The sequence below is a fragment of the Bos javanicus genome, chromosome 20 (assembly GCF_032452875.1).
Source record: "Bos javanicus breed banteng chromosome 20, ARS-OSU_banteng_1.0, whole genome shotgun sequence".
In the NCBI taxonomy this organism is placed as follows: Eukaryota; Metazoa; Chordata; class Mammalia; order Artiodactyla; family Bovidae; genus Bos; species Bos javanicus.
In genome coordinates, this window is record NC_083887.1 from 30,994,321 (window position 1) to 31,122,775 (window position 128,455).

The following is a 128,455-nucleotide window of genomic DNA, read 5'->3' on the forward strand; positions in this document are numbered from 1 at the left end:
AACTAACCCATTACTGTTTTTATATGTTTGTTAGTTTATTCAGTTTCCTATTTCTGTGTATTTGGGGAAAACATTTGACAAAGCTATTAAAGATACACTTCTGGACACAAGTGAGGAAATGTGAGTTCAATAGATTTATTGCTGTTTGTATCTAAACTGTCCTGATTAACAGATCAAAGTCAGCGTTGGAGAAGAGTGTGTAGCATGTGTTGTCCAGTGTCATCCTAAGCCCTACAAAACGAGGAAAATGTTTTTTTCTCAATGACCTCGGTATGAAAATTGATGCCATACTTTCAGGTGACACAAACTTAGAAGGAACAGTCAACGCTTTGAATGGCAGACTGAAATTCCTGATCCCCGAGGATAGAAAGTAGGCCCAAAAAAGTCAAGTTTTAAAAAAAGAAACTATAGAGTATAAGTGGAAGAGAAATTAATCATCAACTGCCCTTGCGAGAAAAGAGCTAAGAATTTTAGTTAAGTTAAATACAATAAAAATAAGTGTCAAAGAGGTAATATGCTCATGGTGGTTGTGGTTTAGGCACTAAGTCATGTCTGACTCTTGCCACCCCATTGACCATAGCCCACCAGGCTCCTCTATCCATGGGATTTTCCAGGCAAGAACGCTGGAGTGGGTTACCATTTTCTTCTCCAGGGGACCTTCCCCACCCAGGGATTGAACTCACGTCTCTTGCATCTCCTACATTGCAGGCAGATTCTTTACCACTGAGCCACCACATGACTGAAGTGACTTAGCATGCAGGCACTCTAAAAAGAAGTGGTTGATCAATGGTGTCAAATGTTAGAGATGTCCAAGAAAATGAATTCTCAATTTATGTTTGATGATAAGGACTCATTGTTGACTTTCGAGATGACTGTCATTGTTGTCTAGTCACTAAGTCATGTATGACTCTTTTGCAGCCCCATAGACAGGAGCCCACCAGGCTCTTCTGTCAGTTAGGATAGGAACAAACAGCAAAACTTTTTGAGGCCTGAAGAGAGTATGAGCTAAAGTAAACTATCTATTGGAGAGCCTGATCAGTAAAGAAAAGAAAATAATCAGGAGATAAACTAGTATTGGGTTAATTTCTCTTGCTTTAGAGAACTTTTTTAATTTTATGTAATTTCAAGCAAAAGCCAAAACTATAATTAAAACTAAGAAGAAATATGATTAGTGTCCTTAGATTATTATACAACTTCAGTTATGCTCTGACAGCTTTATATTTTAAATCTATTATATAACCAAGCAATCAGAAAGACTAGCTCTGAAGTAATATAAAAGAACTAGAATATAGTTTAGCAAATTTATAGGCTAGTATAAAGAAAGAAGTTTAAACTATGGATGGAAAGACAGTTTTTAAAAATTTGATCAGCTCTACTGTAAAGAATCACCTCTGCAGGGAATCTGGACTATTCTCCAGGCAAGAATAATGGAGTGGGTTGCCATTCTCTTCTCCAGGAGATCTTTCTGACACAGGGATTAAACCCAGGTCTCCTGCACTGCAGGCAGATTCTTTAGCAACTGAGCCACCAGGAAAGCCCCAGCATGGGATAAACAAGGTCAAAAGATGATGGAGAACTCAGATAATAACAAAAAGGAGGACCAGAAAGAAAGGACAGAGAATCTGTCCCCAACCAAACTGGATTACAGGCTTCATAACTTTCACTAAAGAAGGTATGGTAGTTAACACTGGAATCATGATGTGCTTTGGTAATCAAATTTTTTGTGACCTGTTGTATGGATATGTATGCTTAAGTATACAATAAGATCTACACTACACTATACAAATACAGCTACACTATACAAAAAGAAAGAAAGGGAAAACCCAAGAGCAGCCTGCACTTAAAAACAAGCAAGTTCATACTGTAGGAGTGAAGCACATGATCCTTCTCATGGCACCACATCAAGATGACAGATTCTGTATTTCTAAAAGGTGAAGAAATCTCTTGGAAAAATTGACTCTGCCAAACACATGCATGAAGTTAAGCAAATGTCAAACTGGTACATTAAACTGTACTTCTTGCTTCTTTGTTTAGCATCCCAAGGAGTTCACAAATTACAAGTAGTTCCCAACTTACCAAGAAGTTGTTTTCTAAAAGTTAGTTGGCAAGTCAGTTCTATGACAGCATAGTACTGTGGTTCAGAGTGAAGCCAGATGGCTCCTGTTCAAATCCTGACTCCATTTAATTAATTGGACTCTGAGCTCCCATATCTGTACAATGGGATGCCTACTGAAAGGATCGCTCTGTTGTGATTAATGAATTATTACATTGAAAAGCTTTAGAATTATGTCTGGCACATAATCAGTATTCAATGAATGTAAGTATTCTTGCCTGGAGAATCCCAGGGACAGAGGAGACTGGTGGGCTGCCGTCTATGGGGTCGCACAGGGTTGGACACAACTGAAGAGACTAAGTGGCAGCAGCAAGCTATTATTATAATTAGCACAGTTTTAGGAACAGGAACAGAGTTGTTTAGTTCCTAGAACAGGAGGCTCATAGGGCTGTGGTTAAGGGAAAGGACAGGAGAGAAATACATCACCAGGGATTTGGTAAATGCCAATACCTCTCCTATACCTATGCATAAGAGGATACTTCTCTCTGGGCTACATCTCCCAAAATGTTGGTGTGCTTGGTCGCTCAGTCATGTCTGACTTTTGCAACCCCATGGACTGTAGCCCGCCAGGCTCCTCTGTCCATGAGATTCTCCAGACAAGAATACTAGAGTGGGTTGTCATGCCCTCCTCCAGGGAATCTTCCCAACCCAGGGATCAAATTCAGGTCTCCCGCATTGCAGGCAGATTCTTTACCATCTGAGCAACCAGGGAAGTCCAAAGTATTTAGTAGAACACATTTAAATTCCAAAGAACATGCAACACAAAAAATAAAGTGCTTAAAAATTCAGTGATCAGATGATAATGGGAAATGCTGTATATTATATACTTTCTTCTTGGAGATTTACAGTGCATGTTACTAATAGCAGCCCTGTAATTAAAAAGAGAAAAATATTATTGAATTTTGTTTAATCCAGCATTTCCTAAACTTTTGTAACCACAGAATCTGTTTTTCTTTTACCTGTCATTACCATCACATTTTGGGAAATGTTTCTCCAGGTCAATTACCTCCCAAATAACCTAAACTGAAGAACAAAGAACAGTTACTCCTAAGGAAATAAAATTGGAGGCTTTTGATTCAAAACTCTCAGAAAATTATAAAAATGCTATTCATAAGTGGAATATTGGCTAAATCATGACTGTGATTCTTGCTCAACCAATTCAAAGTCACAATAGCCATGTTAAAATAAAATGTCACGCTCCAACACTTCCTTTTTCTGCTCATATTAGTAAACCCACATTAAGCATTAAGCATTCTTTCTGCTTAATTCTTACAGATCTTAAGGAAGATAAATCTGAGAACTGCAAAGTGTATTAAAGCATTATAGTTCTGGCACTGTCATGATCATTTCTCAGTGCATACAAATATAGAACCATTATGTGGTACACCTGAAAATAATACAATGTTATATGGAAATTATACCTCAATTTTTAAAAAGCTTTAGAGTTCTTCCTTCATAAATCCAAAATCATTTAATTATAAAAGCAAAGGAAGCTTTTAACTATTATTGCATGGAAAAATAGGACTAATTTTTATGGCAGCCTAGTGATGTTTCGGAGAAGGCAATGGCAAGCCACTCCAGTACTCTTGCTTAGAAAATCCCATGGATGGAGGAGCCTGGTGGGCTGCAGTCCATGGGGTTGCTACGAGTTGGACGCAACTGAGCAACTTCACTTTCACTTTTCACTTTCACGCAATGGAGAAGGCAATGGCAACCCACTCCAGTGTTCTTGCCTGGAGAATCCCAGGGATGGGGGAGCCTGGTGGGCTGCCATCTATGGGGTCACACAGAGTCGGACACAACTGAAGTGACGCAGCAGCAGCAGCAGCAGTGATGTTTTTACAATGCATGCTAGTAGTCATGCTAGCTCTTAGTTTTCTTGCTTCTGAGAATGTTTTTATCCATGAATTAGAATTTGAGTAAGGGAGCCCACATTGCTCTGGGTCTTAGTTTCCACACTGCACTCTTAGCTTTTATTTCCCCTCTTGAAACATCTCATAGAACTTTTAGAATGCCATGTGCCTGTGTGTCCCCTTAACCACAACAGTAAGAAAACACCCAGTCCAGGCACAAAAGTTTCTAAAATACAAAACTAAGAGAAAATTGCATTGTTCAGAATCTCTCAGTTCATTCATTCATTCATTTAACAAATATGTTTTGAGTATGTTCCAGAAGTCAGAATATATGCTAAATATTGTGGGCGAAAAGAGACAAAATTTCTCCTTTTGGAGCTTACAGTTCTAGGCAATATAAGCATAATTACATATAAGAAAGTTGAATTGAAATTTCTCTGGAGATGAGATGTTTGGTTCTATTCAGTTCAGTCGCTGTAGTGTCCAACTCTTTGCGACCCCAAGAACCAAAGCATGCCAGGCCTCCCTGCCCATTACCAACTCCTGGAGTTTACCCAACTCATGTCCACTGAGTCAGTGATGCCATCCAACCATCTCATCATCAGGTGGCCAAAGTATTGGCATTTCAGCTTCAACATCAGTCCTTCCAATGAACACCCAGGACTGATCTACTTTAGGATGGACTGGTTGGATCTCCTTGCAGTCCAAGGGACTCTCAAGAGTCTTCTCCAACAACACAGTACAAAAGCATCAATACTGTGGTGCTCAGCTTTCTTCACAGTCCAACTCTCAACATCCATACATGACCACTGGAAAAACCATAGCCTTGACTAGACAGACCTTTGTTGGCAAAGTAATGTCTCTGCTTTTTAATATGCTGTCTAGGTTGGTCATAACTTTCCTTTCAAGGACTAAGCGTCTTTTAATTTCATGGCTGCAGTCACCATCTGCAGTGATTTTGCAGCCCAGAAAAATAAAGTCTGACACTGTTTCCGCTGTTTCCCCATCTATTTCCCATGAAGTGATGGGACTGGATGCCATGATCTTCGTTTTCTGAATGTTGAGCTTGAAGCCAACTTTTTCACTCTCCTCTTTCACTTTTATCAAGAAGCTCTTTAGTTTTTCTTCACTTTCTCCCATAAGGGTGGTGTCATCTGCATATCTGAGGTTATTGATATTTCTCCCAGCAATTTTGATTCAAGCTTGTGCTTCATCCAGCCCAGCAATTCTCATGATGTACTCTGCATAGAAGTTAAATAAGCAGGGTGACAATATTCAGCCTTGATGTACTCCTTTTCCTATTTGGAACGAGTCTGTTGTTCCATGTCCAGTTCTAACTGTTGCTTCCTGACCTTCATACAGGTTTCTCAAGAGGCAGGTCAGGTGGTCTGGTATTCCCATCTCTTTCAGAATTTTCCACAGTTGATTGTGATCCACACAGTCAAAGGCTTTGGCATAGTCAATAAAGCAGAAATAGATGTTTTTCTGGAACTCTCTCGCTTTTTCAATGATCCAGCGGATGTTGGCAATTTGATCTCTGGTTCCTCTGCCTTTTCTAAAACCAGCTTGAACATCTGGAAGTTCACAGTTCACGTATTGCTTAAGCCTGACTCGGAGAATTTTGAGCATTCCTTTACTAGCATGTGAGATGAGTGCAATTGAATGGTAGTTTGAGCATTCTTTGGTATTGCCTTTCTTTGGGATTGGAATGAAAACTGACCTTTTCCAGTCCTGTGGGTCCTGCTGAGTTTTCCAAATTTGCTGACATATTGAGTGCAACACTTTCACAGCATCATCTTTTCGGATTTGAAATAGCTCAACTGGAATTCCATCACCTCCAATAGCTTTGTTCGTAGTGATGCTTCCTAAGACCCACTTGACTTCACATTCCAGGATGTCTGGCTCTATCTAGGTGAGTGATCACATCATCATGATTATCCAGGCCATGAAGATCATTTTTATACAGTTCTTCTGTGTATTCTTGCCACCTCTTCTTAATATCTTCTGCTTCTGTTAGGTCCATATCATTTCTGTCCTTTATTGAGCCCATCTTTGCATGAAGTGTTCCCTTGGTATCTCTAATTTTCTTGAAAAGCTCTCTAGTCTTTCCCATTCTGTTGTTTTCCTCTATTTCTTCGCATTGATCGCTGAGGAAGGCTTTCCTATCTCTCCTTGCTATTCTTTGGAACTCTGCATTCAAATGGGTATATCTTTCTTTTTCTCCTTTGCTTTTCATTTCTCTTCTTTTCACAGTTATTTGTAAGGCCTCCTCGGACAACCATTTTGCTTTTTTGCATCTCTTTTTCTTGGGGATGGTCTTGATCCCTGTCTACTGTACAATGTCACAAACCTCTGTCCATAGTTCATCAGGCACTCAGTCTATCAAATCTAGTCCCTTAAATCTATTTCTCACTTCCACTGTATAGTCATAAGGGATTTGATTTAGGTCATACCTGAATGGTCTAGTGGATTTCCCTACTTTCTTCAATTTAAGTCTGAACTTGGCAATAAGGAGTTCATTTTCTGAGCCACAGTCAGCTCCCAGTCTTGTTTTTGTTGACTGTATACTTCTCCATCTTTGACTGCAAAGAATATAATCAATCTAATTTCAGTGTTGACCATCTGGTGATGTCCATGTGTAGAGTCTTCTCTTGTGTTGTTGGAAGAGTGTGTTTGCTATGACCAGTGCATTCTCCTGGCAAAACTCTATTAACCTTTGCCCTGCTTCATTCTGTACTCCAAGACCAAATTTGCCTGTTACTCCACGTGTTTCTTGACTTCCTACTTTTGCATTCCAGTCCCCTATAATGAAAAGGACATATTTTGGGGATATTAGTTCTAGAAGGTCTTGTAGGTCTTCATAGAACTGTTCAACTTCAAGTTCTTCAGCATTACTGGTCAGGGATTACTGTGATATTGAATGGTTTGCCTTGGAAATGAACAGAGATCATTCTGTTGTTTTGAGAGTGCATCCAAGTACTGCATTTTGGACTCTTTTGTTGACCGTGATGATTACTCCATTTCTTCTAAGGGATTCTTGCCCGCAGTAGTAGATATAATGGTCATCTGAGTTAAATTCACCCATTCCATCCATTTTAGTTCACTGATTCCTAAAATGTCAATGTTCACTTTTGCCATCTCCTGTTTGACCACTTCCAATTTGCCTTGATTCATGGACCTGACATTCCAGGTTCCTATGCAATATTGCTCTTTACAGCATCAGACCCTGCTTCTATCACCAGTCACATCCAGAACTGGGTATTGTTTTTTCTTTGGCTCCATCCCTTCATTCTCTCTGGAGTTATTTCTCCACTGATCTCCAGTAGCATACTGGGCACCTACCAACCTGGGGAGTTCATCTTTCAGTGCCCTATCTTTTTGCCTTTTCATACTGTCATGGGGTTCTCAAGGCAAGAATACTGAAGTGGTTTTCCATTCCCTTCTCCAGTGGACCACATTCTGTCAGACCTCTCCACCATGACCCATCCATCTTGGATGGCCCCACATGGCATGGCTTAATTTCATTGAGTTAGACAAGGCTGTGGTCCATGTGATCAGATTGGCTAGTTGTCTGTGATTGTTGTTTCCGTCTGTCTGCCCTCTGATGCCCTCTCTCAGCGCCTACTGTCTTACTTGGGTTTCTTTCACCTGGACGTGGGGTATCTCTTAACGGCTGCTCCAGCAAAGCTCAGCCACTGCTCCTTACCTTGGATGTGGGGTAGCTTCTCTTGGCTGTTCCTACAATTGGGGGTTCTGGGACACTTCCCTAAGTATGGGGAGTGAGGTGGGAGGGGGGTTCAGGATGGGGAACACATGTACACCCGTGGCGGATTCATGTCGATGTATGGCAAAACCAATACAGTATTGTACAGTATTTAGCCTCCAATGAAAATAAATAAATTTATATTAAAAAAATAAAAGAGCTTTCAAAAAAAAAAAAAGAATTAATGGATTCAAGAGTGGGAGGAAGAGTCATAGTTAACTAGATGGCAAAACAGGGGAGGAGCAAAACAGGAGTAAGCAAAAGTAAGCATGTGGGCAAGGTCCTCTGGCAAGCCAGAGCCAGTAAGCAGTCCCTCTTAGCCATTTCCTTGGAGAGCAAACTAACAAACTAATCCTGACTCAACGGTGAATGCTGCTGCTGCTGCTAAGTCACTTCAGTCATGTCCGACTCTGTGCGACCCCATAGACAGCAGCCCACTAGGCTCCTCTGTCCCTGGGATTCTCCAGGCAAGAACACTGGAGTGGGTTGCCATTTCCTTCTCCAATGCATGAAAGTGAAAAGTGAAAGTGAAGTCGCTCAGTCCTGTCCGACTCTTAGCGACCCCATGGACTGGAGCATACCAGGCTCCTCCATCCATGGGATTCTCCAGGCAAGAGTACTGGAGTGGGGTGCCATTGCCTTCTCCAGAGAATAAATGCTTTGTATCCAGGATTAGCTGCATATTCATCATTGGAGATGGAAATTCTTGGCTTAAAGGAAAAAAAATCATTATTTAAATAATGTTAAAGATTCATGTACCAGGACAGACTGATAAGGAAGATATTCTGGGGTAAGCAGGGGTTCCAAGTGTGTCCTAGCTCTTGCTGCCTAGAAAAATGACCATCCATGCTTCCACAGGAAAAGGGAAAGTGGAGACAGCAGGAAGAAATAAGAAGGAATCTAAAAATGGACAGAGGGAAAACTACATGAAGAAACAGGGAAAGACAATCATATACATGCCAAGGAGAGAGGCCTGCGAAGGAAACATTTCTGACACCTTGCTTGGACTTCTAGTCTTCAGAACTTTGAGTAAATAGATTTCTATGATTTAAGTCATCTACTCTGTGGTACTTTGTTATGGCAGCCCAAGCAAACTTATATAGAAGTTCATGGCTGCCTTAGAAGGCATTGGTGTTTCATGCAACAAACCATATACATATAAAAAAGACATGAAAGAAAAAAAAGAAGGAAGGGATAAAAAAATAATAGAACTAAGTTAATGCATAGTTTAAGGGGCAAAAAAGGGGTCAAGTTTGCTATTAATGTTTTGCCATAGCTTGTTTCAGCCGTCCATTGCTGTATAACAACCACCCCAACCAACAATCTGTTATTTCACAGAAATCTGTTTGTTAGGCATGCCTGCAAGGTCCGTCTCTCAAGCTGCCCCTCATGACTCAGCCCAGCTTCTTTATAATATGGCAACAGGCTCCCGAGTAGGAACTTTCCAAAAGATGAAGCCCTAGTGCACAGGCATTTATCAAGATGTCTGCATGTTACTTGTTAATGCCCACTGCCCAAAGTGGAGTCAAAGAGCCAAAGAAGGATTGATCCCCACATGCAAAAATGAGTGCACTTTGAATTTCTGAAAGTGGAGTCAGTCTTTCTCTGGATATGAGCATATACTATCACCAAAGTATCACTAAAAATACCTTTCTTCAAATGTTCAAACATCATCCCCACACATCTGCACTCTGACACAAAGAAGATAGATGTTACAAGTGTTTTAAATCTCCCTTGGTGGTGTATCATGTCCTCTAGAAAAAGGAATCATTTATTAGAAGAATCATTGAATCTATTGCTCAATCTGTTTGTAAAACGTGGTGAAATGTGTCATCTAATTTTAATATGTTAGGAGAAATGGTTGTAGTCATTAAATGAGATGTTTTGATCATCATACCTTCAATGATTTATGTAAAGAACATATTGTGAAAAAATCTCAGGAATATTATTTCTATTTTATTTTTGCTTGACAGCAGTATAAGGAAAGGGAGACAAGTCCGTATCAAAATTGACAAATAACTACTGAAAAGGAGGTAAAAAAAAAAATAGTGACTGTTTCAAATCATGACCTGAAGTCTCTTCCTCACAGTAACCTGGAAGATAGCAGTCCTCTAGCACAAGTTTTATATAAAACATTGATAGCTATTAATTAAAAAGCTATATTGTGTTCCACATTTGAAGAGAATTACTTCCTTTGAATTTTCTTGATCCAGTTAATTTTCATATGCTTTCTAATGCAAACTAGTACAGCCACTATGGAGAACAGTGTGGAGATTCCTTAAAAAACTGGAAATAGAACTGCCTTATGATCCAGCAATCCCACTGCTGGGCATACACACTGAGGAAACCAGAAGGGAAAGAGACACGTGTACCCCAATGTTCATCGCAGCACTGTTTATAATAGCCAGGACATGGAAGCAACCTAGATGTCCATCAGCAGATGAATGGATAAGAAAGCTGTGGTACATATACACAATGGAGTATTACTCAGCCATTAAAAAGAATACATTTGAATCAGTTCTAATGAGGTGGACGAAACTGGAGCCTATTATACAGAGTGAAGTAAGCCAGAAGGAAAAACACCAATACAGTATACTAACGCATATATATGGAATTTAGAAAGATGGTAACGATAACCCTGTATACGAGACAGCAAAAGAGACACTGATGTATAGAACAGGCTTATGGACTCTGTGGGAGAGGGAGAGGGTGGGAAGATTTGGGAGAATGGCATTGAAACATGTGAAATGTCATGTATGAAACGAGATGCCAGTCCAGGTTCAATGCACGATGCTGGATGCTTGGGGCTGGTGCACTGGGACAACCTAGAGGGATGGTATGGGGAGGGAGGAGGGAGGAGGGTTCAGGATGGGGAACACATGTTTTAAAATTATTAAATTAAAAAAAAAAAGAATAATAAACAAGTAAAGTAAAAATAAATAAAAATAAAAAAATAAAATAAAATTTTCTTCTCTAAAAAAAAAAAAAATTTTCTTCTCCACCATTTTAAATACCTGCTTCTTCCTGTGTGCCTGCTACTGTTGCTGCTAAGTCGCTTTAGTCGTGTCCAACTCTGTGCAACCCCATAGACGGCAGCCCACCAGGCTCCCCCGTCCCTGGGATTCTCCAGGCAAGAACACTGGAGTGGGTTGCCATTTCCTTCTCCAATGCGTGAAAGTGAAAAGTGAAAGTGAAGTCGCTCAGTCCTGTCCGACTCTTAGCGACCCCATGGACTGGAGCATACCAGGCTCCTCCGTCCATGGGATTCTCCAGGCAAGAGTACTGGAGTGGGGTGCCATTGCCGTCTCTCCGTCCTTTGTGCCTAGTCATCTCTGATTTATCTTCCAGAACACTTCTCTGCAAATGTTCCCCAGAATTTCCCACTCTTCCTCATGCAACAATAGTCATTCTCTTCTCTAAGCTCCATCCACGACTTGCAAATCCTTTCAATTTTACATTTACACCAAACTATGCTCCTCTATGGAGAAGGAAATGGCAACCCACTCCAGTGTTCTTGCCTGGAGAATCCCAGGGACGGGGGAGCCTGGTGGGCTGCCGTCTATGGGGTCACACAGAGTCGGACACGACTGAAGTGACTTAGCAGCAGCAGCAGCATGCTCCTCTATGCATCTCATACTTCACTGCAAGGGACCATGTCATGTGTATCTGTTACCTGGCACAGCACAACGTGCACAATAAATAATAAATGGTTAGGCTTTTCACTGCCACATGATTACCTATTTTACAGACAAAAGAGACCAAACTAAGTCAGTGGTAGAGGAAACAGAATTCAGGACATTTCAAATATAAGCAATTTCTCACATCATCTTATAATCTAGAAAATGTCATTACTCCTATCACTAGCCCATTTTCATTTGGTTTCATTTACTTTGAATTGCAGCTTCTTACTCCACCATCCCTTCCAAAAACCTCATGCCAGTGAGCTCTCTGATTCTTCTCTCCTTCGACATCCCCTGCCTCCATATTTAGAATCAACAAGAAGCACTGTGAGTTGACTTTCTCTCATCTCATGAGATGCTCCTTGGGTCTCTCTCTTTGCAGGGGGGTTTCCTCCCCCTATGGTTCGAGTGAGTGGTCTCCTATGCTCAGCAGTGGCCACTGCACTCGTCTCAGCCTCTGTTCCACTTTGGCAAGCTCCTCTCATCCCAGGTACTTCAGGAACATCTTTTATGCTAAGCACTTCGCTATTGCCCCAGCTTCTATCTTGTAGTCTATTGCAAGTGGTAGCATGAAAATACTAAATCAAGGCAGTTTTAAATAGCCAAGATTTTAATATCTTATGATTTAATGTCTTCTTTGTTTTGCTCAATTTCCTACAATTCCATGGGGGGGCGGGGAATATTATTCCAGAGGACCAAAAAGCTTATGCATAAAATAGGAACCATGGCATTTATTCAAACAACCAGGCACTCATGATTTAAGAAAAAATACAGCTAAATGGCAGAAGATAAGATTCTTGCTGTTCCATCTGCCACAGGGTAATTATGGGAAGATTGTGACGCCCTATTCTCCAATTTCTCCAGCTGAAAATTACAATTAACAACATACACAGAAATTACTATTAAAAAAATATTTCATTGGTACAAAAAACATTAGTTGGGCTAGAAATACTAATTTGTGTCCTTAAAAAAGATAATAATTATCAAAGGAGGTGTGATTTGACCTTGCTTTGTTTCAGAGGTGCTCCAACTATGAATGAATCTATTAAACTTTTGACTATAGATTTAACACCAAAGCACTGTTAATAAACTAACAGAAATTAGAGCTAGTGCAATTCAGGTATTCACAGAAGAATTAAATGACTCCTTAAAACTCTTGCTGGAAGCATTTGGATCAATTCCATTTCAAATTATTTAAACAATAGGGCACCTACTACATTCTTTGTAGAAATAACACTAATATTCCATTTTCACACAAAGGCAAAAAAAGTTTATCCCCAAATATAAATTGTATTTTGTTTTCAGAGCTTCACCCCAAATATAAATTGTAAGAATAGGAGAAATTTGCCGAGATATATTGAGATTATCTTATCTTTCACTTGTGCATTTCTTCCTCCCCATTTCATATTGCTTTAAATGATCTTGTAACTTCTTTTATTTCATTTAGTAGATGATGTCAATCGGCAAAGATGTTAGAAACCAGGACTAGGTGGAACAATGTGTATTTCAGAGCATTCCAGACTGGACAGATGAAGACCAAGGATCTGACTCATCCCTCTCAAACTCTGAGGTTATGTAATTCACCTTGCCTCCAACCCACCTTGCCTCAGAAGGAAGGAGTGCCCCCAGGGGTAGGAGGGGGAAATGCCCTGAATTAAAGGTTAAGTTTCCAATTCCAGCAAAAATGGGAGGTCTGAGGAATTCAGTTCATTCATGGAAAAAATAGTCATATTTTGGCACATCTTGAGTTTTTGACCAAGGAGACAAAAATTCACAGCAAAAAGCTTTGGCCTGACTGGTTGTCAGGTGGAAAGGTGTCAGAGGCCAAAGCAGGCAAGGACTTTCAGCAGGTGTGATCCTGGAAAGCAAAGCCCAGAAAACTAAAGCACCTGCTCCAAAAGTTCCTTTATCCTGCTCCTGAGTAGGAAGCATCCTCAGGACTTAGGTGCTTGTGTAGAGGCAAAAAGAGAGAATGAGCGGAAGGACAAACCCTGACTGGATAACCAGCAACTTTTGTAATGCCGTATAAAGACAGCAGGCAGTTGTTACACATTTCTGCCTGTAAGAAGTTGGCTTCTTCTGGCTGAGATTTGAACTGTATTTTTAATAATTAAATAGTGTATAATATAAACTGCCCTCCTTCTGTCCCACCCAGTAAAATATTTATTTAAATGGCTTTGTGCTTAATTTACTGAAAAGCGATACACTCCAAAAATGAAGCATGACCTAAAGTGATTCATTATGTAGAAAACAGTAACATCTTTTATAGTGACCACTAAAAACTGTTTAACCGGGTTCATCGTTAAAATCCACCTTTGGTGCTACTTACACAAATAGTATTTGGGGTGAGATGCACTCTGTGTGTTTGTGTGCATGAGTGCGTGTGTGCATGTGCTTGGTCGTGCCCACCTCTTTGAGACCCCATGGACTATAGCACTCCAGGTTCCTATGTCAATAGAATTTTCTAGGCGAGAATACTGGAGCGGGTTGCCATTTCCAGCTCCAGGGAATCTTCCCAACCCAGGGATCGAACCCATGTCTCTTGCATCTCCTGCAGTGGCAGGAGGTTTCTTTACCACTAGCACGACCTGGGAAGCCCAAGAGGCACGATAGCAAAGAGCAGAGCCAGTATAGGTACTCAAATTTTTATGCATACAGTAAGCTCGTAAGATTTTTTGCTATGGTCTCATTTACAATAATGATTCCAATCTTTATGAGACCATGTCTCCAAGTTACTAGAATTACACCCAACACTAATGAAGCAGTTACCCCCAATCAGACACAAGGGTGTGGACCTGAAGTATGCCTAAGTCGTCATGCCCATATATATCCCAGTGGGACAAAACCACAGAGCTAACTATAATCTTCAAGAATAAAATTTTCCATGAATCAGTAAAGCCCTGCAAGTTTTAAAAGGCCTTCTAGAAGGCGTGACTTCTGAAGCATAATGTTCCAGTAAACTTGGGAGAGTGGTGACAAAACATTCTAAAGTCATGACACTATCTCATCCCTCTGGGGAAAAAAACCATCTCCCCTGCAGACATAATACAAAGGAGTTATTTATTTAGTCACACTTTCTCGCATTTCTCTGGAGAGATTCAGATGTAATCTTTCAGTTCTAACCGTGTGTGTGTGGCGAGGACTGGAATCGCATGGTCTGAATAGAATTAACCAGCACAAGACCCTGGTTTAGCCACTGTATTGTACTTCTTAGGAAAGTGCACTCCCTAACTGGGGGAAATAAGGAAGAAAAAAACCAAGGCTGACTGATAGCAACCCACGGGCATTTGGAAAATCAGTTCCAGGAAAGGACTGGTTTAAATCAAAATCCACAGGCTAAATCTAGTCCTACACCTTGTTGTGGAAGTTTCCCAGTGCTGCTTTTTCTATTGTAAACCAAAAACAAAGTAGTAGGGTGGGGAAAATTGGCCTTATTTCAATTCAGAAATGATTCATTCCATGGGTTTTTACTATCCCCTACATCAGATCACATGGCTGCTGTTTTTCATTTTCCCAAATGCCACAGGAAGGAGAATGAGAAAAAGTTATAAGATCCTCCTATTCCATCTTTACAACAGAGGAAATAGGAGCAATCTTGATCCCTTTGTCCACACCAAAATCAGATTGATTATATTCTTTTCAGCCAAAAATGAAGAAGCTCTATACAGTCAGCAAAAACAAGACCAGGAGCTGACTGTGGCTCATCAGATCATGAACTCCTTATTGCCAAGTTCAGACTTAAATTGAGGAAAAGTAGGGAAAACCACTAGACCATTCAGGTATGACCTAAATCAAATTCCTTATGATTATACAGTGTAAGTGAGAAATAGATTTAAGGGACTAGATTTGATAGACAGAGTGCCTGATGAACTATGGACAGAGATTCATGACATTGTATAGGAGACAGGGATCAAGACCATCCCCAAGAAAAAGAAATGCAAAAAAGCAAAATGGCTGTCTGGGGAGGCCTTACAAATAGCTGTGAAAAGAAGAGAAGCAAAAGGCAAATGAGAAAGGAAAGATAAACCCACTTGAATGCAGAGTTCCAAAGAATAGCAAGGAGAGATAAGAAAGCCTTCCTCAGTGATCACTGCAAAGAAATAAGAGGAAAACAATAAAATGGTAAAGACTAGAGAGCTCTTCAAGAAAATTAGAGATACCAAGGGAACATTTCATGCAAAGATGGGCTCAATAAAAGACAGAAATGGTATGGACCTATCAGAAGCAGATGACATTAAGAAGAGGTGGCAAGAATACACAGAAGAAATGTGCAAAAAAGATCTTCATGACCCGGATAATCATGATGGTGTGATCACTCACCTAGAGCCAGACATCCTGGAATGGGAAATCAAGTGGGCCTTAGGAAGCATCACTATAAACGAAGCTATTGGAGGTGATGGAATTCCAGTTGAGCTATTTCAAATCCTAAAAGATGATGCTGTGAAAGTGCTGCACTCAATATGCCAGCAAATTTGGAAAACTCAGCAGTGGCCACAGGACTGGAAAAGGTCAGTTTTCATTCCAATCCCAAAGAAAGGCAATACCAAAGAATGCTCAAACTACCGCACAATTGCACTCATCTCACATGCTAGTAAAGGAATGCTCAAAATTCTCCAAGTCAGGCTTAAGCAACACATGAACCGTGAACTTCCAGATGTTCAAGCTGGTTTTAGAAAAGGCAGAGGAACCAGAGATCAAATTGCCAACATCCTCTGGATCATCAAAAAAGTGAGAGAGTTCCAGAAAAATATCTATTTCTGCTTTATTGACTATGCCAAAGCCTTTGACCGTGTGGATCACAATCAACTGTGGAAAATTCTGAAAGAGATGGGAATACCAGACCACCTGACCTGCCTCTTGAGAAACCTGTATGAAGGTCAGGAAGCAACAGTTAGAACTGGACATGGAACAATAGACTGGTTCCAAATAGGAAAAGGAGTATGTCATATTGTCACCCTGCTTATTTAACTTCTATGCAGAGTACATCATGAGAATTGCTGGGCTGGATGAAGCACAAGCTTGAATCAAAACTGCCGGGAGAAATATCAATAACCTTAGATATGCAGATGACACCACCCTTATGGCAGAAAGTGAAGAAAAACTAAAGAGCCTCTTGATGAAAGTGAAAGAATAGAGTGAAAAGTTGGCTTAAAACTCAACATTCAGATGCCATGGATTATGGCATCTGGCCCCATCACTTCATGCAAATAGATGAGGAAACAGTGGAAATAGTGGAAGACTTTATTTTTGGGGGCTCCAAAATCACTGCAGATGGTGACTGCAGCCATGAAATTAAAAGATTCTTACTCCTTGGAAGGAAAGTTATGACAAGCCTAGACAGCATATTAAAAAGCAGAGACATTACTTTGCCAACAAAGGTCCGTCTAGTCAAGGCTACAGTTTTTCAAATGGTCATGTATGCATGTGAGAGTTGGACTATAAAGAAAGCTGAGCACCGAAGAATCGATGCTTTTGAACTGCGGTGTTGGAGAAGATTCTTGAGAGTCCCTTAGACTGCAAGGAGATCAAACCAGTCCATCCTAAAGGAGGTCAGTCCTGAATATTCATTGGAAGGACTGATGTTGAAGCTGAAACTCTAATACTTTGGCCACCTGATGCAAAGAATTGACTCATTTGAGAAGACCCTGGTGCTGGGAAAGATTGAAGGCAGGAGGAGAAGGGGATGACAGAGGATGAGATGGTTGGATGGCATCACCAACTCGATAGATATGAGTTTGAGTAAACTCCAGGAGTTGGTGATGGACAGGGAGGCCTGGCGTGCTGCAGTCCATGGGGTCGCAGAGTCATACTGGCGTGCTGCAGTCCGTGGGGTCGCAAAGAGTCGAACATGACTGAGCAACTGAACTGAACCAAACTTGATCCTTTGGCTGAGTTCTCACTTCCCTTTTCCCTTCTCTCCATTGTGGTGGGAAGGAACTATTCATCATCACTCCAGGTGTTACCTGCATACCCCAAATGCACATCCCCTTCTCAATCCTTCTCAAAATCCATGACAACCACTTCTAGTGCCTGCTATTCCCTTGCTGCCACATGGACTCTCCCACACACATCACCCCATCTCACAGGCACCCTCTCCATTACAGCATCTTCATGATTTTGTTACTCACAATAACCCAGACAATGCAGCCCAAGCACCCAGTTCTCAGAAGATCTGGTTTGGTCTTTAAAATTTGAAATATCAAGGGGCAAACTGGACTCCATATCCTTTAAGCAATCTTCCCATTGGTATTAATTTTCACAAATAGGCTTTTGGAAAGAACTGAAAAGCAGAGTTCAAGGTTATAATCTTTGGCAAAAACATGAAGTACAAATAATTCATAATGAATAAGGCAGTCTTATGCTTTGACCATCAACATGACTGAGATGTAATACACCTCACTTTTAAAGTTCTCTGTAAACTGACCTTTCTCTATCTATCCAATATGGTTTTCCACTTTTTCCCCAAATGAATTATCTACTATGATCTAACTGTTTTTTTCTACCACTGTCTTAATCATTATATGTAACAGCTCCAAATACTGGTCATTCTAATTACTGTATCATCTATATCACTATTTTACCAGCATCCAAAAGACTTCCATCCACAATTACAGTATATACCATGTTAAATATCTGTAATTACTTAAGTATTATAGTAAGAAAATAGTTCAATTCGTCAGCCCACTACATAAAATGTCTAAGAGATAAGAGTTTAAGCAAACAACCTAGATGTCCATCAGCAGATGATATTGTGGTAAATAATACACAATGGAATTACTCTCATTAAAAATAAAAATTTGAAAGTCACAGCAATCTTGAGTGTTTTGAAATTCAAATGTTACTATTTCTGCTGCCTTAGTAAATCAACACTTTAAAAGTTTCACTTAGAAAAGTTTTTTTTTTTTTCTTTTTTTCTGTTAATTAACCTAATTCTTCTTTCCCTTGAGAAGCTAAAGAGCAATCGGGTTATGCAAGTTACCGCCACTGGAGTGAAGTTTGGAGTTTGGGTTCTTTTCTTTTTAATCATTCTGCCCCAGTACTATTTGTTGGCAAAGACTTTCAAAAACTGGCAAGAGCTATAAATTAGCTATCTGAACTATTCTCCCCTATCTACACAAAAGAGCTGTCCAACTTTCCAGTGCTAAAACACTTTAATTCACAAGACTTATGCCTTTGGGGACTAGAAAATTTGCCTCTAAGTCATATAAACATATGGGTTATAAGTTTTTATACAAAGTAAGGCTTTGGGACCAGATAAATTGAACTAAACCCTAAAGCTGACTGATACATAATAACATAATATATCCCATATTTGTGTTGGATAAGAAAAGAGTAAAATCTAAAAATCAGGGTCATGACTTAAATGGACTCCGAAAGACCAAGGCCCACCTTCCAGATCCATTACCAAATACTTAACTGATATCCACTGGCTCAGAAAAACTGAAAGTCTACTGAAGAGATCAGTCCCCTCTCTTAATCTCTCTATTCCAACCATAGAAAGAAGAGTATACAAAATGATAAAAAGACTTATGTACTAGAAAACTGTTCAAAGTTAGATAAATAGATATACAGATAGAATATATAAAAAGGTATACATTTACTTATATAATATGTTTTAGCTAGATTAGTAACTTAAACGCAAACTCCCAAATTGAGACAAACGTAAGAAAATTAAAGGATGGTTAATAAGACTAAAAACATAAGTCAACATTACCACTTCACTGCTTCTTTTTTTTTCGGTAACAGATTGTAGGATATAATGGATTTTTTTTGATTATTTCTAGTTGAATATCAAAAAGACATACTGAACAATAGATCAATACAGAAAGAAATAAGTCATATTTACCAGTTGTATGACTTATCAGAAAGGGAGGAATAGTAAAAGAGGAATGAAAATTATTTTGTTGATCTTAGACCTCACTGTAATAATGATCCAAGATCAATAATCTTTCAGAGTATTACTTTAAGGAATTATATATATATATATATTCAAAAATCCCTTAAATAAAGTAAAATAAAATCAACCAGAATATGAATTTTCAATTAACACAAGTGAATGATTAGTAAGTATCAAAGAAATGAGATCATCTTAAATCTTAAAAATATAGAAAAATATTTGCTATAAATGATGGAAATAATAAATCCAAGTATAATTATTTTAGTTTAAACAGAATGAAGGAATTATTTCCCCCCGCCAAAAAAACCCAGATATACCTACAACTACTTTGAGAAAAGGAAAGGGAATGAATCAAGATACTGTTTACTTTCTTCAAATAGAACTTTCTTTGTATAAATCACTCATGAAGTTACAAATGATCTGAGATCCATTAACAAATTGCATTTACCACTTAAAAATTAAAAAGGAGTCTTTCCTGATTTAAACACATGCACACACATGCAGATCTTAATCTCAGGCACAGCAAAATAGAAACTGATGATCAAACCAATACTGAGTTATAAATTCAATAAACATGAGCATTATAGTAAAAAAATTTCACACCAGTTATTTCTTTTTATGATTTACAGATAGTGTTTACATGTTAATAACTGTCTCAAGAAACAATGCTCGGACTTCCCTAGTGGTTCAGTGGTAAAAATGCAGAAGACACGAGTTTGACCCCTGGTTTGGGAAGATCCCACATGCTGTGGAGTAACTAAGCCCGTGTGGTACAACTGTTGAGCCTGGGCTCTAGAGCCCAGGAGCCGCAACTACGGAGCCCACACGACATAGAAGCCTGCTGAAGCCTGGGTGTCCTACAGCCCATGGTCAACGCAGCAAGAGAAGCCACCACAGTGGGAAGGCCGCACACGGCAACTAGAGAGCAGCCACCACCCTCCACAACGAGAGGAAAGCCCATGCAGCAACGAAGACCCAGCACAGCCAAAAAGAAGGGAAAAGAAAGAAACTCAATGCCAAATTAACTATATAGAGAAACAGGCATTCCGAATATTCACCATACATTCAACCTATATAGAACTTTTGGCACACTAGCAAAGACACAAAGAAAATTACACTTTTACTGCAAAAGGACAATCTTTACTGGTGCTAAAAAGGCAGAATCTGTACTGCTGCTTAAACAAAGAGGTAGCTAGAAAAATGCCACCATTTCTCTCAAACGTTATCATTTACATAACACCTTAAAATACACAATGATTTAGGGAAAAAGTCATTCTTCCAAACAGGTAAGAATTTAATCTCATCTATTTCATGATAGCAATTCCTTCCTCAGCTGTTAACAACAGGCAGAATTATTTGATTTTAGCCTTTTGTCACCAGAGACAACTGCTACATCACTATGCAAACATGATGAACTCATTTTATTAGGCAAATAGTAGAATTTCATTCAAGTGCACTTAATACAGTACTACACATATAAACTGAAATTAAAAGAGATCTCCAATTGGAAATGGGGTTTAAAAAATACAGCTAATACTGATTTCAAGTTACATGTTTCATTGGTGTTCTAATGAAACATACAAAGCAAATGATTTGCTTCCAGCATCTCTGAAAGATTATCTAGTCCTTTAATGTATTAAAATAGAAGTGAGGAAATATACCCTTGAAATACAGACTTTAAAGTACAGTTTGAAAAACTGAAACCAATTTGATACGCTTATTTCAGATTATGGTTAAATGGTTAAGAAGACAGCTCAAGAGTTGATAAAAGTTTCAAATTAGTCACATTTGGTGAAAAAAACATAAATTCAGGTGGCTGTAATGTTTACACTGTGTCAGATTTTTTCAAACCCATGTATAATGTAAGTCCCAAAAATCATAGACTTAATTTCTTAAAACATTGCTGACTATTGAGGAAAATCCAAATGGAATATACCTAAAATGAGACTGTTTTTTCTCCTTTTGTAAAATACTTTTAGAATTCATAACAAAAAAATATGCACAGAAAGACATTTAGAATTATCAATCCTTTTTTAAAATCGATGGATCGCAGCTCTTGAAAATTTTCCCTTTATTGGCTTTGTTTCTTCAGAGTCTTCCTTTTCTTCCAAGAGTTTTGCTACAGATGTGTATCAGCTGTATATGTTAATAATTTATTTGCCTGTTCCCGCAAGTGAAGAAGTGGTTTGATCTTCATATTTTACTTCTGGTAGGATTCTCTAACTTTCGCCTGCAGAGCATCACACGTCTTCTTGGCATCGCCTAGAAGCATGGCTGTGTTCGGTTTGTAGAAGATTGGATTGTCCACTGCAGCATAGCCAACACCTAGGGACCTCTTCATAACAATGACCTAAGAACCAAAGATTAGGCGAGAGAGTACATTTAACAGACCTGGCCAGGACATGTCAGACACAAACTGTGTCCTGCCCTAACTTTGAACAAAGCATGTACCACTACTGATTCTTTACTACAAAGACTTTTAAAATACACAAGGAGTATGTTTAAATGCATGTTTACTTTGTATTAACTTGAATTCTTCAAATATGCCCATACCCTTACATCCACTAGAGAAAAGGTCCTGTTAAAAACAGTGTATCTCTTGAGTGATAAGTGATTTTCCCCCCCAAGTGTTTTTGTCTATAAAGACAATGTATAACATTTTACAATAAAAAAAAAATAATAATAATAACCATCTTTCTCTGGGCTAAAGACAACAAATTTAGTGCACAAATTTCTACTACCAATCCTAAGATAAAAGTAGTTGAGTGGGAAAATGGTATGATTCTTAGCCCATTGATTTAAAGTAAAGAATACTGGACAAGAAAGATGTAAGACAAGAGCCCAAAGAGTAATCCAGTGTGCCCCAGAACAGAGCTAATGACTAATAGAATGCTTCCACAAATAAAAATGAAGAGGTAAGTCTTTCTCTAACACTGATGTGTTCTAGACATTTACAATTACACAGATTGTAGATGTCGCTATCCTGTTGAATATCAAGTTAATTCTTCAAGAAATAAAAAGCCTTTCTACGTTCTTCTAGGACACAGAGTCTATTCAAAAATGGAAGCAGAGCAAATGTATTCATGTCCCCTATACCATTAATACAGTAAGGTACTGTGCAAACTCTCAAATACTGATGATTGATGTAGTAATTGTTTAAATATATATGAACAAGTGCATGTCCCATCTACTCACCCACCACAGACACTATGTTTAAAACTCCACATTTTTACAATAAAGAGAGACAAATTAAAGGGAAATATATATGTTATAATGATTCTTAAAATCCAGATATGAGTTGAGAGTGGTGAAAAGAGTTGCCCACAGTTTGGACAGAGCAAAATCATAAGGGCTAGATTTCCCTACAATCAAGCAGTTAGCCTTTTCAGAAGTAACGTGCTGTGAGCAGGGCTTGCTTCTGTATGCCATGTTACTGTTTGGATTTCTAAATCACCTTTCTTCTGGACACTCCATAACGTACAAGTGAAGTGAAAGTCACTCAGTCGTGTCCGACTCTTTGTAACCCCATGGACTATATAGCCCATGGAATTCTCCAGGCCAGAATTCTGGAGTGGGTAGCCTTTCCCTTCTCCTGGGGATATTTCCAACCCAGGGATCAAACCCAGGTCTCTCACATTACAGGCAGATTCTTTACCAGCTGACTGACAAGGGAAGCCCAACACGTTCAAAAAAATTAAATGAAAAAATGTGCTCATCTTCATATGTGAAGGTGATGATATTAACTCACTGTCCCAGAGGGAAGCCATCTGCTTCACTAGACTCGGCCTGGAATTCAGCCAGCCTCATCCCCAAAGCTCACAGGTCCTTTTTCAGTTGTGGTTACCGATTGCATTAATCCACCCAGATAATCTCCTCTAGTTCTAATTGCGGAGAAGGCAGTGGTACCCCACTCCAGTACTCTTGCCTGGAAAATCCCATGGATGGAGGAGCCTAGTGGGCTGCCGTCTATGGGGTCACACAGAGTCAGACACAACTGAGTGACTTCACTTTTACTTTTTGCTTTCATGCATTGGAGAAGGAAATGGCAACCCACTTCAGTGGGTTGGGGTCGCACAGAGTCGGACATGACTGAAGCGACTTAGCAGCAGCAGCAGCAGCAGTTCTAATTGAGGATGCCTTAAGGGCATTCACTCCGTTTCTCTGGTGACCACAGAACAGACAGAAGCTGTATCTAGAGAGCTGGACCCTAAATCTCCTCTTAACTCCTGAGCCTCCTAAAAGGCATCATCATTTCTCATCAAGTGACCAACGAAAAGTTCTGTGTACATATCTTAAGAGACTTTTAATTCTTAGAATGAAATGCAAGTCTGAAACTTTACCTGCTTTGATTTCCAGACTTCAAGGACTGGCATGCCTGCAATGATGGAGTTGGGGTCTTCTTGAGCCGCTGAATTAACAGTGTCATTAGCTCCAATTACAAGGACCAAATCAGTATCTACAAAAGAAAATAAAAATATCACATTGGTCACTTCAGGCAAATGATGTGATCTTACTTTTTAAAAACAATATAATAGTTGTTATAATAAGCTAATAGTTAGAGGACAAACACTTGTGCCAGGCACTGTACAAAGAGCTTTATCAGAGAGGTTCAGTAACTTAGCCAGCATCACATAGCTTAAAAGCAATAGGTCCTGAATCTGAACCTGAGCACCCTGACTGCAGCTTGTATTATTATGCTTTCCCTCCCCTCCATGGATCTACCCAATCTGACTTTTGCTGTTGCTTTTGTTCAGTTGCTAAGTTGTGCCTGACTCTGCGACCCCACAGACTGTAGCCCGCCAGGCTCCTCTGTCCATGGGTTTTCCAGGCAAGAATACTGGAGCAAGATGCCACTTCCTTCTCCAGGGCATCTTCCTAACACAGGAATCGAATCTGCATCCCCTGCATTGCAATTGGACTCTTTACCACTGAGCCACCACGAAAGCCCAATCTGACTTTATAGCTATTATCTCAAAATGATCTTGCCAGTAACATTAAAGATATGCATTCCATTTTCAACTTTCAAAATGACCACTTAATATGCAATCTGACATCTAAAAGAACATGGTCTGATAGTCTATACTATATTAAAGCTGTGTCCATAATTTCTGGAACTGCCAAGTTTCACACATAATTTAGCAACAGTGAAATCTAAAACGGGGACATAAAATTAAAATGGCCTAAATTCCCTCTTTAAGGACCGCAATTTAAATTACCTTAGAACTTTGCCAAAAATGCCATGTGAATCTAGACATACACACAATTTCATTATTTTTCTCTAATAAACAGTATTTTTTTAAGTTTACAGTGGATACTTGCCAGAGGGAACTGGTTTAATTTTAACAAACATGATTTGGGGTCAAATGTCATTAGCATTCAACATCTAGCCAGTGAAAGCCACCAAGTCCAGCCCCTTATTTGTGAAGTCCCAGTACTTCAAAGAAAACAGGAAAGTACTGACTGACCATGAATTGGTGCAACAGAAAACCAGTAAAATCTCAAGACACTGGCAAGAATCAGATACTAAGTCATCAATGGAAATGATTTTATAAATGAGAAGCCTGAAGTTGAGCACCAAGTTCAAGGGCACGAGCAAACCAGAGTCAGGACCTGGATTCCAAAACCAGCTCTGTTCCTAAAGCCTCTGCAAGGCACTCCACTCCACCGCACTGTCCCCCAAGACTTCCACCCTCCTTCAGATCTCCTCGCAACAAGATGACTACTCACGGTGCTCCCAGATCCTGTCTCACTATTTTTCAGTATCATCTTTCGTTGATTTAATTTCAACTGCTTACTTACTAGGAGCAGGTTACTCTTCCTCTGGGAGCAGGTCTCTAGTAATCCCACAATTTATGTCCTCAGACTGGCATTGCTCTATTCATATTAAGAACACTTGAATTTCACCAGTACCCCATCACTTACCTGGGAAATCATGATTGATCTCGTCCATTTCCAACACAATATCATATGGCACCCCAGCCTCAGCCAGCAGCACATTAAGCTGACCAGGCATCCGGCCTGCAACTGGGTGAATTCCAAACCTAGACAGGAAACAAATGAACAGCTGGCCTTACTTAGTGGGCCAAAGTACAGGGACCCCAGGATCACCTCCAGACCTGCACACTCTGTTCTTGGCACCTCTGCTTCTCCTGGTACTATCTGATCTCTGCAAGGAGGAATATAATCAGTCCAGATATACCATTAATCTACAAATAGTAAGGTTGGAGATTCAAGATCTCAGTATATACAAACTATAACTGCTCTCAAGAAAATAAGTGTGGCTTTAGAACCTGACTCATCCACATATGTTCTAAGTCCAATGAACTCCCAACAATATTAATAAATACCACCTTACATTTAATAAGTATTATGCTCTCTCATGATACTTTCTGATATTTTTTTAATCTTTCTGAAGTCAGCCTGGAATTAAACATTTGCCATGAAAAACACTGTCATGCACGTAAGTTAAAGGCCTACTTTCAAAGAGAAAATTATCCAACTATGTTATCCAAATTTTCTATGAGAATGAACAGCTTTACAGTGGAAAAAAATTAACTTCATTTAAGAGAAATTAACATTCATGTTTTTATATTGTGATACAATTTATAAATTTCTTATATATTATTTCATTCTATCCCTAGATCATCTTTAATAATCTCCATCAAAAATTAGAATTCAGAGCACCTGATTCAAATTTAGGACTTAGTTAAATAAACTGAGCTACAGAGCTACAATCCTATATCTAAAAAAAGAGCGAAAGAGCAAGAATGTAAATAACAGGGGTTGCTTGCATATATTTTGGCATAACGGCTAATGCCGACTCTTAAAGATGTGCCATGCAACCTGACAACTTTTTTAGTAAACGGGTAACTGGAGATTCAAACTCAGGTCTCCTTCAAAAGTCTGTACTTTTCATTACTATACAACACAGTCAGTATGGTCAGGCAATTTAAGAGTTATTTTTGTTATCAGCTCAAGATAACCAGCTATATGATGTTTAGTAAGTTACTAATCAGCTCTCTCAAATTTCTAACCAGCTGTTATAAGCCCACCTCATGCCGAGGGTTATATAAAACCCTGCAGAATACCTATTTATCTCTGCTTAAATGGGTGAAATAAGGAATTCTAAGAATCCAAATTACAGTATTCTCTGAGAAAAATTGAGAACACAGGAAGTTTCAAATAATAATTTTTTTAAATTTTTTAAATGTTTGCATGGACACAGGAAGCAAAAAAAAATGTTTCTGTACAGAAAGTACCTGCAATAGTGCAAAACATTTACCAGCACCTCTACATGCTGGGAAGTAGGTCCTGAAAACCTACTAGGGGTGGGAGGTAGAATGAACTGTATAGAATGGACTATTAATAATCTAAGACTCGAGAAAGAAGGTCAGCAGCCAGTAACTTCAGGAATGACCAAGCTGTGTTGAGGCCGTTTTGGGACTTTGGAACTTTGTATGGTGGCATGCACAACTCTTCAGCTATAATTGTTTTTGTCATAGGAATGAAAAGACTGGAAATTCTCTCCACTCCACTCCGGGCTTACTCCCTTGGGGGAACTGAGCCACTCTGGGTTCCCTGAGTGCCAGCTCTGCATCTGCTCTCAATCTACATGGTAGCCTCTCTCTGGGAGTAGAAGTGGAATCTTCGAGCTATACTTTGACCTTCTGTTTGTGGGACAATGTTTTATTATTTGTATGTATGTGTGATGGTACTTACTTTGACTGGCTGAACTATATTTAACTGACTTAAAGATAAGTGCTTATGAATTAAATCTAAATATATAGAAAAAATATTCCAAGACTTGTGTTTTTTTTAATGTTTACTAGAGTATAGTTGATTTACAATCTGTGTTAGCAAAGTGAATCAGTTATACATATATTCATCTTTTTCAGATTCTTTTCCCATATTGACCATCACAGAGTATTCAGTAGAATTCCCTATAGTATAAAGTAAGTCCTTATTAGTTATCTATTTCATATGATAATATTTTATATACAGTAGTGTGCATATAGAAGACTCTGTTAAAAGGCATTTATCGTCTCTTTCCTCAGTGAATTGTTTACATTTTAGTGAGAATAAAATGAAGGCAGTCAGTTTACTCCAGACTGTGGTCACCCAACCTCACCATCTCATAAAGCTTAAATTCTTTAACCACAAATTCTATCATTTTTGGAAATGTAAATGTTCAATACTTGAGTAAAATTTTTAAATGTTCTCTAAAAACAAGATTGTTAAGACTGTTCTTATTTTTTGGCTAGACACTGCTATCCTAGTATCACTGTCTGTTTCAAATGAGAGTTTTTAATCACCCCGAAAACAAAAGAAATGAGGCAAAATACTGACAGTTCATGTTCACATTCTTCATGTAGTAATACGAATTACATTCGGCACTTCCAAAATATCACACAGAATCTGGGATTGAGATGTCTACTCTAAAATTTTAACGTTTTCACAATGGCAGTACGACAAGACATTTGAAAAGAATTTCTCCAGGCACCATAGTATATGTTCATTAAATGGGAGTTATATTACAAACCCTCAAATCTGAAGATAAATGTCGCTTTACTCTAACAATAATATTCTAAGCATTAATATAAAAAATGGGAGAAAATGTAGCATATTGAAATAACCAAAATATACTCCTAAGCCTTCTAATTACATGAATGTAGGAAAAGACAAGACATATGAATGAAGTTTCAGAGGTGACTGATTTTGTAAACAAGCATCACAGTCTTCAATTCAGGACTTCTAAACCTTTCTTCAATGATGGGAAGGGATGCATAATCCCTTAGGTTCACAAGTAATAACAGAAGCAGAAAGAAAAAAAGATAATAACAGACGCAGAAAAGGTAAAGCTCACTTATATGGAATAAAGAATTTAAATTTCATAAAAGAGGAAAGATTCAATTTGTTTAATCCTCACAAAAACTGAGAAAGAAGGCAGAACACAAAGCAAAATAAACACACATACGAGAGGGACACAGATGTGTCACGCATGACATTAAGGTGCATAAAAATAAGAAGTAATTTGAACATCAAAATAAATAAGGTTGGTAATGGACTATAACCCTCTGGGGGAAAAGGCAATTCAGGAGTCAAGACTGATAACAGGGATCTCCCTGGTGGTCCAGTGGTCAAGACTCTGCACTTCCACTGCAGAGGGCACGGGTTCAATCGCTGGCTGGGAACCAAGATCCCACATGCCTCTCGGCATGGCTAAAAATTAATAAAATAAAGCTATTAGAAACTTATTTTTTTAAAAAGACTGATAACAGATTAGGTCAATAATGAAAGAAAGAAACGGAAGGAGGGAATACTCTCCCCTATAATGGCTTAAAGCTCAACATTCAGAAAACTAAGATCATGGCATCTGGTCCCATTACTTCGTGGCAAACAGATGGGGAAACAGTGTTAGACTTTATTTTGGGGGGCTCCAAAATCACTGCAGATGGTGATTGCAGCCATGAAATTAAAAGACGCTTACTCCTTGGAAGGAAAGTTACGACCAACCTAGACAGCATATTCAAAAGCAGAGACATTACATTGCCAACAAAGGTCCGTCTAGTCCAGGCTATGGTTTTTCCAGTGGTCATGTATGGATGTGAGAGTTGGACTGTGAAGAAAGCTGAGCACCGAAGAATTGATGCTTTTGAACTGTAGTGGTAGAGAAGACTCTTGTGAATCCCTTGGACTGCAAGGAGATCCAACCAGTCCATTCTGAAGGAGATCAGTCCTGGGTGTTCATTGGAAGGACTGATGTTGAAGCTGAAACTCCAATACTTTGGCCACCTCCTGCGAAGAGTTGACTCATTGGAAAAGACCCTGATGCTGGGAGGGATTGGGGGCAGGAGGAGAAGGGGACGACAGAGGATGAGATGGCTGGATGGCATCACCGACTCGATGGACATGAGTTTGAGTGAACTCCGGGAGTTGGTGATGGACAGGGAGGCCTGGTGTGCTGTGATTCATGGAGACGCAAAGAGTTGGACATGACTGAGCGACTGAACTGAACTGATAATGGTAGAATACCAACTGATAAATATAGTGGGTTATAAAACCACCATTTTGCATCAAGACTGGTTCAGATAAAAAATCATCAGCACACACTCAATCTAAGGAGTAAAGCTTGAATGAGAAACAGGATTTTGCTAGGTCTTAAAGAGAGCTCAACAGAAAAAAAAAATCAATAAAGACTTTCAGCATGTTCTCTGAGAGCTACTTCATTGAAATTGATCAGTAATAGCTGGTTCTTAGACACAGAACACCTGGATACTCTGCTGAATGGGCATCTGGTTAAGTGTGCACAGTCCATATTTCTTTTTCTCCCCAGCTAACAGTTCCTTATAATAGCTAAAAAATATATATATTACCAAGATTATAAAACCAAATCTCAGCCAAGAAGAACTTAAATTGAAATGATAGCTTATTATGATTTTAATGCAGTTTGATATGCACAGATACTTACAGAATATTGCAACTTGATGTTCTTCTAAGTATCATATAAAAGTGAAAGTCGCTCAGTCATGTCCGACTCTTTATGACCCCACAGACTATATAATCCATGGAATTCTCCAGGCTGGAATACTGGAGTGGGTAGCCATTTCCATCTCCAGGAAATCTTCCCAACCCAGGGATCGAACCCAGGTCTCCTGCATAGCAGATGGATTCTTTACCAACTGAGCCACCAGGGAAGCCCAAGAATACTGGAGAGGGTAGCCTATCCCTTCCCTAGGGGATCTTCCTGACCCAGGAATTGAACAGGGGTCTCCTGCATTGCAGGCGGATTCTTTACCAGCTGAGCTACCAGGGAAGCCCAAACAGCATGTGGAAGAACTAAAAGCACAAAGAATGTGCCCACCAAGGCAGATATTCTGTAATTAAATTTGGGGACCCTAACATGTCATTATTTTTGAATAATGATAGAACAAAATAATTTCCAAAAGAACACATCCTAAACTCAAAAATTTTAGTTTGGAAAGGTCATTTCACTTCATAGAGTTTCTTAGTAATACAGCTGATATATCAAATTATATTGTTAATCAGCTGACTTTTATTCAAAGGCAATGCCAATTTGTATTTCAACTGTGGTGATTTCAAGTCAACATTCAAAATTAATGCAGGATTGTTTTCAAATATCAGTAGAAGGTACTCTATCTTCCACCACTGACTAGATCCCATAATATAACTAAATAACTAGATTTAGTTAGGGAGTTGCAGCTTAAAAGGATCACAGGGCACTTGGATAAGGTTCAAGAGAAACATAAAATACCTAACAACTTAGAAAATAACCCACACTAAGTGAAAAAAAGATCAACTGGCTAGAAAGAAAAGCAAAACTGATTTTCAAACAGACCAAATAAAACAGAAGTTAGCCAAATATTCCCCATTTTCATTTAACAGAAAGAAAGAAAGTGGTCTTCAAATGCAAAAGAAAGAACTGGAATTAAATTTTTAAAAAAATACTTTCTGTCAAAAACTTAGGAAGTGAAAGTCGCTCAGTTGTATCTGACTCTTTGTGACTCCATGGACTGTCCATGGAATTCTCTAGGCCAGAATACTAGAGTGGGTAGCCTTTCCCTTCTCCAAGGGATCTTCCCAACCCAGGGATCAAACCCAGGTCTCCCACATTGCAGGTGGATTCTTTACCAGCTAAGCCACAAGAGAACAAACTCCCTAGTTAGGAGAAGTTTTAGGCCTCTTTTCTGTGGATCAGGAAGAGACAGTTTCATTCATCTGAGCTGATGTTCAAACCACCAATTTAGTACAAAATGGATTCAAAAGGATTTCACAAATAAATGCTAAGGATGGTTGGCCCACAGTGGACACAGTCAAGGCAGTTATGGCAGCTGAGATAGCTCTTTATTTAATGGTGGGGGTTTGGTGGGGGAGCGGGGGGCGGTGTCAAAACCACTAGGAAGAGAGAACAGCAGCTTTGGTAAAACTTAGGATTCCCAGAACAACTGCAAGACACTGCTCTACCTACATCCTATGCCACTGCTAAGTCACTTCAGTCGTGTCCGACTCTGTGCAACCCCATAGACGGCAGCCCACAAGGCTTCCCCGTTCCTGGGATTCTCCAGGCAAGAACACTGGAGTGGGTTGCCATTTCCTTCTCCAATGCATGAAAGTGAAAAGTGAAAGTGAAGTTGCTCAGTCATGTCCGACCCTCAGCAACCCCACGGACTGCAGCCTTCCAGGCTCCTCCATCCATGGGATTTTCTAGGCAAGAGTACTGGAGTGGGGTGCCATTGCCTTCTCCGTCCTATGCCACTAACTGTAATGAATTTGTGCTCTTTTGAGATCCTCATGGCAAATTTTGGACACCAAAAATTTCTCCTAATCTCACAATCCTTCTGAGCATCAACAAGTGCTTCCTGTTGCACCCCGGTCTGTTCCTCTCCCCAAAACCTGATTGGTGAGGCTTGTACTTAGTCATGTCCAACTCTTTGTGACCCCATGGACTGCAGCTCGCCAGGCTCCTCCGTCCATGGAGATTCTCCAGGTAAGAATACTGGAGTGGGTAGCCGTGCCCTCCTCCAGGGAATCTTCCCAACTCAGGTCTCCTGCATTGCAGGTGGATTCTTTACCATCTGAGCCACCAGGGAAGCCCAAGAATACTGGAGTGGGTAGCCTATTCCTTCTCCAGGGGAACTTCCCAACTCAGGAATCAAACTGAGGTCTCCTGCATTGCAGGCAGATTCTTTACCAGCTGAGCTAGCAGGGAAGCCCAGGTGAGGCTCAAGACTCAGTCACTGTGCTATAGGACATATAAGGTCTGTATTAGTGTCCTATTAGTGATATTAACAAATTACCACAAATTTAGTAGCTTAAAACAATATGCATCGATTACAGAGGCCTGACATCCAAAATCAGCACCCATGTGCTAAAACCAAGGTGTCAGCAGGACTGTATTTCTCTTAGAACCTTGAGGAGAAAATCCACCCATCCCTTGCCTTTTTCCCGGCTTCTGGAGGCTGCCCCCTTTCCCTGGCTTGAGGCTGCATCGCTGTCTTCTACTTCCACTGTCACATCCCCTCTTCTGACACTGACCCTCTTCCTCTCTTTCGTAAGGACCCTAGTGATTACATGGACACAAACAAATAATTCAGAATCATCTCTCCATCTCAAAATCATCACTGAATCTACAAAGCTCCTTTTGCCATATAAGGTAATATATTCACAAGTGTGGGGTATTCAGAGGTGGGTTTCTTTGGGGGTCATTAATCAGCTTACCCAAACTCCCTTTCCAGTCCTAAAATTCCATGAACCAGGGATTCCATTCTAGCTGAATAAGTCAGTATACACTTTGTGATTTACTTTTGTATTTTGTGATTTGCTTCTGCATCCCTCCCTGATTCCAGTGATTTTGTAAAATTTTACTGCCTTTGCTTATCTTTAATCCATCTGGCTATCATCTTCATGTTTTAACTGAGGTGTCCTGGACCAAATTAGAAGTTAAAGACCTCCAAATGTATTTGTTATTATTGTAGTATTTGATTATCTGCAGACTGCATAAAGACAACGTTTCTGCTGAGCTAGTTGTGAGGGGTAAATAGCTAACCAGCATGTTATGCTGAATATCCCAAAGGACAGCTCACTTTATATCTGTTTGTATAACAATTTATTATACTAAATTTTAAGACTCTAAAGTTGGAGAGAAACACCCGAAGGCTATTACAAGAGAATGCCAATGTTTTGAGAGAAATGACAGAACACACTAAATTTGTAGGAATATATATGAGCACGTTGATGAGTCAATGTGAATTTATAATAATTCTGGCCTATGCAACTGGCTAATCTTCAAAGTATGGATTAAAGCTAATTATATCAGACATTGGTTGCCCATGACCAGCAATTTCCAGGAACTGATAGCTAAAGTTCATCAATGTTCCATCATCACATGAAGAATATCCAGAATTCAGAAATGCAAAGCCTACCAGCCTTTTGGTTCTCCCCTTTAAACCGCAAAAATTATCTTGATTGTACACTTACTTATTAACAAAACAGGATCAGCTGTCCCTGTCCACAACCTAACTTTACAGAAGAGGAATAACTACTAAAATGAGACCACAGGAAAATCGTCCAGGCCCCCAGAACTCACTCTTCATGCTCCTTGAAAGCACTGCATTATAGGAACTGGCTGATGACTGTGCTTTCCAAACCGGCAGCAACTTGAGAACAGGGACTGTGTCCTATTTACCAGTTCCCAAAGTACCTGGCACTCTAGTAGAGCAACTCAAATAAAGAGAGGGAAGTAAGGACAGAAGGGACGTAGGGAGGGGAGGAAAGGGTTTTAAGGAACATAGCGTGCCCAATAAAGTGCACTGATTCAATAAAGTGCAAACTTGTTATATCTCTTTTGAAAAAAAGATTTCAGAGAAGTAGTAAAGAGTAGCAGCTAAAAGCTCTAGGGTGCCACTGCCTGGGTTCAAAACATTCAGACAATTTGCCTCTGTGTGCGTCCCTTTCCTCCTGTGTACTACAGGAGTGATAATAAAGCCTTTTCAGAGGATTACTGTGACATTTAAGGGAGATAATTCATGTAAAGAGCATTTTATACAAAGTACTTTAGACCAATGCCTGGCACACCTAAGTCCTTAATGAATGTAACCTGCAATTATAATACCCCACTGAGACATATTTTTGTGATATAAATGCTCATCTGTGTTGTTCAAATAAATGCACATTTTTAATGATCATTTATATAAAAAGAAAGGGATATTTTCACATTAAAACAAATGTTGATTTGTCAGCATCTTCTAAACTGGTTTTCTAATTTTTACCTTGAAATCCCAATAAATATCAATATGGTACAATAAAAGCCAGAAATTCTTTGTACTTGCAATTACATGCAAAAGCTAGAGAAATTATATCATCAATATAGACTGAGGTCAATAATTGTGACCACTGGACTCGTTGATCACTTGGTCGTGGCTATTATTCAAATTATTATAATAGTGTCAAATTTCAAAAGGCCACATTTAACTCTTCTATACATACTATTAAGGCAAAAAAGTACTGTTTCCTTAACTGGAAGATACAACAAATGTCACTGACAAGTCAAGGTAATCTTCTCAATTATCTTGAAGATAATTTAAGAAAAAGTTAAACACTTTTTGCTATTTTCCTCTCTCAAGCATAAAAACAATAAAGTCTTTTGTGTAACTTTATATAATAAAAACTAAGCCCTCCATCACTAGTTAAAAACAGACCCAGGCACAGTTCCAAAAAGGTGGAACAATACACTTAAATGAAACAACTGATCTTCAGAGCCTTTTAATCAACCAAGAAAGAATAAAAACAAATAAAAGTGCACATAGAAGCTATTCATAAATTCCATGTAAAATAGTTAAATTTAGTAAAAGAGCAATTTTTAAAAACTATGAATTTTAAGCCTCTTTTACAATTGTTGCTATTGTTCAGTCACCAGGCTTTCCTGTCCTTCACTATTTCCCAGAGTTTGCTCAAATTCTTGTCCATTGAGTCGGTGATGCTATCTAACCACTTCATCCTTTGCAGGCCCCTTCTCCTTTCACCTTCCATCTTTCCCAGCATCAGAGTCTTTTCCAAAGAGTGAGCTCTCTGCATCAGGTGGCCAAAGTAACACACGATGATATAAGTCCCATTCTTAGAGTTTTTCTGCAACTTCAAATTAGATGTCAGACATCACATGTGCTAAAGGGAACAACATGAGTTCCCATGATCAAGGGCCATGGGGACAATACGTCCTGATCACAGAGTATCACAACAGTTATTGACTTTTACAGAGTGTAAACCATTCACTACATGGATCCTACCACAACGTTTAAATAAACTACATTTCCCTGCTTGCATTACGGAAACATCCAGATTTAGTTTAGCAATAAAACATGATGAAGAGCCAAGTATCCCAACTCAGTACCAAGACAAAGAAACTACAGAGACAACTGGGCCCCGTTCTGAAGTATTTAGTGTGTTTTCTCCACTTTGCAGCCTCTTATTGCAAATACTGAAAAGGATCTCCAGATTTTAAAAAATCTTTTTACAACCTTCAACTATTTGGTTATATGTTTTGTGAGACACTATGAAATTAAAAGATGCTTACTCCTTGGAAAGAAAGTTATGACCAACCTAGATAGCATATTGAAAAGCAGAGATATTACCTTGCCAACAAAGGTCTGTCTAGTCCAGGCTATGGTTTTTCCAGTGGTCATGTACGGATATTAGAATTGGACTGTGAAGAAAGCTGAGCACTGAAGAATTGATGCTTTTGAACTGTGGTGGTGGAGAAGACTCTTGAGAGTCCCTTGGACTGCAAGCAGATCCAACCAGTCCATCCTAAAGGAGATCAGTCCTGGGTGTTCATTGGAAGGACTGATGTTGAAGCTGAAACTCCAATACTTTGGCCACCTCCTGCGAAGAGCTGACTCATTGGAAAAGATCCTGATGCTGGGAGAGATTGGGGGCAGGAAGAGAAGGGGACGACAGAGGATGAGATGGCTGGATGGCATCACCGACTCGATGGACATGAGTTTGCGTAAACTCCCGGAGCTGGTGATGGACAGGGAGGCCTGGCGTGCTGTGAATCACGGGGTCGCAAAGAGTCGGACACGACTAAGCGACTGAACTGAACTGACTGATGCAAAATTTATTCTCATACCCAAGATGTTCAAAGGGTTAATATCCTTTCTTTTACTGTTTCATATTTTAAAATTGAACTTTACACAGAACAATGTATGCTGATAGCATTTTGAAATTCTGCCTTCCCAATAACATCATTGCACAATTTTCCTAAATGTATCATTCTCAGCTCCTAGGTGGCTGACAAATTAACTCAGGAAAAGATATATAACAAAGGGAAAATAAAAAGCCTACTTATTCTTCCTGTTTTTAACCATAAATATCTATAAATCAATAAAAGTTTAAGAGTTAAAATTGACTTTCAAGTCTCTCTAATACAATGCTTCCTAAGGCAGGACGCTTTTAGAGTAACAACAATTACATGTACACTGTGTTCTGTCACAAAACAGACTGGGAATTTCACTACAGATGTAACAGAATCCCTGCTAGGAGGTACGCCCAAAGAACCTTTGTATTTTATGTTTGCATGTAGCAATGCTCCATTCTGAGGAAGGTTCATGGAGGTAATAAAAAGATTTGCTATTATTTTCAATATTTTTAATTAAATGTTTGTTTAAAATATTTAATTAAATATTTTAATTAATTTTAACCTTTGAAAAATATGACAGGATCTGGAAAGACAGGGTTCTTTGGTTTATCACATTCTGACCAGAACTTCTGATTGACAGCTACAGGTCACCTATTAAAAGCACAAGGAAAACTTATTTTTTTAAAAGAAATAATTTTAGTAAATGCATTTTGAAGTAAAATCTTATAAAATACAAAGCAGACTAAATGTCACACACAGTATCCTTCCTGGTGAAAAGGCTGGGACCAGCTGTGCGGGGTTAGTACATCCATCAAAAGAGAAGCATGGAAACAAAGTGGAAAAAAAAATCTGCCCAGCAATGCAGCTGTCATCCACAAAAACTGATTAATGAGAAAGGTTGTGGAGTCGATGTTTAGGCAAGTCTTCTTAGCAAAAGGATAGAAACCCAACTTTTTGAAACTCTGAGTCCTTTTCAGAAGTAATGGTTCAGATAAACCCACTCACAATTCTCAATGAAAAAGAAAATTCTAATTTCCTCGAACTTTCCAACTGCCAGAATTGGAGAACACTAAGTACTTTTCTCTTTTTTTTTTGAATGTGAATAAAGGCTGAACTCTGATCTGAATCTGGTATTCATCCACGGCCTCCCCTTCTTCAGGAAAAAATAATGAATGTTAAAGGGCTTACAAGAGTGTCCCAGGGGCAGTTTTCCTATTACAGAACAACAGAACCTGTTCTACGAGTATGAGTGAAGAAACGTTTGACAGGACGCTATGGCCACGTGTACCATGTGGTTAGGTGGCCCGTGACACCGGGGCCACCCCAAAAATAACAAGAAGCCATCTAAACAGGACCAGGTCAGATGACTGGTGTGAATGTCAGTGCAGAAACTGTCCCAACACTTCCTTTTCCACTCCAATGAGATTATTATAAATTGTGCCCAAATCTGCCTTTTCCTTCACTGAACCAAATCCAGTACAGTCAAGAACAGCAGCTGTATGACTACTGACATGGTTTCTATTTCAAAATAACTACTAAGACTATGAAGAATGATATTGGGGGGAAAACTGAAATTCTATTTGTAGATAAAGTTCTAGAATATATATGCCTGCACACTGGAGAGAAATAGTGAAAATTATACATAATTTCTTATTTCTGACTGAATAATTTTAATGATGCTGAGTGACTCTTGAAATGCAATGGCTAGTAAACAGCATGAAATGGAAAATATTAACAAGATACTGAAGAATTTGAACATGAAATGACAAGAGGGTTTCTATTTACTTCTCCTCTGCCATGTTCACATGAACCTCATTGACAAAAATCAGCTCAAATCTCTATAATAATTAATAATAGACCTAGAAGCCAAACATCACTCTGATGGTCAGAGGCACTGGTTTCCATCAATAGCGAGAGTTTCTCCCCTTGACCACTGGAATGCCTGTGATCATCATTTCCAAGGAATGAGTCCTAGAACAGCATGGCTGGGAGGGGCTTTATAAAGCACCTACATCACAGCCTTTAACAGAGTCTTCTGTTCTTTCCACTATATCAATACGCTGTGGACAGCACGCAGTCAGAGGCAATCTAATCAACAGTCAAGAGTCTGGAAGGATGATGGCCCTTTTCTAGGACACCTTTGATCTGAGAGATTCCTAGAAATTTTATACAACAGGTTGACCAGAGATATAAGAGAATGCACACACACTGGTTTTCCTCTCTTCTACCAAAAGTTTCACTCATTTGACTAATTACACAAATAATTCCCATCACCCATCCTCCTGTCACCATGTTTTATAAGAAGGCAGGCTCAGTGCACAAAAACACAGCATATTCTTTCAGAACACCAGAAGCACTGGCTAATTCATCACCAAAGAGCGCCAGTGGAAACTGTGAAATAATGATCAAGGCTCCTGCTGTTCTTCATCATTTCAACCAGTGGCTGAACTGAAAACATAATAGGGTTATAAGTGTCAATTCAGAATATCTCAACACCTTTTAACTAAGTTCTCCTTAAATGTCAGCTCCACATGGGTCAGGAATTTTGATCTTTGTATCCGCTGGTGTATTCTCAGAACCTACAACAGTGCCTGGCACCAAGTACTGTGTAATTATTCACACAGTGAAATGGTCACTGACATGAATAGTCACGGCTAATAAGAAAGTAATGCAAAGCTGGCAAGAAACTCATAAAAAATATCTATTTCCTTCCTCAACTGCTACACTGGATCTTTTTATCTGGCCTAACCTCTGTTCTCTTCAGAAGCACATATCTTTATTACTTAACAAATCTGCATGTCTTAGATTTTCCTGCGCCCCAAAATATAACAAATCCAAGATAGCTGAACTCTGTTTATTTAGACTGCATTTAATCCATGAAAAACGGGAAAATCCAGTTAGATCAACAAAATATTTCATCTTCAAGTATCTTCAGAGAATAGATTTCCTAGCAAAAATAACATACATTTAAACTTACAGTCATGTCACACAAGACTGTAAAACACTATTAAACTGTAAATACCATTGGCAGCTAGATATGTTTAGACAGAAGATGAAAAAAATAATTAAATATTTATTTTTTAAAACCTGCAAAAAAGTTTCATGTTATGAGTAGAACAAAAGGTTTAAAATATTCCCTTGACAGCTATCTGCTCTTGTCCTTTGCCTTCCTGCCCTCCTCCTGCTCCACTCTTCTTAGCATACTGGTACATTAAATGGAATTCATTCACTCGTTCATTTGCTGATCAATTTGTTCTCTATCTATAAACTTTTGAGAGTGGGAAATGAGCTTCTGCATTCTTGTATTCTCAGCACCTAGAAGTAAATTTCTATCAGCAAATTATTTATAGAAAGACAGAGTTGAACATTAATAGGAAAGCCATATATAACATCAGTTAGCCAATCAAAGTTGACAAATTTTAAAGCAATAATGTTTTATACAAAGAAAATCAAGCAGTGATTAATTAATTGCAAAAAGAAAAAAAAATATGTCTTTCTAAGGATTATTTGTTGGAAACACTACCTCAACTTTATAATGAAAAGCTTGTATTGACCCAAAGACTGGAAAACAAAGAGAAAAAAATGTCTGTGCATTTGTATCATAAGATTTTTATAATAAAATGCTTTCAGAGATCAAGCATAAATTAGGTATCTGGGTGCCCAGGAAGCAACAATATCCTGGCCAGTAAAGATGGCTACGTCAGTGAACTTCCAGGACATTCTGAAACGAGCTCTTTTCATGAAATGTCATGTGCTTCATTATATAACCTCAGGTCTCTGTGAGCATGTTATGACTATGGCCAAAGTAAAGGAAAACAGGAATGTCTCTAAATCAATCATGGGCCGTGAAGCCAGACAGACTGTATGACAGATGCAATTTTTCTTGGCACCACTTGGGCATAACTAATTGATGACAATCGTATGTCCACACTGGCACATTTCCATGGGGAATGTGTGAGAATATGTCACCACATCTGGATGTGAGGCATGCCGGGGTCCTGAGGCACAAAGATCTACTAACAGCAGAGGCCCAGCAGCTGTACTCAATGAACACCGTGGGAGCTCCAGAGTGATGAAAGGACCAAATTACCGCCAACTGTAAATACAGATTTATTTCATTAAAATACGAGGTAACCGCTGCAGCCATCTCTTGTTCAAACAGACATGTGCCTCTTAAGAAAAAGCCAACACCTAACTTCGTAAAGAAAATCTGCATTTCTGCTACAGAAAGATGATGGTGCACATAAAGCACAATCAACAAAGTTGCTATGATTCCCTTTAAAATTAAAAAAAAAATAAAAAAACTCCCGTGGAAGCCAGAAAGGAAAAATATGATAATCTACTGTCATGTTAGCAAGAATAGCTCTCTTTCATTTAATACAAATATGAGACTTACCTAACTTACTACAAAGCCCATGTTGAAAATTCATTATAGTAAAAAAAGAAAAAATTTGAACATATTAATATATAATTCCATCTTTAATATGAAACAGAGTAATCAATATAAGTGGCTAACTCTTCCTAACTCACAAGTAGAAATTAGGCTGACAAATAATATCATTCACATAATAAATTATTAGCATTTACTATTAACAAATTATTATAAAAATTGATGATTATACACAACGATTAAAAACGCTCATGAAAAGCCTGATGTCCTGGTCACAAAACTACTTCTTCTTGGGGGGCGCTGTGCCATGGGAGGCTGTGCCATGTGGCTTGCAGGATTAGCTCCCCAACCAAGGATCAAATTCAGGTCCCCTGCAGTGGAAGTATAGATTCCTAACCACTGGACTGCCAGGCAAGTCCCAAAATTATTTCAATTAAAAAAAAAATTATGACTGAGAAACTATTCATACATGTTTAACTAAATACCTGCCAGAAATCTTAAGTCAAATAGTTACTTTTTCAATGCAGTGTGACAGAAATCCTCCTAAAATAGCACTTTATATTATGTCTTCATGGATAAAATTCAAATTTTAAATGAGGTCAGAAGCTAAAATTTCCTTTGTCTTATCCCTTTTCTTTATCCCTGATTTTTTTTCCCATCTCTCTTAATTCCTTCCCTTTCACATCCTGCCTTCTGTCAAGCTTCCCATCCTTGCACCCACAACCTGGGCTGACCAGTGGGTAACAAGAGAGGTTATATCGAATTAATCATTCCTTTCCCTAAGAATAACTAAGACATTAAAGCCATCTTTCTGTTTTATTATGATTGCCACTCATCTCCTAAACATGTGGTGACAGAAGGCATCGCTAATACATTTTACATTTTTACATGTGGATCAAATAAAGAGAAAAAATTTCTTTTTAGAAAAATCATAAAAGATTCTGTAACACATCCTTTCCACTTGTAGGTCTGCAAATGCTTTAAGTGGCAAAGACTACTAAAAGGGAAGCCCCATTTAATACACTCTATGAAAAGAAGAATAAGCTACCAAAATGAGACCTCTCATGTGAAAATTAAAAAACAAAGACGATGCCTTTTCTCATCTTCTATCGATTCATCTTAGACTTTACTAAACATGGAAGCCATCTACATGACAGAAATGCTGGACCTATCGTAAAATAGTATTTTAATTCTGTGTATTCAAAAAGCACAGGCTCACTATAGATCCCAGGAAGGTGGAGAGTGAGAAAAAGATTGAGAGAAGGAAAAAAGGGTGGGAAAGAGAAAGAAAATGCAGCTGACGTTAAAACTTTTTAGATAACCCTTTGATTTAATCACCTAAGACTGTTCTACTGCTGTTCATAGAGGCAACATTCGAGCTAAAGATTCGGACTCTGCATCGAGTCTGCACAGATAGTCTGATTAATTCTAGGCCCTCTGTTTGGCTCATTTTCTTATCATCTTCCTCCAGGCAAAAGTGTAAGATTGATATCTCAAAGGAATTTTATTAACAGACATAAATAATTTTGTCAATATGCAATGACATCTTGGTAAATGAACCAATCTTATTTAACAATGGAGTTATCCTGTTGCTCTGACTTCCTTGTCAGTGAAACTGCTAGTGAACCAGTCTCCCCACACAACACGCAGCAGCTATGCTCCCAGGGACAACTCCAGCCGGCCCCTTCACTGCCTCCAGACAGCAGAGTTCCAGAAGGCGGACCCAAAGGTACACAGGACAGACATGAAGCACTGCAAGGGCTCACCACCCTGACCCCATTTTCACATACCACAAACCCTTTATCCAAGGTCGGGGGAATAATCTAGAAATGCAGAGTCCTTGACTTCACATTCTGCTTAATAACCATCCACCCAAGAGCAGAATCCAGGGCCCAAGTAGCACATAGCAGTAACAGGAGCTGTTCTAATTCACAGTCCAAAAAGTGTATGGCTTTATTATCTATCTTATACACAGAAAAAGAAAGTTTTCTGCAGTCTTTTCTAGCCTGAGTGTGAGAGCTAAATCCATCAGCCAGTCACGGGTTCACCACTCGGGCTCACACCCTTCGGAGACCCCCTGTTTGAGATGTTCTCCTTCTGTGTGAACAACAGAAACCCAAAAGACACAGCTTGATGGGACTCAGATGCCTTGATGACCTCCTTCCCCAAGTCAAACCACAGAGAAACCAGGATCCATTTTTCCCTATTGATAAGTATCCTGGAATGCAGTACCATAAGAATTTCCGTTTCTAAAATGAGACTATATTGAAGTTGGATGCTATTAGAGACAGTGAAAACTAGGAAGTAAGACTAAGGCTAGAACAGGGTCTTTCACAACTTCTCTACCTAGTACCACAGGTAAAACCCCACTTGAAGAAACAGGCACCTGAAAGAAGCCATCGCTCTTCCTTTCCTTTCACACATGCACGGCAAGCACTTACCTGACTTTTTTGCCTTGTTCAGAGAGCATCTTCACCAAATCAGCAATGGGGTACTGAGCTTTGGCTGCACAGAGCCCGTAGCCTACAGGAGCATTGAGAATACAGAAGAATGTGGTTTTATTTCAAATTGTATGAACTACAACTTCTCTCTTGATTGAAACATATTTTTATGCCAAAAAGGGCAATCAGGTAACAGGACTAGAAGTGAAAACAAAAAACTGACAAATATGGACTTTAAAAAATACCGGCCTAAATTTCAAATTCAAAATCTCATGGTCCCTCCTCAGTCCCCTACGGTGTCTAACAGTGCTGGGCACTCCCTCCCACATCACACACACATGCACAGTGCATACACTCTCGCCCGCTCTCACGTAAATGTTTTCAAACTGTCACCCTACTGGGCTTTGAGATCACTGCCGTCCCTACTTTCTTCCTCGATTTCCTTGAACAGATCTTTTCCTTCTGTACTCCCGCTCTTAAATCCCGAGTCTCCCCAGGGCTTTAACTTTGCGCCTCACTCTCTCCCTGGAAAACCTCAGCCCATCCCACAGCTTCAATAATCTCCTGAAAGTTACAAAGTAGTCAGTCAGTCACGTCCAACTGTTTGCAACTCCATGGACTGTAGCCCGCCAGGTTCCCCTGACCATGGAATTCTCCAGCCAAGAATACTGGAGCAGGTAGCCATGACCTTTAGGGGATCTTCTCGACCCAGGGATCGAACCCAGGTCTCCTGCATTGCAGGCAGATTCTTTAATGTCTGAGATACCAGGGAAGCCCGAACAACTGCCTGACAGCTCCCAATCTGCCTCCATGCTCCAGCCAACACTGAGCTCCAGTTCAGCCTGTCTACTGTCCCAGCTACACTGCAAACTTAATGTTTCCAAATAAGAACTTAAGATTTTTCCCCCTCTTCCAAAAAAAAAAAAAAAGTGCTCCATAGTTCTGATGTTCTTTCAAGTATGACCAAAAACATCAATCATTTCCCTTTTCCTTCAACCCCTGTGTTCTGTCCCTCCACCCTTTCCAGTGAATCTCATTATCTATCCCCACTTTCCTACCCTCATTTTTTCAAAGACCGATCTCTGCTTGAGGTATTCCCCCTACCTCCCCCACCCCAATACCATCCACCCTCTGGAGTCCAACACAAATCCTGACTTCCCAACAATCCTTAGGTTCCCCATGATAGAAACGTGCCTACACTGTCCAGTGCAGCTCTTATCATAACCCATCTTGCATTATTTACTGATCTGACTTCTCCACTAGATGGAAAATGCCTAAAAGGAAGAGAGTATGTCCTTTACTCTCCACTTGCACACCCCAGGACAATGCTTCTCAACAGGTAACACCAATGCACTCTGGCTGGGACAACCCATGCTGCAGGAAGGTCCGAGGCTTATAGCATATTTGGTTTACCTGCTCGCACACACGCTAGCTGACAGTAGCAGCTCCATCTTTGAGAAGCCAAATCCCCAAATCCATGTGTTTCAAATACTGAGAGAAAAATAATGCTGCCCCCACTTGGGAAGACTGTCACCTGAAGTTTCAATTCTGCTAATGTTTGTTGTTTACAGCATCTGCCTCCAGTGCCGGAGACCCAGGTTCGATCCCTGGGTCGGGAAGATATCCTTCCTGGAGAAGGAAATGGTAACCCACTCCAGTATTCTTGCCTGGAGAATCCCACAGATGGGGAAGCCTGGTAGGCTACAGTCCACGGGATCGCAAAGAGTAGGACACGACTGAGCGACTTCACTTTCTTTCACTTTCACATAGTCAACCAAAAAACTACCCACATGACAAAATCAATTGATTTCTTTATAGAAAACTTCTATGATAGCATGATAGAGTTAAAATTCTAATCTGAAATCAATGTATTTATTGCCTGTAATAAATGCAATGGCATTCTTTGATAAGTAAAGAAGTACTGGGCTAAGCCTCAGGAAATTGAAGCTTGGGGAGACGAACTGACTTGGGCCACATGTCAATTATTAGAGGCAAAATGAAAAACAGAAGTAAGGTGTTTTGACTTCTAGACCAAGTCCTTTATACTGGACTTGTTACCTCATCTTGTTGGAAATCACATGATTTTCAATGATTTTTTTAAATATTTACTTTTAGAAAGAAAGGTATTAACATTTACCAACCTTTACTGAGTGAGTTGAACACTTTCATATACTATCTAATCCTGACATAGGCCCAAAATTTATCAATGAGAAAAAAAATAACCAAGACTCAACGATGATTTAAACATTTTATACTGAATCACAGAAAAACACAGGTAGAATCTACTACCTCAATTTATAAAATCTCTATATGATTCCCAAACTATTAACCTAAGCCAAGAATTCCAGAACTATTCACTTAGTAATCACAGGGTTGCTTCTAAATTTCCATTATATTTTCAAAAATGAGTAAGTTCCAATTTGATTTTTCCTATTACAAGAAATTACTTTAAGTGATTACAGGTTGTTTGCTTTCAGGTTTTGGTTTTTTACCTGGAGTAATAATAATGCTATTAGCTTCTCGAATCATGTCAATTGCATTGTCAAGGTTGATTTCTGTATGCGTGCCAGAAATTTCCATGGGTTTTCCACCAGCTGTTGAAGTGGTACCATAGCCTCCAAGAATCACATTAGCCAGGGAGCGATTCATTGCCTGGAGAGCAAAATTATCAGCTGTGAAAATTTAATCCACATAAATTTTCTGTGAATACGATAGTCAGAGTCAATTAAAGACGTTTACTTGATCACCTAAAACATTTTAACCAAATAAATTTGATCGAGTGTCTGAAAATTATTTCAAAAACTTAAATGATAAAAAGACATCTGGGAAATCACATCATTGTTTTCTACAAAATCAACTTCACACTGATATATTTTCCACAAAAATAAATTTTAGAAAGGCATTTAATGGAAAATTACCAGTGACTTTAACATATATATTTAAAAAGTGCTAGTTGCTCAGTCATGTCCAACTCTTAGCAACGACATGAACTGTAGCCCATCAGGCTCCTCTGCCCATGGAATTCTCCAGGCAAGAATACTGGAGTGGGTAGCCATTCCCTTCTCCATGGCATCTTCCTGACCCAGGTATCAAACCTGGGTCTCCGTCATTGTAGGCAGATTCTTTACCATCTGAGCCACCAGAGAAGGCCTAAAAACTCTGATCTAGTCATTCTTATCTGTCTACTGACTAAGCAAGTTCTATCTCCATATTGGCATGTATTTCACCTGAGTAAAAGAGAATGAAGGCTATAGAAATTTTACAAGGTGACTCTACCTACCAATATCTCACATGAACTCTGCTACAAGTTCAAGCTGTCAAGAGGCAACAGGGAAGAATCAAAGGATAGAGACCCCTATCATTTAGAAGTCTGCTGCCCTCTGCCGTCAAGAAAAAAAGTGAAGGAGTTGACACTTTTCAAAGCACCTACAGCTCCAAGAAGCAAGAACAGAAGTGACTGGATTCATCATTAGCCTTTTTAAACAGTTCACTTCCAAAAGGTAAATGAGTAAGTTTATACCCTGCTTCACTAAAATTTATACCCACCTTTTAACTAGTAAAACCATCTAAGGAAAAAGTAAGCAGGAGGCATTTATTGGATGCTCATTTACAATCATCCAACCTGGAGTGCTGCGGTTCATGGTATTGCAAAGAGTCGGACACAACTGAGCGACTGAACTGAACAATGTACCATACAAACACACCTGGACCATGTGACAATAACGGATTTGAAAACTGTCTGCAGATCTCGAGAGGTGTGGTGGTAAAAAAAATGACAGAAATAAAAGACCAGAAGCTGGATGTTTTTAGTAATCAAAAGCATTTTCAGAACACTATACATGATCAAAGTAGTCATCCTAAATGATCAAAACTGATATAATTTCATAAAAAAATTCCAAACAATTAAACCTTATTTTAAGGGTTTGAATAAACATATCATTGATCCATCATTTATACTATTTTAAAGCTATACAAGTGTCAAACTATACTTTTTTAAAAAAGACAATCCTTTATTATTAAAGAGCAAAAAGCACCTGGAGACTTTCAGTGATAAGTAATACGTCAGAGGGGAAAAAAAAAAAAAACTCATCTAAAGATAGGCCAGCCTGCTACCACCTTAGGAGAGAGATTTACATAAACTGCTGAAGTGGGACAGAGTGAAGGCAGGAAAAGAGAAGAGGAGAGGAGAGCCTCACTTATGTTTCAAAGATGTGGATCAAAAAGTCAGAATTTTTAAGTTGTTCCTTTGACCTAACCTCATTTATCAGACATTCACATTTACAGAGCCCAGAGTCTGGTAAATTTGTCTAAGACTATTACATATAAAATAAAGCTTAGAATATGCTTATGCATATTACTAACAGATAAGAGGATCAGAGAAAAATTAAAGTGATGCTTTTAAGTTCTTCATCCTAATCCAACATGAAGTTTCAAATTCTTAACACAACCTCCTCTACTTAAATCCAAGGTTGAATGAAAATCCAAACAGCCATATCTGAAACTTCCCAAACATTCAACATCTGCTGATTCTTACAAATCCTTTCCAGTTTTGAATCACAGGATTTTGAAACTAAATTACTAGAAATGTGTTCTATCAATTTTTGCCCTTAAAATGGTTTCAAAGAACAATTTCAAACACTAAAATATCTCTGCTATAATTTTCTTTTAGTGAAATGTACAAAAAGGCTCTATCACCTCCATCACATAGCCCTATAAACAGACAGATGACAGAGGAATAGGATGTAGAAGAATATGACCAATTTACTCTCACTTGGCTTAAAAGGAGCCCTTCTTTTCTTCCTATAAAGCTGAATAGAGGAGAAGGAAAGAATTTCTGAGAATATTTAATTAGTGTGTACCCACTTCCGATGGTATCTTACAAGAAAAAATAGGGAACCACACAGTAATTTAACAATCAAAGTCAACTTGTTAAACACATATCCTCAATTATATCACCATTACACTAATTCCACATGGTCTCTTAAAAACTAAATCAAACTTCATCTCTGAATTTACCATTGCAACATCATATTTCCAATAAGCGTTTAGGGTTTAGGGCTTTGTTTTGTTTCCTTTTTTAATTTTTTTTTTTTTTTTTTTGCTTGCTTAAGACTGATGAGACTACCCTGTGACCACTGATCCACAGCCTGAAGAGTTCCCAAGTTCCAAGACAAAGCATTTGCAACACTGTCCAGGACTGCCCCTTTTAAGTTATTAAGCCCCGTAATGAACATTGTATGCTACATTAAAGAGATGCTTAATTCACATAATTCTAAGCAAACTAAGAAATAAATATGAAAACAAAGGAAGATCATAAAATAAACAAAACCAAAGCAAAAATAACATGTATACCATTGACTAGCATCCCCTCGTTTCAATGCTTTGTAGGTGCTAATTAGTTGATCACAAGGCAAAAAAAAAATTATTTTTGGTTTGGCTTTCATTTACTTCATTCTGCTTTATTTTCATTTGGAAACAAGCAGCAAAGTACACAAACCAGAGAATTTAGTCTGAGAATGCTGTTGCATTTTTGTAAGCCCTCTATATCCCAAACCCTAATTTAGACACTATCTCAAGTAAATGAACTATAAAATCATAAAGAGGTTAATGTCTCTATGACCTTTGGATATAAAGCAAATCATTTATTTGAACTGGCTATTTGGACACTTTTGACATTTTCTAGTTTTTATAATATTGGGTGTCATGTAACCAAGAATTACACTCAGAGGATACCCAAAAAACTTCTTTGTCAGAACAAATATTCAATTTTCAGGATGATGGTTACACTTAGGGTCCATTCCATCCCCTCTCCCATAATAAAACCACTCCACCACTCCGCTCTGGTTTGGATTTTTCCTTCAATAGATGATAAAATTATGAAGGTAAACATACTAGTAATATTAACAGATATTGATAAGAGGTAGTATTTCTGCTACCATAACTTCTCGAAGAGGATTTCTAACTGGGAAATAAGCTAATAAAACATTCATTTTAAAACTGCTATATTCACTTGAATGTGCCAGGTGCGAGGGCAGGCTCCACAAACACAAAGGCAAATCATAAACGGTGTCTTAAAATAGCTTCCCTGTAAAATGAGAATATTTCCTACCTCCAGAACTAGTTTGAGAATTAGGAGTCAATATTCGTAAAGCACCCAGCATAGTATACTACATCCAATTACAAGCAGCTATTTCACTTTTATTATTATTATGAACCACTCTAAGCTGCTAAGCACAAGCCATGGAGAAACCATTTCTTATAAAAAACTAATTGCTTATTATAAGAAATAAGCAATTTCTTATAATAAAGCTAAGAATCAATGAAAATTAATGTGAAAAGTCAGAGAGTAGGAAAATTGAGAAGGAAAGGAAATTTGTACTTTTGAAATACAAAACGTGGCAGGCGTGTTTTTGTTATCTTGTTTGTTTTGCAAGAAGTCATAGGAATGGACAGTGAGCAGTAAAACAAGCACCCCACACATCACTGGTGGGAGCTTTGACTGGAATGTCCTTTGAAGATCAACTTATCAATATCTACAGCAAACAAAAAAATCTTACTCCCTTTGGTCAAGTAATTGTACTCACAGAAATTTGAGCTAAGAAAATAATCCATGATGCCTAAGGAGGAACACTGCAGCAAAAAAAAAAAAGTTAAAAACAACTACTCTCACAGACTTGGATAAATAAATTATGATATATCTTTGTGATATAATAATACGTAGACACTAAAATGTATTGGTAAGAAAACTAAATGTTAACATAGAAGGTATTTAAACATGTACATATGAAAAAAGGTAAGAATTAAGACTAATGTTAATAGTTAAGTGGTAATGGGATTGTAGATTATTTTATATATTTATTTATCCTTTTCTATTTTCTTTTTTTTTTAATGAAAGATGTTTCATTAAGTATCCTTTATTTTTGTAATCAAATAATATTTTTAAAAAATTAAAGCTTCAACTGTTCTTGATTCCAAATTACTATAATTTGCTATTATAGAGTAGCAATCTAACCCAGTGTGATTTCTACGGTCACAGACAGCTATGAGACCTTGTTAGCCTTATATATAATACAAGTATTAAAAAATATCTGAGGTATGCTGACAGTAAATGCCATGCCTGAGGCAGTGAAAATAGAAAAGAACAGCAGAAACGGGTCAATAAATATGAAAGAACAGATAAAAATTTAGAGAAAGATGACATAATTGCAGAAGTACATTGGAAGGACTGACGCTCAATCTGAAGCTCCAATACTTTGGCCACCTGACGTGACTGAAAAACAACAAAGAGACAGGTATAACTGCGGAAACACGTGTAGAAAAGAGTACTTTCAACAAGTGCCTTTTGTACCTTATTCTAGTTAAAGCTATAGAAATGCTATTTCAAAAGTTATTAGAGTTACTATAACAACAGAAGAAACTAAGTGTACAGGGAAAAAGAGAGGAAATAAAAGACACAGAAATTTGGGGAATACTGCTGATAAATTTAAGAACCCAACTGTGGTGCTGGAGAAGATTCCTGAAAGTCCCTTGGACAGCAAGGAGATTAAACCAGTCAATCTTAAGGGAAATTAACCCTGAATAGTCATTGGAAGGACTGACGCTGAAGCCCCAGTATTCTGGTCATCTGATGCGAACAGCCGACTCATTGGAAAAGTCCCTGATGCTAGGAAAGATTGAGGATATAAGGAGAAAGGGGCGTCAAAGGATGAGATGGCTGGATGGCATCACCGATGCAATGGACATGAACTTGGGCAAACTTCAAGACATGGTGAGGGAAACAGAGGCCTGGTGTGCTGCTGTCCATGGAGTCACAAAGAGTTGGACACGACTGGGTGAGTGAACAACAAGGAAAACCATTTAAGAGAAAAAGAATAAAGATTAGAAGGTACCCATGCTGACTTTTCAAGAACTATATACAAGTCCCCCTTCCTCTCCCCACTGGCCTTGTAAAAATTCAAATCCTCCCACTTAATTTTAAAATTAGTATTTGACATCAACCATAAGTTTAAGTGGGACTTCCCAGGTGGTGCTAGGGGTAAAGAATCTGCCTGCCAATGCAGGAGACGCAAGAAATGCAGGTTCAATCCCTGAGTCAGGAAGATCCCCTGTAGTAAGAAGTGGCAACCACTTCAGTATTCTTGCCTGGAAAAGTCCATAGACAGAGAAGCCTGGCATGCCAGAGTCTGTGGGGCCGCAAAGAGGACTCAACTGAGCACACACACAGTAAGTTTTAAGTATTAGTGACAATCTGCTGCCCCCTGCTGGTCATTCAGATTTACCAAATGAAGCAAGAAAACTATTTCTAATACAACTGAATAAATTGTGCTGCTTTATAAACATTTGCTTTAAAAGAAATACTCCAAAGCCTGACACTCTTCCAATAAGAAATACCTTTCCAAACTCCTTGAACAACTTGAAGGATTATATTTTGAAACCTCTCAGCTGGTTTTGAACTAAGGCTTTCAAATTTTTGTACTCAAAGTATGTCCAAAGAAAACCAATTTTTTTATTATGAAAAGATAATTTTAGCATTCAATTTTAAATTAAAACATAAGAGAAATTCTGAGTTGTAAAATAAGGGCTTTTAAACTTCTAATAAAAGAATGAAGGTGGAGTCATTTTTCTGCCTGAAGGATCAATCGGTATAAAGGCAATCCTGACTTTACCCAGTTTCATGCTCGTCCTTTCACAGCCATTCAAAACCATTATTTAGAGAATGATAGCTATCATTTGAAAAAGTGCTGTAGTCAAAACTTCATATTTGCAGGTTATCTTCTCGCCATTAAGAAGAGAATTCGAAACAAAAAAGAAGCTAGGAAGTATCTGTCTTGTTAATTTTTTTTTTCAAACCATGCTGACCACAAAACTTCAAGATAAGAGTGTAAATTGCAGTAAGCTTTCTGGAAACCACATGACAAAAAAGAAGACAAAGCCCAAAAAATGAGCACACCCTTTCACTTCTAGGAATCATCCTAAGACAAAAATCAGAAATGCCAAAAATGTACTTATGTACAAGAAAGAAATATCAAACAACACTAAAGGTAAAGCATGGGGGGAAAATTAAATCTTGAATATCCATACGATAGATTAGTACGAAACCCTAAAAACAGTATTTAAACAGCATTTTTAATATAAGCAGCAAGACTATCACTTGGAAGATTTAAAAAATTAAATATAAATCCTATGGACAGAGGAGCCTGGGGGGCTACAGCCCACGGGGTCGCAAAGAGTCAGACACAACTGAGCAACTAACACACAATATACAATATGATCAGACAAGTAAATACAGAGATCTGTAATACACAAAGAAAAAATTAAAAAATTAAATCTTAAGTGTTTTAATCACCAGATGAAGTTAGAAGATTTTTGTCTTGATATTTAATTTTATAAATTATCTACACTCAGGTACTTTACAAGCAGTCTGGAAAATTCATTCAAACGAAACACTCCAATATTTCTGCTAGAGAGAAAAAGAACTGACACGGTCATTTCTACTGCAAATAAAAGAAATAACAGACAGGTCCTGATTTTCAGAACAGTATTTCCTTCTCCTTCACTGGCTGCTTCCTTACCACACACATGATGTAGGACAGGATTGCGCCCGAGGAGCCAATAAGCGCACCCACAATGGTCAGCAGATTGTTGTTGAGCAGGAAACCCTCTGCACACAGGGCCCAGCCTGAGTAGCTGTTCAGCACAGTGATGACCACCGGCATGTCAGCACCCCCAATGGCAGCCGTCAGAGTCACACCCTAGGACAAAAACCAGAGTGGAATTCAAAATTCACGCATTGCAAAGGAACCTCTGACACTGAGCACTGTGGTTCATCATCATTCCAGTTTTCCAATTAATATATTTACATGTAAATTCCATGCCTGGGAATGACCCCTATCAGACCAACTCTCCTACAGATATAAAAGTGAAAACACTGAACCATGTTTTCCACCTGCAAAAAAAAATCCCCAAATCCTAAGAGGCACTAACCATGAGCAGGCAGAAATTGGAGAGGGGTCTACACTTGGAAAAAAGTAATAGCACTGAGTTGATGTTACATTTTTTATGACTTTAGCTGATGAGCAGGGAGGGTCCTATTGGTGCCAAGAGAAGCAGCTAAAACTCAAATACAAGCCCAGTCTTATTTGGTTTGAAAATCTGAGGGTACAGTTTTGGGTGACTAAGCAATTACTCACTCCTGTCCCAACTGTCACATGACACGTTTATTGCTCTGGGGTCTTCTCACTGGATCAATGTTTCGGTCAATAGGAATTTAAAGAGACAAGGGTTTCAGTTCTGTTCACCGGTGCCTGCTGTGTGACAAGCCCTCTAAAATAAAACAAGTGTCAAAGAGACCTTGCCCATTAGTTGCTCTCACACTTGATGGAAGCTCTGCTATCAAGCTAAACAATCATATAAAATGAAGGGACGACAGAAGATGAGATGGTTGGATGGCATCACCAACTTGATGGACATGAGTTTGAGCAAGCTCTGGGAGTTGGTGATGGACAGGGAAGCCTGGCGTGCTGCAGTCCATGGGGTCACAAAGAGTCGGACACGACTGAGCGACTGAACTAAACTGAAGCAATTACTATATAGTCTAACTTTGGGCTAAGCACCATAGATGACTTTTTAAATTTTTAACATAAACTTCGTCATTGAAGAATACACTAAGAGTATACTAGACAAACATGAAGTAATCCATGAACGACACAGAGCTAATACAGCAGCGCCATACACTGCTATAACAGAATGCTAAATTGTGACATACAGACTCACAGAATACTCTATGTACCCACATACTAAATGCAATAATCAGAGAGGAAGAAGAAGACCAACCTACCCTAGGAGGTTTCTCTGAACTCCCCTACTGAACACACAGGGTTTGATAAATGCATTTCACTTTATATGACTATTTGGCTTAATATCAGAGCTTCCAGCAAATGTGAGAGCAACCAATGGGCAGGGTCTCTCTGACACTTGTTTGAGGGCTTGCCACACAGCAGGCACCTGACGAACAGAACTGAAACCCTTGGCTCTTTAAACTCCTATTGACCAACACACTGATTGAGTAAAAAGACCCCAGAGCGATAAAGGTGTCACATGTGACAGTCTGGACAGGAGTGAATAAGTTAAGAGAAGGGGGATTTTATTCTTACACTTTTCTATATTGTTCAAACTCTACGAAGATGAACACATAACAGCATATTAAAACATTTTTATTCCATCAGGGGTCTTGAAGAGACAGAAATAAGGTTAGTCTGTAACCTAATAAAATACTTAGTTCCTCATTAAGAACGTGCTTTCCATCTCTGACCTCTTACCATGACAGCAGAGAGGGCTGACACAGAGCCCAGACAGGTGATGCCAGTGGTGAAGCTGGGGTCCATCATGAAGGGGATGATCCCACCCACGCTACCAGCCAGCAGGCCTGCATTGAGGAGGTGCCTCCCAGGGAGCAGGAGAGGGGCGGACTTCAGGATTCCTAGGGCAGAAGATGGGGCCATCAGAACCTAAGACGTGTCCCAAGAAATCCCCTCAAACAGTCTTAAGTCGTTTAATCATAAGCTACAAGATGTAATATTAGGATAAAAACATACTACTTAAAACAGCACTTCATATCACCAGCTACTAAAACATGAAAACATATATTAGAGTTCTTACACATACACATTAATGGAGGTGGGAAAAATACGGCTCAGCTTAACTCTCCTTTGATCACACAAGTTCATTACTCTTTGTCATGCAATCATGAAAAGTGATTTTTCTTCCCCATATGACCAAGACAGAAGTTAAGTGTGGTCTTATTTATTTGAAACTTCAAAACTGAGTCTTAGACCATTCGTTTTTCTGATTCTATCAACTGAGCCCAAGGGAGAAGGGTCCTTGTTTGCTGCTTTTAAAGACAGAACATATCATAGGCATTAAGCCTGTGATTTTTAAGTTTCACGGTGTTCCCCATTTAATTCTAATGACTTGATTACTGAGAGGCAAGACCAGGTTTTTAAACTACAAACCTGGTTTTCCAGAGACTCGTGTTTTCATGAAAACACTGAAAGCAGCTATCAGAGTTTTGTTTTTTTTTTCCTTCCACTTCTATTTTCATGATTGGCTTTAATGGTTGCCAAAGCTGCCACACTAAACCTCTAAAATGTGTATTTGTTTTCAAAGTAAGTACTGTATACTAATCATACAAATTTATTCAATAAGCCTCTCTCTATTCTGGGAAATCTACAAAGTTCATTTCTGTGAATGCTATACAGGCATGTCTAACCAAAAATTATGAAGATGGCATTTTGTTCATATGTATCATCAAATATCAACTAGTCCCTGTAGGCAAATTTCTGTGCACTAGTTTCCTCCATGAGCTGTCTCCAGAAGCCCTGGCTTCAAAGCTTTGTGAGATTTGTAAAGACCAATAAAGAGAAGCATCTTTCTTGAGAAAAAAATTTTCATAGTGTTTCCCAGAGTCATACAAATACTCTTCACCTAGTAGGTTCTACTACTAAGCCATTTTCTGAAATTGAAATGGACCCCTGAACACCCTAAACAACAGATATTCACCTCCATGTTACACTTGATCACTTACCCTGCAATTTTCCATAGGCAACCAGAGACCCACTGAAGGTCACCCCACCAATGTAAGTACCGAGGTAGGCCACAATCTTGGTAAGGTTGGCTGCTGCATCCGTAGCGAAATGTGGATATTCTATGATGTACTCAGCTATGCACGTAAGCACAGCTGCCAATCCCACTAAACTGTGGAAAGCAGCAACTAACTGAGGTAAATCCGAAATCTGGATGCGTTTCGCAATTGTCAATCCTGTCAGGAAATAAAAGTCAAAGAAAAATTAAAGCATGACAGACCTTTGAGAAATAATCCAATAAAGCCCACAATTAAATATTACTTGGCTACACGAAAGAAGGAAATCTTGTCACTGGAACAACATGAATGGACCTTTAGGGCATTATGCTAAGTGAAATAAGCCAGACAGAGACAGACAAATACCATATGATCTCACTTATATGTGGAATCTAAACAAACAAAGAAGCTCATAGACACAGAGAACAAATTGGTGACTGCCAGAGGCAGGAGGTAAGGGGTGGGAAGAACGGGTGAATGGCATCAAAAGGTACAAACTTCCCAGTATAAAATGAGTAAGTCCTGGGGATGGAATGCACAGCATGCTGACTACAGTTAATAACAAAGCTATATTGCTATATTTGAAAGGTGCCAAGAGAGTAGATCTTAAAAGTCCTCATAAAAGAAAAACAAAATTTATGTATGGTGACAAATGTTATACAGACTTTTTGCAGCGATCATTTTGCAATATATATATGTATATATCAAATCATTATGTTGTATATCTGAAACTAGTATAATATTATATGTCAATTATTCCTCAATTTAAAAAAAGGCAACACTAAGGTTATCTATCACTTTCATTAATAAGTATCTACTTCCTAGGAAAATACTTTCTTACAGGACTATCCAGGCAAGAACATTGGCTTAAATAGCCTTTCATATAGCAGGTTCTTTCAACCACCTCATCAATGCCAACTCCAAAGAACCCAAACACATAACATCAACTTCTCCTTACAAAGTCTGAACATTCCCCTGGACTAATGCTTCTTCAGATTACTTAAAGTTCCAACTAAACCCCTTAAATTCTCCCCACTGCATGAACAGCCTAGGCTGCCTTCCTTATTAGGCATCACTTGCCCCTTAGCACACAAGAAACCCCTAGAATGAAGGCGGCCTAGGTTTTCAGGTGGGCAGAAGGAAGCCAAGTCCAAAGGTAATGAAATGCAAATATCTGAATAGAAAACAACCAAACCAGGAGACTGAAGGAGTTACCTGGCTACAGGTAGATGATACAGAGGACTTGGGCTCATAATATTTGCAAAGACCACATCTAAAGGTTTTCCTGCCATGAACCTACAGCACAAGCATTTTCCTTCAAGTGCCTTTCCAGGGACTGTAAGAAAGTATGCACCGCTTTCCCAGAGAAATAAAACAGGAGACGTAAAGCTAAAGCTGTGCTGCTAAGTCTTTAACCACCAACCTCCCAGGATAAAAACAGGTGTGTGTGCCTAGATGGGAGGCGAGTTGGGGGGAAAATGGAAACGTGTATGTATGGCCGAGTCCCTTCACTGTTCACCTAACACTACCACAACATTGTTAATTAACTATACACAATACAAAATAAGTTAAAAAATTAATAGATTAGAGAATGCTCCTTTTTCCTATTCTCAAAAAAGATTCATGTAAAAATGGTGTTTCATTTTTCCCTTAACTATTTAGGAAAATTCACTAGTAAAACTATGAACTTTTCTGAAAGAATGCTTTTTTGTTTCAATTTCTATAGATGTAAATCTTTACTATAAATTTTAAAATCTCAACCTATATCATTCTTGGGAATATATAGTTATAAAATTATGCATAACACTATTTTATTACCTTTAATATAGTTTATTATTTTTATTACCTTTTTAATAGCTGTAGGTCTAAGTCATTACTTTCTTATCCACTGAAATGATATATACAATTATATATGTATAATTATACATATATTTGTATTACTCTTCCCAATCTTAGAATATTGTCGATTTTATACTTAAATAAACCAACTTTAGGTTTTTTTAAAAAAGTGTGTGTGTGTAAATACAGGAGTTTTTACTTATAAATAGGTATGTGGTACACAAGTTTCAAAAAATAAAAATATATACAATATTCTTTATTGTAAGCTTCATCTAGCCAATTGACTTTCACCAAATGCTTTTGTTGATTTTTGCCAAACTCTGGTACCTGCAGCCAACCTAGTGTTTACAACTGATGAATGAGTATAGTTCCCACATGAATGCTGGTTGAGATTTTTGTTTAACAAATAAAATGACAGTGAAACAACGAGGTGCATATAAGAGCTTCACTCACTGTCAACCATGTGAGTGGGAATTCTGCTGAATCTGAAAATAGTTTCCAAATACTAGAAAAATATTCAATTTTTTTGTGCAATTCACAATATAATGGCTACAGACAAAACACACATTTAAGTTTAAACTGCATTAACATTTTCTCCATCACTTTCTTAGGTCTGGACAATCAACAAAACAGTAAATGAATCCCAGATTTGTAGCATTTGTTGACCTATATGGTGTAAATACAAGTGCCATGGCTGATCTGAAGCTACAATGTGAAGGCATTAAATACGGATTCAGGAAAAGATGCACAGAAGCCCATAATTACATAGTATTTCTACCACACAGACATAAGACACATGGATAATCTCAAAAGTGGAGATAATACTGCTACTGCTGCTAAGTCACTTCAGTCGTGTCCGACTCTGTGCGACCCCAGAGACAGCAGCCCACCAGGCTCCCCCGTCCCTGGGATTCTCCAGGCAAGAACACTGGAGTGGGTTGTCATTTCTTTCTCCACTGCATGAAAGTGAAAAGTGAAAGTGAAGTCGCTCAGTCGTGTCCGACTCTTTGCAACCCCATGGACTGCAGCCTACCAGGCTCCTCCATCCATGGGATTTTCCAGGCAAAAGTACTGGAGTGGGGTGCCATCGCCTTCTCCGGGAGATAATAAAAGCTAGTTAATTCATTAGAAAGTCATGAGTATTCAGGATTATTACCTTTGTTTCTAATTCATCTAGTTTTAAGTTTATATAATTTAATTTTTTATAATGGCTGTGCTAACAACCAGTTCAAAAGATTCCTGAAAATTTAACAATCAACCACAACACACCACTGAATAAAATTAAAACAGTGGTTTTTCTGCTGGCACATGTTTTCCGTGTTTTTAACACGTCTGAAGGCGGATTGTCTGCTGTTATTTAAACCCAGCAGAATAAAACATGAGCCTACAGACAGTACACACATACAAGTATTCTAATCTCCTGCTGTATTATCAGCTAAAGGAACAGTCAGTAAAGGAAAACAAGAACTGAGTAAAGGCACTTCTTAGCCCACTTTTGTGACACAGTTCATATTACTCGATGTTTTAAAATGTTTATTTCTGAATGACAATTATAATACCAACTGTGATGACTTTTGCCAAAATATTTACTGAAGCAACTTCCATAATAGGCAACTTAATTCCTTTATCAATATAGGCTTCAAACAGATACATATATATTCAGAAACTGAAGTGCAAGTAAAAGTTCTTACTCCTAACAACATATTCCTAAATCTCTGAGCCTAACTGCCTTCAGGTATTCAAAGGGCATGCGTTTATATAAAGGCAGAACCCACAAGTGCTTACCAATGGTACCGCCCAAAGCCATTGCTCCAGACATCTGAGCTAACAATTCTGGACATGGTTTTAGGCCTCCGAGGGTGGCTGCCAAGCCTCCAGCCACCCCAATCATGCCCAGGGCATTGCCAAGACGTGCAGTCCCCTGGGTGGAAAGCCCGGCCAGGGCACCAACACAGCAAAGACCGGAGCCCAGGTACATAATCTTTTCAAAGGAAAAGGAGGAAACAGAGAGAGAAGTTATCAAAAACTTTCAGTCCATCAGCTTAAAAACAACTTCAAGGAAACATGATTCTCTAAAGACATTTCTAAGGACAATTTTAAAGTCAGACAATTTTAAAGTTAAAAGAGCCAATATGATCTATTCTTTTAATATTTCAATATATATTCCTATCCATTGGGGATATTAACATACTAAATACTTTAAATTGTACTTGCAATTAAACCATTTACGTACACTGATTTCTTCTGGACTTGATAGCATACAAATGCATATAAAAGTATGCATTTAAATTTAAGTGGAGTTATTATGGGATCTAGACGTGACCCACTGTTATAAGGGAGCCAACCCCGTGAGGCTGTAAGTGCCAGAGACCATGCTATATATGCTGCATAAGTTATAACCCAGTCTCATGAGAGTCACAGGAGGAGAGAATCATCATCCTCATTTTATAAAAGAAAATCAATGCATAAAGAGGCTACATAATTTTTCTAAGGGCAAATGATCATTAAATAGCAAATCTGGGATGCTGACATAAATCTCCCTGACTCACTGCTCTAACTCTTCTCAAAGACTGTGTTCATTCAACAAATACGTGTTACAAACAGCAGAAACTAAGGGAGACATGATTTTTCAGCTGTCAGAGAGGCTGCACTCTAAAATAGTCATTGAAAAGAAAGGTATGACTGAGTTCAGAACAAAGCTGAATCTCTATTATAAATTATATTTAGATACGGAACTTTCCAAAGTTCAACTTGATTATTTCTGTTTTCCTACTCAGCATTCATTTAAAAATTTTCTTTTTTAAATGCGCTGGCATAACATCTGCCAGATCCATAGAGGAAATAAATAAATAGGAAAAGGACTGACAGTATTTTAACAAAAAATTTTCAAGTTCTTAACTGATTATTTCACTGTATCCCCACAACAATCCAGCTAGGTACATAAAAAGGACACTTATAACCTTCTTGACTCTTTTTACATGTGGAAAAATGTAGGGACAAACAGATAAAGCCATATTTGCAGAGTTAGCGGGCAAAACTGCCTCTAGAATCCAGGGTCCTGATTCTTAAGAGGATGAGAATGTTCTATTTGATCAAGATGCTTCAAGAGTTACTGTCGTATTTGATTAGTGGAATTAGAATTTTGGTAATGGTAATCTCACCAGGACGAAGACATAGTACCAAAAAAAAGCTTTCAAAAGAGATTCTCACCTGTTCAATGTTATAACCACTGTAGAGGGAGGCTAAATATCCCCCAACAAAGGTACCAGCAGGGAGCAGATACAGGTAATTATACTCCGGAGGGTCAGTGGGACGCTTGAACATGTCCAGCATTCTCTGAGTCACCAGAAAGCCACCTTATCAAAGTAAACATAAAACAAAAAGAGGTATCTTAAGCAATATAATTTTTAAAGCGCTACAATTTTTCTATGTTAAGCATACCTTTATCATCTAGGAATAACTACCATTTTAAGTTAATATTTTAAAACCTCAAAATTAGAAGTTATTCTATCATTCCAGCCAGTTACATTGAAGGGGGAACCCTAGAGACATTCAGGAAGAAAATCTGCTATCAGAGCACAGAACCAACTATTTCCACATGACTAAAAATAAACAAGGTATTCAAATAGCTCAGGAAAGTAAAAGATCAAAAGGCCAGTATTTTTTTTCTTATAGGTTATTCTATTTGTTAAACCCTAGAATAAGTGGTTTTAAAAAATACCATATCAGCAAGTACTAGGTCTGCTGGACACATTAAAGAATTTTTAGCTACAAAACAGCATCAAATGGGTTTCATACACAAGTCATGTGCTAGGCTTTCAGTTTTCAGGAACATGGGACAGGATAAGGCAAAAGGCTAAAGTTTTATCTAAAATTATACTTATTTAAAGATGCTACGGTGATAGATCTGCTGCTGCTACTGCTGCTAAGTCACTTCAGTCATGGCCGACTATGGTGATAGATCTAACTCAGCTTAATTCAAAACTATGCATGCAATAACCTTCCAGTTAACCTGAAGCAAGACATCATTTTATTTGTTTTGGAGCACTCAGGGGTAGGGGTGCTCTTTTATCAAATAGTTTCTAAAAATTACCAATGGGCAAAAATAACCAATTCCCCTTCACATAGAGCATTTATAATGAGTGAAACATTTTTTAAAAGGCATGATTAAATTCTTAAAATCAGAATGTTTATTTTATATATTTAATATATATATTGTAACAAATATATATCATTTTATATTTGTTTCTCGTGTCTCCACCAAAAACAGCATTCTGGGTTCTTTCCCCATCCTCGTACCTGCAATGTTGACTGAGGATATGAACGTGGCAAGAGCAGCAAGGCCCTGAGAAGTTGTGGAAGGATACAAGTGTCCTCCCATCAGCACCAACCCACCGACTGCAGTCAACCCTGGGAAGAAAGCACGCACGTGGTAAACAGAAACAATCACGCTGCCAAAGCAAATGTCATCGGGGACAAACCTCACAAGCACACGCACCATGAAGGAGAAAGCTCCCACACACATTCTCACTGAAGTACTTTCGTGGGCAAAAAGTTGACAAAACATTCTCTCTTTTTGCATAAGAATTTTAACCTTAAACTTTCTAGCTCTGTTCCCCTGATAAAGATATAAAGCAATGATGTTATTAGATGACATTACTTGTGGTGAAAAGGGACCTCTGCTGGATACGAAGCATCCGAACTGGAAAATGCTATACATGAACTAAATATGACGGTGAGAGCCACAGCTTTGGGCTTTCCTGAGTAGAGTACTTCTTGGAATTGGATTTGTTCCCGGTGGAGATTTCCTGGTGGCTCAGACGGTAAAGAATCCGCCTGCAGTGTGGGAGACCTGGGTTCGATCCCTAGGTTGGGAAGATTCCCTGGAGAAGGGAATGACAACCCACTCCAGTATTCTTGCCTGGAGAATTCCATGGACAGAGGATCCTGGCGGGCTACAGTCCATGGGGTTGCAAAGAGTTGGACACGACTGAGTGACTTTCACCTCACTGGTGGAGATCCTGAAAGCTACGTACGCCTGTGGCAAGAGATGCTCACCGTGGCCATGAGGTTTCCTAGCCAGCGGCTCCCATATCTGTCCAATGTGGGTCTCATTCCTCAGATCTGAGCCATCGCTAGGGACCACAGAGAACAGTCTTGGGAAGAGCCGTGTGCACTACTGCATGAACCATCATGCTCCTGTGAAACACTGCTTCTCTTTAAAGGAAATCATAACTGAAAGAAGAAACAGTGGCTCTGCCCTGCTTGAAATGGGGGCAGCCCAAAGGCTTGACACACTTCCCTGGCTTCTTACTTCCAAACCCCACCCCTCCACCTCTGGGAGCCCAAGTCACCACAACCACCACCACGAAGCCAAGCCCTACAATTTGGAAACACAGACTTTATCAACCTCATGGAAAGCACTGTGTGAGTTGAACAAGCCCTTGAAAACCTAAGATGAGGGAAAACAAGAGGGGAACAAACCTGAGATTGCATTAGTCACAGACATTAGCGGTGAGTGGAGAGCAGGAGTCACTCCCCAGACAGTATGGTAGCCCACAATGCCAGCCAAGCCGAAGGTGGTCACCATCTGGGAAAAGGCTAAATTGGGAGCCGCGATGCCCAAACCTAGTATCCCAGTGAGACCTGGAGAAACAGAAAAGAGTGTGAGCTCACATCCAGTTCTCTCAGGAGGATTAAAAGCACACGCACACCCACACACAAACATGTGGCATAGTCAAGGCTTTAAAATTCCACACCCTTGCAAATGAGTTTTTTTTTTAAAGACATTTCCTTATTGGGAAGGGAAGTGAAAGTGAGTTAAAGGTATTGTGAGCAAAACTCAACTTCCTGACCACCACCACCATCCCCTAAAATAAATTGTAAACATCTAGTAAAATTTATGAGTCACCTTAATAATAATTTGCACATTTTCCTCTGCATAACTTGTCCTCTTCTCTGCTTTAACTTTCATTGACGATGCCACATGTGTTTATACAAGTGTTTTTATTCCAGAATTATAGGCCTATAAAGGATCTACCAAAGCATTTGCTACTTGGGCAAGACACAACCTTTATAAGACAGACTTTGGGGAGGCCCACTTCATGTCACTCTCAGATTTGGCTGGGAAGAGGGATTTTAAAAGATTAGGAAGGGTTTCATTCACTCCAGCACCTCCCCAAAACATATGGCTTCCACCCACCCGGGACAGAAGTTTTGCAATTGCTCCTGAATCTGGACTGGACTGCTGGCCAGGGCAGTCAGCTCCAGCCTCAATACCAAGTCAGCAAACAGGATTTTACAAAGAAAAAGGGAAAAAAATACAAATTAAATTAAGAATGTGCAGAATACAAACACTCAGCTCTCAACATACATCTTTAATTATCACCTTTCCTAACAGCAAACATGTGGATGGCTGTTCTGCAACAGAAGAAAGGGTTACCTAGCGGTCAGTGAAAACCAAATCATAATGGATGACCAGGATGCTGGAATTTAACTTCCTTGAATAAGGTACTTTTTCCCCTTGATATGGACTATTTCTTTACAAGTGGCAAAGCTGAAACATTAGCAACTGACAAGTTACTTTAAATTATTCAGTAAGACTGTAGTTTTAAATTTTTTTTGTTTATTGGACACCCCACATGACATAGTTCCCCATGATCTTAGCTCCCCAACCAGGGACTGAACCAGTGTTCCCTTCAGTACAAGTGTGGAGTCTTAACCATTGGACCCCTAGGGAAGTTTATGCAGTTTTATTTCCCTACCCACATATAAGACTTCCAGGGCTCCCATGAATGGCCTGTTAACCATCTGGAGGGAGAGTAAGATAGAATATTGTTTTGAGCTTCAGTTAAACATCAGAGAATCTGTGCAGGGTTATATTTAAGGATATGTTTTCTTAAGCCAGGCTGCCTGGTTCAAATTCTGGCTCTACTGCTTGCTAGCTGTGTGATCTTAGGTAACTTATTTAACCTCTCTGTGCTCCAGTATTCTCTGTAACATTATTAATCCTTTCTGTCTTCATCTAGAAAAAGAAAATAATAATATCCCGAACTCACTGAGTTCTTATAAGGAATAAATGAGCTAAGGCATGTGAAGTGTTTAGCATGATGCCCTAGCACTCACTAAATGCCCACATTAGTTATGAAGCAGTAAGTTCTCATCACCTGCAATCAACTGTGTTGACCATCTAAGATAGAAACTCCTCAGCTGAAGGTTTCTTATTAACTATTTAATAAACTAAAGTCTTTTCATTTGACATTCATTAATGTCAAATATGCTACATTCAGTCTCTATGATAAAGGAAAAAGAAAAACAGAAAAAAAAAAAGGAAAAAAAGCAAATCACATTTTTTGAAGAAAGCTAGTAAAATAGATTCTAACATATGGTAGAAGTGTTCAAGAAAAACACTTGGCTTTATTATAAAGGAGGAACTTTTAGGGTACAAAAAAATAAATAGAAGGCCATCCCTTTATTCACTAGGATATGCCACTGTCACATCTATTAAAACGCAATAAACTTTGACTCAATAAACATAAGAGAAACCTAGAAAAATAAATCATTGTTATATCTCACTACATTTCCTTATGAATCCCAAAGAGAAATGGAAATTTACAACCTACTGACCATACTCTCCTTGTACAACACAATTATATGGTTCCTTCTTTTTAATAAGTAAGTGCAAGTAGGGACACTGCTCCATCTATTCATAATATTCACAACTAAAGGCTTTCTCAGTCATTTTGCTGAAACTTGCTCTTTATTCAAGGAGAGTTACATATTTAGCTTAAAACATCTGGCCTCACATGGGAATTCGGAGAATGCTGAGGCTACAAGAATTCTGTGTGCTTGGTACCAGTCTTTAATTCTTTATAGTTTGCTTTTGTTTGTATTTTGGCTCTCACAGATCTAAACATTTTTAACTCATTCTATGAGACAGAAACCAACTTAAAATCAAATTTCCATATTTCAAATTCTAACAATTCATAGCCAGAATGAATATTTATCACTATTTTATGACAATTCTTTAGTGTCTTCATGAAGATTAACTGGAAAATGAAGAATCTATGTTAAACTATAAAGAAAGAGATAAAAACTGAATTTTTTTTACTAGATGAATAACTTACTGTTTATTCTTAAAAGCAAATATTTGGTCCCCCCATCTTACCCAGAGATGCAGATAATCACAAGTGATGTTTTATAAACCACAAAAAATAAATCAATAACCACATTTAGATGAACTTTATAACAACACAATCTGACATACATCATTACTCTTTATATTTGGTATATATATATAAAAACATTAAAAATTATATTTTAAATGTTTTTTATAAAAGAAAAGTATTAACCACCTATGTATTATTTCTCACTTGTTCATTCCAGCATTTACCCCCGTGCCTGCTCTCTGAGAGTGGACAATGCAGTCTCCAAGTCCACAGAGGTGGGACCAGTGACATGTCACATGTGAAAACTGCTTCTAACAAGGTCAAGTCCTGAGAATCCAATGAATGACAACTGCATTTCATTTACTAACTTTGACAGTTAACACATTATTCACATAATACAGTCATAATTCAAAGAAGTCTAAATCTTCATAAAAGGAACCCTTACCTGCTGTATAGACAGAAGCCGATGTCATCGTCTTCCTGAAGGGCGTGATAGTAGCTGCTTTTTCAGCCTCCAGCTCTGCCACTGTCTTCTGTTTTACTGGGGCACCTTGAGGAATATTTTTCGGTGTGGGAGCAGGGAAAATCACTTGGCCATCCTAACAGAAATTAGAAGAACAGTACTTTTTAAACCATCCAGCATTCAGTCAATTCAGTGTTACAGAAAAACTCTTTGAAAAACAATTTTAAATAAATATAGAAGTTCATATAATTTATAACATCACTTTATATAAATATATAACATGTGCATGCATGTTAAGTCACTTCCATCAGTCATGTCCGACTCTCTGTGACCCTACGGACTACAGCCCACCAGGCTCCGCTGTCCATGGGATTCTCCAGGCAAAGTGGGTTGCCATGCCCTCCTCCAGAGGATCTTCCTGACCCAGGGATTGAACCCACTTCTCTTATGTCTCCTGTATCGGCAGGTAGGTTCTTTACCATTAGCACCACATACATGTACGTAAATATATAATGGCTGTGTCACGAAAACACACATAGATGTACAATTAGTATGTGCATAGAACATGTAAGGAAGAAAACAGAACTTAAGATAGGTGGGGGAATGTTTAATTTTTACTTTATTCAGTTTTGGGGGTTTTGTTTGTTTTCTGTTTTTCAAAAGCAATACATATTTTAGGTGCTGCTGCTGCTAAGTCGCTTCAGTCGTGTCCCACTCTGTGAGACCCTATAGATGGCAGCCCACCAGGCTCCCCTGTTCCTGGGATTCTCCAGGCAATAACACTGGAGTGGGTTGCCATTTCCTTCTCCAATGCATGAAAGTGAAAAGTGAAAGCAAAGTCGTTCAGTCGTGTCCGACTCTTAGCGACCCCATGGACTGCAGCCTACCAGGCTCCTCCGCCCATGGGATTTTCCAAGCAAGAGTACTGGAGTGGGGTGCCATTGCCTTCTCCTGTTTTTTTAGGTGAGTCACATGTATATCTGCAATATTTTTCTTTAAGTTGTTCTGGATTTTTAAATAATTTTTATTGGCATAAACCCAACACATTGCTATAGGATTCTTCCATAAACAAAAATCCTAGAACAAATGCAAAATGAAAACACAGGAAGGAATAGATCTCTTTACTCACCTTCATCACTACGGTTCCTCTAATGACGTGACCCATTGTACCAAAGTCAAAGTCATCTTTCACTTCAAAGTAAAAATTATCTTTGTCTGGGCTGATGGCCTTCAGAAGCTTGGTGATGTTGTTGGAATACAGGGTGCTGGCCTGAGTGGCCATTCGGCTGGGAAGGTCTGTGTAGCCTATGTGAGTAATTCCCTAAATGAATAAAAATACAGTCAGAAAGGTCTATTACTAAACGCTCACATTCTTTCCAGGACAATTCTCAGCCAAGGCTAAGTTTTGAAATTATACATCTTTATATACACATGAACACATATTTCAAAAAGAGCTTTAAATGTGACTATTTTTAATTTTAGAAAATTTCCAGCCTCAGTTTCTTTCAATATTTAAAGCAACAAACACCCTCTCACAAATCACTAAAAGATGAAGGATCAGGATCATAGCAAGAGGAAGCTCTGAGCTATACCTTATGAACATAAAGTTCTCCTGGCTTGGTAGTTTCAAAGTTTCCGCCAGCCTCAGCAGCTAAATCCACAACAACTGAACCTTCCTTCATGGACTCAATCATTTCTTTATTAAACAAAATGGGAGCTTTTTTACCTAGTAAAATCAAAGAAAACAGAAAACAGTATAAAGCATATGATGAGTTTTTAAAACTCTATATTCTAATTATTATGGTAGTCTCTGAATACTCACAAATTGAACCCTTTCAAGAAACCCCTTAAAGCTCATAACAAAGGTAAGGCTGGTCACCTAAGGAAGAAATGGGATGAGCATGAGCCGCAAAGCCAGTGGGCAGGAAGGACCCACTGAACTAGCAAACAATACTTGCCATCTGCTAACCACAGAAACCTCAACTAGCACTGCTCTTTCCAGCTGGTTTACACCCAGCTCCACTTGTGAGAAAAAAAAAAATCAACATTTTGCCTGTTTTTTGTAAATGCATAATAAACAAGCTAGTAAGGAAACTGTGTGCATGCAAATTGGACAGTTCATAAACATCACAAATGTCAAGGGAATATTCAGTAGTAATCTATGAATTCCAACATAGTATTTCCAGTCATCTGAACCGATGTCACCAGATTTTCCCACATACTATATTGTGCTGTGCGTGCCAAGTCGCCTCAGTCATGTCCAACTCTTTGTGACGCCATGGACTGTAGCCCGCCAGGCTCCTCTGTCCAAGGGGTTTCTCCAGGCAAGTATATTGGAGTGGGTTGCCCTCCTCCAGGTGATCTTCCCAACCCAAGGATCGAACCCCACATCTCTTATGTCTCCTGTGTTGGCAGACAGGTTCTTTACTACTAGCACCACTTGGGAACCTTAATTTAATACAGGATAACTTCAAGAAGAGACAGAGGAGTACCATGATATGGAAATAACAGAATACCAGAACTCCAAAAAATCTTAGAAATCACCCATACATTTTTATTCCCACTCAATGAAAGTATTTATTCTGTACCTCTGTTGAGTCGAGTTCCATGACTGGTGCTGGGAATTTACTGGTAGATAAACAGAAAAGATCCGTGTTCTCACGGAGCATACTCTTCACGAGGTATTTCATACTTTAAATTATATACTAATTCTTACATAGAGGATAAAGCACCGAACACAAGGATTTTTCAAGCTAACATACATCCATCAGTATGTTCAACAGGGGCTCCCATGGTGGGTATAATATCTTGTTCAAGTTTCACAAAACAATGTAAATATCTAAGCCAAAAGAAAAAGGGCATGAACTTGTGAGATTGACTATCGGAAAGCAGAGAGCTAATAGGCTAATTATTTCTTCTTCTGAAAGTTTTCAACTCTGAGTGAATTTTAGTAAAAACACTGTCAATTTTATAAATGGAAATCAACTAAAAGTAAAATTTTCATTATAATAATCTGTTTTTCAGACTATTTGACTGGAATACATGTGATTTGAAAAAGAAAAATAACCTTTCTTTGTAGCACATGTGAAAAAAACAGCTGTAAAGATACAAGTGGTTGTACCTCCTTTCTCAATGCAAACTTAACACTTTCAAGATCAAGCCCAACTCCTAAGTCTCCTGTGACTGAAGGCCTTTCTCCCCCAGCTGAAGCACTCTGCCTAGCATTCCTTCTCATTACTGCTCCAGTGGTCTGTCTGCTCCAACCATACTGGTTTGTTAGGGAAGATCTGGGGCTCTCTTCTGAGTCCCCGTGGAAAGGAGCAAGAATGCGGAGGTCTTTGCTTCCCTGATAGCTCAGTTGGTAAAGAATCCGCCTGCAATGCAGGACACCTCCTGTTCGGTTCCTGGGTTGGGATGATCCCCTAGAGAAGGGATAGGCTACCCACTCCAGTATTCTTGGGCTTCCCTGGTGGCTCAGATGGTAAAGAATCTGCCTGCAATGCAGGAGACCTGGGTTCAACCCCTGGGTTGGGAAGATCCCCTGGAGAAGAGAAAGGCTACCCATTCCAGTATTCTGGCCTGGAGAAGTCCATGGGGGTCGCAAAGAGTCAGGCACGACGGAACGAATTTCACTTCACTTTCCCAAAGGCAACTCCCAGAAGTCCTGGTGGCTTCACTACTTCTCAAAATTCTCTGGAATTTTGAATTCCTTTCCTCTAGGCTCCCACGCTACAGTCCAATGGGAATCTGGGGATACAAACCACACACATCTGAGGACTCTCCAAAATAAAGGTCATGCTGCTCAGTTCTGCAGTTATTTAAAGCTATGGGTGATAGAGTTGCTTCCACATAAGGGAGCAGATTTAAAGGGGTAAATTTGACTGTCGTCACTACTCACTTCTAGTGCCTCATCTCTACTAAGCCCCATCTAACAGAGCCTCATCTCTATTAACCAGACTCATGTTTGTCACAGTTTTTCCTCCCACCTGTCTTGTGCCCTCTGGTCTTAGGCTGACATGCCTTAAACTACTCTTTTGGCTATAACCAATTTAGATACAGGTCTACCCCCTTTGACTTCTAACTGCACCGACTTTACAACCATTGACCTCACAAATTTGATTTGGCATCTAACTAACATCTCCTGCCCCCAAAATTCTGAATTCCTTCTTCCTTCTGAGATAACTATAGCTACAGCTCAGACCCTGGATCTGTAATGCTGCCCACTTTATAAGATGTCAAGTGGCCAAAACCATTTAGGCTCCCTAGAAAACATCTAATGTACCACCTATTTCTCTTCTTTGATTTTACTTATTCAACCTACACAAAGCCATTCTACAGTGGCTCACACACACACACATATTTTTGCTGCAACAGAGATAACAGGTGGTCTGACCGTATTATCACTCTGAAATTCAATCTCTTTGAAAGAATAGCATTTTCTTTCACATAAAATATTTTATTTAGTATATAGCCAAATAATGGGAATGTAAGTCAAAAAAATATATTTAAAGTCACAGAGGAATGTTTAAAAAAAACATGGAATTATTACAAGTAAAAAGTACACAACAAAACAGTATGTATAGGATGCTCCCATTTAGTAAAAAATAGAATTATACACATATATATGAATGTTTCAAGCATACACACACACACACACACACACACACACACACATACACACACAAAATACTACAAATACTATATAGTTCCTGGGCTTCCCTGGTAATTCAGCTGGTAAAGAATTCACCTGCAATGCAGGAGACCCCAGTTTGATTCCTGGGTCAGGAAGATCCCCTGGAGGAGGGCATGGCAACCCACTCTAGTATTGCCTGGAGAATTCCATGGACAGGATAGCCTGGCAGGCTGTAGTCCATGGGGTCACAAACAGTCAGACTCGACTGAGTGACTAAGTACACATGTATATAGTTCCTAGCAAATTTTATAGAGTATGTTTAACAACATCAGGATATCTTTGAGTGGTAAGACTAATTTATTTTCTTCTTTATGCTTTTTCTTATCTCCCAAGTTTTCTAGAAGAGCTTGCTTTAATGTTATTGCTTTAAAAATTCAATAAGGGCTACAGGGAATACAATGATGAATGTAACAGTGCAGCTGTCTTTAAGAACTCACATGTGGACTAATTTACTGAAAATTCTGAAAAGTGCAGAAATGCAAATTAAAAACAGAAGAGAAAAAACAGAGCCAAAAGAGGAGCAGAATAGTACATAAAAATTCCAAATGAGCAAATCCTCAAAAGATTAGGTCAAGAGAGGGAAAGACTGAGAAGGATATTTCAAAATACTATCTTACCCTGATGGCCTACTGTGACAAAAATGTAATAAATGCTAAGTGTGGCATTACAAAATGGAAAGAACAAAAATTAATAAGATGATTAGTTAGCTTTTCAGGAGGAAATCCACCCAAACCTAACATTTATTTCAAATTAAACTCTGAACTCTATAGGTTAGAATTAATTATAAAAGAATCACCCCACAAAGAGAAGAAGAAAAGATATCCTTGGTAAATCTCTCTCTTGTCTTTAGACTGAAAAGTACTTCTTAAATTTCAGCAATGGGAAAAATTACAAAGGAAAATGTCAAGAAATTTAAATATGAAAAGGTATATATTACTATCCTCAGAAGAACATAAACATGACAAAAAATTAATACAATAAAAAGTTCATGGAAATTCAAATAGAAACAAAACACTACACTAAGATCCTAATAGATAAATGAGCAGCAAATGCAAATGGATAATTCAATAGAAAGGTAACAACCCAATGAAAACAGTTCACCCTCAGTAAGAACCAAAGAAATGTGAGAACACACACATATATATACTACCATGTGTAAAACAGATAGCTGGTTGGAAGCTCCTATACAGCACAGAGAGCTCAGCTGGGTGTTCTGTGATGACCTAAAGGGGTAAGATGGGGGGTGGGGCGGAAGGGAGGCTCAAGAGGGAAGGCACAAATGCACACATATAACTGATTTATGTTGTTGCATAGCAGAAACTAACACAACATTGTAAAGCAATTATAATCCAATCTAAAACAATAATATATTAAAAAAAGAAAGAAAAAGAAATGCAAGTACAAAGAATGGGATATATTTTTGCCCTCAAAGTGAAAGAGTCAACAAAATCTTGAATACTGCTGAAATGGACGATCTACTGATGAGATTAGGAACTACATAATCTTCCAGGAAAGCATAGTTTATCAAGTGTTTACCAAATTGCCAAAAATACTAATATTCATCTACTAATTCTACTTCCCAGATTTGATTAATCCTGGGGAAATAACTGAAAATACAGATATAGGAATAAAGCAGAAAAAAATGTTAGTATATCATTTTTAATTGACAAAAACTGGAAATACATAAAAAGCTTAACTTTGGGAGAACAGTTAAATAAAATACAGTACATTCAAACAAGAAAATTCTAACAAAACCATTAAAATATGTATAGAGAGTTCTTAATGACTTATTATATTAAGGGGGAAACTTAAAAGAGTATTTAGTGGGGTAAGTAAGAAAGCTATTTTATCTTCATCTAATGTGATAAAAATGCATGGGAAAAAGGCTGAAAGGAAATGGTAAAATGTTAATAGTATTTTTCACTGAGTAGAAGGATCACAAATGATCTTTATTTTCTACTTTGTACTCTACTGTATTTCCAACAAAAGTCACACACTATTTTTATAAAAATAAACAAACAAAGCATAATCACAACCAGTTTCCCCTTTAAGTAGAGGACAGAGATTAAAGAGTTAGTTGTACTAGAAGAATTAAAATAATTAAGAAATAACAATTAAAATAATTAAGAAATAACCCTTACCCAGTCTGTTTACTTACCAACAGAAAACACTTCACTCAAAATCCTCTGCCCTCCCTGCTACAGCAAAGGAAGCTATACAGTTAGGAAAGCCTTTCAAAGACTGAACCCAAATACTTACACAGGGAGACAGAATCATAACTAAGGATGGATAGCAAACAGGAAGATGCACACAGAGTTTTTTTTATATAACATATAACACAGAAAAGAATAAATCCAACGTTTAGAGATGTCCCATAATACCCCAGTGACAGCCCAGTACAGGTCCTAGACATATGGATAAAAGATCAAATAAGCATATCAGGTGTTTCAGGACAGGACTGTATAAGGAGGCAGAAAGATTAATAAACGGAGGCAGATACAAGGGTTTTTCTAGAGGCATGCTTGGGCTTTCCCCTTTTGACTGCTCATTTCTGTTGATTTTATCATTTATTTGCAGAAGATGAGAAACACAAAAAGACCAAAACTTACATCTCTTCAAACCACCCTCCTCAAAAAAAGGAGATTGAAAAAACTCAACAAGGAGAAAAAAATATTAATATATTTCCTGACACAAAACAAACTGTGGGTTAAAGGTGTGGGAAGATGTCCAACTTCATGAACTATTTCTTGGTTTCTTTTGGTTCATGAACATTAAGTTCCTGGTAAGATTACTCAGTTCCCTCCCAGTTGGGAGTTTACTTCCGTACTTTTGCCAAGACAATCTAGAACATCATGCACTCATAGTCATCATTCAAGTATTCATCTATGCACTGACTCAAGTGATACCCATTCAGTGCCTACCATGTGCAGGCTAACTGGGGAAGGAAAGCTGTACTTATAGCTCTGAGGTCTAACAGTTTAGAACTGAAGGAGGTTGCATTCGAAGATTAGGGAGCATTTTTATTAGGAGAATAACTGAGATATTTTATAACACTAATTACAGAGTTTCCCAACTGGATGACCATTATTTGGGGTAAGTAGAGGTGCCATGGGCTTCCCTGGTAGCTCACTGGTAAAGAACCTGCCTGCCAATGCAGGAGACAGGGGTTCAGGAAGATCCCCTGGAGAAGGAAATGACAACCCACTCCAGTATTCTTGCCTGGGAAATTCCATGGACAGAGAAGCCTGGTGGGCTACAGTCCATGGGGTCACAAAAGAGTCAGAACGACTTAGTGACTAAACAGTAATAGCAGACAAGAGGTGCCACAGATTAATATAAGGTATTCTTGAATCTCTGTGTACACGCAGAACTGACTGCAGGCTGAAAATGTGCCTCACACATGGGCACTGTTTCTTGATGTGTGCCTATATGGCAGTGCGTCACACATATTTATTCTGAAATGTGACTGAATTAATAGTAGCTTTCATACTCTTGTGTTTTCTTATTAAATGAATACTAAGATGTAGTTAAAAGAAGCTTACTCCTTGGAAGGAAAGTTATGTCCAACCTACACAGCATATTCAAAAGCAGAGACATTACTTTGCCAACAAAGGTTCATCTAGTCAAGGCTATGGTTTTTCCAGTAGTCATGTATGGATGTGAGAGTTGAACTATAAAGAAAGCTAAGTGCCGAAGAATTGATGCTTTTGAACTGTGGTGTTGGAGAAGACTTTTGAGAGTCCCTTGGACTGCAAGGAGATCCAACCAGTCCATTCTGAAGGAGATCAGCCCTGGGATTTCTTGGAAGGAATGATGCTAAAGCTGAAACTCCAATACTTTGGCCACCTCATGCGAAGAGTTGACTCATTGGACAAGGCTCTGACGCTGGGAGGGATTGGGGGCAGAAGGAGAAGGGGACAACAGAGGATGAGATGGCTGGATGGCATCACTGACTCGATGGACCTGAGTCTGGGTGAACTCCGGGAGTTGGTGATGGACGGGGAGGCCTGGCGTGCTGCAATTCATGGGGTCGCAAAGAGTCGGACACGACTGAGCAACTGAACTGAACTGAAGATGTAGTTGTTAAAGTGGCAAATTCAAAAACTTCTAGAAAAGACTGCATGCTAAGTCGCATGTGTCCGACTCTTTGCAACCTTATGGGCTGTAGCCCTCCAGGCTCCTCTGTCCATAGATTCTCCAGACAAGAATATTGGAGTGGGTAGCTGTGCCCTCCTCTAGGGAATCTTCCTAACCCAGGGATCAAACCCATGTCTCTTAAGTGTCCTGCACTGGCAGCACCTGGGTTTCTAAAAATAGCTTTAACAACTTCCTGCTATGTGGCAAAAGAATATACCATTGGCCTCTACAACACTAAATTCAAATAGAGAGACTTAGCTTAAACTAAACACCAACAGCTAAACCTTTACTGGAAAGTTCTACAAAATGTTATTTACACCTCTCTGAGTAAATCAGGTCTAACATGGTCATCTGAAATAATGAATTTTCAGATTCTGCCTTAGCAGAAAAAGAATCAAGCCCTCACAGACACAACTTTAATGACACCAAAAAAAAAAAAAAAAAAGAGGAAAATTCAGAGGAAACCACTAAAAATATTAAGAACAACAAGACACCAAGATGAAAAAGGTTTACCACAAAGTTTTATAATAATTCCAAAGAACATTTAGCATTACTTACTGGAATTATTCAATGGCATTTAATCAGATGGGGAAATTCCTAACTTCCTGGCCTCTAAGGCATCAAATTAAGCAGGCTCAAGAAAAACTTTCTGCTTTAACAAGAACATAGTATATTTAACATAGTAACAAAGAAATTAATAATATAACTTATTAAATGTATTTATCCAAACCAAAATAGATTTCTTGTGAACAAGTACTATAAACACAAGGATAATTTTAATATAATACACTCCTATATTGACTACATGCAAAACAGAGCATGTAAAGATGCTCTGAACTGTAGTATTTATGCATTAAGGAATATTATTCAAGAACACAATTTTACATTGAGCACTGGTGTTTATACAGCATCCTCTTGTCACTACTCTGACTTTCATTTTCTCGACATAGTCCATGAGCTTTAAGGAGAAATGACCTGAAACTACTCCAAAGGCAGGCCTGGCTGGCCCAAGGATAACTTATTGATGACCTGTTCAGAAATCCAGGTGTAAGTTGAGGGGCCCAGCCTACACTGATTGGTTCAAAAGTAGTGATGTTGGGACTTCTTTGGTGGCTAAGACTCTGAGCTACCAATGCAGGGGGCACAGGTTCAATCCCTGGTCAGGAAACTAGATCCAACATGCTCCAACTAAGACCCAGATAAATAAGTAAAAATAAATTTTTTTAAAAGTGAAGACATTACCCAATCAAAGTAAGTAAGAATGAGGGAAAGTGTGCTAAGGGCTTCTGAAAAAGAAGTTTCCTTGCTCTTCAAGAGGGAGTCATCAGACTCGGCTTGCCTTGTCCTCTGGTGGTGTAATGTGCTGTGCACACTGAGGCCTGAAGCTACTTCTGCCTCTACCCCTCTACCCTTGCCTTTCATCCCTGAGGATGAAACCAACCAGAGAGGGCCGAGCTGAGAGGACAAACGAGCCCAGCAGGGTTTCCCAGAGCATACCTCTCCAGTTATAACTGGACTTTTTTCCATTACAAGTGACAAGTGAAAGTCAGTCGTGTCTGACTCCTTGTGACCCCGTGGGCTATCGTCAGTGGAATTCTCCAGGCCAGAATACTGGAGTGTGTAGCCTTTCCCTTCTCCAGGGGATCTTTCCAACCCAGGAATCGAACTGAGATCTCCCACATTGCAAGCAGATTCTTTACCAGCTGAGCCACAAAGGAAGCCCAGTTTTTTCAGTTACAAGATCCAACAAATCTCCTTTCTGGTTTAAGGCAGATTGTGCTGGAATGTCTGCTTCTGGCAGCCGAAGGCATTCTAACTTATATACACCAAAGGCTCTTTTGGAATTTCAAAATCACAGATGGGGTTCAGATATTGAGTCTTAAAATGTAAAAATGTTACAGATCAGGACAAAAGGCTTTTTATACAAATATATGTATACATAAGGAAAAAAGAGATCATTGGTTACGTAACAGATCGGATGTGGCAAAAAACTGCTGAACATTTTGATCCACTGATCTAATGAGTCTCTGATTCTGCCAAGTGTGGTAGACAGAGCAACACACAGATCCAACCCCCTCCAGCTCTGTTATCACTGGAGAGGCTACAGATAGCTGTGTTTGTGAACAGAAAGAGATTCTGAGAGTGAAAGTGCTGGTCGCTCAGTCATGTCCAACTCTTTGCAACCCCATGGACTGTAGCCCTCCAGGCTCCTCTACCATGGGATTCTCCAGGCAAGGACACCGGAGTGGGTTGCCATGCCCTCCTCCAGGGGATCTTCCTGACCCATCAGGGTCTCCCACATTGCAGGCAGAGTCTTTACCATCTGAGCCACCGGGGAGTACGGAATGATCCTGACCTAAGCTTAAATAGTCAAGTAGAGTACGTTACATGTGAATGCTATTCTTGGAACTAGACAAAAATTTTCTCTGCCTAATTAATTATTTGTATAAGGAACCAGAAATAAAGTCAGGCTGGCAAAAATTTGACTTTTACAAATTGGATGCCTCAAGATATTTCTAAATGTAATACTTAGCAAAAAGGGTAACAGCATGTTTTAGCAGATTAGAGAAATCCCTAAAGATTTAAAGAAGAAACCTAAAAACAAGCCTTTACCCAATAACTAGAGAATACATTTATAAAAATTTTTCCAGGATTACCTTAATAATTTACCTGTTATAGCTATAAAATTCTGTATAGATAAAAATTAGTCAAGGCTTTACCATGGAATCACAATCTATGGGAATTCTAAAAAAAAGGAAAACAACCTACCAAACTTAAATGGTAACATAAAAAGGAAATGTATATTATATAATACATATGTAAATATGCATTACATTAAGCAACAGTCAGTCACACAGTTGTGTCTAACTTTACAATCCCATGAACTGTAGCCTGCCTGGCTCCTCTGTCCATGGAATTCTCCAGGCAAGAGTACTGGAGTGGGTTGCCATTCCCTTCTCCAGGGGATCCTGCCCACCCAGGGATGGGTGTCTTCTGCACTGGCAGGCAGATTCTTTACCACCAGCACCACCTGGGAAGCCCATCTAGGTGTACCTCAGCTACCAAAACCCCTAAAAAGATTAATGAATATTTATTATACACTAATTTATAAAACAATTAGGAAGTTATTTTTTAATAGAAATAATACTGTTTATTTTCTTTTCCATGTCAGAAAACTTAGAATGAGATTGACAAAAAAGCCTTAATGAAACAGATATCTTCAGAAAAGTCAGATGAAAAGCAAGTCACGGTTTTCCACAGTGAAATCCATGCTAGATTGCCATCTAATGGCAACAGTTTTGTAACTTCATGAGTTATGTCCATAAGCTTGAAGATTTCAGAGACTATTTCTGACATACCACGAAATGCTCAAGAATGTCCAGACTTTCTACTGCAAAATTTAACGAGCTGTTCAGTCTGGGTACCATCTGCAAGACAGGCATCACCAACGGAAGAAAGGAGATTATGCTAATACTCTACGTGCCAGGCCCTACGCTGGGCTTTTTCCCTTAACAAATCCTCAAAACAGCTCTGTAAGATGAAAATGTTTACCTCCTTTTCAGAGATGAGGAATCTGAAGTTAAGAGAGACACATCAGCTGTTAAGTAGTGGAACTAGAATTTGAATCTACTCTGTCTGGTTCTAAATCCATGATCTGATCACCAATGAATGGATTAAACATAAGCAGTTATAAGTGATGTCCCCAGTGGCTCAGTGGTAAAGAATTCGCCTGCAATGCAAGAGACGCAGGTTCAATCCCTGGGTCAGGAAGATCCCCTGGAGAAGGAAATGCCACCCCACTTCAGTACTCTTGCCTAGAAAATTCCATGGGCAGAGGAGTCTGGTGGGCTATGGTCCATAGGGTCGCAAAGAGTCAGACACAACTGAAGTGACTGAGCACACACACAGTATAGGGGAAGAGGAAAGCAGCTTTTAGCTCCTCACCAAAATCCACATTTGCTATGGGCTGAATTGTGTCCCCAGAAAAATTCATATGTTGAAGCCCTAACCCACAGTAACTTGGAATACGACTATATTTGGAGGTAGAACCTCTAAATAGATGATTACATTAAATGAGGCCATCAGGGTGGGCTCCAGTCCAGTATGACTGGTATCCTTAAAACAAGAGACCATGAGGACACACACACGAAAAAAAAGACACCAAGACACAGCAGAAGAGGCTCTCTGCAAGCCTAGGAAAGAAGCCTCAGAAGAAACCAAACCTGCCGACACCTTGATCTTGGACTTCTAGGCTCCAGACAGTAAGAAAATAAATTTCTATCATTTAAGCAACACCACCACCACCCCCCACCCGCCAAGTCTGTGAGATTTTGTTATGGCAGCCTTAGCAAACTACCACAATGTTCTCTTATTTCTGCGGGCACTGTTAGACTACAATTTCCAGCTTCCGTCACAGTTAGGTCTGACCACGTGACTAGGTCTTTAGCAAGAGAAATGTAAGCATAGGTGGTATGTGCCGCTTCCTGGCATCCCATGCACACTCCTCCATGGCCTTTTGCTACTAGTCAGTGGAACAGAGACAGTATCCTGAGTGACTTTCAGAGCCTCATCACCATTATGGTGATACTGTCATACCTGAATCCCAGAAGACTGCAAGGAGAGCTGCCCTCCAATGTGTCAACCACCTTATTCCTGTTAACTGAGCAGGAAATAAATGTCTATAATGTCTGAGCTCTGGGGTGAATTTGTTAGGCAGCTAGACCACCCTAACTCTTACTGAGACACAGGAAAGAAGGGAGAACAGAAACGTACATGGTGGAAGGTGCTGGTTGTAGCTGTAACTCTATTGGGTCGTCCTCACCAGAGCAGCATCAGTCTCCCAATTCTTTTCATCTCAAGGACTGCCAGGGAGGGGAACACAATGCTCCCCAATCTTGCAACACACTTTGGGAGAAACAACAGACCAAACCAGAAGATTCCATGCCATAAATCTTCCTAACGGATATCTGTTAATTTGGCCCAGTCTCTCACTAAATGCGCTCAAACATACTCTAAACAGTCAAGACTGAGACATGATGCAAAACCTCACAACTTTGGCATCTTCTTCTTGATGACAAGTTGTCCTGCTCTGCTGAAAGTTACAAAGAGATGTGTAGACAGCCTGTGGTAACCAACCCCTTGATGTTGCAACATTTAAATATTTCTCTCTGTCCTTCAAAATTCTCAAAACAAATGAAACTTCATACAAGTAATATTACAAAATTCCATACAATAACACAATGCATTTATTGGAGGGGAGGCTGGTATATAAGTCAGATTAGTCAATAAAAGAAAGTTAAACCATTCTTCAAAAAAAGTTGGAAATCACTGATCTGTACAGTTCTGTCATATTGGACCACAATGCTTACAGAATGAAAAGAATAAATCTGAAAAATAAAGCTTTACTTTAGAGAATAACCTTGAGTAGTTATCAAAACAATAATATCTTTGTGGAATTTCATAAATGAAGATACGTATATTGCTGAATCAATTATTCTCCTGCCTAAAAGAACAGATTTGAAAATTACTGTGGAAAGTTACTCTTTTGTACTATATTTCTACTCAATATGAAAGATGGAATCCAAGAGACAGATGGAGATCTGATGGAGAACCAGTGTTGATTTTTCAGGAGACTGTGAGAGCCCTTAGGTTTGCTCTTGTATGTGCAAGGCCCTTGCATATCAAGGGAGAACATCCCCTCCCAATTCCCCAGAGTCATGCAAAACTACCACAAAGGTCCTTTGCAGGCGGATTCTTTACCACTGAGCCCCTGGGGAAGCCCAAAAATAAAAAGTACTGTTACCCTAATCTTCATTGTGCCTTAAAAAGGTCCAAGCATATATGGCTTAACCCATTATAATTTATGATCAACCAATGAATAGCCTCCCTGCTGGCTGACAGGATACTTCTAACTCCTGAACAGACCATCCCACTACTTCCTAAGTCTTTCTTCTGAGAGGCCTAGCTAATCGCCTCAAATTGCAAATATGGCAAGAGTCCTAGTTTCGAAAATTTAAGAAAACTAGCTTCCTTTCTTAGTTTAAGACTAGCCTCTGCAGTATTCCTACCCAAGAGTATTCTATCTTTCCTTGGATAGCATTGGTAAAATGAAAGGGATTGTACCAACTGAGAAAAAAGAAGGAACCCACATTAGCTCAGGAACATCTGCTGAGCTACTGTTGTATACAAGGCTCCGTGGTAAGCACCATCCATGGCAGAGATAAGCCAGGCACTCTGGAGGCACAGGGAGATGGGACAACGACAGGGCAGTGAGCTGAGCACTGCTGGCATTCGAGCCACAGGCAAATGCTACAAATGCAGGGGGGGAAAAAGAGTGTTTACTCCAAAGTAGGGGACAGCAGAAACTACGGAGTAACTGCTGCTGCTGCTGCTGCTAAGTCGCATCAGTCGTGTGCGACTCTGTGCGACCCATAGACGGCAGCCCACCAGGCTCCTCTGTCCCTGGGAGTAACTACTGAGCTCAGTAGGACTTCAAAAGGCAGAGAAAGGCAGGGACAGCATTCTCAAGAGAAAGAACAATATGTTTAAAGCCTGAACATCCTCAGCCTTGGTACAGATCACAGCAGCCAGCAGGACTGAAATCAGGCCCAGGGAGCGTGAAATTAGTTTAACATGAGGCCCCAAAGCTAAACCGGGACTAGAAACGGAAAGGCAACAAACACTTTACCAAGGGGTACAAAATTCAGAGCACAGGTAAGGATGGGGGTGGGGAGGGAGGGGATGTGCTCCAATCCTGATGACTGTAGATGCCTTTATCTAACAATGCTGGGAACACGAGCAGTCCAAGTTACTGTCCGTATTAAACAAAATTCCAGGCTTTCCAGTGCCATTACAACATGAGGGCAGGACCTGAGGTGGGGAAGGGGAGAACAGGAATGTCAAGTGACCCCACAACGCTCATGCTTTGTAAGCAGGTGGCCATCAGGAAAGGTCCTAAATGGAGAAGGCTATTTCCATCAGGGTGGATTTACTGTGTGCCCCATGGCACTCCTAAGTGTCTCAGGAATTTAGGCAAAATCTGCTTAAACAGTCAGTGCAAAACCACTGCAATTCCTCCTCACCTGGCCCCTGTAAGTCCTAACTTACCAATCAGATTTTCAATCTGATTCAGTCTCTCCCTGATTAAATATTCCAAGTCTATGAAGAGTCTCTCTAGGTACTTTTTAATGATGACCCTAAAGGTCACAAGAAGGTTGGGAGCGCTCCCTGGTGGGTACAGAACCACAAACTGACACTCTCCACTAGGCCCTCTCTTGAAGTTACCTGCCATTAAGTTAAATGCTAGCCCTCATCCATCGCACAACTCAACTGAGAGGATCTAGAGGATCCAGACAGCATAAACCAGATGCCCATTGACAGATGAATAGATAAAGCAGCTGTGGTACATAAATACAATGGAATACTACTTAGCCATAAAAAGGAATGCATTTGAGTCAGTTCTAATGAGGTGGATGAACTTCAAAGTGAAGTCAGAAACAGAAAAATAAATATCGTATATTAACACATATGTATGGAACCTAGGGGCTTCCCTGGAAGCTCAGCTGGTAAAGAATCTGCCTGCAATGCAGGAGACCGAGGTTGATTCCTGAGTCAGGAAGTTCTCCTAGAGAAGAGATAGGCTACCCACTCCAGTGTTCTTGGGCTTCCCTGGTGGCTCAGATGGCAAAGAATCCACCTGCAATGCAGGAGACCTGGGTTCCATCCCTGGGTTGCGAAGATCCCCTAGAGGAGGGCATCACAACCCACTCCAGTATTCTTGCCTGGAGAATCCTCATGGACAGAGGAGCATGGCAGGATAGAGTCAGTCTATGGGATCACAAAGAGTCGGACATGACTGTGCAACTAAGCACAACACAGCATGGAATCTAGAAAGATGGTACTGATAATCTATTCATAGGGCAGTAGTGGAGATGCAGACACAGAGAACAGACTATGGACATGGGTGGAGGGGAGGAAGGAGAGGGTGAGACAAATGGAGAAAGTAGCGTGGAAGCACATACACTACCGTATGTAAAACAGATAGCCAATGAAAATTTGCAGTGTGAATCAGGGAACTCAAACCAAGGCTCTCTAACAACCTAGAGGGGTGGGAAAGAGTTGGGGGTGGGAGGGAGATTCAAGAGGGAGGGGACGTATGTGTACCTGTGGCTAATTCATGTTGATGTGTGCCAGAAATGAAACCTATATTGTAAAGCAATTATCCTTCAATTAAAAATAAACTAAAAAAATAAAAGATAGCAGGCAGCATAATAAGCAGCTAGCTATAGAAACATCTCATTCTACCTACGATCCTCCTAAGTACAATGTAATTGTGTGTCCAAGCCCACTGACTAATGTGTGCCTAGGAGGAATGAAAATTTACCCACTCAGCATGATTGCTGCCTGAAGCAAGCTAACTGCCCATGCTCCTCTCTTAATGTTCTTATCCTGGCCAGGTCTTCAGCACAGCCGAGAGGATCTCTGTCTAAGGAATTGCTACTTGGGGAACTTCTGACATTTGACTTAATCCCCTTTGGATCCACTCAAGGAAAACTTTAGAACAACTTATGCTCCAGCAGTCTTTCAAGAGCAAGACACACACATGCAAAGGCTTGGGACAAACGTCAGTAAGGGTATAATGCCAAGGGCATTATTTTTCAAAGAGCACGTGGACCTTTATATAATTCAATCTTTTTTTTTTTTTTAATGCTCGTACTTTCAAGTTTCAGTCCCCTAGGGATGTGAAAGATCTTTAAAAGACCATCTTCCTTATAATATTTGAATTAGCTTTTCTCTTTTGGAGGGTTTACTAAAAAAAGTAACAGAAAAGTCCTTTAAGATCAGCCTTATGAGTGCAAGCTCATGTCAATGGCACTGGTCAAGGACATTGTACAGGTTTAAAGTGCTCTGAGCCAGTTGCTTCAGAAAAGACTGAAAACAGGAAAGGCTCAGCAAAACAGATTCATAAAACTTCCTCAACTTCTTTTTGCATAGTATAGTATATATTATATTCCACTATCATATAATTTGACCTGTTGCTAAAGTATACTTACTATTAACTATTGATATTTATTTTTTTAAAAAAATGAGAGGTTAAAGTCAAGTCAACTCATCATATGCCCCTTTTTTAGGTTAAAAAAAAAAAAACCCTTTGTGGGGTAGGCCCAGAAAGTCCAAATGTTTTTTATACAAGAAGTCTTGAGTTCTATTACTTAAAGCTTTACAATCAATAATAATTCTATGCTGTGCAGTAGAAACTAACATAACATTGTAAAGCAACCATACTCCAACAAAAATTTTTAAAAATAATAATGATAATTCTATACACTATGCCCAAATTATCCTCAGTTCTTTATAAAGAATATGGCTTCACTAAAACTACCAGCTTCAAAGCCTCCCCATTTTACTGCATGAGTAAATGCTTTAGCACCCTCTACTGGCCACTTGTTATATCTACTCAGGTCCTAACTCCTCTGGCCAGTAGCCTGCTAACCTTTCAACGGTCACATGGTGGCTACAGCAAAGGCTACCTCACCTCCTTCAAAACCAACTGTGTAAGAGGTGAGCCAGCAGCCACCGCCACAACAGGAAAGGATGACCCTGAGGTGCTCTCCTGCCGTGGCTTGTCCATGAGTCCTCTGCTGCCAGCAGATTTCACAAATAGCAGCTCCTGTCCTGTCTGGTCTGCACCTGTCTCCAGTAACCAACCCCAGTCTCATTTCCACACACAGATTCCTCTAGGGGCTGAGCCCAGATCACCTTCCCACTATCTGCTTCATCTGGCCAGCTCCAGGGGGATGGAAGTACCTGGAGAGAGCAGCTCACCTGTCAGGTACCATGTGGGCAAAGAGGACACAACGGAGAGCCTGGGAGGCACAATTTCCCCCACAAGCTCATAGATATGATGCCAATCAATCTCCTGCTGTTAGGTGTATATTAGCCAGATTTGGCAGGGGCAGGGGGAGGAGTGCCAGAAGAGAACTTCCCACTTCCCATAACCCCATGACAAAGCAGCTTCCCCTGATCCTCCACAGTCCCCTAGAGAAAGCGAAGCTCCTTTATAGGTTCAAACACAAGTAATCTGAACCTGTAAGCTCTCATTATCTGGCCCACTTTCTTTTGGAAAGGGAAAAAAATAAGAGTCAACTTGGTATTCATTATTCAATAACAGAAGGAAAGGACAGGAGAGGAAGTAGCAATAAAAAAGAGGGAGCCTCTTCACGCCCAAATCTTGCTAGATCAAGCTACTGTGTACTATTTACTATTGATAAATGCTGGCTGCTTGGATATCCATCATCTATTGACTGAAAAATATTCTTTAGAAGAAGATACTGTAAAGGACTTAAGTGATTCCTTCTATCAAGGAGCTCATGATTTGGGTGCAAAGACCAAACACTTCAAAGGAAGTAACTAGAACATGACAAAGTATCATATCCTTTAGTAAAAAAATATATACTGGAAATTCCATAAATACATACACACAAAGCCCCCTCTCTTTATCTCTCATGTATAGAAAAACAATCATCAAGATATTAATAATGGTCATCTCTAGTGGAACTTTCAATGTACACTTTTTTCCTTCACATTTTTTAGTACTGTTTGGATTTCCTATAAGAAGAATGTAGTATCTTAACAAAGAGAACAGAAGTAAATTAAAAACCAATTTTTCAAGGGTATAAACAGAGGAAACTACTTATAAATCTAATATTGTACATAATCTGTAAACACAGATAAAAATATACAGGAAAAGAAACTGAAGAAAATATATCACATCATGAATGACCATTTTTCTCCAGAGGCCACAGTGATTTTGTCTTTTCTGCCTTTCATGTGCTTTCTTTTTTTCTAGAAGTAAATCTATCTTTACTTGAATCCTGACGTTAAACTCACTCTCATTTTAAAACACCGTTCATAAAGGCGCTTTAGCAATAACCCCTAATGTAATGACACACCTGGAATAAGAGCTGTGCTGATAAGGATGTCCACCTCCTTACACTGTTGAGCAAAGAGCTTCATTTCGGCCTCAATGAACTCTTTGGACATCTCCTTTGCGTATCCTCCTTGTCCCTCACCAGATTCCTTCAAATCCACCTCCAAGGGCTCAGCACCCAAAGACTTAAACTGCTCCAAAGCTGCGGCCCTGGTGATTATTGAAGGGGAAGCAGCAGTTATTTCAGGTCCTTAATACAGAAATTAAGATCATCATTTACAGAACTTATTTACAAAACAGAAAGAGACTCACAGACTCAGGAGAACAAATTTATGGTTGCCAGGGGGGAAGGACGGGGGGGAAGGGGTAGTTGGGGAGTTTGGGATGGACATGTACACACTGCTATATTTACAATGGATAACCAACAAGGTCCTACTGTATAACACAGGGAACTCTGCTCAATGTTATGTGGCAGCCTGGATGGGAAGGGAGTTTCAGGAGAATGGATACATGTATACCTATGGCTGAGTCCCTTTGCTGTCCACCTGATACTAACACATTGTTAACAGGCTATACTCCAATACAAAATAAAATGTTAAGAAAAAAAGATCATTTGTATACACATTGTTAAGAAAACTATAAATTCAAAAGTGGACACTCCTTTTTTTGAGATCTCTGACCAGACTGTTTCCATTTTTTTCTAAAGACAGGCAACACTTTTATGATATTTTCTCCCGGAAAAAAAAAAAAACTATAGGAAATTCTACTAACTTAATTAACTAAATCACTTAGCTAAGTCACAAAAGAAATTTCACTACTGCCAACTCCAGTCATCAGTTTTGTTTCCTGACAGAGGTCCCATTGTCAATGATGAAGTGAGATCTGACCAACATTCAGATTTGACATCAGTCAAATCCTTTGTAAACATTCCAACTATGGGGACTTAACCACATAAAAGACTCTTTTACTTAGAAATATTGTTACAAAGCGATTTTTGCCCCTACTCCGCACTAAATTGTGTTTGAGAAAAGCAATCTATAAATGGCATAAATAGTAAGAAGAACCAACACAATTAACTTATGTAAAAATGGCATAAATGTGAAGAACCAACACAATTAACTTATGTAAAAATGCATTCAGGTTAAAAATAAATAAACACTAGCCAAGTTCTATGTACTAGCTGGAAAACCAAAGCCAATAAAGCTCTCAGCTCTAGTGTGTTTAACTCACCACATCCAGTCCACTACAGTGAATCCCAATCTCCCTAATGACAACAATCACTCCAAGTACTTGTTAAAAATTCAGGGGAGGGAGGAGGGAGGAGGGTTCAGGATGGGGAACATATGTATACCTATGGCGGATTCATTTTGATATATGGCAAAACCAATACAATATTGTAAAGTTAAAAAATTAAATTAAAGTAAAAAAAAAATTCAAATTGCCAAGCTCCTCTCCAGAACCACTGAAATTACAATCTCCAGCAGAGGGACCAGAATCTCTATTTTTAGCAAGAGCTGCAGGTCATTCTTATCATCAGGGAAATTTGGGAAACAGTAGTGGTCTAAGCCCTTCAGCCCCATGATAACCGCCACGGTCAGGTAGGATGTAGAAGGCAGGGCAGGAAAAGTAAAGCATGGATGAACATGAGCTTCTCTCCATTTCTGCCAGCTTGAACAAGGACGTTCATACCTCAGCCAGAACTGAGGACAGCAGAGAGAGACAGAAAGATCCTGGTCCTGGATAGCCCTGATGAGTGATGAGCTGCTGCCTCTAGTGTGAAAAGGGAGTCCTTCCCCCGGATTTTCACTTCAGATATAATACATTATCTTTTGAATTATTTTTGGCCGAGCAGCACGCAGGATCTTAATTCCACAATATGGATCAAACCCAAGCCTCCTGCAGTGGAAGTGTGGAGTCTTAATCACTGGACCACAGAGAAGTCCCAATAATCCACTGTCTTACACTTTAAGGAAGTGACAGGGCTTCCCAGGTGGCTCAGTGGTAAAGAATCCACCTGCCAAGCAGGAAACGAGGGTTCAATCCCTGGTTCAAGAAGATCCCCTGGAGGGGGCAAGGGCAAGCCACTCCAGTATTCTTACCTGGAAAATTCCATGGACAGAAGGAGCCTGGCAGGCTACAGTCCACAGGACTGCAATAGAGTCTAACATGACTTAGTGATTAAACAACAAAAAAAAGTGTGTTCTGAAATGAACATTTTTTTTCGTGTATTTTTTTTATTGGAGTATAATTGCTTTACAATGTGTGTGTCAGTTTCTGCGGTACAGTGAAGTGAATCAGCTATGTGTATACATGTACTCCCTCCCTGTTGGACCTCCCTCCCCACTCCCCCCACACCCCACCCCTCTAGGTCATCACAGAGCTCCAAACCAAGCTCCCTGTGCTATACAGCAGCCTGAAATGAAGAACAATTCAATCAAACTTCTCTTTTAAAGAAATCCTAGGAAAATGATGATGTGTCTGCTTTAAACAAATATGCAATGGACATAATCAAGTACTTTCATCTGGAGGCTCTACTGCTGCCCAATATACTTCACCTGCTTCCATCCTTCAACGCAGAGCATGCCTCTCAACCCCCTACCCTTCACCCCCGCTATTGCTCTCCAAGATGTTGCCCATACTACTCCCCTTCTTCAAACTCACAACACCTTTTTTCAAGCCCTGCTGCTGCTGCTGCTAAGTCGCATCAGTCGTGTCCAACTCTGTGCGACCCCATAGACAGCAGTCCAACAGACTCCTCTGTCCCTGGGATTCTCCAGGCAAGAATACTGGAGTGGGTTGCCATTTCCTTCTCCAATGCATGAAAGTGAAAAGTTAAAGTGAAGTCGCTCAGTCGTGTCCGACTCCTAGCGACCCTATGGACTGTAGCCTACCAGGCTCCTCCGTCCATGGGATTCTCCAGGCAAGAGTACTGGAGTGGGGTGCCATTGCCTTCTCCGTTTCAAGCCCTACCTAGTGCCTAAACACATTTCAAGCAGAAATAAAACACAGTAGAGAAACACAAGAAAGTCAGGAGAGAGATTAGCAAACCCTGCCGATCTGGTCCCATTGCTAATCTACGTGAAAATACAAGTCTGAGTGTGAGTTGTTTTCTTTTTCTTTTTTAAAATACTCTCTGATGTACTGTGTCTGGGTCCTTAAAATTTTTTCCCCACTAAGTAATACATTTTCACTTTGAGTAAACTGTGAAAAAGTGGAAATATTTTTAAATGGAAAGAAGTCATACAACAGTTTCAATGCACTACTTCAGTTTATAAATTCGAAGGAAAACATAATAGTCACCTGAAGCAAAATGTTTTTACCTTAAAGCAATCACGAGTATAGCACTCACCTTGTATCAAATCCCCTAACAATGGCACCCATGGACTTGGCTGCACCTGCAGAAGCCAGCCCAGCAACGCCACCACCAACTATCAGAATCTAGGAGAGAAAACAGAACCCGCGTGTTTAAAATACAGTTCATGATCAAGTGATTATGTAAAATCATCAGCCAGTACCTCTCAGGGCCAGGTATCACACTTAGCATCCACCATTACACCCAGTGGTGCTGGTGACGATATTCAGTCCTCAGAAAATGTACTGAGTGGATAGACTACCCTTTAACTGGACCACCACTGTTTTTCAAAAGTTTAAAATAGGGCTTCCCTGGTGGTCTAGTGGTTAAGAATCCACCTGCCAATGCAGGAGACACGGGTTTGATCCCTAGTCCAGGGAGATTCCACATGCCAAGGAACAACCAAACCCTTGAGCCACAACTACTGAAGCCCAGGAGCCCCAGAGCCCGCGCTCCGTAACAAGAGAAGCCACCGCAATGAGAAGCCCGCACACCGCAAAGAGAAACAGCTCCAGCTCACAACTAAAGAAAGCCCAGGCAGAGTAACGAAGACTCAAAACAGTCACAATTAAGTAAATCTTAAAAAAAAAGTAAAGTTTAGAACAACTTCACTAAAACAGTGTGATACCCAGCATCTCACTGTAAAAGCTATATACAGCATCAGCAGTGTTGGGAATATTAAAGACTGACGGTTCTTCCCCACCATATCAAAGCTACTTCTAATAGAATCCCCAGGGTAATATTTCTTTATGCTCATAAAACATCAAAATAAGTTTCAGAGATGGGTACAACTTTGTGAAGCATCTAATCCTATTTTGAGCTCAAATGCTTCTACAAGAAAGAGAGGGAACCAAGGGCCTAACTTTGATCCATTGTGAATGAACTGTACCTGAAATCCAAACCAATGTAACTAATCCCTCTAACCAAGGCAGGACTGGAGCCAAGGAAATCAAAGAATTCCTCAGAAACAAGAGTCTCCTCATTCTAAACAAGCTAAGAACAATGTTGTCTCTAGCCTAGAATGGGCCTTCCAGAGAAAAGTCCCTATTATACTTCGCAGTCAATTGAAGGCAACTCCTTGTTCCTGCTAAAAAAAAGAGAGAGAGACAGACAGACACCCACAGATACAGTGAAGTTTATAAATTCCCACCCACCCATCATGCCCACTTCTTGCACCTCTTCAAGAAGACTAGGCTAGTGGAACTGTGCTCCAGTGACCTCTGGGCAGTGTTTTAGAGATCTCATTTATCAATCTTAATGGGAATGCTTTGTTTAAGGAGCAGACGGGATTTACAGGAAGGGAGACAAAGAGGGACCAGAGGGAATAAGATGCTACTGGGCCCCAAGGCACCATCCCACTCCACATACCAAAGCCCAATCCCTGGAAAGGAAGGAAAAGAGAAACAAAGAAGGAAGAAGGAAGGGAGAGAGAGAGAGAGAAAGAAAGAAAAGAAGACTGGGCCAAGTTATCCTGAATCAAGAAATAACAAAAGATCCCATAATTTAAAAGACAGAATCCGTTCTCCAGAGAGGGAACAGAGGCTGGAAATGGAGTAAATACCTACTTATGAAGCCTCCATAAAAATCCCCAAAATACAGGGTTCTGGGAGCTTCCAGGAGTAGGGCCCAAAGAGGGCACTGAAGCCCCACACCCTTTCCCACCTGCCCTGCTCACCTCTCCCAACAGGACTTTCATCTTATCCTTTATCATATCCTTTCATAATAAACTGATCAACAGGAAGTAAACTGTTTTCCTGAGTTCTGTGAGCAGCTCTAGCAAATTAATCAAACCGAAGGAGGGGGGTTGGGAACCTCTGGTTTACAGCCCACCTGTCAGAAGCATAGGTAGCAATCTAGACTTGTGACTGGCAACTGAGAGGTGAGGGCAGTCCTATGGGCCTGAGCCCTTAACCTGTGAGATGTGACGCTACCTCCAAGTAGACAGTGGGAGAATTCAGTGAAACAGTAGCGTGCCCAGTTGGTGCTGGAGGAGTGCCTGGGGTGGGGAAAATCCCCACAAATTTGGTAACAGGAAGTATCAGAAACACAAGCAAGAGTGGAGTTTTTCCAAAACAGTCCTAAATCAGACTTTCCCGCATCTGCAAGACAATCTGAATTCTGAAACAAGACCAAGAAGACAGGACCCACGTCATCCAGCCTTGACCTACCTTTCCAACATCATCTCAGATCACACTTCACCTCACTCACCACACCCCAAGACCAGAGGCCTCCTTCATTCTCCTCGAGCACACTGAATTCCATCCCATCACAGTGTCTTTAAAGGTGCTTCTCCCCTGGCCCAGAATCCCGAACCCCCCTTTCTTTCTTCCCATCCTTGAGGTCCCAACTTAAATGCTACAGGCACTTTCCCCATCACCCTAACTACAGTAGCCTGCTCCCATTACCCACCCACCATACCATCCTGTTCATTTCCTCCATATATTAAAAAATCTCCTATATTTGTTTGATGGTTTATTTCCTCTCTGTGGGCCCTACTAGAATGTAAGTTACATATGGGAGGGATTTTGTTTGTCTTGTTCATGCCATATTCCCAGCTCCTACAACAGTGCCTGGCATATCACAGCCATCAACAAATTGATTTTAGCTCATTCTGGACAAGTAAGAACACTCCATGTTTAAAGGAAACTCAAAATATTCATTCTACCCTGAAAAGGCCATCTATTATCTAATTCTTTGATATCAGGAAAGTGTTTGTGACATGTAACTAAAATCTCTTATGCTGCAGTTTAAATTCTCAGTAAAGACAGTCACTTTTCCACCTTTTAAAAGCTGACTGATTCTCTTTCCTTTACTCCTTGTCTTCTGTTTCACTTTTTAATCTTTTATAATCACAGCTTTCCTCTCAACTTTCATATAATTCCAGAAAGGTTCTAACCAAAACTGAGTAGTGGATTGTGCATCAAAGCATTCAGCCAGTTTAAGAACAGCAGCCAACTTCTGACCACCATGAGGGCTAGACCTTTACTTATGATCCTAAGAAAGAAGTCCGGATGTAATCACCTTACGTATCAGACCTCTGCGTTGTCTCTTTGTATGTTCTTGTTAAGTGTTCTGGCTCCACTTGGACCACTTGCCATCATCTTCACCTGCTTCACCTGGACTCTTTTGGGGGAGTTTTTGGTGAGGGGGGTTGATTTTTTTGGCCGCACCACAAGGCATGAGGGATCTTAGTTCCCTGACCAATGATCAAACTCTGCAGTAGAAGCGTGACACTTTAACCACTGGACCGCCAGGGAAGTCCCACCTGCTCTGTTTTTAAAGTAATATACTATATACTGGGTTATATACTATATAATACATATACTATATAGTTATATACTAGATTTCTAGTATATATCCTAGTAGATATATACATATATCTACTAGATATATATACTATATACTAAACATATGTGTGTGCTAAGTCACTTCAGTCAGGTCTGACTCTGTGTGACCCCATAGACTGCAGCCTGCCAGGCTCCTCTGTCCATGGGATTCTTCAGGCAAGAATACTAGAGTGGGTTGCCATGTCCTCCTCCAGAGGATCTTCCCAGCCCAGGGACTGAACTGGCATCTCTTAAGTCCACCTATATTGGCGGGTGGGTTCTTTACCACTTGCGCCACCTGGGAAGCTATATACTAGGTATACTATGCTATATACTAGATATATATATCTACTAGTATATCTAGCATATAACTACTCAGTGTATATATATATTATATAGTATATAATCCAGCATATAATTTATATAACATACTAGATAGATATACAGAGACACTATATACACACTAGCATATATACTAGAGTTCTCAAAGCTGCTATTGTTTTTTTTTTTTCATTTTTTCCGGATTTCTTTTGTGTGAGAGCTCTGGATTGATATTACAAAGTACGTAAAAGCAGGAAGCACCAAGTAGACCTATACCCCCCAAAGTGTACTCTGCAGATAGATGACAATATTTAAGGTCCTGTTTCCTATACTTTACCAAAGTGCTTATACTGCCATTTACGACATGTGGCCGTGAAGGTCACAGCATAATCTATTCTTTCACTTAGCCACCCTGACCTATCTCCTGCTCCTCTCTGCTCTAAATATAGATTAAAGAAACTGCAGCCTTTCCCCCTGCCAAATACTCTGACTACACCACCTACTATTTACTGTCCTCTTGACCCAAAATTTGGCAAAAAGTGAGAAAACCAAGTCCTTCCCAAGCCAAAATGTCACAATCACTGGGAAGTTGAGAGCTTGCTAAATGGTGTCACGAAGTTTTAAAAAAACTAGTAATAAGTCACCCAAATCCCTTTAAGAATTCAAGTTAGAAAGTAAAAAACAGAAAGGGAAAAAAAAAACCTTAGAACTTCCAGAAAAGTCAAAAATTCTTTTTTCCCCAAGTAATCTTAAGCAACTTTGAGGCGCCACCATATATTACACGTGACACAAAAGTTATCACTGTGACATTAACAGAGAACAAAAATTTTTAAATAACTGTATATATCCTTGCCTTTAATTAATTCACACTATAAAGAAACATCAAAAGTTTAACCTACCTTAGCTGGAGGAACTTTTCCAGCAGCTGTGATCTGACCAGTAAAAAACCGTCCAAAATGATTTGCTGCTAGTACAACAGCCTTGTAACTTAGGAAAATAGACAAATAAGTGGATAAATAAGTCTATAAAATTAAAGAACTTAAGCTTATATTATCAAAATTATTAGAGAACAACTAAAATTTATACAGTAAGTACTATCTGTCAAAAACAACTCTAGGTACTGCATATATACTTACTCCTTTGATCTTCACAACAACCCTGTGGATAAATATAACTATAATCTTCATTTTATAGGTGAGGAAATTGAGGCATGGAGAGACAAAGAGACTTGACCGAGGTCCCTCAGCTATTAAATGGCAGAGCCAGACATCTGACCCTAGTATCCTGCCTGCAGACACACTCTTACCCATGATGCTCTCTGACTTCATGATGACCACTACAGAAAATTAGCTCGGATAAAATAAGAGAAGCGAAGGGAAGACAAGAAAATGCTAACAACAGTTTGCTTTGGCAGCTAGGACTACAGGTACTTTAAACTTTACTTTATCATCCAAATTTTCTTTGATGACTGTGTAGCATTTATATAACATGGGGAAAAAATCTTTAAAATTAAAAAATGAGGTTGGCTATCTGTTCATACATAACAAAATTCCAACCTCATAACCAAAAACACTTCCCCTGATCTCTAATGGTTGGAACTGTCATATTTTGAGATAGCACGATCTCAATTCGAATCTGAGTTCTGTCACTAACTAGTTTTGTGACCTTGGGCAAATTTCTTTAATTCTCTAATTCTTGGTTTCCTCATCTCTAAACTGGGGACAATAAGGGTCTCTTAGAGTTGTTTTAAGGACTGAATAAGATAATTCAGTAAAGCCCTTACCATAAAGAATCACAATAAGTGCCTGGCAAGTATGTTTTTAGCTAAAGAAACACTCTATACATCAAAAACTAGCAATTTATACCAAGTTTTCTTTACTGGGTATTTTTACTACATTAAATTACCTATTACATTAATTTCATTTTCATATTATTGTATACTTAAAAGGTACTTTTGCACACTCAGTAACAAACACTCTACCTTATCATTATAATGCAAAGATTATAATCATAATGCAAGCATTATGATGATAAGATCCACCTACTAGCTGACAAAAAAACCTTTACCTGGTCATATTTTTGTAAAACAAATTTATAATAATCAATGCAAAAGCATGTAATAGTTACTACTATTACTTATAGCAAGAAAAAATATTTAAATGATTATATTACTTGTTAGTTCTGAATCCAAGTGATAAAAAGTTTCAGAGAGCAAAGATGATAAAGACTCAAAGGCCACGGGAAGAAATTAATTTTGATTAAAAGATTTAGTTGCTGTATTGGGGGGGAAAAAAAAAAAAAGAGACAGATTACACAGGAAATGTACAAGAAAACGTTGGTAGTGGGGAAAAGTGATAAAAGTGGGCCTGTTTTGGAGGAGAGCAAAAAGGCTCACATGAACACAGTGAACTAGGAGGAGCATGTCATCACAGTAACACGCCTATGTGTGTGAGTTAGATAATGATTTATCACATATTGTATGGGTAAGTCGGAGAAGGCAATGGCACCCCACTCCAGTACTCTTGCCTGGAAAATCCCATGGACGGAGGAGCTTGGTAGGCTGCAGTCCATGGGGTCGAGAAGAGTCAGACACAACTGAGCGACTTCACTTTCACTTTTCACTTTCATGCATTGGAGAAGGAATTGGCAACCCACTCCAGTGTTCTTGCCTGAAGAATCCCAGGGACGGAGGAGCCTGGTGGGCTGCTGTCTCTGGGGTCGCACAGAGTCGGACACGACTGAAACGACTTAGCAGCAGCAGCAGCAATACGGGTAAGTATACTAGACGATTCATCTCTAACTACGCCTTTTGCATATATCAGCTCAGGACCTAAGACAGTGATTCTTTAAAACTGTGTCCCTGGATCTCCAAAAGGTCACACTTCAACCAACTATTAGAGCATCATGGATGGGAAGGAAAACAGAGACACAGTGTTTCTGGATACCCTTCTGTCCCTTAATTCAACTGAAGTGAAGTGTTAGTCGCTCAGTCGTGTCCAACTCTTTTCGACCCCATAGACTATAGCCCTCCATGCTCCTCTGTCCGTGGGATTCACCAGTCAAGAATACTGCAGTGGGTTGCCATTTCCCTCTCCAGGGGAATCTTCCTGAACCAGGGATCAACCCCAGGTCTCCTGCATTGCAGGCAGATTCTTTTACTGTCTGAACCACCAAGAAAGCATTAATTCAACTAAGGCCACTTGAATTATTGGATTTGTCTATATTCCCTCATGTTTCATTTGCTCAAAAGATTCTGCAGCTGAAAACCACCGATCTAGAGCTACTGACTGGGATAACCTTTCGCACATGTGCAAAGCAACACCATCCTTAAAACTTCACATTGTTCATTTCCTACATAAAGGTTTCCCTGATGGCTCAGATGGTAAAGAATCTGACTGCAATGCAGGAAACTGGGGTTCAATCCCTGGGTCAGGAAGATCTGCTAGAGAAAGGAATATCTACTCACTCCATTATTCTTGCCCGGAAAATTCCACGGACAGAGGAACCTGGCAGACTATAGGCCATTCAGACACAACTGAATGGACAGAGGAACCTGGCAGACTATAGGCCATTCAGACACAACTGAATGACACTTTCTTTCCTATATAAAATTTTAAGTCCCACACTGCATAAGCTCTTTCAGAAACTAAATAAATGTGACAAAAGTTTACATTGTCCCTCTGCATTAATTCACATCACAAAAAAATCTTCAAACCAATCATTTGTCATATTACATAAGGAAACAAAATGTATTTGTCATTTTTGTTTACTGCATCTCTTTCACATCAAAAATGAACAGCTGGAATCCAGAGAAGAATCTGTGGCACATTTGATATGCTACATCTAAGATATGAAACCTAAGAAAACTTTTGGCTCCTAGGTCAGCTGTAAAAGTCTTTATTCAGGTTATCTTTCTTCCTGTATCGTTTTATTTTTAAATTTTTTTCATTTGTTGGTGCCTCACTCATATTAGCAAGTTGCCACTATTAATCGTTTTCTGCCTAAAATCTAATTCGTTTCTTAGATAAGCTGATTTCATAAACATCATCTGATTTCCAGATTTTCCCCACTCTCCAGGCAGAGTCAGCAATATACTGCACTTACATAGTTATGCCTGTCCCTGCTCTGTGGCAGGCATAGGCACACATGACTGTTACTCAGTCAGAGACACATTCCTCTGAGCTGAATGGGTCCTAGAATTCTCAACACAGAGTCCTGGCAATAGACGGGGAATGCATTCAGGCCGGCAGGCAAATGAAGTTTATTGCCATCTTGGCCACAGTTAGCCTTCAGTTATCATGGGTTTTGACCTAAGATGAAACTTCCTCGAGTGCAGACATGTTCCCTATTTATTAAATAATTTATAAATTTCCCTAGGCAAAATGTAATTAAAGTGCTAAATCTATCAATATGTATATATTAGATGGGACCATATGAAACTGCTAATGTTCTACCATTTTTGACCCTATGACAACAGTAATTTATGTCAACTAAACTTAGTCTGGTAATAATTTCACAATATATACATATATCAAATCATTGTATAAATTTTAAGGTGGAAACAATGTTCTATGACGATTATACCACAATAAAACTGTAATTTCAACTAATATATACATAGACACACACACACATACACACATGAAATACAGTATATCACCATTAAAGTACAAATAAGTTCCAAAGAAAAAAAATTGGAACATTATGTATTCAGAAATCAGAAGTACTTTTTAAGCATAGATTCAGAAGCCTCATAATTAGTAAACTAAAATAAGACTTTCTACATTGCACCCTTTCTCATTCTATATAAATAACAGTCTTAAAAACAGTACTAGACTTATGTGAATTTTAAACCATTTGTCCTAAATTGTTATCACTACCCTTGCTATTGACTTTAGTAAAATATGAGTTTACTACATTAAAGCTTTTGGATAATTATAAATTGCTAAGACTATGGTTTACTTACCATGCAGTTTTTCATGAAAACAGATATTAAGAAAAATAAGCACACATTTGAAAAAAAAGTCATTTCCTTTGGTAGAAAGAAATACTACTTCCCTTCTGCCCATGAAGATTAAAAAGTAATGTACAATAGCAGGCAAAGTGAATAGCCATTTCCTACTGATGACCGTGGAACAACACGAATCTTAAAAGTAACTGAAGCACACTCTTGGAAGGCTGCAATCTCCTAGCCACTACAAGTAAAATCATTGTAAGAGAGAAGAGCTGTAGTGAGCACGTTTCTGTAGCACCACTGTGCCCTTGTTCAACTGGAAAACAATCAACCTACCCGGCAATGTTGGCCATGGAGCTTAGCGCATCATATCCCTGAGCAATTGTGACTCTTGGAACCTGGTCCATTGCCAGAACTGTCGTCTTCCTTTTGGACAGTTTATTTAGCAAGTCTGGATTTTGGGCTGGGTAAATAAAACTGATCAGTGTACCCGATGTCTTTAAAAGATCAGCTTCATGAATACCTAATGTTGGGTTAAGCATAGGGGCTCGCACCTGGGGGAAAAAAGTCACTGATTAAAAACGTAAATACCTTTATCTTATTTTTAAGTAAACAAGACAACTAAAATAATATACCATTATTGAAATAACATTCCAGAAATAATCTCTCATGAAAAAATTTCTTCCTCAATTCCTAAATAAAATAAAGCACATAGAAATTTATGCCACTGATTATCTGACTGAACTTATGACCTAGTCTTGAGTAACAAGCACACATACCTGGAAATAGTGTCAGGACAGGTTTGACAATGACAGGTAGAGGAATTAAAAAAAACAACAATCTGTTTTTTGGGGGAAACAGGTTCTACAACAAATCTGTTGTCCCAAAATCCACTACTCTGGTAAAATTAAGAAACATTAGAATAAACAGACAGTAAGCTTTTGTTGAATGTTCAAAGATTCAATTCTTGTTAATTTGCAAGCATAAACATTTGGAGTGGTTAGAAGTTAAGAACATCATAAACTAAAATCTCCATGTCATGTGTATAGATTTATGCCACCTTAAAGTTCCAGAAAAATCTACAGATGGACACAACTCAAACCAGTAGCCTTGCTGAGTTGGGTTTAAGCAAAAAGCTGCAACGTACTCTGTTACGTTGAATCAAGTCAATGACACACACTATACATGCCTGAAAGTTTCAACTGTCTACTTTTTCAAGCCAAATTTTTAAAACTTCCAATTAAAAAGGTGTTTTAAAATGTGTTTTACATCCCTGTTCAAAGTCAACCTTCAATTAAAGTGTATCATTTCATTAGCTCCCAATCTGCAACAGCAGTGCTCTTAGGCTAGAAAGCACAGAACACACACAGCTCTGGGACTTCTGTTTTAAAAGGAAACGAAACACAAACACTAGGCCAATACTTTCATTTAACAGCATTTCATCTCAATTTACCTATGAAACACCTTTATCTGTCATTCCCATTTCAGTTGTTGCTGTGGTGATGCGTGTGATTTTAGGCTCTGGACTTTAATTAAGACTCTCTGACAAGGTCTATTTTTTTCCTCAGTGAGAATCTATAATATAGATTTAATAAACATTAGAGGACAACTTTGAATTCTCCTGGCCCCTATCAAATGCTTAGCTGAAACTGCTGACATCTGAGTGAGTGAAGCCAACACAATGTCTCCCTGAAGATGCTTTTTGGGGTAACAAATTCCTCAGAATATTAACAGGCTTGAAGAGAGGTCTCAGAAGAGAGACCCTAGGTCAAGTAGTTTATTACTACAAATATAAAATTATTTAAGTTTTCATATTACAGGATTCCTCAGTGTCTTTAACATGGCTCATACACATTGTGAATCTACAGGAAACACATAGCATTTCTAAAGCTTACGTGCACCTAGTAACCTCTTTTTGTGGGGTACCTCAAAAGGTTTTTGATCCCTAAAACATACATTAGAATGGATTATACTTCTTTTTCGATTTTCCCCTAAGCTTTTATTATACTGTTATCTCAAGTATCAGTATACCTAAATGCTTAAACACTTAAATTACTATTTATTTCCATATCATAAATTTGTTATTAATTTTCTATAGAAAAGTTTTGTGTCTCCTGCAAAAAACACTATGTAAGATCCTATCAAGTTATTCAGTTGACTATATGTAAAAAAGCCTAGGTATTGATTCCCCTTTAGAAATTAATGTAGGAAAAAAGCTGGTCTATCCTAGAAAAGTGAGACTATTTTAACCTGATAAACATGCTTATTTAATCCATACCTCACTACGTGCCTTGGTTGCGTGTTAAGACATTTCAGCCGTGTCTGACTCTTTGCGACCATATGGACTATAGCCCAGCGGGCTCCTCTGTCCACAGGGACTCTCCAGGCAAGAATACTGGAATGGGTTGCCATGCCCTCCTCCAAGGGATCTTCCTGATGTAGGGACTGAACCTGCACCTTCTGCGACTCCTGCGTTGCACGCGGATTCTTTACCCCTGAGCCACCCTGCCCCACGTGGCTTGGTTACAGAAGACTTAAGATTTAAGTTACTGTTCAGCTCATCTATGCTATACTCTTGATACTCCCTTTCTCTACATGATTTTTTACTTCAGATTTTATTTGTAAAGTTCTTTAGCATATAGCTCTCTATTACACATTACCTTAAGACCTTTTATTAAAGTAGGTAAGTCTATTCTAAGCCCAACGTTACTTTTTCCAGAATAGTCCTGCCCTCTGGAAATAATACTTACATCAGTTAAATCACTGACCTATGATCCTTCAAGATATCAGAATACCACTGTGCATTCAGTCCAAGGAGTTCTTTGCCTCTTACTATTCTAGTAGGAGTTAAATACTCACCCCAGAGAAGGCAATGGCACCCCACTCCAGTACTCTTGCCTGGAATATCCCCGGACAGAGGAGCCTGGTGGGCTGCAGTCCAGGGGGTCGCTAGAGTCGGACACGACTGAGCGACTTCACTTTCACTTTTCACTTTCATGCACTGGAGAAGGAAATGGCAACTCACTCCAGTGTTCTTGCCTGGAGAATCCCAGGGATGGGGAAGCCTAGTGGGCTGCCATCTATGGGGTCGCACAGAGTCGGACACAACTGACATGACTTAGCAACAGCAGCAGCAGCAAATACTCACCCAGGGGTAATGTGGACATATAGGAACCATATGGTACGAATGTTACCTAGCCAATAAGAAGGAAATTCCACAGAGCAAATGTAAGAAAGAAGATCATTTCTTCTTTTCTCGTGCTTAAATATAGTAATATAGTTCACATTGCCTCATAAAAGTTCTGAGTTCCTGGTGGCTCAGACAGTAAAGAATCTGCCTGCAATGTGGGAGACCCAGGTTTGATCCCTGGGTTGGGAAGATCCCTTGGAGGAGGGCATGACAACCTACTCCAGTATTCTTGCCTAGAGAATTCCAGGGACAGAGGAGCCTGGTAGGCTACAGCCCAGGGGGTCACAAAGAGTCGGACATGACTGAGTGACCAACACTTTCACTTTCATAAAAGTTCTACTGAAACGTGAAGAATAGTCACAACATGCAATCATTTCTTTGAGGAAAAAAGCATCATTTGAAAGTATGAAAACTGTAACAAAAGAGAAAGTACTTTAATCTTGGTACAAGAAGTAATCTTTCTACAAGAAGATTTAGAAAAGTCAGCAAGCCATAAATGGAAGGGGGAAAGGAATAATTACTTTGACCACCAAATCAGAAGCCAGCACTTCCTTCGCCCCTTGGATCTGGGCACCTGCTGCTCTGTAGTGATCATCTGAGAACTTGGAAGCTTCACCTGCGCCAGATTCCACAACAACATTAAACCCCTGCTTGACCAAGGCCTGAACGCCAGCAGGAGACAATGCCACTCGCTTCTCATTTTGGAAAATCTCTTTGGGGACCCCAACAGTTAGTTGCTTGTATGGAATTCCTACAAGAAAGACAAAAAAAAAAATTGGTAAGAAACAACACCAAAATTCAAAGTTTTAATAATGCAGTTCAGAAAATGGAAATGGGAAATTTGTTCAAAATATACTACATGTACAGGCTGCTGTTCAAAGTGATGTTCCTGATTCATAACCATAATTTTTTAACTTTTTTTGATAGATGATAGGAAATTCTTACACCTACTCTCCTGAAAATCCTAAATATTTAATCAAATGGCTTTCTTCGAGGCATATAACTAGCTAGCTTAGCTTATTCTTAGGGAAAAAAATGGGTTGAAAGGCCACTCAACAAACTAACTCCACTCATCAAACTAAACCTCTGTGGTTTATGGTCCCCTGGTCCTTATCTTTAAGGAAGACCGAAGTAACTGTTGCTCAGTCACTCAGTCGTGTCTTGACTCTGCAACACCATGGACTGCAGCACACCATACATCCCTATCCTTCAACATCTCCCAGAGCTTGCTCAAACTCATATCTATTGAGTCAGTGATGCCATCCAACCATCTCATCCTCTGTCATCCCCTTCTCCTCCTGCCTTCAATCTTTCTCAGAATCAGGGTCTTTTCCAATGAGTCGGCTCTTTGCATCAGGTGGCCAAAGTACTGGAGTTTCAGCTTCAGCATCAGTCCTTCCAATGGGTATTCAGGGTTGATTTCATCCGAGATTGACTGGTTTGATCTCCTTGTTATCCAAGAGACTCTCAAGAGTCTTCTCCAGCACCACAGTGCGAAGGCAACAATTCTTCAGCGCTCAGCCTTTTTTATTGCCCAGCTCTCACATCCATATATGACTACTGGAAAAACCATAGCTTTGACTACATGGATCTTTGTAAGCAAAGTAATGCCTTTGCTTTTTAATACACTATCTAGGTTTGTCATTGCTTTTCTTCCAAGGAGCAAGTGTCATTTAATTTCATGGTTGCAGTCACCATCCACAATGATTTTAGAGCCCAAGAAAATAAAGTCTATCACTGTTTCCATTGTTTCCCCATCTATTTGCCATGAAGTGATGGGACCAGATGCCATGATCTTCATTTTCTGAATGTTGAGTTTTAAGCCAGCTTTTCACTTTCCTCTCTCACTTTCATTAAGAAGCTCTTTAATTCCTCTTCACTTTCTGCCATAAGGGTGGTGTCATCTGCCCATCTGAGGTTATTAATATTTCTCCCCACAATCCTGATTCCAGTTTGTGCATCATCTATTCTTGGTCACACCTGATTAGACCAGGGGGTCAGCAGATGGGTTAAAGATAACAGTCTACAGGCCAGACAGAAGGGAAACAAGTAGCGCATGAGACAACTTATAGAGGAACTCTGCCCTGTGGATACTCCATGTCGGCCAATGACTATTCAACCCAATCAGGATCTCTCAGAGAGAAACGGGACATGAGACCCACCAAAAAGGACCAGGAGAGTAGAATGACGCAGCAACTATTTGTAAACAGAGCCACAAGGTAATCAAAGGGAGAGGGTCAGCAGCCACAACAGTAGAAACGTTGGTTGTGGGCATGCAGATGGAAAAGAGGAGTGACAGCAATGAAATCCAGAATAGCACCCCTCTTCTCCAAGAAGGAGAAGAACGGTTCCCTGTGCTCCATACTTCCCAAAAGTCCATACAACAAAAATAAAACCTCATCACAAAACATAACCTGCTGTGATTCTGTTCCCTGCAACACAGAAGAACCCGTATAACACAGTTAAATTATTTATCCCTGAAGAAGGAAATGGCAACTCACTCTAGTATTCTTGCCTGGAAAACCTCACCTTCAGAGAAAACTGGCATGCTGCAGTCCATGTAGTTGCAAAGAGTCGGACACAACTTAGCAACTGAACAGCAACAAATTATTTATATACAGTTCAGACCAGCCTTAGCTAAAATACACTAGTTTTTTTTCCTGTTGTTTTACTCAATATATAGGCATAAACAGTATTTTTAATGAAGAGCATCTGCTTCTGTATGTCTTATTAAAGTCTAGAAAACTTACTCTAGCAATCTAAACTTTAAATATATATAATAAAAAGGTAAATCAAAATATCTCTACAGAGTAACTTATTAAGTGAAACTTTATAGAGACTAAATCAACCTAAAAATAGCTGCATTTGGACATACAGTCTTAGATCTCATACTATTTAAGCAGTAATAATTGATAGTAAGCCAAAGGCAAACACATGCTGAATCTTCCTCTCCACTTAAAAGAGAGGAAAATAACTGAAAGATAGCAAATATTTTGGATTAAGGTGAAAAATTAATTATATAAACTTATCTAGAGTTCACTCATTGGACAACCTCAAATTCTCTAGGTCCTACATATCATATGCCAAGGAAGTTACCAAAGACAGACGAAGTCACATCAAAAGGATTTAGGAACCAACCTGGAAGGGCTTCCACTGGCCAGATATGAGACAATTTGAGCATCAAAAAGGAAAATAATTTATTTCAAATGTCATAAAATACATATAAAGATGCTAAAATCCATGCATTCATTATAATAAATATTTCAAAATTCAAAAATATTCAAAAAATAAATATTTGCTAAAAGCTTCTCAACTTTGGAGAAAGTAATATGTGGTAAGATGAATAACAGTCTCCCAAATATATCCATGTCTTAATCCTCAGAATCAGTGAATACGTTCCAGTACATGACAAAGGAGAATTATGGTAACAGATGGAATTAAGGTTGTTAATCAACTGACCTTGAAACGGGGAGAATATTCTAAATTATGTGGGTGGGCTCAATATATCACATGGATCCTTAAATGTGAAAGAAGGGAGCAAAAGAGTCAGAGTCAAAGAAAAATTTGGAGATGCTATCCTGCTGGCTTTGAAGACAGAGAAACAGGCCATGAGCCAAAGAACGTAGACAGTCTCCAGAAACTGGAAAAGGCAAGGAGACAGATTCTCCCCTAGAGCCTCTGGAAGGAATGCATCCTGCTGACAACCAGTGAGAACCATCTCAGGCTTTGGCCTCCAGAAGTATAAGATAATAAAATAAATGTGTCATATGAAGCTGGTTTGTAATCACCTAATACAGCAGAAGTAGAAAATGAATACATAACAGAACCAACTGATGAGCAAAACTAGTAAATACTGAACACTGATCAAACATCTACCCACCTTTTCCATACAACCTCAGAGTAACTAAATTCAGTTGGCCCTCCTTATCCACGGACTTCCCAGGTGGTACTAGTGGTAAAGAACCCACCTACCAATGCAGGAGGGTCAGACACGACTCAAGTGACTTAGCATGCATGCACTCTGTATCCACAGATTCAACCAAATGCAGATCAAAAGTATTAAAATAAATTCCGTAAGTTCTGAAAAGCAAACTTAGATTTTTTACATTGTATTGTGGCACTAGTGGTAAAGAACTCGCCTGCCAATGCAAGAGACATAAGAGCTGCGGGTTCGATCCCTGGGCCAGGAAGATCACCTGAAGGAAGGCATGGCAACCCACTCCAGTATTCCTGCCTGGAGAATCCCATGAACAAAGGAGCCTGGCGGGCTACGGTCCATAGGGTCACACAGAGTCAGACACGACTGAAGTGACTTAACACACAGGCATCATGAGTAACCTAAGGAAGAAAGTGAAGTCACTCAATCGTGTCCAACTCTTTGCGATCCCATGGACTGTAGCCTACCACGCTCCTCCATCCATGGGATTTTCCAGGCAAGAGTACTGGAGTGGGTTGCCATTTCTTTCTCCAGATGATCTTCCCAACCCAGGGATGGAACCTGGGTCTCCCGCATTGTAGACAGACACTTTACCATATGAGCCACCAGGGAACTCAACCTAAAGATGATTTAACCTCAAGATAAGTAACGTAAAGATGATTTAAAGTATACAGGAGGATCTATGTAGATTATATGCAAATACTACACCATTGTATATGAGGAACTTGAGCATCCAAAGATTCTGGTATTCACGGGAGGTCTGGAACCAATCCCCCATGGATACCAAGGGATGACTGTAACAGAAGGAAAGTTTTTTTAATAGAAAAATTCTAGCTAATAAATGAAGATAAAATGATAGAATATTAAAGCTACTGATAAAATACATATTTAGTTAACAATCAATTAAACCACTGCTAGCGCCTTTGAGTGAAAAATCGATGGGAACTTCACAAAAGATAGATCACACTGACAACATCTAAACTCACTGATCAATCCTCCTGATGTAATACAACAGATAGTACATAACATCACCTATGAAGTACACTAGCTGAAAAAGGCAAACCTGAGTCAGATCAAGCCTTGAGATCTAGCTAAATATTACAGAAAATACAAGAAACCTAGTTAAATAATACTAAGGGAATAATGTGGGAAATTCTACAGGACAACTAAATTCTTCAACAAATAAAAAGAAAAGAGAGAAGAGGAACATACAGACTGAAAGAGATCTAAGAGACAAGCAAGTAAATACAGCACATGGACTCTGGATCATAATTTGAACTAGGCATCTGTTTAAAAAAAAAATTTGAGAAAATATTAAAACTGACTGAAATTACTTTTCAAGCTTTTCAATGTGTTAATGAAATTGTGGCTATATTAAGGAATAAACAGAATCCTCATCTTTTAGAGATTAAAAAAATAACTATCTAGGAAATAGTCAAGAACAGAAATTAAGCAAACAAAAAAAGCCTTACTCATAATTGATAATAGAGATCTTGAAGTACATACTTTCACTTACAAGGACAATTCCCGTGTACTCAGTGTAGTTACTGACTTTTGCTTTATACACTTTCTTATCACACTGGATAATCTGGCCTTCCAGAACACTTAATCTGAAGATAAGGCTGAGGGCTCTTAAGGGCAGGTACCCTGCCAATAATGACTTGTCACGTGAGAATAAGAAAAGAGGCTATGAAATCTACCAAAGGCAGACATAAGAACTGAAAACACTTGGCAATTTAGGCATGCTTAATGCACAAACAGTCCTACAAACAAAAAGAGAATCATTCTATATGGCAAAGACTTCTGATACCTCCCAAATATCCATGCTGTTCCTCCCCTAAAAATAACAGAATGTTATTTTTATTTAAGTATGTTGCCATCTAGAATAAAAGGCTAAATGTCCAAGTCTCCCTTAAAGCAACATATTGCCACCTGAGTTCTGGCCAATGAGGTATATAGACAGAGTGCTAGAAAGGTCTTTGGGCAAGATACTTAAAGGGATCTGACACAGCTTAAAAGGTTCCCCTTTTAGCCTCTCCTCCTTTTGGCTTGTACCACAAAACAGAAGCATGTGGGAGTCCTAGCAGAGAAAGCCTGTAGGCCACTGGAAGACTTCAGCTATTACTCTGTGTGAGCTAGGAAGCTGGTGGCAAATTCTGAAGAAAAGAGTAACATGATCTTTCATTTTTAAAAGATAATCCTCATTGTCTTGTACAGAACAGACTGTTGGCAGGGACAGAGGTAAGGAGCACAGAGACCACTTAGAAGACTAATGCAATAGTCCAGGTGACAGGTGATGGAGGCTTGGACCAGGATTGTAAAAGTGGTGATGGTGAGAAAATAACAGATTCAAGATACAATGTAGAGCTGATCTATACCGATCATAAGCACTGGGAATGACTCTAAGGTTTCTGCCCTGAGCAACTGAGATGAAGCTGCCACTTACTAAATCCAGAAACATTAATGCAGATCAATCAATCTGTTTAGTTCCTAATTCTTAAGCATCATTAAGCCATGTATGGTATGACTCCCCAATACCAACTAGGAAAGAGGAAGAGCTACTAGGAGAAATGGTTACTATGACCAATGGTTTCCTGGGTATAAACTCAATTTATTTAACATTTTTCTTTTTCTATTGTATATTCTTCTCTGTTAGCACTGACAGCCAAGAACTTCCGTACATGGAAAATATAAGAAAGCACTCATTCGGTTTTTTACTCAAAATAACCACTCACAAGCACTGGGCTATAAAACTGCGTGGTTTATCCATCATCAGATCTATTGTTTCTATGACTCAAAGTGAGACTTTACCTGGTTTTACAGGGGCACTACACCACAGTATCCGATGAGTATGAAATGTTCGTAAAAAATTCTTCTTCCCTGGTAGAACCTTACAGGACCCCAAATTGCTGAGGAAAGGGCATGAACAACCAGTCACCACTGTTTTCAGTAGGTTCGCCATGTTCACAGAAGTTCCCGATTTTCTGGATCCCCAATGTCCTTAAAGGTAAATCACTAAAGGAAAGAAAGCAAAAATGTATGTGCTGAGAACAATATACCTTGCCTTTTGGACATCAAAAACCTTTTTTTAAAAAAAGCAAATTGAGAGAGGTTGGAAAATAACAGTTAAACGTGGGCATCTACAAAGAATTTACTTGCCAAGTCCTTTACTTAAAGAAGATGCTTCAAAAGGTTGTTTCCAATTTAGGTATTTAAAACTTGGAATCTGTTTTCCCACTTAAAATTGTAGTTATAAACTCATTATTCAATTCCAAGCTAGGTCACATAAGTCTAAGTGATCTTTAATGTAGCTGGAAAGTTAAGAAAAGTTGGTATAAAGTCCAGTCACATCATACATGAAAGTTATCATCTCAGTTTGTCCAGCAAAAACTGCACAAAATCAAAATTCCCCTTAGCTTTCCTTAGACTGTCTAAATAGTACAGCAGTACTTGTTTGGCCACTATACAATACAGAAAACCCCACCATCCTTTTCAGCGCAGCAGGCTATACATCCTGAGAGACATACACACCCCCACCCCAAACCCAGCGTGACTGAGTGAGATTCATGTTTGCCAGGCGTACATCTCAAGAAAATTTAACGTGCACAAAATACAACTCCAATTTTTAAAAAAAGAAAAAAAAGTTCCATAGTTAACTTTATCACATAGGTTTGTGCTTGCATATGTGGGCCTAACTAGGAATTCTGTGAGTGGTTCTTACCACTTGAGGCCCATTTTTGTCAGCTCTAAATGAGCTAGGTGAAATGGCATTGACCTTTGCTGTTTTGGAGATTTCAGTGGCTATTTTCTCCAACCTCCCTGGCAGATCCTGGGGAGTACACAGAAGGTTCTCCCACCATCCCCCTGACTCCCAATGCTCTTTCCTTCAAAAATGTGAAGGAACTCTTCTCAGTCAACCACAGCTAACTCCACTTACTATGCCTTTAGGTTCTGCCCCATGATGCGGGCCCTTCTGGGACCCAGCACCCAAACCCAGCAGCCTCCAAAAACATACTTCCAGCCTCTAGAGGAAGAAGGGTCTAACTCATTTTTCATGTCATAACTACTGCCACAAGTCCTTGAAGCCACTTCCTGCAAATACCAGAAAGCAACACTGGGAATAGAAATGCTCAATCCAGGTAGTGCTTATTCTTGATGCTCTTTAATTCAGTAAACACACGGAGGGCTGAGTCTCAGAGGCATAGCCATTAGGAGCATCTGTAGAATTAAACTGGAATCGGTTACAGACCTGGAGATAAGAAAAGTCAACAAGCAATAACAGAGAAAGCAGAGTAACACAAGTCCAAAGTTCTTTGAGGCATCAAAGAAGATCATATCCTCCTACAGGGCTAAGAAAAGGAAGGAAAAGGCACTTGAGAAAGAGAGAATACTATGAACAAAGCTAAGGAAAAGGGAGCATATAAGATGTGTCCAGGCATGCAACCAAAAATGTGAATAATTCTTTACATGCTGATAGAAGATTTTCTATTTTCAGAGTATTTCCATATATGTCATTTCATCTCAGTCTTTCTAAAGCATCCCTGAATCAATAAATACCCTCCTCGTTCATTCAGAGGTCACTTCTAGAGTTATTCATGGCTGAGAATGGAGAACAAACAAGTTCAAAATTCAGCCACCCACTGAAAACATTCACCGAATCTATGCCAAGAACTGAGGGAGATCCAAAGATATACAAAAGATAATTCCTGTCGAAAGAGAAATTTTTTCCTACCACTACCAAGGACCTAGTCCTAGCCCAATCTCCTCATTTACCCTAGTTTCTCTTCCTGGATCATCCCAGCTCCCCAATAACCACCATTCTCACTGGTCAGGCTTACCCAGACCTCATCAGCAAAATAACAAAGCTAGTTATAATGCAGCCCGGGTATTGTCTAAACCTGCTACTCACTCGCTGTTTGGCTTGAATTTCTAAGCACCTCAGTCTGCTCTTCTATAAAAGGAGTGCAGGAAAGCTCCCTTGAAGGGCACAATCAGGCTCTAGAAGTTTTATCATTAGATGGAGATTTTGCAATGCTCTAAAGCTGAAGTCCTGTTTCATGGCCTGGAGTCTGCAAAATTTGCCCTGTCTACTTAAAAAATTGTAATTTGATGTTGAACAGAGCCCTGACATCAGGCATCAACATAGCCAAGGCCTTCAGAGACCATGTGCTCCCCCAAATTCTACTTGATTCAAGTTATGAGCATATAAGACAGTTCATAATGTAGTTTAGTGTCAAGAAAATGTCACTAAGCCTAACTCAAATAAAAATGACCCTGAAAGATATTCAGAGAATATCTGGACCATGTTATCACAGCCAAGTACTTGTTTACAGCAAAGACAGTAGAGGTGACCCTTGAACAACAGGGTTTGAACTTCATGGGTCTGCTCCTAGGTGGCTATTTTTCAGTAGTAAATATCAATAGTACAATATACACAGTGTGCAGTTAGCTAAATCCTCAGATGGGGAGGAACTGCAGACACAGAGAGCTGTTATTCAAGAGCCGTTCTCTTAATTGTTACATCTTCCCCTAACTTCACTTGAAAGCTCTCTGCTGTTTTATTATCCATGTGCTTCTATGGCTATTAAGAAATGGACAGCAACTTTACAACTGAAAATTGGGGCATTCACACCACCAGTTAATGTAAGTCATTTTGGTATCTCCCCTAATAGATTAAAAAATCTTTGGAGGCAAGAAGCTGAGAGAGGATAACATAGAGGCTAAGAGTGTGAACTCTTAGTTGGAAACCCCACCTGCAACGCATTAGCTATGTCACCTTGGCAAGTCACTGAACTTCTCTGTATCTGATTTCATCACCTTTAAAATGGGGAAAATAATAACAGTACCTTGTAGGGTCACTGTGAGGATTAAAAGGACACAGTATCTTTACTGCTATCAGTATTCACTTTAGTATTACCTCTGGCCCAGGGCCTTGCACAAAATAGAGGAAATCAACAAGTATTGTTTGATTCAGTGAATGTGTAACTAGAGTTAGATAACCTGAAGCCTGGGGTTCTATGAGTATATTTCCCAAGGAGTTTCAGGAAATTTCCTTTAAAAATTAAAGGCTATGTAGCTTTGCGGAAAAGTGATTCCATCAGCAGAGGTAAGCAGCCTGAGCACACTTGCTGATAAGAAAGCAATCCTAAACTGCCAATTCAATTTTTTTTTTTAATTTTTAAACAGCCACAGTTTGCAGAAGAAGAGGGAAACATTTTAAATAAAAGCACACAACCCTCACTGTTCCGAATACATCCTGTCCTACAAGACTCCTTACAGATTCCTTAAAGGACTTCGCTGCACCAGAGGGCGAATAAAGGGCACCTGCAACTGTAATAAACAAGTCACGCTTTTAAAAGCGAGACATGCCAACCAAGGACACAATACCCTACCAAAGCTTAGACTAGCAGGCAGTGTGACCTCGCTCAAACCCACAGGTTCAAGCTCCTCCCTCGGGAACTAAACTGCCACCCGGCCAATATCTGCCAGGGACCGCTATTTATAACCTTCCTCTGAAGCCGATTGGTGGAGATCGGCGGCATAATAGTCTTTCCGCCTCCGGAGTTCGAATCAGCTCAGCCCCACTACACAATCTTTCCCCCATCGCCAGCCCAGACCCCACTCTAAGCCCAGTACAGGCTCGCCCAGACCAACACCAGCCTGCCCCACCCCCCCATACACTTAAAACTTTCAACACCACCACCTGTGTCTCCAGCCGGTCACCCACCCCAAATTCTCTCCGGGTTCAAGAACAGTTTCGGGGTGTCCAGGTGCCACCTCTCTGGATGCACCACTTACCGAAAGTCCTCTATGACCTTCCACCCTCCTCCCATCCTTTAAGCAGAAAGGACCTCGTAGAACTCCAGCCCCATCCCCCCAAAGCTCCAAAATCTGCATCTGAACAGCTGACACCTCGTTCCCTGCCCTCTGCGGCGAAAACCCAGTTCTCGAATCCACCACCCCCGACTCGCTTCCCAGTCACCCCAGCTTGAGACCAGAAAGAGGGCCCTCGAGGCCCGGCCCCAGGCTCCAGAGTACACCCGGCGCCCCGGTCACTGCCGACCCCGCCCCCAGCGGCTCCTTGACAGGTCTCCTTCCCACCTCGGGGACCTCGACCTTCCGTACCAGCCCCACGCCCCTTCCCCAGCTGCGCCCCAGGAGCGTGCCCGGGCTGCCCGCGCATTGACGTTCACCTTGGCGGGGAGGCCAGGAGTCCGCGGGCCGCGAGGGGACGCCGCGCTGGCAGACCCGGGCTGCAGCCCCGCGGCGCCAGCAACCCGGAAGAACAGCCCCAACCCCGTTGCTGCGGAGACCACGTGACCGCGGCGCAGCCCCCACCCCGGTTCCCCGTCCGCCCCGACCCGGGTGCCCCGACCCGGGTTCCCCGTCCGCCCCCACCTTCCCCTCCTCGCCAGGCCCTTCTTCCCGACCGGCCTCCTCCACCAGCCCGCCCGTCCGCCCGCCCACCCTCTCTTCAAATGAGAAAGCGACTGCACGAAATGCCCCTTAAAGCGCAAAGACCAGTTACCCCAAGGAACCCTTGCTTCTTCTCCCGGGGCTGCCAAAACCCTCTTTGTCTCGGGCTCGACCTGCTGCTCCTCGGCCCCGCCTCCGTGCGATCCCTCCGCCCGTCCTTGTCAATCAAACCTGGAGCCCAGCGCGGGCGCTGAATTTGCCAACGGCCACATTTGTCCTCTGGAGAGCCAGGAACAAAGTGGGACTACCTGTAGTGTCCCACCAGAGCAAATAAAGTAATAAAACTACACTTTTGTTACCTGGCTTTCCTCTAGCTCTCTAGGAAAAATCAGAACTTCTGAAACAGAAGACGAAAAAGAAAGTGAGAGGCGGCCAGGAGGTGGTGACGGGCGGGAATGGGAGCGTTGTTTTTAATTCCGGATGGAGAGGTGGAGTTAAATGCTTCCGAAACGATGTCAAGGCCCGAAAATTAACACACATATGCGGACGGGTCTTCCAATGGCGCGCCCACGGAAAGCCGTGTACTTCTTTGAGTATTAATAGCCAGGGGCTGGAGAGCGCCCTTGGTGGACGTTGTGTCCTGACCAGGCCTAGGCTGGTTTCGGCAGAACTGCTAAACGGCTTTGCAAAGCGATGACTCCCGTTACTTAGTCTGCAGGTGTCTTCTGACTGAAAGTGGGAGGAATAAGATACACATTGGTTCACTTATCCAAAGCTGAATCATCATGAAGTGTCAAGATGGTCACTGCTTTTATTACTTTAATTGAAATATTTAAGATGAGTTTAAAAATTATGAAACTCAAAGGCATGAGGCAAAACAGATATTCCATATCCTTAAAAAGAAAGAAACTACAGGGAAGCCCTTAACTTTGCGAACATTTCTTGTGTTTAAGCAATACAGAAGGTCATTCAACTTGAGGACTTCTGCATCCAGACAAAGTAAAAACACTGTTCTTGTCCTGGAGGAGTTCACAGACAGGAAAGGACACAGCCCCATGCTTTAAAATAATAATGAACCATGATAAGTGCAACCTAGAAACAGGTTCAAGATACTGCAAGTACAGTGAGGTAGGAGTATTTGATAAGGATTAAAAACTAAGCTCCTTTCCCAATAAATGTAAGTTACATTATTTTGCTATACTCCTTAAACATGCTGCTGCTGCTGCTAAGTCACTTCAGTCGTGTCCGACTCTGTGCGACCCCATAGACCGCAGCCTACCAGGCTCCTCCGTCCATGGGATTTTCCAGGCAAAAGTACTGGAGTGGGGTGCCATTGCCTTCTCCACTCCTTAAACATATGCAGTACTATATATCAATATGACACAACTGAGCACACATATGTCAATCATATCAATAAAACGGGGGAAAAACCTAAGGTTGGCTTAAAACACATGTGTAGGTGGGGGAGTGGAGCAGAGGTTTGCTTCTTTCTCTCTCAAGACTTAGAACAATGGTTGGTTCCCAGCTGGGGAAAATTTTTCCCATAGTGTCTGGAGATCTTTGGTCATCACAACTGGAAAAGGGAGGCATCTAATGGATAGAGACCAGGGATGCTACTAAACATCCTGTATTACACTAGGTAGCCCCTTACAGCAAAGAATTGCCTGGCCCCAAAGGTCAATCATCCTAAGACAGAAAGTGAAAAGTGTTAGTTGCTCAGTTCTATCTCTTTGCGACCCCATGGGCTGCAGCCCATGAGACTTCTCTGTCCATGGGATTTCCCAGGCAAGAATACTGGAGTTGGTTGCCATTTCCTACTCCAGGGGATCTTCCTGACCCAGGGATGGAACCCACATCTCCTGCATCTACCTGAATTGGCAGGCAGATTCTTTACCCCTGAGCTAACTGGGAAGCCACCAAAACACTGCCTCTAGTTAAAACTTGGACAGAGAACAGGTCAAGTTAATGTTTTTGTTGTGGTTATTATCTCAAATAGTTATCAGTAGTTTGTTGTTTCAAACTTCCTTATTGTAAATAATTATTAGCAAAGTAAATAAGTAAATGAGCTAATATACTTCATTTATGGGGATTTTTAATAATGCAGACACCAGATTTCAAAGTGACCATCACTAACCTCAGTCTCAGCCCTCTTCTCTCGGGTAGACCAAGCAAGAGTGTGTTTGCAGACTTTCCTGGCAGTCCAGTGGTTAAGACTCTGTGCTTCCAATGCAGGGAGCAGGTTTATCCCTGTTCTGGAAACTAACATCCATCACTAACTAACATATCACTAACATCGGTAGCCCCAAAAAAAAAAAAAAGAGTGTGTTTGATTGTAGGAAGCAAATAATAACCAACTAAATGAATTTATTCTAATCAACATTAATTGGAAGAGGATACAGGCAAACTGACTTTAAACAGAGAGCTCAAAGTTAAAAAATTGGCCATTAGTTTTATAAGCATTGAAAACACCAACTAGGACTTCCATTGTATCACTGGGTTTGATCCCTGGGTTGGGAAGATCCCCTGGAGAAGGGAAAGGCTAACCACTCCAGTATTTTGGCCTGGAGAATTCCATGGACTCTGCAGTCCATGGAGTCTCAAAGAGTCGGACACAACTGAGCAGCTTTCACTTCACTTCGCAGTGGATAAAAATCTGTCTGCCAACACAGGGGACATGTGTTCTATCACTGGTCCAGGAGGATCCCACGTGCCCCAGAGCAACTAAACCCACGAGCCACTATTACCAAGTCCATGCTCTAGACCCCAGGGGTTGCAACTACCAAGCACATGTGCCACAACTACTGAGCCCGCGTGCTGCAACTACTGAAGCCCATGTGCCCAGAACCTGTGCACCGCCAGAGAAGCCACCGAAATAAGAAGCCCACGCACCACAACAAAGAGTAGCTCATGCTCACCGCAGCTAGAGAGAGCCCGTGCGTATCAACAAAGACCCAGCAGTCAAAAATAAATAAAATAAAACACCAGCTCTGAGCATTCTTTTGTTGTCTCCATGCAGTAAGTGCCAATGATAAAAATCTGTGCTTTTTTAATGAATAACAAAAAATCGGTAGTGGTATCTTTGGGGGCCTGGGAAAATGGTGAGGGATAGGAGCTGATAAGAGTGAAAGAGGAGAGTGAAAAAGCTGGCTTAAAACTCAACATTCGCAAAATGAAAATCATGGCATCTGGTCCCATTACTTCATGGCAGATAGACGGGGAAACAATAGAAACAGTGATAGACTTTATTTTCCTGGGCTCCAAAATCACTGCAGATGGTGACTGCAGCCAGGAAATTAAAAGACGCTTGCTCCTTGGAAGAAAAGCTATGACCAACCCAGATAGTATACTAAAAAGCAGAGACATTACTTTACCAACAAAGGTCTGTCTAGTCAAAGCTATGGTTTTTCCAGCAGCCATGTATGGATGTGAGAGCTGGACCATAAAAAGTTGAGCGCCAAAGAATTGTTGCTTTTGAACTGTGGTGTTGGAGAAGACTTGAGAGTCCCTTGTACTACAAGGAGATCAAACCAGTCAACCCTAAAGGAAATCAGTCCTGAATATCCATTGGAAGGACTGATGCTGAAGCTGAAACTCCAATACTGTGGCCATCTGATGCAAAGAACTGACTCATTGGAAAACTTACTCATTGATGCTGGGAAAAATTGAAGGCAGGAAGAGAAGGGGATGACAGAGGGTGAGATGGTTGGATGCCATCACTGACTCGATGGACATGAGTTTTAGCAAGCTCCAGGAGTTGGTGATGGACAGGGAAGCCTGGCATGCTGCAGTCCATGGGGTCGCAGAGTCGGACACGACTGAGCAACTAAACTGAACTGAGGAGCTGCATTAGTATCCTAAGGCTGCTGTAACAAATTACTGCAACCTGGGTAGCTTAAAATGACAGAAATGTACTCGCACACAGTTCTGGAGGCCAAAAGTCTGAAATCAGAGTGTCAGCAGGGTTGATTCCTCTGGGAGCTCTGAGGGAGAAAAAGTCCCATACCTCTCTCTTAGCATGTAGAGAAAGCTTCTCGTTATCGGCAGTCACTTCTGGTTGTCAGCAGTCGCTGGTGTTCTTTGGCTTGCAGAGACACTCCAATCTCTGCTTCCTCTTCACATTTCTACCCTTTCTGTGTGTCTCTCTGTGCCCAAATCTCCCTCTCCTTTCCCTTATGAAGACATCAGCCAGTGGATTTAAGGTCCTCCCTAAATCCAGGATGAATTCATCTCAAGATCCTTAACTAAAATTAAATCTGCAAAGACGGTATTTTCAAATAAGCATGATCACAAATTTTGGGGAGACACTGTTCAACCCACTACAGGAGCAGTCTGTATGTTTAAGGCTACTACAAAGTAAAGTCTTATTGTTTTTAACATGGGTAGATTCACCATTTCTTGAGTTTAAGGTGAAAGTTCAAACTGTTTGGGGGAAATCCAGGCAAAAGTTGTTTTGTATTAATAATTAGAAGGATTTTCCTATAAACTTGTTTACTTTTATAATATTCAACCTAATTGAGTTTTTCCTTCACTTTATTAAAAAAATATATAACTATATATTACATAGCTACTATTATCCAACTACCTGATTGCAAAACTCCATAATAGCAGTTAACATCTTTCTACTTAACTTTTAAATATTGCATTTGATGAAAACTCTAGTTAACTTGCTTTTAAGCAGTTTTGTGAGCATCATCTCTTTGTAGATTTTTTTTTTTTAATTCTAGATGATACCCATTACAGTAAAGCAAAAACCAGGTTCTGGTTTTCATCTCACCACTCTCCTATCTTCTCCTATTTCTTCAACCATTTGTTCTCAGTTCTTACATCATTTAAATGTACAAATGTTCACTTGACCTTCTTTCCCTTCAACTCTAATATTGTCTTCCCTCTAGTGTAATGTCAATTGTGCTATCACAACTCTCAAAGCTTAATGTTCTGCTCAAATCTCTCTCCTAACCTCCAGACACATGCAGCCAACCGCAAGCTGGCCATTTCCACTGGGATATCCACAGATGTTTTAAACTTGACCTGAGAAAATTCCCTCCTGCTCTACAAAGGACTTGTGTCTAGATAATATAAGAACTTCCAAAACTCAACAATTACAAAAATCCAAATAGAAAATGAGCAAAACGCATAAAAAGATATTTCACCAAAGAACAATATAAGCATATGAAAATATATTCAATGTCAATAGCCATTAAAGAAATGAAAATTAAAACCACAATGAGACATCACTACACATCTCTATGAATGTCTAATATAAAAAAATAGTGACAATACCCAATGCTGGCAATGAAGGGGAGAGGCTAGATCACTCAGATATTACTAATGCTGATGTAAAATGGTACCCATCACTGGAAAAAGTTTGGTGATTTCTCTAAAAACAAAACTTGTGAACAAAAGAAGATGGCAGAGGAGTAAGACGAGGAGATCACCTGCCTCCCTACAAATACATCAAAAACTCATTAGAATATGGAGCAGCTCCTACAGAGCAACTTCTAAACGACGACAGAAACCTCCAGAAAGAAACCAAAGCAATACTATAAAGCAATTATCCTTCAATTAAAAATAAATAAATTTTTTAAAAAAACTAAATTTGTAACTACTGTGTTTACACACCTGGACATCTATCCCAGAGAAACGAAAATTCATGTTTCTGCAAAAACCTGTACACTGGTAATCTCCTGGCAGTCCAGTGGTTCAAACTTGATGCTCTCACTGCCGAGGGCCCAGGTTCAATCTCTGATTGAGGACCTAAGATCCCATAAGCCACACAGTGTAGCAAAAATAAAAAATAAAAACCTGTACACCAATGTTTATAGTAGCCTTATTCATAATAATCCAAAACTGGAAACAACCCAGGTGTTCTTCAACAGGTGAACGGTTGAGCAGACTGTTGTACCTTCCTACAGTGGAATGCTTTTCAGCAATGAAAAAGAATAAAGTATTGATACACACAGCAGCTTGGTTGAATCAACAGAGAATTATGCTGAGAGAAAAAGGCCAGTCCCAAAAGATTATATTCTGAATGATGCCACACATTCTTGAAATAATAAAATTATGGAAATAGAGAACATATTAGTAATTTGTAGAGTTAGGGAAGAGGTGAGAGTGGATGTGACTATACAAGGGCAACAGGAGGGAATCCTTAAGATGATGAAAATGTTCTGTATCTTGACTGTATCAATGTCAGTATCCTGGTTGTGCCATTGGACTATAGTTTTGCAAGATGTTACCACTGAGGAAAACTGGGTACAGAATAAATATTCTCTTTGTGTTATTCTTCACAATTGCATGTGCATCAACAGTTATCTCAAAATAAACTATTTAACCTAAAGAATTATCCTGGCAGGTGTAGTAAAATGTTAATGATAGAATCTATTAATGGGTGGTAGGTACTCAGGTGGGGGCTTCCCAGGTGGTGAAATGATAAAGAATCTGCCTGCCAGTGCAGGAGACACAAGAGACCTGGGTTTGATCCCTGGGTTGGGAAGATCCCCTGGTGTAAGAAATGGCAACCCACTCCAGTATTCTTGCCTGGAAAATCCCATGAACAGAGGAATCTGGTGGGCTACATACAGTCCATGAGGTTGCAAAGAGTCAGACACAACTGAGTGACTAAGCACACAGCACATGCAGGTGAGTATGTAAAATTTTCTCAAATTAGCTGTATGTATTTTTAAAATTTTTCTTAGTAAAATTGGGGAAAAAATTAATATAAAAGTTGTAGAGATTCACTTGTTAAAAGTATTCCTAAGTGCCTCCACCCCTGTGGCATGAATTTGTCAAATGAATTTGCCCACCAAACAAGAAACCAGTTCTATGAAATGATTTTTCATTAGAGGGGCATTTCTGAAGTAGAGTGAAGCAGATGTTGATGGTTCAAGAGGCCATCCTAAATTTGGAAGTAAAGATCTTTTTCATCCTCCCACCACACGATCTCACCTGTATTCTGCACTATTTATTAGGCCTGTTAATTTTCAGATTTTCCTCTCTACTGATCTTTTTTACCATAGAATGGCCCATGTACTCTAAGGATGGCATTGCTCACTCTACTGCTAGATGATACTTTAGCTGCCATATCTACTCTGCGGTGGCTTTTGAGTAGAGGACCAATGACAATAATTTATGGCATTAATTCAAACATTTCAAGTAGCTTCAGAGAACAATTTATTTCACAGCTTAAACTTGGCAGACCTGAAAAGTATCAGTAAATCTGTAGCAATGATTCAGGACTTTTGGTTTCTTAATCCCCATAATGAATATAAAAGCATAGGACATGACATCTTAGGACACTAAGAACAGTTAAGATCTATGTAACATTTAACAGTTTATATAGTGCTTTCACATGTATCACTTAATTTGATCATCTTAATAACTAAAGTGAAGTGAAGTGAAGTGGCTCAGTCATGTCCGACTCTTTGCGACCCCATGGACTGTAGCCTACCAGGCTCCTCTGTCCATGGGATTTTCCAGGCAATAGTACTGGAGTGGGTTGCCATTTCCTTCTCCAGGGGATCTTCCCAACCCAGGGATCGAACCCAGGTCTCCCGCATTGTAGACAGACACTTTACCATCTGAGCCACCAGGGAAGTCCTTAACTGAAGTCAATAACTGAAGTAGGTATTGTTATTCCTGTTTTAAGATGAAGAAACTGACTTGGGATTAGCTGACATATCTAAAGACACATAAATAAGAAACATTACTGACAGTTAAATATAAATCTTCTGGTTCAATGATTCCTGGTAGAAATATCCCCTAGTATGGGGATGTTAAGATAATTGTCCTATAAGAATGAAGATACCAAGAGATGCAAGGAACCCATAGGCTCCTTCAGAGATAGAGATGTCTCTGTGAACACTGAGTCCCTCTTATTTCCCCCTCCCCATTCATCTGCCTAGATTATACCTGCTGCTGCTGCTAAGTCACTTCAGTCGTGTCTGACTCTGTGCTACCCCATAGATGGCAGCCCACCAGACTCCTCTGTCCCTGGGATTCTCCAGGCAAGAACACTGGAGTGGGTTGCCATTTCCTTCTCCAGTGCATGAAAGTGAAAAGTGAAAGTGAAGTCGCTCAGTCGTGCCCAACTTTTCATAACCCCATGGACTGCAGCCCACTAGGCTCCTCCATCCATGGGATTTTCCAGGCAAGAGTACTGGAGTGGAGTGCCATCACCTTCTCTGGGATTATATGGACTATTCCTTTATTTCATTTTAGATGACACCTTCTCACAGAAGCCTCTTTTGACTACTCAAGGTTGAGTTAGGTCGTCTCTCACTGACACCCAAGTTTTAACATAATCATAGTATTTATCATTCTGCGTTATTTTTTACCTATTGATTGCTGCATTTAAACTTCTTGAGGATAGATATTTCATCTTATTTGTTGATGAGTCATCAACACCTAACAGACTGTCTGGCTTTATTAGGCAGGCAACAAATATTGGTCAAAAGAAAGAAATCCTTGGGACTTTCCTGTTGGCCCAGTGGTTAAGAATCCCCCTCCCAATGCAAGGGTTGTGGGTTTGATCCCTGGTTGGGGAACTAAGATCCCACATGCCATGGGGCAACTAAGTTTGCACACCACAACTACTGAGTCCACATGTTCCAACTACAGAGCCCACACACTCTGGAGCCCAACTGCCCACAACAGAGACCCCACCTGCTACAACTAAGACTTGACGCAGCCATACGTAAAAAGAAAACCAAGTTAGCATCCTCTAGGAGTTGAAACAGAAAGAACACACTGGCTTTTGAACTCATGCCAACAGAGAGGGCAGTGAATACCAGGGAAGCAGAACATACCTTTTACGTGACATTTATAAACATTGGTGTTCCTTAAAATGGAGACGGCAATGGCACCACACTCCAGTACTCTTGCCTGGAAAATCCCATGGATGGAGGAGCCTGGTAGGCTGCAATCCATGGGGTCACTAAGAGTCAGACACGACTGAGCGACTTCACTTTTACTTTTCACTTTCATGCATTGGAGAAGGAAATGGCAACCCACTCCAGTGTTCTTGCCTGGAGAATCCCAGGGACGGGGGAGCCTGGTAGGCTGCCGTCTATGGGGTGGCACAGAGTTGGACACAACTGAAGCGACTTAGCAGTAGCAGTAGCAGCAGCAGTTCCTTAAAAAAAAAAAAAAAAAAAAAAATCGATGTTCCTAATGGTCTTTCGAATGCCAAATTTCAATTCTGAAAATAGCACCTCCAGTTATTATATTACCTTGCTGCTGGCCAGCAAGCACTTCAGTTCAATTAGTTGAATCATGCAGTTAGTACAATATTGTATGTTACAACTGTCTGCCAGAACTTCCTCTAAAATTTTTAACTCTCACATCTCATGCTTGGACAACCACTTTCTTTCTTTCCAACTCTGCTTATGTCTTTCTTTTGATCCCCCTTTCCCTTTCCATCTGGCACTTGTCTTTTATCTTCAATCCTTCCACTAGCTAGCTTAAACCATGAACAGCCCCTTCTGTCTTTACTCTTCTGCCTTAACTGCATCATGAAATTAGACTCCCACTAACAGGTTTCTCAGATTTCAGACCAGGTTGGGAAGAGTTGCTCAAGAAAAATCACAAAATTTTTCAGTATTGTCCTTACAAGTCCCTGGTCTTCAACCTCAGCTGGATTTTCTGAACCACCCGGCACTCCTCCTGTGAACATGACCGCTTCCTCATCAGCTTCTTCTCCCGCAGCAGCTTTTGCAACGGTCGCCACCCTCCTTAAGCCCTTCTTTTAAGTCTCCCATTCTCACAGAAAAGGCATTTCCTCCTCTTTTACTGAGAACATAGAGATCATTTGAAGTTTCCAGCACCTCCCTTTTTCTGTAATTCATCTGCACCTGGTTCCATTTCTTAGTGACATAGCTTTTCTCTCATCAGAAGTTATTAATATTCCTGTTGTCTGTACTTTGGTCATAACATTCCTTCCAAGGAGTGTCTTTTAATTTCACGGCTGCAATCACCATCTGCAGTGATTTTGGAGCCCCCAAAAATAAAGTCTGACACTGTTTCCACATCTATTTCCCATGAAATGATGGGACCAGATGCCATGATCTTCATTTTCTGAATGTTGAGCTTTAAGCCAACTTTTTCACTCTCTTCTTTCTCTTTCATCAAGAGGCTCTTTAGTTCCTCTTCACTTTCTGCCATAAAGGTGGTGTCATCTGCATATCTGAGGTTATTGATATTTCTCCCAGCAGTCTTGATTCCAGCTTGTGCTTCTTCCAGCTCAGTGTTTCTCATGATGTACTCTGCATAGAAGTTAAATAAGCAGGGTGACAATATACAGCCTTGACATACTCCTTTTCCTATTTGGAACCAGTCTGTTGTTCCATGTCCAGTTCGAACTGTTGCTTCCTAACCTACATAGAAGTTTCTCAAGAGGCAGGTCAGGTGGTCTGGTATTCCCATCTCGTTCAGAATTTTCCACAGTTTTTTGTGATCCACACAGTCAAAGGCTTTGGCATAGTCAATAAAACAGAAATAGATGTGTTTCGGGAACTCTCTCGCTTTTTTGACGATCCATTAGATGTTGACAAGTTGATCTCTGGTTCCTCTGCCTTTTCTAAAACCAACTTGAACATCTGGAAGTTCACGGTTCACATATTGCTGAAGCCTGGCTTGGAGAATTTTGAGCATCACTTTACTAGCATGTGAGATGAGTGCAATTGCGTGGTAGTTTGAGCATTCTTTGGCATTACCTTTCTTTGGGATTGGAATGAAAACTGACCTTTTCCAGTCCTGTGGCCACTGCTGAGTTTTCCAAATTTGCTGGCATATTGAGTGTAGCACTTTCACAGCATCATCTTTCAGGATTTGAAATAGCTCAACTGGAATTCCATCACCTCCACTAGCTTTGTTCGTAGTGATGCTTTCTAAGGCCTACTTGACTTCACATTCCAGGATGTCTGGCTCTAGGTGAGTGATCAAACCATCATGATTATCTGGGTCATGAAGCTCTTTTTTGTACAGTTCTGTGTATTCTTGCCACCTCTTCTTAATATCTTCTGCTTCTGTTAGGTCCATACCATTTCTGTCCCTTATTGAGCCTATCTTGCATGAAATGTTCCCTTGGTATCCTTAATTTTCCTGAAGAGATCTCTAGTCTTTCCCATTCTGTTGTTTTCCTCTATTTGTTTGCATTGATCTCTGAAGAAAGCTTTCTTATCTCTCTTGCTTTTCCAGTGGTCATGTATGGATGTGAGAGTTGGACTATAAAGAAAGCTGAGTGCCGAAGAATTGATGCTTTTGAACTGTGGTGTTGGAGAAGACTCTTGAGAGTCCCTTGGACTACAAGGAGGTCCAGCCAGTCCATCCTAAAGGAGATCAGTCCTGGGTGTTCATATGCTGAAGCTGAAACTCCAATACTTTGGCCAGCTCATGTGAAGAGTTGATTCATTGGAAAAGACCCTGATGCTGGGAGGGATTGGGGGCAGGAGGAGAAGGGGACGACAGAGGATAAAATGGCTGGATGGCATCACCGACTCGATGGACATGAGTTTGAGCAAGCTCCGGGAGTTGGTGATGGACAGGGAGCCCTGGCGTGCTGTGATTCATGGGGTTGCAAAGAGTCGGACACAACTGAGCTACTGAACTGAACTGTACTTTGAGTTTGTGACCTGGTATATCTTCTGGTCCTTTAATCTCTCAATTTTCCCCCTTTCCCTAATGTGTTCCCTTACCGCATTATTTTTACCTAACAAGCTAATCTCTCTCCCATCTTTAAAAGAAAAATAAAAGCAACAAAAATGTCTTTAATACACTTGCCTTGAACACTTCCCAGCTCTCTCTCGTTTATTGCACAGTCAGGTTTAGATCTGTCTATACTTCCTAATCTTGACAACTTCTTGCACCCAAATAACTCACAAATCTTTATTATTCCCATTGCTAATATCATTGGAGTGTCTATTTGTTCATTTACAGTGAGAAATATAACCCAAGCAAAACAGAATGTTTGCATCAGTGTCATCCACTTATTCTGGGGATAAAGTATAGCCTACTGGCTCAGTATGTGGACTCTGGACTTAATAAAACTGAGTTACTCATTAACTATGTGATCTTAGGCAAATTAACATCTCTGAATCTCAGTGTTTTTATCTATAAAGTGGGGTAAGTATCAATAATAGTACCTACCTCATAGGGTTTAGAAGATGAATAATTTAAATGAATAATACATGTAAAGTGTTTACCTGGAACAGAGCAGTTGCTAAATATTAGTTATTATTGTTGCTATTGTTCTTCTCAAAATGCAAATTTAGCTAGAAAGTCAAATTATAATCAGAAGATCTCTTGGGGAAGAAGGGCATGGTTCCCCAAGGCAGTTGTTCATTCAGTTGTATAAATGACCTCAGATAAGCACACAGCCACCTGTGAAGAGGTGTGCAAGTTCAGGGAACGAGTGTGCTTTCCTAGATTCTTAGGAATCCTACTTTTACTTGACATTCTGGCACAATTTGACATTCTCAGTTTTAGTTCTATGTAAGCAAAGTAAACAGGCTTCTTTTGTGGCTCCACAGTAAAGAATTTGCCTACATTGCAGGAGACTTAAGAGAGGCAGGTTCGATCCCTGGGTCCAGATGATCCCCTGAAGGAGGGCATGGAAACCCACTCCAGTACCCTTGCCAGGAAATTCCCATGGTCGGAGGAAGCTGTCAGGCTACAATCCATGGGGTCACAGAGTCAAACACGACTGAAGTGACTTGAGAATGCATGCAAATAGAGTAAAGAGATTCCTCTTCTTCAACCTCGCCATTCAACTTAGTGCTTCTCTTTCCTGCCTCTATGTATCCAATGCTTTCCTTAAGTGACGCTACCTACCCATCACTAGGTGGCATCACTGACTCAAAGGACATGAATTTAAGCAAACTCTGGGAGTGGAGGACAGAGGAGCCTGGCGTGTTACAGTCCACGAAGTCACAACAAGTCAGACACAACTTAGCGACTGAACCACAACAGTACTTTGCTTAGGTAACCTCATTTCTTCCTATGACTTCAGCTATCAGATATATAACTCTAGGCAACATTCCTTTGAACTCCAAGTCCATGACTTAACTGTTGAATTAACAATTCTACTTCGACACTCCAGGTGCCAAATGAAATTTCTGAAATGGAATTAGTGAGAGGCCACTGTTCAGTGAAAGTCTGCTTCCTGCTGGTATTCTCACTCTTAGGGACTGAGGCACCAAAGTTGGAGTCATTTTTGTCTCTCGTTTTTCCTTAATGCCTTACCTGCATCTGTCAGCTTCTTCCTAGCATCTCTTGCATTTGGCTCCCCTCTTCAACCCCACAACCACTATCTTAGTGGCCACTATCATTTCTCACCAGGGTTTCTGCCGCTGCCACCCAACTGGTCTTCCTGATATTAGTTTCATACACATTATACCTACTAATCTCACACCTCTGAGTACCCTCAGCACCTAGAACAGCCTGGCACTTAGTAGACATGCAATATTTACTGAATGAATCAACAAATAAAATGAGTGGATTCCTATCCTCACGGAATTTACAGTCCAGCTAATAGATCATCATTAAACAAGTGACTACACTAAATGTTGGGGGAGATTCCAGACAGCATTCTGACTCTTGAAGAGGGATTGGAGCCCTGATCCAGATTGGAGTCAAGTGCTGCCTGGCTGGAGCTACATCTCATAGATGGCCCAAGAGACTAGGAGAGGAAGAAAATTTACAGAAATGAGACCCAAGAGAACCAACACATCAGCTAACTCTTCTCTCTGTTAATGAGACCCCCAATAATTTATAATGTTGCCATGATATATAACTTGTCATGATGATTTGAGCAGGAAAGAGTGAACAGAATTAGATAGGAAAGAGTTGGGAGTGATGGAACAAAATGAAACAAGATTTACTTATGTGTCTTCAGTTTTTTTAACTTTTTACTTAGACATAATTATAGATCTACATACAGTTGTAAGAAATAAGAGATTTTATTTCTCCTTTATTCAATTTGCCCTGATAATGATATCATGCATAAATATGCAGAACTTTAATACTAAAGGGCTTCCCAGGTGGCTCATTGGTAAAGAATCCACCTGTCAATGCAGGAGACGTAGGTTCCATCCCTGGGTCAGAAATGGCAACCCACTCCAGTATTATTGCCTGGAGAATCCCATGGACAGAGGAACCTCGTGGGCTACAGTCCTTGAGGCTGCAAAGGACTGCAGGAGGAGTCGGACTCAATGTGGTGACTAAAACAACAACAAATAATACAGTATCACAAATAATCCAGGAAACTGGTAATAATCCGCTTACCTTAGTTTTACATGCATTCATTCGTGTGTGTGCGCGCACATGTATTTAGTTCTATGCAATTTAATCAAGTGTCACCTTTTTAAAAGCCACACTTAAGCGGGCTTCCTTGATGGCTCAGACGATAAAGAACCTGCCTACAATGCCAGAGACCTGGATCTGATCCCTGGTTTAGGAAGATTCCCTGGAGAAGGGAATGGCTAACCACTTCAGTACTCTTGCCTGGAGAATCCCATGAACAGAGGAAGCTGGTGGGCTACAGTTCATGTTTTATGCAATTTAATTACATGTGTTACCTTTTTAATAACCACACCTCCTTCTCTCCAAACTCCATCCCCTGCTTAACCCCTGGCAATCACTAAGCCATCCTCCATCTTTATTATTATTATTGTTCAGTCACTAAACTTCTAATTTGGTCATCCTCTGAACATAGTTGTTGTTGCTGTTCAGTCACTCGGTCCTGTCTGACTCTTTGCGACCCCATGGACTGCAGCACGCCAGGCTTCCCTGTCCATCACCAACTCCTGGAGCTTGCTCAGACCCATGTCCATTGAGTCGGTGATGCCATCCAACCATCTCGTCCTCTGTTGTCCCCTTCTCCTCCTGCCTTCAATCTTTCCCAGAATCAGGGTCTTTTCCAATGAGTCTCTTCTTGGCATCAGGTGGCCAAACGATTGGAGCTTCAGCATCAGCATCAGTCCTTCCAATGGATATTCAGGGTTGATTTCCTTTAGGATTGACTGTTTTGATCTCCTTGCAGTCCAAGGGACTCTCAAGAGTCTTCTCCAACACCTCAATTCAAAAGCATCAGTTCTTCAGTGCTCATCTTTCTTTGTGGTCCAGCTCTCACATCCATACTCGACTACTGGAAAAACCATAGCTTTGACTATATGGCAAAGCTTTAACTTTGTCAGCAAAGTGATGTCTCTGCTTTTTAATATGCTGCCTAGGTTGGTCATAGCATTTTTTCCAAGGAGCAAGCGTTTTTTAATTTCATGGGGCACAATCTGCAGTGATTTTGGAGTCCAAGAAAATAAAGTCTGTCACTGTTTTCATTTTTTCCCCATCTATCTGCCATGAAGTAATGGGACCGGATGCCATGCTCTTAGTTTTTTGAATGTTGAGTTTTAAGCCAGATTTTTCACTCTCCTCTTTCACCCGCATCAAGAGGCTTTATCTTCATGTTCTGCCCTTAGAGTGGTATCAACTGCATATCTGAGATTGTTGATATTTCTCCCGGCAATCTCAATTCCAGCTTGTGCTTCATCCAGCCTGGCATTAGCATGATGTACTTTGTATACAAGTTAAATAAGAAGGGTGACAGTATACAGCCTTGACGTACTCCTTTCCCAATTTGGAGCCAGTCTGTTGTTCCATGTCCGGTTCTAACTGTTACTTCTTGACCTGCATACAGATTTCTCAGGAGGCAGGTAAGGTAGCCTGTTATTTCCATCTCTTTAAGAATTTTCCAGTTTGTTGTGCTCCACACAGTCAAAGGTTTTAACGTAGTCAGTGAAGCAGACGTTTTTCTGGAATTCTCTTGCTTTTTCTATGATCTAGTGGATTTTGGCAATTTGATCTCTGATTCCTCTGCCTTTTCCAAATGCAGCTTATACGTCTGGAAGATCTTGGTTCACTTACTGTTGAAGCCTCACTTGGAGAATTTTGAGCATTACCTTGCTAGCGTGTGAGATGAGTGCAATTGTGCGATAGTTTGAACAATTTTTGGCACTACCCTCCTTTATTGGAATGAAAACTGATCCTTTCCAGTCCTGTAGCCATTGCTGAATTTTCCAAATTTCTGGCATATTTAGTGCAGCCTTTTAACAGCATCATCTTTTAGGATTTGAAATAGTTCAGCTGGAAGTCCATCACCTCCACTAGCTTTGTTCATAGTGATGCTTCCTCAGGCCCACTTGACTTCACACTCCAGGATGTCCGACTCTAGGTGAGTGACCACACCATCATGGTTATCTGGGTCATTAATATCTTTTTTGTACCGTTCTTCTGTGTTTTCTTGCCACCTCTTA

General features: G+C 39.8%; 1 protein-coding gene across 3 annotated transcripts; it reads right to left on the bottom strand.

Annotated features, from left to right (window-relative positions):
- Nucleotides 1-20,424: 20,424 nt before the first annotated feature.
- NNT (nicotinamide nucleotide transhydrogenase) lies at nt 20,425-112,705 on the bottom strand. 3 transcript variants are annotated; one of them, XM_061393585.1, is made up of 22 exons: nt 112,511-112,705; nt 107,547-107,750; nt 101,320-101,549; nt 97,945-98,162; nt 93,554-93,641; nt 89,005-89,093; nt 85,678-85,865; nt 67,488-67,621; nt 67,025-67,216; nt 65,878-66,031; nt 62,749-62,910; nt 61,564-61,674; nt 60,475-60,620; nt 59,050-59,245; nt 55,372-55,605; nt 54,107-54,267; nt 52,361-52,540; nt 45,281-45,440; nt 42,789-42,870; nt 25,229-25,347; nt 23,647-23,762; nt 20,425-21,656 (listed from the first exon to the last, which is right to left on the bottom strand). In XM_061393585.1, the coding sequence occupies exons 2-22, from the start codon at nt 107,695-107,697 to the stop codon at nt 21,507-21,509; spliced, it is 3,261 nt and encodes a 1,086-aa protein (XP_061249569.1). In that variant the 5' UTR covers nt 107,698-107,750; nt 112,511-112,705; the 3' UTR covers nt 20,425-21,506. The 3 variants fall into 3 exon arrangements, with proteins under 3 accessions (XP_061249569.1, XP_061249567.1, XP_061249568.1); XM_061393583.1 differs by having other exon boundaries at nt 112,264-112,618; XM_061393584.1 differs by lacking the exon at nt 112,511-112,705 and adding an exon at nt 111,929-112,037.
- Nucleotides 112,706-128,455: the final 15,750 nt, after the last annotated feature.

Bases quoted from the DNA above. Each gene is read 5' to 3' on its own strand.
- NNT (XM_061393585.1), bottom strand. From the start codon at position 107,697: ATGGCGAACCTACTGAAAACAGTGGTGACTGGTTGTTCATGCCCTTTC. The intron at 55,606-59,049 runs GTAAGCACTTGT...ATTTCCTGACAG, and splicing joins GGCTTTGGGCGGTACCATTG to GATTGACAATTGCGAAACGC. The intron at 21,657-23,646 runs GTAAAGTTTCAG...TTTGGTTCTTAG, and splicing joins AAGTCTGGAAATCAAAGCAG to GTCATTGTTATGAAGAGGTC.